We start from the raw sequence: 144,179 nt of genomic DNA, 5'->3' as shown, positions 1-144,179 counted from the left end.
CTGAGGCATCGAGCACAGCTAAGAAAAAAACTGATATTGGAGGATATTGCGAGAAAGTTGAGTGTGTTTGGCACCACTGCACGCACTGTAAAGGACTGCAAGAAGCAGTGGGATGACCTGCGCCTGCAAGTAAGCAACTCCTTGTCAGCCAATCGCAGCCAGGGGCTGGCAACAGGCGGAGGTGCACAATCCCCCATAAAGTTGACAAGGTGGGAAGAGACCTGCAGCTCAACAATCGAAATGGAGGCCATTGAAGGAGTTGGCGGAGCAGAGTATGGAGTCCCATCATTGGCTGATGAAGGTGAGTGACTCTTTGCGCACAACACGACAAGAAGTCCCCACAAAAACCTGACATCCAAATTACAATGTAGTCCAACAAATGTGATTCTTATGGGAGCTACTACATGGCCCATCATACACACATTCACATATCATTGTCCAGATGCTGGCCCCACCACTGTCAAAACAAAATGCATGCTGCATGCTGCTCCTATACCTAATACACACCCGATACACAGAATAACAGCACACAAGCCACAACAGACATATAGGTCACAAAGCAGACACCATGCTATACATGTCAACACCTGAGGGATGCCAATACTACCCCCCAAACTTGCACGCACCCTGTCTGCCACAACAACAAGCATGCAACAATCCACATGGCACAAACTGCACAAACACCAATGCATGCATGATGCAAGTACTCCCATCACTGATGCCCTGCCTCTCTCTGTCCTCCACAGGCATGGATGCAGACAGCAACGAGCATGCTGCTGGTGCACTGCCCAGGACACCAGCCAAATGTCCAGGGGTTGGGACGATGGCACCAGGCCATCCACATCCAGGGGCACAAGGTTGATCCAAGTGGCTTACAAGGCACACACTAGTGCCCAACTAGCTGCACAGTCCCCAACACATGACCAGCAAACACCTGCCCCCCTGAGCCCCTGGAGACACACATCTCACAGGATGAGCCCACATCTGTGGAGACCAAGCATGACGGCACACAGTTGTCCACCACTAGTTCTCTTGGGGAGGCAGCTGCATCAGCACCACATAGTGCCGATGAGGACAAGGGGCATGAAGAGTACACCCATGAAGGAAGCATCTTGTCGGGTGATACAAATGCCCAGCCCGCAGGACAACCCACAGGGCACCCCTCAGCACAAGCCTGAAGGTGAGGGCAGACATGAAGAGTGGGCTCCATCAGAGGACAGCCTTGTATTTCCCAGATCAACACCAGCCAATCAACCATCCACCTCGACCGCAATATGGGACATCGAGGGACGTTTGTCAAGGATGGAGGGCCGCCAACAGGAAATGCACAAACTTGTAAAGCAATATGTTGCCAATGGGGAGGCAACACGCCATGCAATGAGGGAGGACACTGTGGCCATCATCAAGGACATTAACAGAAATTCCAAGCGGGTCCATGAGGACTTTGCTACTGTGGCCCAGATCCTTGCAAGAATGGCCAACATCATGGAGCAGCGGTGTCCAGTGGCATCCGAGCCACAGCCATCAACTTCGTTGACAGCCACGCCTGCCAGCTCAACGCAGACCAGCCCTGTGCGCAGATCCCTGCGCAGCATGTGGTGCAATGACATGCAACCAATTCCTCCGAAGAGGGGGCGGCAGTAGCAGGGGTACCCTGCACGTGTTTGACTGGCAGTGCATCTGGATACATGTTGTGCACTTTTTGTGTGGAGGTGTTTAGGGGGTGGGGGGTGGATGGAGGCCGGACGAGGTGTGTGGGGGTGTTGAGGGGGAGGGAGGAGGACGGACGGAGGAGGCTGGAGGGGGTGTGTGAGGTTGTTGGGGGGTAGGAATAGGGGAGAGGGGATGTGTGGGGGATGGAGGGTTCATTGATGTTGTAAATACCATCTGTACAATACACCTGTTGGGTTAAAAAAAATCAAATGACTGGACATTGCTTCTTCAGCGTGTGTAAATGTATTGAATTACAGTGAACAGTGCAAATTCATGCCTAAACCCAGTGCCCATATTCCCCCTGTCACAGTGCCCAGGGTCCTACATCCATGTCACTCTCTGCATCCGAGTGCATCAGAAACTATGGTTTATCAATGATTGGCGCACAGCACATCCCTCATGTGCATCGTAGCCTGGTCGATGTGGAACATCTTCTCCTTCCTCACCTTCTTCTTCACCTGGAGTTGGCTGGTCCATGTTATGTGGCAGAGGAATGTTCCCGTGGATGCACATTTTGTGCAGCATGGCTCATACCATGATGATCTTGCCCACCTTCTCAGGACTGTAAATGAGTGTGCCACCTGACATGCTGAGACAGCGAAACCGTGCCTTCAACATGCCAACGGTCTGCTTTATGACCACACAAGTGCATGTATGGCCACGATTGTAGTCCTCTTCGTGCCTGTTCTGTGGATTCCTGACAGGGGTGAGGAGCCATGGCTTCAGGGGATAGCCTGCATCACCTGCATGGGAGCACAATAAGGTATGTGTAAGGTTATTTCTTATGCTCCATTTGTGCTCAGCCTCTACATCATTCATGCTCACATGCAGTATATCGTGAATGGCAGCTATTCACTTCACATCTACACAACTTGGCACTCCATGGTGCTGGTCTTGGGTGACGTACACGACTTTGACTTTGGAATCACCAACCACCCAGATGGAGTGACAAAGTCCATGATGTACTCACATGTGAGGGTTGTGTGGCAGGGGATGAGACCAAATGCATGTTGGGCAATGTTTGATGCATTAGGCTATTGCCCAATGTGATACAGCTTGTTTAGTCTATCATGCTTTTGGATAATTGTTGGATTCCCCCCAGTGTAGGGATGTGCTATTTGGATGTTGCAGGGTATCAGCTTGCATGTTGGTACTCATGTGCTGTGGGTGATTCCCGCACCAATCGCACCCATGTAGGTGTTGTTCAATACTTAATGGCTCCAATTTGAGGCATCCTTGTAACATGTGTTTTCCCATTTGTATGCATCTGCACATGTTACCATGGTGTTATGCAGTGTTACTGTCGGGAAGGGGCAGTGACAGGGGATTTCCCTTAGGGGGAATTCATACTGCGTACTCATGGAAGCATGACATGTGAGGTGCTTTGATGCGGTCATGTGTATTCAGCTTTGCGACTGCATGATGGTGCATTGTGGTGCTGTGGGTACGGTCAGGTGATGTCTAGTGGACAGATTCAGGGGGGTGCACTGATTGTGAGTCTGACATTTACACATTGTTGTGCGGGCCAAATAGGTCGGCCTCCATTTTCTGTGTCATGCATCTTATTTGTATGATTATGGGTACGTCGTTTGCCAGCATGGAAAGTGTCCAGACACCCCATTGAGGACACTCCCATGGGCCAGAGGGCACACAAGTTGCATATGCATACCCCCCATAATACACTCCCATGGCCCAGAGGGCAGACAGGTTGCATATGCATGCCCCCCCCCCCACAATACACACCCATGGCCCAGAGGGCAGACAGGTTGCATATGCATGCCCCCTCCACAATGCACTCCCATGGCGAGGAGTTCCGCAGCACCATTGCATCATGCTTGGATCCTGGGAATCTGGCACAGCAATGTGTTATCATCTTGCTGGCATCACACACCATCTTCACATTGATGGAGTGGTATAGCTTCTGATTAACGAACACCACCTCCATGCATGCGGGACTACCAACTCCACGTGAGTGCAGTCGAGGGCACCAATGACATTGGGCATGCCTGCTAGTGCATGAAATGTTATTTTGGTGTTATTCAACTCCTGTTCTGTCCGTGGTAGGGATATGTGGGCCTGTGCATGCTTTAGGAGTGCATCCAGCACTTGGTTTAGCACACCGGACAAACATGGTTGTGAGATGCCATGCAGCTGCCCCACTGTGTACTGGTAAGTGCCTGTGGACAGGAAGTGTAACACAGACATCACCTTCAGCAGAGGGGAGATGGTGGTGCAGATGTTGGTCAGGCAGACCAAGTCTTCATGTATTAGATCCACTATGGTGGTGATGGTATCATTGTCAAGGCGGTACAGGGTGTGGATCTGTGCTGGGGTTAAGTTGAATGGACTGGCCCTTATGCGAGGGATTGGTGGCTGCCTGCGGGGAACCACTGCCTGCACTGTTAGGATTTGCTGGGGCAGTCTCACCCTCCTTCTCCGCGGACTTCTAAAAAATACAAAGAGTCCTGCTTCATTTATTTTCACTTCTATCATCAGTGACATTTGTGATGTCATCTTTGATGTCATGGGTGTTAGTCTTAGCAGTGCACGGTGGTGGCGCGAGTTATGGTTGCATAGTTTACCATAACTGGCGAATTTCAGAGGTTTTTCCGTTTTACTTGGAACCATAACATCCCTTTAACAAAGTTTTTTCACTGAATTTCATAGGGTTTTTAGTAGCGCAACTTAACCATAACGTCCCGTTAACAAAGTTTTTTTACTGAATTTCATAGGTTTTTAGTAGCGCAACTTCACCATAAACTCCCTTTACCAAACTTTTTTTATTAGCACGCAGACAATATACAAAGATGGAGTGTAAAAAGCAATTTCTCAGAGATGGCTTTACACAGAATGTTGCAAAGTAAGAATTTATGGTCGTTCACAGTGAAGGTCAGCTGCTTCAATTTTTTGCTCGCGTGCCGGAGTGGCCCACAACTCGTTCTATTGTTTTTTGCCCTTGACAGACAGGGATCGTGCTAAAAGACTTCTTTTGAAGGAGGGTTGCAAAAAAGTAAGACACGATACGGATCAAATTTCAGAAACGAAACCACTTTTATATATTATATCACTATGAGAAAGATCGTTGGCACAGACAGAGTCGTATTTTGGGACTGCATTACGCGTAGATAATGGAAAATGCCAATATAATGTAAGTAACCCTTTAGATTATTTTATACCGGAATATAATAACAATAGCGTGGCGTTAAAGCCTGGTTAAGTTGTACTTGTTCGTTCAATGTGGCATATTGTTTTGTACCGCGCACTGTCACTGCCGAAGTGGTCCCCTGTCGCTTAGAGGGCTCTGAAAAAGGCAGAGGAGAGAGGGTGGGTTAATGGGAATAAGTTAACATACTCTGTTGCACTATCCTCGCTAGCAAATAGTTTCACACCCTAATAAATAAAATGAATATTTTTAATGAAGATCGGCTGGTGACATTAATTTATGTTTTTTAAAACAGGTACATTCTTCCCTACTGTCAATGCCACGATTTTCAGACTGCAGCCGATGGTTTTTTTAACTGCCAGGTGCAGCTCCATGTAAGCAACTTCATGACCCTCACCATTTTATGGGACAATCACCAAGGACCAATATTCCCTTACGCGGTACTAGCGGCTAGAAGCAACATACCAACCATTATGGTGGTCTAATGCCTCGTTGTTGGAGCAGCCTTCTGATTATCAGTGCAACCATTTGCTTCTTTTATCATAAACCAACAGCCTGTGTACCGCAAAGGAACAGCGCGTGGCTCAAGATGAACTTTTGCTGATCGACAACAAAGACAAATGGAAATCGCTGAATATTCTCTAAACATTTGATGTCAAATAAATGTACTTTACAAAATGTAGAATCTTGCTGTTTGCTTTTAAATCACAGTTTCATATTCAGAATTGTGGCGCGCTGTGTTGTGAGATGATGTGTGTTGTTTTCCGGGTTCTGTGTAAAGTCGCGTAGGACTGGAGACGACTGGGCGCATTTGGCTACGCACCCTGTAACGTCACGGAGAGAGGCGGGGAAAATGAATGCTTTGATAATGTCAGGCTTACGGGTGGGAGATATGATTTAGTGTCGCAAAAGCAGGTCCGCCAGGTCGATGGGGCAAGTGATAGGATTATCACATAATGTCGGCGCACAGCAGCCTGATTTATCGTTTGTTTAGTGGACAAAAAATTGGGTAAGGCCCATGGGAAATTGTAATATCAGCGGACATAAGGAGGGTTCTTAGAACACTTTCAACCTGACAACGAACAATACGAACAGCGTTCTCAGAACACCCCCATTTTGTTTAATTGCAAACATTTTGGGACACCGCGAGTGTTCTTAGAACACATTCAACTTCCCAGAGTACAATACGGACAGCGTCCTCAGGACACCCTCATTTTCATTATGTACGAACATTTCAGGACACCGCGAGTGTTCTTTGAACACTTTCAGCTTGAAAACAAACAATACAGACAACGTCTTCAGGACACCCACTGCGAACATTCCAGGACCCCACGAGTCTTCTTAGAACACTTTCAACTTCACACCGAATCCATTCTGTTTATTTACGAACATTTCAGAACAGCCGTGTTGTCTGCAGACAAATCGAACACAACAAAAGCGTCTAGCACATAAAGAAAATACAACATTGCACCTATCTCATACTCCCCCACCCTCCCCAAACAATCCTACACACCAACACACTCCACTAAATACAATTTTTAAACCAAGTTTCACCTCGCTGTCTGCGCTAGTCCGCGAATACAAGATGTCGGGCGCCACCAAAAATCTGATGCGCTCCACGCCCATTGCCGTCCAATCAGCGAACACATCGGATGTCCGCGGACATCGCACAAGCCGCTCGGCCAATCAGGGCACTGTCTGCGGAGCGAACCGGGAAGTCCGTCCGCGAAGCGAACGGAGATAGCACTAATTTATTTGTCTTACATTTTGGTCATTTTAAAAAGAACTACTGGACGGATTTACACCAAATTTGCAAAAGCACGCTTTTGGGACCAATCCCCCACCACAAATTTGGTGTAAATCCGTCCAGCGGTTTGGGCTGTAGGCGTGCGCAAAGTTTTTTCCCATTATGTCTATGGGAAAAAACACAAGTTTTGGGACCCCCCCTATAACTTTGACCCCCCTGGACCAAACCTCTCCAAACTTTGCAGAGTGGGCCATATACTTTTTTTTGTAAAGTTCGGTGAGGAGCGAAGTTATAAGCCACCCAAAAAATGTTCTTCCTATGGAAACACCAACTTAACCATAACTACATGGACACTACCGCGTCCAGGCTAATTTTCTGCTTATTTCCCCTATATTCTCTTGTATCTAATCCTGTTTTTAGTCATTTTCACCTCTGGCACACACATATTGGAACCCTCTTCAACTTCACATCCATGCCTCCATTATATGGCTATCTTTCGCTCTCACTCGAAATCTCACTTTCTCTCTCTGCTATGCTAATTAGTGATCCGTTACTGCCACAAACTAAACATCAGCCCGTCACAACCACAAGCCCAACACCCAACAGTACAACACAACCAACAGGTGCATCATGAGCTCAAACCTGATCTGGAATAAATGCAGGACCAATCACTGCCCTATAGACAAACCCTCAACCTCTCCAGTTAAACCATGCAAACTGAAACCTGCCATCTACCAAGCCCTTTAAAAGTCCATCTCCCCAGACTCCAAACATTTCATCTCTACACCTGTAATATCAATTGACACCTCCAGCATCCAGCCAACAATACCCACATTGCAAGCATGAGTTTTACATTTTGGATACAAAGCCATTAATGCTGCCAAAATATCACATCTAGAAAACAGTCACCCAGGCAATGATCAGGGTACTTCCAAGATTAAACACTTTATGATTGTTATTATTATTAATATTGTTATTATAATTATTATTATTATTATGGTATTTATTGAGCATGGACCTATCTTCAGAAAGCAACAGAGCACCTCTCAGTGAGTTAGCTTGGGGACTTCAGGGTCACAGGCTTGTAGATGACGCAGCATGATTTGAAGATGATACAGCTTGCATCAGGAGCCAGTTAATTTCGATGAGGGTCAGGGTTGATGTGGTTGAATGTGTGAGTCCTTTAACAAGACATGCTGCAGCATGAAGGACACATCTCAGGGGTTCCAGGGTAGTCACCAGAAGGCCATCTGAACCGGCATTGAGAACATCCAGGTGGGTGAGGACCAAGGCTTGGACAACAGATCTAAAGTTGTTTTCTGGGATGAAGGGCTTGATTTTCTGCAGGAGAAAAAGTTGAAACCCAGCCATTTATCTCTGTTTGTGATATTGGAAGGAAAGGTGCCTGTCAATGTCTAACCCAAGGGTCTGAGTGCAGGTGGCCAGCTAGGATGTGAAGCCCTCGAAGGTCATAGTAGAGAGCCAGATCTGGAAACCAGCATGCTCAGTGTTGTTGGTCAGCAGTGTGAATTCAGTCTTGGATAGGTGAAGCTTTAGGTAAGCACTGGAAATCCATTATTGGATCAATGTGAGGCAGGCCTTGAGCTGTGGATGTCTTCAATGGTCTATATCTTGAGGTAGAGCTGAATGTGATCTGCGTATTTGTGGATGTGAACGTTGTGTTGACATAGAACATTCCAAATGGTTCCATGAAAAGATTGAAGATAACAGCAGAGAGGATGGATCCTTGCAGGACTCCACAGGTGAAGGGTATGGTTGCTGATCGGGATGAATCAATTTGTACAAACTGATAGTGAATAGAAAGGTATGATTTGAACCAGCTATGGATGGACTCGTTGATCCCTCTGTGGGGATAGAGATTGTTGGTGAGTGTCTGGTGGTATACTGTGTCAAAATGCTGCTGAGAGGTCCTAGATAACCAGGAGGCCAGGATGATCATCATTGAAGATTTTAAAGGCATCATCGATCACCTTGATCATAGCCATTTCCGTGTTGCATCTCGGTCTGAAGCCAGATTGGTAGGACCGAAGGAGGGTGTTAGCTTCGATGTGTTGAAGGATTTGCCTGGCCACTGCTTTCTCAAAGATCTTACCTAGAAAGTTAGCTTGGGTGGTTTGTAGATGCAGATTCAATGAAAAGTGACTGTGGGCCTCATTACGAGTTTGGAGGTAAAAATCGTTCATTACCAGCATGTTGTTATGAACATGACCGAGTAGCCTTGATGCCGCAAACCGCAGCTGATTACGAGTCCATACCAGCATGCCGGTAACGGATGTACCGCCATGCCGGTAACGTCCCACAAACCCCCAATAACGGCATCATGAAATGTGCTGATACCTCTTCCTCCATCAACATCCCCTAAATAATGGTACCGCTAATACCCTTAGCGTTATTACCGGGTCAGTCATTACCAGAACCAGAAGTAACGTCATCATGCAGGAACAGGATGCACCGGCGCCCATCTTCAAAAACACAATCCATTGCAAACCTCTGCAGACAGGACCTGTGCAGGCAAAATCCCAAATGCTCCTGGAAGAAGATGTCCAAAGCTACCAAGAAAGCCGCAGCTCACTTGTGTAAACCGAGATTTAGCGATGAGGAGCTACATATGTTATCCTACACGCTACTGGAACAGGTCGACGTAGTATTCTGTGAAGACCTGAGGCATCGAGCACAGCTAAGAAAAAAACTGATATTGGAGGATATTGCGAGAAAGTTGAGTGTGTTTGGCACCACTGCACGCACTGTAAAGGACTGCAAGAAGCAGTGGGATGACCTGCGCCTGCAAGTAAGCAACTCCTTGTCAGCCAATCGCAGCCAGGGGCTGGCAACAGGCGGAGGTGCACAATCCCCCATAAAGTTGACAAGGTGGGAAGAGACCTGCAGCTCAACAATCGAAATGGAGGCCATTGAAGGAGTTGGCGGAGCAGAGTATGGAGTCCCATCATTGGCTGATGAAGGTGAGTGACTCTTTGCGCACAACACGACAAGAAGTCCCCACAAAAACCTGACATCCAAATTACAATGTAGTCCAACAAATGTGATTCTTATGGGAGCTACTACATGGCCCATCATACACACATTCACATATCATTGTCCAGATGCTGGCCCCACCACTGTCAAAACAAAATGCATGCTGCATGCTGCTCCTATACCTAATACACACCCGATACACAGAATAACAGCACACAAGCCACAACAGACATATAGGTCACAAAGCAGACACCATGCTATACATGTCAACACCTGAGGGATGCCAATACTACCCCCCAAACTTGCACGCACCCTGTCTGCCACAACAACAAGCATGCAACAATCCACATGGCACAAACTGCACAAACACCAATGCATGCATGATGCAAGTACTCCCATCACTGATGCCCTGCCTCTCTCTGTCCTCCACAGGCATGGATGCAGACAGCAACGAGCATGCTGCTGGTGCACTGCCCAGGACACCAGCCAAATGTCCAGGGGTTGGGACGATGGCACCAGGCCATCCACATCCAGGGGCACAAGGTTGATCCAAGTGGCTTACAAGGCACACACTAGTGCCCAACTAGCTGCACAGTCCCCAACACATGACCAGCAAACACCTGCCCCCCTGAGCCCCTGGAGACACACATCTCACAGGATGAGCCCACATCTGTGGAGACCAAGCATGACGGCACACAGTTGTCCACCACTAGTTCTCTTGGGGAGGCAGCTGCATCAGCACCACATAGTGCCGATGAGGACAAGGGGCATGAAGAGTACACCCATGAAGGAAGCATCTTGTCGGGTGATACAAATGCCCAGCCCGCAGGACAACCCACAGGGCACCCCTCAGCACAAGCCTGAAGGTGAGGGCAGACATGAAGAGTGGGCTCCATCAGAGGACAGCCTTGTATTTCCCAGATCAACACCAGCCAATCAACCATCCACCTCGACCGCAATATGGGACATCGAGGGACGTTTGTCAAGGATGGAGGGCCGCCAACAGGAAATGCACAAACTTGTAAAGCAATATGTTGCCAATGGGGAGGCAACACGCCATGCAATGAGGGAGGACACTGTGGCCATCATCAAGGACATTAACAGAAATTCCAAGCGGGTCCATGAGGACTTTGCTACTGTGGCCCAGATCCTTGCAAGAATGGCCAACATCATGGAGCAGCGGTGTCCAGTGGCATCCGAGCCACAGCCATCAACTTCGTTGACAGCCACGCCTGCCAGCTCAACGCAGACCAGCCCTGTGCGCAGATCCCTGCGCAGCATGTGGTGCAATGACATGCAACCAATTCCTCCGAAGAGGGGGCGGCAGTAGCAGGGGTACCCTGCACGTGTTTGACTGGCAGTGCATCTGGATACATGTTGTGCACTTTTTGTGTGGAGGTGTTTAGGGGGTGGGGGGTGGATGGAGGCCGGACGAGGTGTGTGGGGGTGTTGAGGGGGAGGGAGGAGGACGGACGGAGGAGGCTGGAGGGGGTGTGTGAGGTTGTTGGGGGGTAGGAATAGGGGAGAGGGGATGTGTGGGGGATGGAGGGTTCATTGATGTTGTAAATACCATCTGTACAATACACCTGTTGGGTTAAAAAAAATCAAATGACTGGACATTGCTTCTTCAGCGTGTGTAAATGTATTGAATTACAGTGAACAGTGCAAATTCATGCCTAAACCCAGTGCCCATATTCCCCCTGTCACAGTGCCCAGGGTCCTACATCCATGTCACTCTCTGCATCCGAGTGCATCAGAAACTATGGTTTATCAATGATTGGCGCACAGCACATCCCTCATGTGCATCGTAGCCTGGTCGATGTGGAACATCTTCTCCTTCCTCACCTTCTTCTTCACCTGGAGTTGGCTGGTCCATGTTATGTGGCAGAGGAATGTTCCCGTGGATGCACATTTTGTGCAGCATGGCTCATACCATGATGATCTTGCCCACCTTCTCAGGACTGTAAATGAGTGTGCCACCTGACATGCTGAGACAGCGAAACCGTGCCTTCAACATGCCAACGGTCTGCTTTATGACCACACAAGTGCATGTATGGCCACGATTGTAGTCCTCTTCGTGCCTGTTCTGTGGATTCCTGACAGGGGTGAGGAGCCATGGCTTCAGGGGATAGCCTGCATCACCTGCATGGGAGCACAATAAGGTATGTGTAAGGTTATTTCTTATGCTCCATTTGTGCTCAGCCTCTACATCATTCATGCTCACATGCAGTATATCGTGAATGGCAGCTATTCACTTCACATCTACACAACTTGGCACTCCATGGTGCTGGTCTTGGGTGACGTACACGACTTTGACTTTGGAATCACCAACCACCCAGATGGAGTGACAAAGTCCATGATGTACTCACATGTGAGGGTTGTGTGGCAGGGGATGAGACCAAATGCATGTTGGGCAATGTTTGATGCATTAGGCTATTGCCCAATGTGATACAGCTTGTTTAGTCTATCATGCTTTTGGATAATTGTTGGATTCCCCCCAGTGTAGGGATGTGCTATTTGGATGTTGCAGGGTATCAGCTTGCATGTTGGTACTCATGTGCTGTGGGTGATTCCCGCACCAATCGCACCCATGTAGGTGTTGTTCAATACTTAATGGCTCCAATTTGAGGCATCCTTGTAACATGTGTTTTCCCATTTGTATGCATCTGCACATGTTACCATGGTGTTATGCAGTGTTACTGTCGGGAAGGGGCAGTGACAGGGGATTTCCCTTAGGGGGAATTCATACTGCGTACTCATGGAAGCATGACATGTGAGGTGCTTTGATGCGGTCATGTGTATTCAGCTTTGCGACTGCATGATGGTGCATTGTGGTGCTGTGGGTACGGTCAGGTGATGTCTAGTGGACAGATTCAGGGGGGTGCACTGATTGTGAGTCTGACATTTACACATTGTTGTGCGGGCCAAATAGGTCGGCCTCCATTTTCTGTGTCATGCATCTTATTTGTATGATTATGGGTACGTTGTTTGCCAGCATGGAAAGTGTCCAGACACCCCATTGAGGACACTCCCATGGGCCAGAGGGCACACAAGTTGCATATGCATACCCCCCATAATACACTCCCATGGCCCAGAGGGCAGACAGGTTGCATATGCATGCCCCCCCCCCACAATACACACCCATGGCCCAGAGGGCAGACAGGTTGCATATGCATGCCCCCTCCACAATGCACTCCCATGGCGAGGAGTTCCGCAGCACCATTGCATCATGCTTGGATCCTGGGAATCTGGCACAGCAATGTGTTATCATCTTGCTGGCATCACACACCATCTTCACATTGATGGAGTGGTATAGCTTCTGATTAACGAACACCACCTCCATGCATGCGGGACTACCAACTCCACGTGAGTGCAGTCGAGGGCACCAATGACATTGGGCATGCCTGCTAGTGCATGAAATGTTATTTTGGTGTTATTCAACTCCTGTTCTGTCCGTGGTAGGGATATGTGGGCCTGTGCATGCTTTAGGAGTGCATCCAGCACTTGGTTTAGCACACCGGACAAACATGGTTGTGAGATGCCATGCAGCTGCCCCACTGTGTACTGGTAAGTGCCTGTGGACAGGAAGTGTAACACAGACATCACCTTCAGCAGAGGGGAGATGGTGGTGCAGATGTTGGTCAGGCAGACCAAGTCTTCATGTATTAGATCCACTATGGTGGTGATGGTATCATTGTCAAGGCGGTACAGGGTGTGGATCTGTGCTGGGGTTAAGTTGAATGGACTGGCCCTTATGCGAGGGATTGGTGGCTGCCTGCGGGGAACCACTGCCTGCACTGTTAGGATTTGCTGGGGCAGTCTCACCCTCCTTCTCCGCGGACTTCTAAAAAATACAAAGAGTCCTGCTTCATTTATTTTCACTTCTATCATCAGTGACATTTGTGATGTCATCTTTGATGTCATGGGTGTTAGTCTTAGCAGTGCACGGTGGTGGCGCGAGTTATGGTTGCATAGTTTACCATAACTGGCGAATTTCAGAGGTTTTTCCGTTTTACTTGGAACCATAACATCCCTTTAACAAAGTTTTTTCACTGAATTTCATAGGGTTTTTAGTAGCGCAACTTAACCATAACGTCCCGTTAACAAAGTTTTTTTACTGAATTTCATAGGTTTTTAGTAGCGCAACTTCACCATAAACTCCCTTTACCAAACTTTTTTTATTAGCACGCAGACAATATACAAAGATGGAGTGTAAAAAGCAATTTCTCAGAGATGGCTTTACACAGAATGTTGCAAAGTAAGAATTTATGGTCGTTCACAGTGAAGGTCAGCTGCTTCAATTTTTTGCTCGCGTGCCGGAGTGGCCCACAACTCGTTCTATTGTTTTTTGCCCTTGACAGACAGGGATCGTGCTAAAAGACTTCTTTTGAAGGAGGGTTGCAAAAAAGTAAGACACGATACGGATGAAATTTCAGAAACGAAACCACTTTTATATATTATATCACTATGAGAAAGATCGTTGGCACAGACAGAGTCGTATTTTGGGACTGCATTACGCGTAGATAATGGAAAATGCAAATATAATGTAAGTAACCCTTTAGATTATTTTATACCGGAATATAATAACAATAGCGTGGCGTAAAAGCCTGGTTAAGTTGTACTTGTTCGTTCAATGTGGCATATTGTTTTGTATCGCGCACTGTCACTGCCAAAGTGGTCCCCTGTCGCTTAGAGGGCTCTGAAAAAGGCAGAGGAGAGAGGGTGGGTTAATGGGAATAAGTTAACATACTCTGTTGCACTATCCTCACTAGCAAATAGTTTCACACCCTAATAAATAAAATGAATATTTTTAATGAAGATCGGCTGGTGACATTAATTTATGTTTTTTAAAACAGGTACATTCTTCCCTACTGTCAATGCCACGATTTTCAGACCGCAGCCGATGGTTTTTTTAACTGCCAGGTGCAGCTCCATGTAAGCAACTTCATGACCCTCACCATTTTATGGGACAATCACCAAGGACCAATATTCCCTTACGCGGTACTAGCGGCTAGAAGCAACATACCAACCATTATGGTGGTCTAATGCCTCGTTGTTGGAGCAGCCTTCTGATTATCAGTGCAACCATTTGCTTCTTGCTTCTTTTATCATAAACCAACAGCGTGTGTACCGCAAAGGAACAGCGCGTGGCTCAAGATGAACTTTTGCTGATCGACAACAAAGACAAATGGAAATCGCTGAATATTCTCTAAACATTTGATGTCAAATAAATGTACTTTACAAAATGTAGAATCTTGCTGTTTGCTTTTAAATCACAGTTTCATATTCAGAATTGTGGCGCGCTGTGTTGTGAGATGATGTGTGTTGTTTTCTGGGTTCTGTGTAAAGTCGCGTAGGACTGGAGACGACTGGGCGCATTTGACTACGCACCCTGTAACGTCACAGAGAGAGGCGGGGAAAATGAATGCTTTGATAATGTCAGGCTTACGGGTGGGAGATATGATTTAGTGTCGCAAAAGCAGGTCCGCCAGGTCGATGGGGCAAGTGATAGGATTATCACATAATGTCGGCGCACAGCAGCCTGATTTATCGTTTGTTTAGTGGACAAAAAATTGGGTAAGGCCCATAGGAAATTTTAATATCAGCGGACATAAGGAGGGTTCTTAGAACACTTTCAACCTGACAACGAACAATACGAACAGCGTTCTCAGAACACCCCCATTTTGTTTAATTGCAAACATTTTGGGACACCGCGAGTGTTCTTAGAACACATTCAACTTCCCAGAGTACAATACGGACAGCGTCCTCAGGACACCCCCATTTTCATTATGTACGAACATTTCAGGACACCGCGAGTGTTCTTTGAACACTTTCAGCTTGACAACAAACAATACAGACAACGTCTTCAGGACACCCCCTGCGAACATTCCAGGACCCCACGAGTCTTCTTAGAACACTTTCAACTTGACACCGAATCCATTCTGTTTATTTACGAACATTTCAGAACAGCCGTGTTGTCTGCAGACAAATCGAACACAACAAAAGCGTCTAGCACATAAAGAAAATACAACATTGCACCTATCTCATACTCCCCCACCCTCCCCAAACAATCTTACACACCAACACACTCCACTAAATACATTTTTTAAACCAAGTTTCACCTCGCTGTCTGCGCTAGTCCGCGAATACAAGATGTTGGGCACCACCAAAAATCTGATGCGCTCCACGCCCATTGCCGTCCAATCAGCGAACACATCGGATGTCCGCGGACATCGCACAAGCCGCTCGGCCAATCAGGGCACTGTCTGCGGAGCGAACCGGGAAGTCCGTCTGCGAATCGAACGGAGATATCACTAATTTATTTGTCTTACATTTTGGTCATTTTAAAAAGAACTACTGGACGGATTTACACCAAATTTGCAAAAGCACGCTTTCGGGACCAAGCCCCCACCACAAATTTGGTGTAAATCCGTCCAGCGGTTTGGGCTGTAGGCGTGCGCAAAGTTTTTTCCCATTATGTCTATGGGAAAAAACACAAGTTTTGGGACCCCCCCTATAACTTTGCCCCCCTGGACCAAACCTCTCCAAACTTTGCAGAGTGGGCCATATACTTTTTTTTGCAAAGTTTGGTGAGGAGCGAAGTTATAAGCCACCCAAAAAATGTTCTTCCTATGGAAACACCAACTTAACCATAACTACATGGACACTACCGCGTCCAGGCTAATTTTCTGCTTATTTGCCCTATATTCTCTTGTATCTAATCCTGTTTTTAGTCATTCTCACTTCTGGCACACACATATTGGAACCCTCTTCAACTTCACATCCATGCCTCCATTATATGGCTATCTTTCGCTCTCACTCGAAATCTCACTTTCTCTCTCTGCTATGCTAATTAGTGATCCGTTACTGCCACAAACTAAACAGTACAACACAACCAACAGGTGCATCATGAGCTCAAACCTGATCTGGAATAAATGCAGGACCAATCACTGCCCTATAGACAAACTCTCAACCTCTCCAGTTAAACCATGCAAACTGAAACCTGCCATCTATCAAGCCCTTTAAAAGTCCATCTCCCCAGACTCCAAACATTTCATCTCTACACCTGTAATATCAATTGACACCTCCAGCATCCAGCCAACAATACCCACATTGCAAGCATGAGTTTTACATTTTGGATACAAAGCCATTAATGCTGCCAAAACATCACATCTAGAAAACAGTCACCCAGGCAATGATCAGGGTACTTCCAAGATTAAACACTTTATGATTGTTATTATTGTTAATATTGTTATTATTATTATTATTAGGTATTTATTGAGCATGGACCTAGCTTCAGAAAGCAACAGAGCACCTCTCAGTGAGTTAGCTTGGGGACTTCAGGGTCACAGGCTTGTAGATGACGCAGCAGGATTTGAAGATGATACAGCTTGCATCAGGAGCCAGTTAATTTCGATGAGGGTCAGGTTGATGTGGTTGAATGTGTGAGTCCTTTAACAAGACATGCTGCAGCATGAAGGACACATCTCAGGGGTTCCAGGGTAGTCACCAGAAGGCCATCTGAACCGGCATTGAGAACATCCAGGTGGGTGAGGACCAAGGCTTGAACAACAGATCCAAAGTTTTCTGGGATGAATGGCTTGATTTTCTGCAGGAGAAAAAGTTGAAACCCAGCCATTTATCTCTGTTTGTGATATTGGAAGGAAAGGTGCCTGTCAATGTCTAACCCAAGGGTCTGAGTGCAGGTGGCCAGCTAGGATGTGAAGCCCTCGAAGGTCATAGTAGAGAGCCAGACTGGAAATCAGCATGCTCAGTGTTGTTGGTCAGCAGTGTGAATTCAGTCTTGGATAGGTGAAGCTTTAGGTAAGCACTGGAAATCCATTATTGGATCAATGTGAGGCAGGCCTTGAGCTGTGGATGTCTTCAATGGACTATATCTTGAGGTAGAGCTGAATGTGATCTGCGTATTTGTGGATGTGAACGTTGTGTTGACATAGAACATTCCAAATGGTTCCATGAAAAGATTGAAGATAACAGCAGAGAGGATGGATCCTTGCAGGACTCCACAGGTGAAGGGTATGGTTGCTGATCGGGATGAATCAATTTGTACAAACTGATAGTGAATAGAAAGGTATGATTTGAACCAGCTATGGATGGACTCGTTGATCCCTCTGTGGGGATAGAGATTGTTGGTGAGTGTCTGGTGGTATACTGTGTCAAAATGCTGCTGAGAGGTCCTAGATAACCAGGAGGCCAGGATGATCATCATTGAAGATTTTAAAGGCATCATCGATCACCTTGATCATAGCCATTTCCGTGTTGCATCTCGGTTTGAAGCCAGATTGGTAGGACTGAAGGAGGGTGTTAGCTTCGATGTGTTGAAGGATTTGCCTGGCCACTGCTTTCTCAAAGATCTTACCTAGAAAGTTAGCTTGGGTGGTTTGTAGATGCAGATTCAGTGAAAAGTGACTGTGGGCCTCATTACGAGTTTGGAGGTAAAAATCGTTCATTACCAGCATGTTGTTATGAACATGACCGAGTAGCCTTGATGCCGCAAACCGCAGCTGATTACGAGTCTATACCAGCATGCCGGTAACGGATGTACCGCCATGCCGGTAACGTCCCACAAACCCCCAATAACGGCATCATGAAATGTGCTGATACCTCCTCCTCCATCAACATCCCCTAAATAATGGTACCGCTAATACCCTTAGCGTTATTACCGGGTCCGTGATTACCAGAACCAGAAGTAAAGTCATCATGCAGGAACTTGATGCACCGGCACCCATCTTCAAAAACACAATCCATTGCAAACCTCTGCAGACAGGACCTGTGCAGGCAAAATCCCAAATGCTCCTGGAAGAAGATGTCCAAAGCTACCAGGAAAGCCGCAGCTCACTTGTGTAAACCGAGATTTAGTGATAAGGAGCTACATATGTTATCCTACACGCTACTAGAACAGGTCGACGTAGTATTCTGTGAAGTCCTGAGGCATCGAGCACAGCTAAGAAAAAAACTGATATTGGAGGATATTGCGAGAAAGTTGAGTGTGTTTGGCACCGCTGCATGCACTGTAAAGGACTGCAAGAAGCAGTGGGATGACCTGCGCCTGCAAGTACGCAACTTCTTGTCGGCCAATCGCAGCCAGGGGCTGGCAACAGGCGGAGGTGCACAATCCCCCATAAAGTTGACAAGTTGGGAAGAGACCTGCAGCTCAACAATCGATATGGAGGCCATTGAAGGAGTTGGCAGAGCAGAGTATGGAGTCCCATCATTGGCTGATGAAAGCGAGTGACTCTTTGCGCACAACACGACAAGAAGTCCCCACAAAAACCTGACATCCAAATTACAATGTAGTCCAACAAATGTGATTCTGATGGGAGCTACTACATGGCCCATCATACACACATTCACATATCATTGTCCAGATGCGGGCCCCACCACTGTCAAAACAAAATGCATGCTGCATGCTGCTCCTATACCTAATACACACCCGATACACAGAATAACAGCACACAAGCCACAACAGACATATAGGTCACACAGCAGACACCATGCTATACATGTCAACACCTGAGGGATGCCAATACTACCCCCCAAACTTGCACACACCCTGTCTGCCACAACAGCAAGCATGCAACAATCCACATGGCACAAACTGCACAAACACCAATGCATGCATGATGCAAGTACTCCCATCACTGATGCCCTGCCTCCCTCTGTCCTCCACAGGCATGGATGCAGACAGCAACGAGCATGCTGCTGGTGCACTGCCCAGGACACCAGCCAAATGTCCAGGGGTTGGGACGATGGCACCAGGCCATCCACATCCAGGGGCACATGGTTGATCCAAGTGGCTTACAAGGCACACACTAGTGCCCAACTAGCTGCACAGTCCCCAACACATGACCAGCAAACACCTGCCCCCTGAACCCCTGGAGACACACATCTCACAGTATGAGCCCACATCTGTGGAGACCAAGCATGACGGCACACAGTTGGCCACCACTAGTTCTCTTGGGGAGGCAGCTGCATCCGCACCACATAGTGCCGATGAGGACGAGGGGCATGAAGAGTACACCCATGAAGGAAGCATCTTGTCGGGTGTTAGGAAAGATTTCGTTATTGTAGGGAACTTTCCTTCCATGTGGCAACCCCTAAACTTTTTGCTATTGTTTTCAACCTGTTTTCTTGACTTTGCCAGAGAAGTGCAGCCTTCTGCCGTACTCCTCTGGGCTTTCGCTCCTTTCTTACGGGGAAACTGACATGCCCTTAAGACAGTCAGTACCGGGGAACGCTGTTTCCCGTAGTTTCTTTTATCGTGTCGCCATTTTAGTGCAACACGACACAAGAGGGCACTGTAAGCTAAGTTACAGCTCTCTTGGGTCTCTAGCCTTCTACAGACCCTAGACACTCTTGTAGGATGGTTTTTGGATCGGTGCAAGTCATTCAGGGACTGGGCTGGTGGCAGCGATCATTTGGTTTATTTTGAGCTCCTTTTGCCGTTCTGAGCACCTTTTTGCCGCGAACACGAAAGGGTGGCCCGGCTACCCAAAATGGCCGGACCACGAGGCTCCTTTGTCTCGTCCACTGTCCGTCTTGCTCCCTTTACCTTCCCCCGGGTCAGGCGACCCGGGGCCTTCCTTATTTGGGCATGTAGTTTCCCGCGAAACACGGTTGCTTTCGCGGGCTTCTACATGTCGTTTGAGTGCCCCCAGGATGTGGGCTGGGCTGTCTGGTCCCAATACACAACCTGGGTGCCAGAGAGTCTAGGGTGGTGTGAATGCCTGGGACCACTGTGGTCCGTGATTGGTCCACGTATGGTATGTGTGTTGATGAGCGGATCTCCCATTGGCTCCCCTCCGTTTTGGCGCGAAGGGAACCGTGGATAAGAGGGAGCTGGAAACACCACTACCATGTCGATCTCCTGAGTTCTTACGAACCCAGGGATACAGGAGCCAAGTATCCTGCGAACACGAGGCTGGATCAAGGAATCGCTGGTGACCCCCTGAAGAACTTCTGCTCCTCATTGCTGTCGTCCGGTGAAGCCCTTTCCACCTAAGATCGAACAAGAAGGCCTGTACTGGCGCTTCGACCTATTGGAATAGCAGGACCAGCTATTCCCGGCACCTTCATCAACTCCTGCCGTAAGCCTTCGGAAGTGTCTCTGGGCCATCCAGTTGACTGACCAGCTTACTAAGGAGTCCTGCTCTGTAATCGCCGACAGGTTGGGTGGTATTCTGAGTCCGGGGCACACTCACACGCTTCGTTTGCTTAGCAACCCTAAGCTAGAGGTGAACGGTGCTCGTTTGGCTTGAATACACCCGGCCGTTCCGTTGCCCTGCCGTGGCGACAAAACTGTGCAGGATTCTTCGATCGGGACGTCTTTTTACTCTGCACGACGACGAGACGTTCCCTGCTCTTCAGAACCTGCCAGAAGCTGCATCTATCGAGGAGAAGCTCGGGCCTGCTTGCTTCGGGGACCGGTGAGTAGATTAGCTAGGATCTGGTCGCCCTCCTGCAGTGCTCCTTGCTTTTCCCCGCCGTAAATACAGCACCCCTTGTCCGTACTCGCGCCCTACTTCTGCCTCACAGTGGAGGCTGCGCTAGAGTCGCGGACCGTGTTCTCCTTCATTAGGGCACCCTACAGAGCTATCCAACGTCCTCCGAAGAGCTTCACCTTCTGCCCATTGGCACCGGCGTGTGCAGGTACTTTTGAGCGCTAGGCTCCACTCTTCGTAGGGATTGGACTACCATCTAGTTAGGGGCCTCAGAAGGCGGACATATCACACGCATTGGTTCGCACTGCCTGTTTTTCTTCCCCTGCAGGTGGATAACATATTTCGTGCTGCTAATGCTGTGAAACTGTGTATTCTGTATATATATTGGGTGGATAGTGTATGTGTTGGTTTAATATCGTTGTATATTGCTGCTTTTACTGTGGTTATTAGTTTCAAGGCCTTAGAATAAATGTGTATCTATTTTTGATATAAACAACTGTTTGGAGTAGTTTGTAAGCGCTCTTGCTTTGTGTGCTCACTGCGGGCTTTCAGTCACCCTCACCCCTCTTGAGACCTAGTCTTGACCTCCGCGATCGCTACCTTGATTGGTCTGGCTTGTCCAGAGGTTACCCTGTTCCAAGTAATTAGGTTGGCCTTCTGAACTTCTGCGCCACCAGGACAGAGTTCAGAAATCCGTCTTAACAAATTGGTGTACAGCGGTGGGATACGACTGAAGGTATCCAGTGTTGCGCACGAGCTAAGGCGTTTTCAGGTTATTCCAACCAGGACACGCAGTAAAGTATTGAATATAACGTTAAAAAGGCCATAGTCCTATCAACAGTATGGAAACGAATACTTTATTAACCTTAAATGCTTCGAAATCTGAAACATTGAAGAAGATGTGTGCGGAGAGAGGGGTTTCCTCTCAAGGCACTAAATTGGAAATGATCCAGAGAATCGTGGCGTGGCAAGAAGCGCAGCTTGACGCTATAACTTCCGAGGACAGTGCAGAAGGTGGTGGGGCTGCTCTCACTGGCAGAACCGACGGTTCTGCCGCTGCACTGATCCATCACGACCACGAGGACAGGGAGGATGTAATGTCTAACGTTTCCTCTGCCAGTGTTGATGGGGAGGCTATGCTTGAATTCAAGAAGCAAGAGCTGCGGTTTAGGCAGCAGGAGCTTGAATTCAGCATAGCCAAACTGAAAATCGACCAGGCAGAAAAAAAAAAGACAGGGATCACCAGTTGGAACTGGCCAAGCTTCAGTTCGCAAATGGGTCCAAGGGTCCTGGACATGGTTCTGGGGCTTCCTCTCATCCACGGTTTCCAAAAGATCTGCTCAGTGTGTATGAGGAACGAAATGACATTATGGACTGGTTGAATGCGTTTGAGTATGCATGCGAGGTTCAAGAGGTTGATAATGCGGATAAGATTGCATGGTTACTCAGCAGACTGCCCCATTCTGGTTGCAGTGCCATTATGGAAATGTCGAAGGCTGAGCGCGCTGATTTTGCAATGTTGAAGCAGACTCTCATTTTAAAGTTTGGGAAGACTCCGACCCAATATTTGAAAAGGTTTAGAGATATAAGAAAAAGGAAGGTGGTACTTGGGTGTCGTATGTAGCTGAGTCCCTGAAAAACTTGACTGGCTGGGTTGAAGGTTATAAGGTTTCTACCTTCGAAGGCATGATCAATCTGGTCATGCTGGAACACATTTTTGCTTCTTCTTCCCCGTAGCTTAAGCAGCATTTGGCCGATTCAAAGGAGATAGATCCTAAGAAGCTGGCCATTGCAGCAGACTTATGGGTGTCACATCGAGTGTCCCATAAGGACAAAACTCATCCTGGTAAGCAGGAGGAAGGGAAAAAGTCCAAAGATATGGAGGGTGGGGAATCTGCGAAATCTTCTTCCCATAAGGGCCACAAAAAGAAAAATAAGGGTAAGCCATACGAGAACTCACAGGGTAGTGGAGGTTCGCCTCCGAAACAGAACTCTGGTTATAATAAGCCTCCCTACGTAAACAGACCCAATGGGGCTTGTTTTTCTTGTGGAGCAACTGACCATGTGAAGGGGGATCCCCGTTGTAAGGTTAGACCTTTGGGGGTCCACTCCGCTAATCTGGCCTTCTCCTCCTACGAGGAAGAAGAGATTACAGGAGCATCCTTCTCCTCAGACTCATTTCCCAGCGGAATAGAGGCTGAGGTAGTTTTAGTGTCCCTGGGTTCCTGGGAGCCTAAAGTCGCAGAGGCGTATGCTAGGATTCCGGATAATACCAAGCACTACTTTAAAGACAGTGTGCTGATCAATGGAGTGGATACTCCAGCTCTTAGGGATAGTGGGTGCAGTCGAACTGTAGTGGATTCTACCTTGGTAGACTCAGAGGAAGTTGCCAGAGCTACTCTGATGCCCACTAAGTTGGCTGACAGCCCCCTCCGTATGTTTCCCGTGATCCCTGTTAATCTAACTTTAAATGGTACAGCAGTTAGGATTCCAGTGAGCATTCAGAGAAACGTCCCGGGAAAGGTCTTGTTGGGCAATGATCTCAGAGCTCTAGGGCTCGTAGGAGACACTGCCGAAAGACCCTACACACGGTCTCAAGCACGGGCAGCATTGGCCAAGTCCAATACGCCGCCCCAGCCGAAGGGGAAACCCAAGGCGAAAGGAGTCAACAAGTCCCGACGGGGGAAAGAGAATATTCCCCCGAGCTCGCCTACCACTGCGGTGGAGGGAGTTGGTCAATCGCCCGAGCCTGACGAGGAGGTGGCGATGCCTGAAGTGTTCGACCCCAACGACCATCCTGAACTAAAAGACTTGTTAGTTGAAGGAGGTCCTGATAGGGACGACTTCAGTAAGGGCCAACGTGAGTGCCCATCTCTGGAAGGCCTAAGGAGACAGGCCTGCTCCCAGCTTGAGGGTGAACCTCCTGGGTTGCAAAGGATTTACCAGGAAGGTGGACTCCTGTATAGTGAGCCCACAGAGTCTACAGAAGGAGACCATAGGAGGTTGGTGGTTTCCCTTGCTGTTAGGCCCTTCCTCCTGCAGTTGGCGCATGTCGTTCACCTTGCTGGTCACCTTGGTATGAGGAGGACCACGCAAAGGTTATCCATGCACTTCTACTGGCCCAAGATGGGGGAGCAAGTAGAAAGTCACTGCAGGAGTTGTGCCGCCTGCCAGTTGTCTGGTAAGGTTGGCGCGACAATCCAAGCTCCGTTGGTACCGCTCCCAGTTGTGGGGGTACCATTTGAAAGGGTAGGGATCGACATGGTTGGTCCCCTTGACCCGCAAACATCCTCAGGCAATAGGTTTATCCTGGTGCTGGTCGACCATGCAACCAGGTATCCTGAGGCCGTCCCATTTACCACTGTAACTGCCAAGCCAGTTGCAGAAGCTTTACTCGGCATGTTTACTAGGGTTGGCTTCCCTAAAGAAGTTGTGTCGGATCATGGCAGCAACTTTATGTCGAAGTATAGGCAGGCTATGTGGAAAGAATGTGGGGTCACCTACAGGTTCTCTTCTGCATACCGCCCCCAGACCGATGGTCTGGGGGGGCGTTTCAACAGGACGCTAACGAGCATGATTGGGGCTCTGGAGGAGCCTCAGAGAAGAAAGTGGGATCTTCTTGTTTCATGCTTACTGTTTGCCTACCGAGAGGTACCACAGGAGGGTGTTGGCTTCAGCCCCTTCGAACTTCTGTTCGGTCATCCCATACGGGGACCCTTAGCCATCGTCAAGGAGGGATGGGAGATGCCCACTCCCCCTGTTACTACCAAGGTAGTTGATTATGTGCTAGGGCTCAGAAAACGGATGGTACTTCTGATGGGCTTGGCTAGTGCTAAATTGAAGGCAGGGCAAGCGCTGGTGAAACATTGGTACGACCAGAAAGCTTCCCTCATCAACTTTACACATGGCCAGCAAGTCCTGATCGTGAATCCCATAAGGCCTCGAGCTTTACGGGACAAATGGTCAGGCCCTTACCCAGTGGTGGAGCCCCTGGGTGAGGTTAGCTATTCAGTGGACCTTGGAAGGCCTGGACAGGCTCTAAAAGTGTTTCACGTGAATAGGCTGAAGGCTTTCGGCCCAAGCGTCGAAATCGCAGCACTGCTATTGGCTTCAGACTTTGAGGAAGAGGAGTCTGAACCTCTCCCCGACCTGTTCCCAAGCAGTCCTTCAGTTAGCTCTTTTGAGGGTGTCCCAGTGGCCCCTCACCAAAATGGACAAGGCTCAGTGGTTTACCTTGGACATGAAGTAGGTGGAGGGAGGAGACAGCCTCTACTCAGTCAGGTACAAGCAGTACAAGACTGGCCTACCCCCACTACGCAAACCCAAGTGAGAGCCTTCCTAGGACTCACGGGTTACTACCGCAATTTTGTGGCAGACTATGGCACCATAGCTGCTCCTCTGACTGCCCTCACAACTCCGAAGAAACCCAAGAAGGTAACTTGGACCGACGAGTGTGAGAAGGCCTTCAATGGCTTAAAAGACTCCTTGTGCCAGGCCCCTGTGCTCAGGGCCCCTGATTATCAAAGACCTTTTATCGTGCAGACGGATGCCTCTGACACTGGGATAGGAGCTGTACTATCACAAGTAGATGAGAAGGGTAAGGAACACCCTATCGGTTTTATTAGTCGCCAGCTTAAGGACAGAGAGCTCAGATGGTCCACGGTAGAGAAAGAATGTTTCTCTGTTGTGTGGGCCCTAAGGAAGCTGCGGCCCTACCTCTATGGGACCCACTTCACTGTGCAGACTGACCATAAGCCGTTAAAGTGGCTAATGAACATGAAGGGGGAGAATCCAAAGTTGCTTAGGTGGTCCATAAGTCTACAAGGCTTCGACTTCACTATTGAGCATAGGCCAGGTGTCCAACATAGCAATGCTGATGGGTTGTCCAGAATGTTTTACCGACCTGAACAAGAGACTCATCCAGGGGTGGATTAGTTCCCCCTGTCCATAGTCTGGGAGGGGCGAGTGTTAGGAAAGATTTCGTTATTGTAGGGAACTTTCCTTCCATGTGGCAACCCCTAAACTTTTTGCTATTGTTTTCAACCTGTTTTCTTGACTTTGCCAGAGAAGTGCAGCCTTCTGCCGTACTCCTCTGGGCTTTCGCTCCTTTCTTACGGGGAAACTGACATGCCCTTAAGACAGTCAGTACCGGGGAACGCTGTTTCCCGTAGTTTCTTTTATCGTGTCGCCATTTTAGTGCAACACGACACAAGAGGGCACTGTAAGCTAAGTTACAGCTCTCTTGGGTCTCTAGCCTTCTACAGACCCTAGACACTCTTGTAGGATGGTTTTTGGATCGGTGCAAGTCATTCAGGGACTGGGCTGGTGGCAGCGATCATTTGGTTTATTTTGAGCTCCTTTTGCCGTTCTGAGCACCTTTTTGCCGCGAACACGAAAGGGTGGCCCGGCTACCCAAAATGGCCGGACCACGAGGCTCCTTTGTCTCGTCCACTGTCCGTCTTGCTCCCTTTACCTTCCCCCGGGTCAGGCGACCCGGGGCCATCCTTATTTGGGCATGTAGTTTCCCGCGAAACACGGTTGCTTTCGCGGGCTTCTACATGTCGTTTGAGTGCCCCCAGGATGTGGGCTGGGCTGTCTGGTCCCAATACACAACCTGGGTGCCAGAGAGTCTAGGGTGGTGTGAATGCCTGGGACCACTGTGGTCCGTGATTGGTCCACGTATGGTATGTGTGTTGATGAGCGGATCTCCCATTGGCTCCCCTCCGTTTTGGCGCGAAGGGAACCGTGGATAAGAGGGAGCTGGAAACACCACTACCATGTCGATCTCCTGAGTTCTTACGAACCCAGGGATACAGGAGCCAAGTATCCTGCGAACACGAGGCTGGATCAAGGAATCGCTGGTGACCCCCTGAAGAACTTCTGCTCCTCATTGCTGTCGTCCGGTGAAGCCCTTTCCACCTAAGATCGAACAAGAAGGCCTGTACTGGCGCTTCGACCTATTGGAATAGCAGGACCAGCTATTCCCGGCACCTTCATCAACTCCTGCCGTAAGCCTTCGGAAGTGTCTCTGGGCCATCCAGTTGACTGACCAGCTTACTAAGGAGTCCTGCTCTGTAATCGCCGACAGGTTGGGTGGTATTCTGAGTCCGGGGCACACTCACACGCTTCGTTTGCTTAGCAACCCTAAGCTAGAGGTGAACGGTGCTCGTTTGGCTTGAATACACCCGGCCGTTCCGTTGCCCTGCCGTGGCGACAAAACTGTGCAGGATTCTTCGATCGGGACGTCTTTTTACTCTGCACGACGACGAGACGTTCCCTGCTCTTCAGAACCTGCCAGAAGCTGCATCTATCGAGGAGAAGCTCGGGCCTGCTTGCTTCGGGGACCGGTGAGTAGATTAGCTAGGATCTGGTCGCCCTCCTGCAGTGCCCCTTGCTTTTCCCCGCTGTAAATACAGCACCCCTTGTCCGTACTCGCGCCCTACTTCTGCCTCACAGTGGAGGCTGCGCTAGAGTCGCGGACCGTGTTCTCCTTCATTAGGGCACCCTACAGAGCTATCCAACGTCCTCCGAAGAGCTTCACCTTCTGCCCATTGGCACCGGCGTGTGCAGGTACTTTTGAGCGCTAGGCTCCACTCTTCGTAGGGATTGGACTACCATCTAGTTAGGGGCCTCAGAAGGCGGACATATCACACGCATTGGTTCGCACTGCCTGTTTTTCTTCCCCTGCAGGTGGATAACATATTTCGTGCTGCTAATGCTGTGAAACTGTGTATTCTGTATATATATTGGGTGGATAGTGTATGTGTTGGTTTAATATCGTTGTATATTGCTGCTTTTACTGTGGTTATTAGTTTCAAGGCCTTAGAATAAATGTGTATCTATTTTTGATATAAACAACTGTTTGGAGTAGTTTGTAAGCGCTCTTGCTTTGTGTGCTCACTGCGGGCTTTCAGTCACCCTCACCCCTCTTGAGACCTAGTCTTGACCGCCGCGATCGCTACCTTGATTGGTCTGGCTTGTCCAGAGGTTACCCTGTTCCAAGTAATTAGGTTGGCCTTCTGAACTTCTGCGCCACCAGGACAGAGTTCAGAAATCCGTCTTAACATCGGGTGATACAAATGCCCAGCCCGCAGGACAACCCACAGGGCACCCCTCAGCACGAGCCTGAAGGTAAGGGCAGACATGAAGAGTGGGCTCCATCAGAGGACAGCCTTGTATTGCCCAGATCAACACCAGCCAATCAACCATCCACCTCGACCGCAATATGGGACATCGAGGGACGTTTGTCAAGGATGGAGGGCCGCCAACAGGAAATGCACAAACTTGTAAAGCAATATGTTGCCAATGGGGAGGCAACACGCCATGCAATGAGGGAGGACACTGTGGCCATCATCAAGGACATTAACAGAAATTCCAAGCGGGTCCATGAGGACTTTGCTACTGTGGCCCAGATCCTTACAAGAATGGCCAACATCATGGAGCAGCGGTGTCCAGTGGCATCCGAGCCACAGCCATCAACTTTGTTGACAGCCACGCCTGCCAGCTCAACGCAGACCAGCCCTGTGCGCAGATCCCTGCGCAGCATGTGGTGCAATGACATGCAACCAATTCCTCCGAAGAGGGGGCGGCAGTAGCAGGGGTACCCTGCACGTGTTTGACTGGCAGTGCATCTGGATACATGTTGTGCACTTTTTGTGTGGATGTGTTTTGGTGGGTGGGGGGAGGATGGAGGCCGGACGAGGTGTGTGGGGGTGGTGAGGGGGAGGGAGGAGGACTGACGGAGGAGGCTGGAGGGGGTGTGTGGGGTTGTTGGGGGGTGGGAATAGGGGAGAGGGGATGTGTGGGGGATGGAGGGTTCATTGATGTTGTAAATACCATCTGTACAATACACCTGTTGGGTTAAGAAAAATCACATGACTGGACATTGCTTCTTCAGCGTGTGTAAATTTATTGAATGACAGTGAACAGTGCAAATTCATGCCTAAACCCAGTGCCCATATTCCCCCTGTCACAGTGCCCAGGGTCCCACATCCATGTCACTCTCTGCATCCGAGTGCATCAGAAACTATGGTTTATCAATGATTGGCACACAGCACATCCCTCATGTGCATCGTAGCCTGGTCGATGTGGAACATCTTCTCCTTCCTCACCTTCTTCTTCACCTGGAGTTGGCTGGTCCATGTTATGTGGCAGAGGAATGTTCCCGTGGATGCACATTTTGTGCAGCATGGCTCATACCATGATGATCTTGCCCACCTTCTCAGGACTGTAAATGAGTGTGCCACCTGACATGCTGAGACAGCGAAACCGTGCCTTCAACATGCCAACGGTCTGCTCTATGACCACACAAGTGCATGTATGGCCACGATTGTAGTCCTCTTCGTGCCTGTTCTGTGGATTCCTGACAGGGGTGAGGAGCCATGGCTTCAGGGGATAGCCTGCATCACCTGCATGGGAGCACAATAAGGTATGTGTAAGGTTATTTCTTATGCTCCATTTGTGCTCAGCCTCTACATCATTCATGCTCACATGCAGTATATCGTGAATGGCAGCTATTCACTTCACATCTACACAACTTGGCACTCCATGGTGCTGGTCTTGGGTGACGTACACGACTTTGACTTTGGAATCACCAACCACCCAGATGGAGTGACAAAGTCCATGATGTACTCACATGTGAGGGTTGTGTGGCAGGGGATGAGACCAAATGCATGTTGGGCAATGTTTGATGCATTAGGCTAATGCCCAATGTGATACAGCTTGTTTAGTCTATCATGCTTTTGGATAATTGTTGGATTCCCCCCAGTGTAGGGATGTGTTATTTGGATGTTGCAGGGTATCAGCTTGCATGTTGGTACTCATGTGCTGTGGGTGATTCCCGCACCAATCGCACCCATGTAGGTGTTGTTCAATACTTAATGGCTCCAATTTGAGGCATCCTTGTAACATGTGTTTTCCCATTTGTATGCATCTGCACATGTTACCATGGTGTTATGCAGTGTTACTGTCGGGAAGGGGCAGTGACAGGGGATTTCCCTTAGGGGGAATTCATACTGCGCACTCATGGAAGCATGACATGTGAGGTGCTTTGATGCGGTCATGTGTATTCAGCTTTGCGACTGCATGATGGTGCATTGTGGTGCTGTGGGTACGGTCAGGTGATTTCTAGTGGACAGATTCAGGGGGGTGCACTGATTGTGAGTCTGACATTTACACATTGTTGTGCGGGCCAAATAGGTCGGCCTCCATTTTCTGTGTCATGCATCTTATTTGTATGATTATGGGTACGTTGTTTGCCAGCATGGAAAGTGTCCAGACACCCCATTGAGGACACTCCCATGGGCCAGAGGGCACACAAGTTGCATATGCATACCCCCCACAATACACTCCCATAGCCCAGAGGGCAGACAGGTTGCATATGCATGCCCCCCCCCACAATACACACCCATGGCCCAGAGGGCAGACAGGTTGCATATGCATGCCCCCTCCACAATGCACTCCCATGGCGAGGAGTTCCGCAGCACCATTGCATCATGCTTGGATCCTGGGAATCTGGCACAGCAATGTGTTATCATCTTGCTGGCATCACACACCATCTGCACATTGATGGAGTGGTATAGCTTCTGATTAACGAACACCACCTCCATGCATGCAGGACTACCAACTCCACGTGAGTGCAGTCGAGGGCACCAATGACATTGGGCATGCCTGCTAGTGCATGAAATGTTATTTTGGTGTTATTCAACTCCTGTTCTGTCCGTGGTAGGGATATGTGGGCCTGTGCATGCTTTAGGAGTGCATCCAGCACTTGGTTTAACACACCGGACAAACATGGTTGTGAGATGCCATGCAGCTGCCCTACTGTGTACTGGTAAGTGCCTGTGGACAGGAAGTGGAACACAGACATCACCTTCAGCAGAGGGGAGATGGTGGTTCAGATGTTGGTCAGGCAGACCAAGTCTTCATGTATTAGATCCACTATGGTGGTGATGGTATCATTGTCCAGGCGGTACAGCGTGTGGATCTGTGCTGGGGTTAAGTTGAATGGACTGGCCCTTATGCGAGGGATTGGTGGCTGCCTGTGGGGAACCACTGCCTGCACTGTTAGGATTTGCTGGGGCAGTCTCACCCTCCTTCTCCTCCTGTGTCTCCTCTGTAATCCCTAGTGTACTGCCTGCTCAAGGAGTAGCAGTGCAGGCATGTCCTCCAGCTCCAGTATCGCTACTGCAAGTGGAATCATTTTGGTCTTGGAAGGGGCGTGGTGTGTGGGTGTGCTCCTTGTGTGCAGGGCCAGGCTCCATTGCCTCCACCTGATTGTGTGCACCTATGGCAGTTGGGAACACAGCAGTTTGCTTTTTACGGGTGATCCGTGATGTCAATATTGGCGGCATCATGGTGGCCATTCTTACCGGCATCTGGATGCCGGTATGTGCATGTCCGTGTGACTCATAATGTCCTCTTCCTTGCGGCATGCTGGTATGGTGGTGTACGGCCACAGCAGTTCTCTGTCCTTGCCGGTAGCACCGGCATCTAGGGTTATAATACACTGGTCTGGTAATGGATGTTGGTATTGCCTTACCAGTATCGTTATTACCGGAGCACCAACCTTGTAATGAGGCCCTATGTCTGTTGGGGAGAATGGGAAGTGGCAGGAAAGGTTTTTGAAAGAGCCAATGGTTAGCAATGTCCAGTTCGGTGCACGGATATGATGCCTTATGAATGATGGGGCTCTAGGTTGGGCGGTCTTGTTGTAGAATTATGCAGCCATTATGGATGAGGACATCTCAGATGTAAGTGGAAGTGGATGTTGTCCAGGTCTCAGTAATGAAGATGGCATCCAAGTCATGTGTGGCAATGGGTCTGGCGACGTCTGCTTCATGATTGATTGCTGAGTGGACATTATAAAGCATAGAAAGTGTCCAGACACCCCATTGAGGACACTCCCATGGGCCAGAGGGCACACAAGTTGCATATGCATACCCCCCACAATACACTCCCATGGCCCAGAGGGCAGACAGGTTGCATATGCATGTCCCCACACCCCCACAATACACACCCATGGCCCAGAGGGCAGACAGGTTGCATATGCATACATTATAAAGCATACATTCTTGATGCTAAAACCGGAAAACTGCTGCCCCCTGCCTTCTGGAGCTTGAACCTGGGGATCTTAAGGCAGTGTAGTTGTGTGGATCTTGTTGGTCCGTCTGAGCTGTTTCGTGAGAATTTGTCACTCAATTATTTAGGTGCTAGGTTAGAGAGACATTTGTGAGTGAGTGATGAGGTTTTAAATGCAATTCTCTGATGGACAGATAGCCAGTGAGCATTAAGTCTCAACTCCGATATATGGTGAGATCTTTGGATATTCATTGCCGATCTAAGCACATTATTTTGGAGTATTTGCAAATTTTTGGTTGCATTGGTTGGTTCCTAGGTAAAAGGCATTGCAATAGTCTACTTTTTATAGGAACAGCACTCTAGCTACGGCGGTGCAATTGGCTGTGGACAAGAAAGGTCTGCAAGCATTAATTAATTTGCAAGTGTAGGCTGTGGCCAAGGCAGTCAGATTGACCTATTTTGTCAATGTTATAAGGAATCAAGGTACATGGCTAGCATTTTCACTTCCTTGGATTCATTTATATTGTTGCTGTCAATATTAAACGAGTTGAACTGTTTATCTAATCTGTTGAGTCTTGTTTGGGAGCCTATCAGAAGTAGCTCTGTCTTATCATCATTAAGACAGTGTCCGTGTTTAGCCATCCAAACTTGTATGATTAGGTGTATGTCATTTAGTAGTTTTGCATCAATGTGGTGGATGAGAATTTGGTGTCATACGCATATTTTGTGTAGGAGACACCCAAATGGTCTAAATCATGGAAGCGGGTCTTCGTGAAAATAGTATATTGCGCCAGAGAGATGGAGGAGTCGTGGGAGATTCCACATGTGACTGGTGCTGGCTCAGCCAATGCCATAGGAGCGAACACTCTCGTAGTTCTGTTATTCAGGAAAGACTGGATCCGAGTGGTCACTTTATCATGCCACAAATAATAATTAATAAGCAGATGAATCCACATGTAGATTTTACATAATGAACGTGCATTAATTACATTATATTCTGCACTTTAATTTCACTGCATTTGTGCCTTTGCCATCCTGCACTCAAATGTGCAGTGCTTGTACTCCCTTTGGCCCTCATTACGACCCTGGCGGAAAGTGACTGACCGGACCGCCACAGCGTAAATAGCGTTTCCGTCATTGCACGAAGGAGCAAATTGCGGCCCATTCCGACCCATCGGGCACGAGCACCACGGCATGGCGGAAGTGCAAAGTCCGCGATGGCGGAAATGACCCCAAAACGGCCCACACCGCCACCGTACGGCGCCCTAGGTGCAATACCGCCACCCATCACAGCGGGCACCGCAGAGTGCGCCTACCGGAAAGTACGGTGACCGGAAATATACGGAAACGGAAGTTAAAACATGGTCCCGGAACGGGAAACATCCCGCCGTGCACCTATAAAACCACCAAAACCACACAACCACTAAAAACACTACCCCGAGACACACCCCAACCCGTCATCCACCCTAGCGAAACCAAGAAAAATGGGAAAAGTAGCGAAGAAAGCGTGCGACCGCAAGCGGCAGGTCCACTTCTCCCGTGAGGAACTCACCGTGCTAACAGAGACCCTCCAGGAGAATGCCGCCGCCGTCTTCTCCACGCAAATGACCAGGACGGCACTTGCCAACAAGAAGGCCATATGGGCTCTGGTGGCACAGCGGGTAAGCGCGGTGGGGACCGCACCCCGCAACCCACAGCAATGCAGAAAGCGGTGAGACGACCTGCGGATACGCATCCGCAGCATACTCTCTGCCAACCGCAACATTGCCACAGCCACCGGGGGAGGTCCTGAATCACCCATCAAGTTGACCCCCTGGGAAGAAATCTGTGCCTCCACCATCGGAATGGAGAGCATAGAGGGAGTCGGAGGGATGGAGAAAGGAGTGCAGACATCAGAAGAATCAGGTAGGTGGCCCAGATAAAACAATGCTAAATCCACAATGTCCAATCATGTGAAGTACCATGTGTCCACATAGTGCAACAGAAACACATGTCCAGGAGTACGTCCACACACATCGCCCTGATAGTGCACCTTAAAACCACAATAAATACATAAATAATTAAAAACCCCTAAAACACCCACCACACGTCCAGCAGGCACACCCTAACTGCAGGCTGCCAAACAACTGCACCCTCACCCCACACACAAATAAAAGCACCTCCAAGGCACCGACCCAAATCACCCTCATGTACCACCCCAATGCATGTGATACAATGCCATTCCAATACCCACAGACCCATTAATAACCCTCGCCCTCCTTTACTCCACCACAGGCTCCGATCCAAACGACGAGCATCAGGACACCCCTACCAGCACACCTGCAAAGAGGGCCAAGACCAACGGCCAAAGACCCTCCACCTCAGCTGCACGCATCAAGACACGGCAGCAGCACAAATCAGGTGGCAGCACAGAGGGGGGAACATCAACAGGCACCCCAGCAGCCAGCATGCCCACAACACCACCACCACAGGTCCCCCCAACGGATGCCACAGAAGGCACTGCCTCTGGTGGCAGCAGCACCATAGGTGACACCCCATTGATGGCAGCATGCTCCGACACAGAAGACGGGGATGTCGAAGTCAGATCCATCCATGACCTGTCCCATTCCCCCTGTCTGTCCCATCCCGTACAACATGAGGATACCACGCAGGGGCACCCACAAGACGACGACTGGCCATCCCCCCAAGCCCTGTGGCAAGGCAACATGAGGTCAACAGCCCCTCTGTGACACCCCCGCAAATGGCCATGGCCCAGCAGAGGCAACAGTCCCTCGACCAGTTAATCGTGCAACAGCAGCAACTGGCCACGCTCCTCAAGGACCATGCCGATGAATGTGGGGGCACTAAGGCAGACATAGAAACATCAACTGAGACACTCAGGGCACAAATGGAGAGTAGCACCGAGAGCCTGAGAGTCCAAATGGAGAGTAGCACCGAGAGCCTGAGAGTCCAAATGGAGAGAAGCACCGAGAGCCTGAGGGGGGAACTGCATGCGACGTCCAAAGACGTATGTGCCGAACTTGCCGCAGTGCGCCGTGTGCTCACTGAGCTCTCACAAACCCTTAGGGACATGCATGGACGTGAGCAGGCAGAGACGTCATCCATTGCAAGTTCCGTCCAGGGCAGCCCCCAACGTAGATCTGGGAGGAACCTGCGCTCCACAGGCAGGGGTGCCCCTGATACCCGCAGAGGGGGCTTGCAATAGCGACAGCCCACTGACAATGAGCTTCTTTGGACACTGGTGTTCGGGGGGGAGGTATGAGGGTGGAGGGGGTGTGTTGGGCTCACTTGGGTGGCGGGTCGATAGGGTGTTCAACATGATATCACATATGCCATAAACAGTGCACGATCAACCAATGAGATGTGTGGACAATGATCTTTGTGTACTAGGCCATCATAGGCGTACAGTCCATATTGTGCATGTACCAGACACACACAGAGCCACGAGTCCCGTGTCCATGTATCAGCCACCAGGCGTGAGTGCTAGAAGCATGCATCAATGAGATGCTGACGAATGTCACGGCCCTCCGGTGCCTCGCAGACTCCTTGAGGTGCTGCCACATCCCCACCCTCATCATGACCATCATCAGGTGCTTGCAGTTCAGCGTCAGGGGGCATGGGCACATTTCTACGTACGCACATGTTGTGGAGCATGACACATGCCATGACCATCTTTGCAACCTTCTCATGGCGGTACAGGAGTGCCCCGCCAGACCTGCTGAGGCAGCGGAAACGAGTCTTCAGTAGGCCGAATGCCTGTTCAATGACTACACGGGTACGTGAGTGGGCATGGTTGTAGTCCTCCTCATGCTGGTCCCGTGGGTTCCGGACTGGTGTGAGGAGCCATCTCTTCAGTGGATACCCAGCATCACCTGTATGTGGACGAGAAACGTATGATGTGCAATGCCATTGCTACGTACGCACCCCCCCCCCCCTTCCTGGCAGTTCATTGAAATGAGACTCACCGAGTAGCCAGGATCTGTTCCCTGCGTGTCGCTCCATGTAGCGTGGTATAGTAGAGTTCCTCAAGACCATAGAATCATGGGTTGATCCTGGGAATCGGGCACAACAATGTGTAATGATCCTGTTGGAGTCACACACCATTTGTACATTCAGGGAATGAAATTGTTTTCGGTTGCGGTACTGGGCCTCCATGGCATGTGGAACGACCAATTCCACATGGGTGCAGTCGATGGCACCAATGCAACCCGGTATGCCGGCAAGTGCATGGTATCCCACTTTTGTGTTGGTAATTTCCTGCTCCGAGCGTGGTAGAGAGATGTAGTCGTCTGCGTGCTGCAGGAGGGCATCGAGCACTTGCAATAGTGTCCGTGAGAACAGTGGCTGTGAAATGCCATGCAACTGTCCGAGTGTGTGCTGGTAGGTGCCTGTGGCCAGGAAGTGGAGTACAGACACCACCTTCAGTAGGGGTGGGATGGCGGTTGGGCTATCTATCATGCTGACAAGGTCAGCCTGTGTCATGTCCACGATGGCGGCTATGGTGTCCCGGTCCAAACGGTAGAGGGTGTGGATCTGCTCATCAGTGAGGTTGAACGGATGTGCTCGGAGGCGTGGGATTGCGGGCTGCCTGCGTGGTGGTAGTGGCTGTGCTGGCGGCCCTTGCTGGCCCTGCCTTGCCCTCCTCCTCCTCCTGCGTCTCCTCCGTGCGGCCGGTTGTAGTTGGTGTTCGTCTTCTTCTTGGAGTTGGAGTACTTGCAGTGCTATCAGGTCCCCCAGGGCCAACATCGCGAGTCCTGCCGGTAGCATTTCGGAGTGGGTGTGGTTGTGGGAGGAGACTGGGTGTGCAATTTATGTGTTTTCAGGCTGTATGGCCTCCACCTGTGGTGATTCATTCCACCTGTGCAAGCTGCTCTCCCCTTTGGCCGAGCACGTCCCGCACACAACGCTGCAATTCGAGGAATGGCATCTTGCTCTTGCATTCATGTATTTGTACCCGATGGCCGTGTAACATTTGTTGATATGTACATTCGGCTATGGTCCCATTGTTTCACATACAATCTTTGCAGTCGCGAACAGACTTGTGATGGGTCAGTGGGACGTAGTACTCGAGTAACGGTGGGCCCTCATGCATCACTGTACCGAGTTGCAACGACGGGCGGGGCGTCCCATTCGTGGGTGAAGGCAGTTGCCATTTTCACACACAGCCGCACTCGATGTATTAATTAGTGATTTCAAACGGCCACAGATGCCTTTTCGACGTGATGTTGCAAATGAGGAATTCGAAGGCCGGCGCTTTCGGTTTTCAGCTAGCGCCGGGGAGATGCCCACAGGTCTGACTGCAAATATAACGTTCTTTTGTTCGATGTCCTTGAGACAGGGGCCATGGCGAGGAAGCAATGATTGATATGAATAGTTTTGGATGCGCAATAGTGACGTGGGCGATGAGGCCGGACGTTCCCAAATACATGTAACTTCACAACACTGGAATTACGGGCTGGGGCACTGTGGATTTTGCAGGCTGCATAACGCACAGACTCAATGGAAAGTTCGAATGTTTTGTGAGTAAATATTCAGGCGTTTTTATAACAGGATGAGGGAATGATGAATGGATGCATGGGCAGGTGATTTGATACAGGGTTTGCCATGTACAGGGCTTGTTGGAATCTATCCGCCTCCCCTGCGCTATGTGATGCAGGGCTGCCATAGTGGGACCATTGTCTATCTGGCCTTGTTGAGCCCTCCCTGTCTCGACGCGCCTTCAGACACTTGTGTCCATGCACGTTAACATTCCCATCTGATGGAATCTGTTCTGACAGACGCATGCACAGGTACACTCGTTTGTGATGGTGTTTACACCTCGATATAGATAGTTATGAGTCGCAAGTGGTTTCGGGGTGGTGATGATCCTTTGGAGTGGGCTAGCATGCATACGACTGTGGATTTAGTGTGATCATTGAAGTGAGTTGTTCGAATGTAGTTCTGATGGCCATTCTGTTCTTTTTCTTTTCTTTTGGTTGACAGGTATCTCCTCCCCTTTTGCCACTGCCATCTGTATGCCACTCCTGCAGATGGCGTTTACTCCCGACACCTGCTGCTTCGTGTTAATCAGTGGAGCAGCATTACGATCTTATGGGACGATCGCCAATGGGCCACATGCCCTTACGCAGTACTAGTGGCTCGGAGCAACATTTCGGCCTTTCAGCTGGACTAGTGCCTCCCCATTGGGACGGCCCTGCGGGTCTGTGCGCTTCCATGTTGCCTTTTCGTACGTGAATGTGGCTCTGTGTACCATGATGGAACAGGGCGTCACACAAGTAGTAGCTCGTCATTCCTTGCGGATGCAGCCCACAATGGTGATATGTGTTTTGGAGTTCATGGACTAATGGCTGTATGGGCTTGGTGATTTAGTTGTGCATTAAATTTCTATTCTGATATGGGCCGTGTAGCGTTCTTCTTTGCGAGTGATGTGGCATATTCCTATTTGGGGAGCGATGTATTGTGAGGAGATCTGCATTGGGTTCCAGCTTCGGAGTTTAGTCGCGTGGTACTGTGCTGGGCGCGTTTGCCTACGGAGCCCAGTGAGGTCAGGGATGGGGGCTGCCAATGTGACTGTTTGCATGTTGTCATGCTCAGGGGCGGGGGAATGGGTTTTGTGTAACAGATGCCGGTCAGCCAGGTGGACTGGTGGAATGTTGTGATTTTCGGAATATTGCTGGTCACAGGTGCCTTTGTTTGCGTGCGTTTCGGGGGGGGACTGTGGTCATGTCCATTGGAATGGCTTCTGTATTCGTGCCATCTGTGCCCTGCAGCTCCCATTGGCCCCTCTTGTGTTTCTTTTGTTCGTTGGCATGCATGGGTGACTTGTACATTTCACTGGTTGCATTGTGACTTCATTGCACCTACGGGGAGTTGTACTTTGTGGGCAGGGAGCGGTGTACAGGCACTCAGTGGGGCCGTTTACGGTTGATTCGCGATGCCGTACTTCTCACCATGGCGGATTGGTGCTTTCCGCCATGCTTGATGGCGTTAGGTACATGTCCGCTAGGGTCGGAATTCGCGTACCCTTGCGCCATGGTGGTATTTACGGTTTGGCATGGCGCGCGCGCGTACTTGGTGCAGTTAGCGTTGGCGTTCACTACGGTGTCGCTAATGGCTTCGTACTTTGCGGTGACGGGTCATAGTCGCACCGAGCGGTATTCGATGGCGGTATTGCATTTCCGCCATCGTTTTTCGGATTCCGCCAGGGTCGTAATGAGGGCCTTTGTTACTACTAGGCCACCTGTGAGATTAGGCCAGAACTGTGCAGTGCAGTCACCCTTCTTTCAACTTCCCTTCGCCACCCTAATGGCTCTTACCATATCTCCTATCTGTTCTAATTGCTGCTCTAGCTCTTACCCCACTTCTCTCACTAAGTCTGGAATGAAAAAGCACAAAAAACACATCTTGCTTGCAAACTATGGCCTTCCCATCGCTGGCACCTATGTCAGCGCAACCTTCAGAGAGGTATTCACAGATATCCTTTTCTCTGTCCCCTCTCCAGATCTATGGACTCCTCATCTCATCTCTACTCTCTCCCCTTTCATGTCCTCTCGCATTAACAGTGGCACCAAGTGGGAAGTCCTCACATTGCATCGTTATTGTCCACCACAGTTGCACTATCCTGGTTCAGGGCTCCCAACCCAACCTCTGTCTCTTTGACCAGATCCTGCCTTCCCTCATCAACTTCCTTCCTTCTCCTGCTTCTCCCCCACCACTCTCACTGCCCCTCCCCCTTTCACCAGAGTACCACGCAACTGTAATCCTCCTCAGAAAACCTTCATAGGCAGAGACCTCTTCCACTAGGCAAATCTTAACGCCCGCTCAGCCAACAAACACTCTGCTGACATTTGCCTTGTTCTTGAAGTCCCTGATCTCAAAATGTTCGCTCCCACAGAGACTTGGTTCAATTCCACCTTAGTCATACCTTTTGACTCCCTCCTCCCTGAGAGCTTCAAGATTATTTCCAAACCTCGACCTCGCCGTGCTAGCGGTGCAGTTGCCTTAATCTATCCTGGGTTGGTTCCTTCTTCCATCATACCCACCCAACGCTATTCTTCCTTGGAGAGCCTGGTTTGTAAACTAGTCATCTCTCCCTCCTCCACTCTGACCATTGCTACCATTTACCAACCTCCAGGCTCTACCACCATGTTCCTCTCTGAATGGGATGATTTCTGCTCCTCCTTACTTTCAACCTCTTCCAACCTCCTCCTCTTGGGTGACTGCCACATCCAATTACACTCCCCTGTCTCAGCATCCACTCTTTTTATTGACCTCTGCGCCTCTCTTTCCCGCTCCATTCACCCCTCTTGTCCAACCTACTCGGCTGGACACACACTGGAAGACATCATCCACTTCGACCTCTCTATCGCTCCCCCTTTGGTTACCCCTCTCTCTTGGCCAGACTAATCTCTCCTCTCCTCCCACCTAGGTCCCTTCGGTCCCTTTGGCCATCCTACCACACCCTCAAAAGCCCTGCCAAACCCGTTCTCGAACATCCGTCCGATGAAGTTAGTGTCAGCTGTTGCCTTTGCTTCTACCTTCATCCCCCTAACCCACCTATCTCATACTCTACCACCGGCTCTACTCTCAGCAACCTTCACTCAGCCAACACCAATACTGTTGACATCCTTGCTCCAGTCATGAGGATCTGCCTGAAACCTACCTCTAAGCGTAGTGCCTGGTATGACTCCAAACTCGTAGCCCAGCAACAAAAGTGCAGAGCAGCGGAATGGAAGTGGTAAACCTCAGGTTCACCCTCTAACAATATGGCCTGCCACCTGCTCCAAAGGCAACACAGACTCTCCATCCGTGCCAGGAACACGTCTGAACTTTTCAAAATCTGCAGGCAGCTAGCCAACCCTTCCAAGGTCTCCTCCTCCCCTCTTCCTTCCCAGGCCCCCAGCAATGCACTTGCCACACACTTTGCCGTCAAAACTCAGTACATTCTGAACATCCTAGTTACTCACCTACCTGACCCATCCCACACCCCCTTGCCTCCCGTCGCCACTCACCCTCCTTCTTCCAGCTTCTCCTCCTTCACCCCTAACACACCTGAAGAAGTTACCAGAGTTGTCCCCTCTATGAAGGCTTCCTCCATTAAGGTTCCCAACTGCTTGTCCAGTACCATCAAGGATAACATTGGCTCTCTTTACCCTGCACTCACTGATTTCTGCAACCACTCTTTCTCTGTTGGTTCTTACCCCTCCTCTCTCAAGCACTCCCTTGTGTGTCTGCTCGTGAAAAAACCTTCAGCAGACCCTACCTGTCCATCCAACTACCACCCTATTTCAATCACCCCCTTCCTGGGGAAACTGCTGGAGAAGCTGGCCTTGCCCCAACTCAACTCGCACACTTAACTTGTTGGTGGTCTCCACGATCAACAATCTGAATTCCGAGCATCCAGAGGCATGGAAACAACCTCTTCTATACACCTGTGAAGAACTTCTCCCATCCCTGGACCCCAACTTCCCAGCTATGCTCATTCTACTGGATCTTCCTTACTCCTCTGCCTTGGACACTGTCAAATATTCTCAAACCCCCTGGTATCTTGGAAAGGCCACTGCAATAGCTGACCTCTTTTCTAAATGACCGCTCTTCCAAAGTCATCTTGGGCATCTTCTTTCCTCCTACTTCCTTCACCACCTGTGGTGTCCCCCAGGGATCTATCCTCTCCCCCTGGCCCTTTAATATCTACCTTTCTCATCTCCTCCTTCTCCCCCAACTTCCAGTGTCATGCAGGCAACACTCAATTCTTTTTCAGACTTCCGGCTGACTCACTCGCACCTTAATTCATCCCTGACTGTCTATCTGCCATCCAGGCCCGGTGCACTTCCAACAATCTCTACCTCAATGCCAGCAAAATGGAGATCTTTCATATTGGGAACCCCTGCTCCCTCCTTCTTCCCTTCTCTCTGGCCTCTCACCCTGGGCTCTCCCCCTGCTTCTGCTTCTGCTTCTTCTTCTGAAGCCAGAAACCTTGGTGTCATCTTTGACTCCTCTCTCTCCTTCCTCCCTCACACTCAGGACATTGCTAAGAAGTCCCACTTTCAACTCTTTTCTCACTTTCCCCCAGAATCTCAATGTTTCCAGAGCTCTGCTTCTCTCTAGGTCTTGGCTATCGCAACAGCCTCCTCTTCAATCTTCCTTCTTCCACTCTGCGACCCCTTCAGCTAATCCCGAATAGAGTAGTGTGACGTATCCTTGGCTTTAAGCCCATGGACTGCATCTTTCCTGCCTAAAAATGTCTCCACTGGCTACTGGTTGCTGCACGAGCAAATTCAAATCCCTCTACTTCATCCACAAGTCTGTACTTGCTCAGGGGACCCAAATATCTGCAACTCTCTCTTACAAAATATGCTCCTTCTAGTCCTCTATTTTCCTCTGGCACCAATTCCCTCTATTTAAAGCGTTTCGCTAAACAGAGTGCAGGATGTCGTTCGTTTTCCTCAGCTGGATCCCACCTATGGAACATCCTCCCCGTCCCTCTGCCTCTTGAACAGGACCTTCTAAGTTCTAAAAGCACCTCAAGACTCTTCTCTTTTCCTCCTCCTTCCTTTCTTCCCTCCTCTGCTAATTTCACAGTTGCTGTGATTGGTGTATTGGACCCTTATGCATCCCTGGGGCTCCTGACCACTCACATCCAATCTCCCCAGCTTCTGTCTATCACCTTCAGCACTTGCCTCGGGACACCCTTCGCACTGGAGACTCACACATTTCCACCCAACACTGCTCCTAGACGCATAGCATTTACCATATCTTGCACTTCATCTGTGGCTCGCCCTCAGCACAGACACTGCAGCACCTACCCCACTGCCTTATTCCTTGCTGAACTTGCACATTCTGAATAATCACAAGGCATAGTAGGTTTGGCCGTCCCTTCCACCACTGTATTGTTTTTATATTTTAATTGTAATGCAATCCCATGTTCCCTCCCTGTTACCCTGTGGGTGCTTTGAAACAGAATGTATTTGCTATATAAGAGCCTAACTATCCATAAATAAATACATAAATGAATATCATCTGTTTAACAATGTTGTGTTATTTTCTACTTTCTCTGATTCTCCTTTTTTAGTGTTTTTTTTTATTTTTTATATTGCCCTGTATTGCTTTTATGGCTTTATTACTGAAATAAAGCTTTTATTGATTGATTGAATAACTAATCCATTTGTTTAGCTGAACAGATAAAGATTATTATTCATAGCATTAGTTGAACTTCTGAAAATACAAGAAAACCGTTTTTTTTTGCATTCAAGAAACCCTACATTTGTGTTTTTTAATTATTTGAAGGATGCAGGGTCAGAGGTTCTGGGTGTTCCTCTTAGGGAATCAGTGTATCAAAACACCAAATTGCCATGCAGCCCTCGATTTCTTGTGCTCAGGCAGAGCAATAACAAATTAGCCATATTGTGTTTGCTTAATGGCCTGGGAAGTCAGATGGCTAACCAGAATATAAGTTAATAATTAATTCCAGTGGAAAAATGCAATGCACAGTTAATTGAAACACAAAGAAAAACTGAATTGATTTACCTGGCACCAAAATGAAATCACATTATGGATTTTTACTTCTGCTTGATTTAAAAAGGTAAAAACAAATTTAAATTCCGCAAGGATCTATCCCATCATACGGTATATATTTTATTGACTGCGGTATATTGATGAATGGACATAACACATCTGGCATATGGCATATTTTCCATCCTCTAAGGCCATCATTAATGTCCACCTGAATGGCACTGTCATGGTCCAGGGTTCACAACCTAACTTACTCCTTCTTGATAGGCGTCTTCAGTCTCATCAACTTCCTCCCTTCACCTGCCACTCCTCCTTCTGCTACCCACCTGGCACCTCTGTCACCATCGATGGGTGTACCACATTCCTGTACCCCTCCATTGAACACCTTCAAAAGTGGCAACCAGCTCCACTTAGCTACCCTCAACTCTCGCTCTGCGGTCAAACAGTCCTCTTACATCTGCCACCTCCTTGTAAGTTTGACCAGCAAAATGGCAGCAAAAGTCCTATGCGCGCTAAACCTATGAAAATTGAGCTTTGAAACTGGAAAAGATGTCCACCAATCTACTTTGCTGTGTCAGTCGTGGAAGGAGGCCACGCTGCTGAAACATGTCACTGGGCTGCCCACCGAGTGAACATAGAAACTGCATGAAAGGCAGTGCTTTATTGCAAGGAAACCCAAAAATTGCTAAGAAATCCTTTTGTTCTTGGTTGCTGAAAATACAAAATAATGGTTCCAAACATCAGAAAATATCCAACATCCTTGCTGGCTGTTACCCGTCACTTCATTTAAGGAATCAATTTGAGCACACAATGTCATGAAAAGCAGAATCCATCATCAGAATATGCACATTAAAAAGTGTGCTTGCCTGTGAAAATCTGACAAAATATGAGCGCAGTACCACCGGTCGCCTGTATGACAGCTGTCAGTAATTGCATTAGAAACTTAAACTTGTGCAGTTAAAATCAAATGGTTGGAACTAAGTGACCTGCTATCAAAAGTAATATAGGTTGCAACTATTTAATCTCCTTGTTTTAGAGAATGGAATTAGAGTTCTGTTTGCCTGTTTTAAAATTGGAAGTTTATTTTTATCAAAGAGAAACTTAAAGTGATTTTTAAAGCCAGCCTGATGCAAGCCCAAAACTACAAAACAAATTCCCCAGCTTGCCCCAACAACAGTCACCTCTCCTGTTTCCCACCAAAAGCCAGGAAATCACATTCAGGTGTTGAGGAAGAGGGGAGGAGATGTGGGCTGCTGCTCCTGGGAGAGACAAAGGACTTCCTGGACTGAAAGAATATGCAGATTGCAAGTGTCATCAGTAGCCCCTGCTAGAGGAAGAAGGCAGGGATTGCTCTTGAGCCACCAGAAACTTTGGGGGCGGGAACAGACAGTTTTGTTGATTCTTAAAGCACAGAAAGTATATTTTTAAAAAGGACTTTGCGAATTTGTAAAAATTGTAAAATTACAGTATTGTTAATGTGAATTTTTGGTGCACAGTTTAAAAGGATTCAGATTGACTAAGAAGGCGTAGTGAAAAATCTGGTTTTGTGGTAATTGTATTGATGTCAGAAGCATGAAACTTCAAATGATTATGCCCAGATATCATGCGCACATATGTATACAATTGTGGACAAATCAGACAATTGTGTCCCAGACAAAAGTGCAAAAAGTTGCCAAATCCAGGCCCAAGCTCTCACAGCAACGGGGCTTGGATGAATACTTGCTCCACAAAATATGTGATCTAGATATGCTATTGACATCAAGTTTGTAAAATTGTAAATATGTATTATATGAAAAATAGATTTCATGTGCAAAAACAAAAGGGAGGGTTTTTCTGCCTCATAAACCACATCGTCATGATAACTCTCTGTTTTCTTCTCCAGTCAAGGGAGAGAAAAGACCCTAGCCAATAGAATACCTAGGGGGTGCACCTAGGATAATTCTGCATACCCACCCCTTTAGTATATGCATACATAGAGACAGCTGAGGGCTCACAAGGACACACACATTCACCCACCAACCGATTGCTGGCGGAGCACTTTGCAAGAGAAATCCATATTCCAGACCTTAGATTCCAGAAACTTTGAAAGCAGAAAGGCCCATTTCCAAAGCTGCACCATTCTCAGCTCGGCCTTTAAAAATCCAGAAACCAGATTTTACCCCAGACCTCTTAGGGGAACCAAAGAACAGCCTGGCTGTGTTGTAGCTTCTTTCCTGCTAAGAATTATTGCCAGAATCCAAAGATCCAACCTAGTAAAGCCGTGCCATGACCGATAGCTGTGAACCAGAACCAGAGCAGAGCCAGACCGGTCCAGTCCCACCGTGAAGTGTCCAAAGGGCCTTGCTGATCACTGACCAGACCAGTCCGGTGCCCAGCAGTCTGTCCCAGAAAGTATCCCTGACCAGATCCCTGACGGGACCATTCAAATATTGATAGTGAGTATCCTTAGTATAGGACTGTCACTAGCATATGTACAGTCCATAAATCATCCCTATCCAAATCCATCCCATCTTATATCTAGAACTGCATTGTTAGAAATTCTTTTTGTCTTGCCTGAACTCTTTCTCTTATCCTATAGTCCTTTTGTAATAGTAGTGATAAAATCATCGTTGCACTGATATAAACGTTCTGAAGAAAGGCGAGCGTCTCGGCAGGCGAAACCTTCCAGAGATATCCTGGGCTGGTGGCTGTGCTGGAATGTTGCATCTTCATAGTCTACCCCTAGTGTAAAGAAACCTTGTTTGTAATTTCAAAAGCGCATTCTTGTTTTGCAATTTTGCCTCTTTCTGAAAAAAACGACCTTCACAAAAACCTCCATAACTTCTTCACCGTTTATGCTAGAAACGAAATTTAAGTGTCTACTTGCAGCTAATATCCGAAGCTTTCGTTTGGCTCAAATCTATAAAGTGTGAAATAGCGTTTCCTTGCACCGGACCTCAAAATTAAGTTTTCTACTTGCTTATCACTCTTAAATCATTGTTAGTTTTTGTCTGATACCAGATAAAGTGGCTCCCATTAGTATTTAAACACATTTCAGGGAATTAAAACCATTTTCAGTGTTTTACCCATTCATTCAATCCAACTTTAAAACCATTTTTGACAAGTTTGCCAATCAATTCTGTTTTTCTCTGTGTTTGCTGGGGGAAATTGGGATTGATATATTTGCTTGAGTTCTGCATTCCTGAAACCTGTTTTCTCCCCTTCGATCTCTTTTTTTTTTTTTTTTTAAATTTCTTTATTGGTTTTACAACATCAGAACAATCAATCATTAATCAGTGCAATATTCGTAGGCCTGAACAGCAGGTCTTAACTATCCCAACTATCCCGTCCCTCCCCCCCCCCACCGAGACCCCATTGGAACTCTCAAGAGGAAAGCGTCTCAGGCTCATATCTCGTCAGGGCCACTTGGACTGTTCGGGGTGCTATCCAGTGACACTGGGTGGAGTAATGGCATCGTTAAAGCCACCCATCGGTTCAAATCTGCGCTAGAGTCCAGTCTCTGTGTTTGGATTGCCGTTTCCCAAGCCGCCGTCTCAGCAGCTATCCATTTTTTGAGGTCATTCCACCAGAGGGCCCTGTTCGGTCCCCTTGCACTCTTCCAGCTCATGGCGATACGTCTTTTCGCTGTTATATATGCCAAGTCCTTGAGTTTATTTAGGGGCTTGTTCTTGCTGGTCCGTCGGTAGCTTCCCAATATGCAGGCTGCCGGCTCATCGGTCACCAGCTCGATCTCAGCGGTCCCCATTTTTTCCCTTACGCCGCTCCAGAACTGCTGAACTATCGGGCAGCTCCAGAACATGTGGGTCATTCCCGCCCTAGGCTCATGGCATTTGGGGCATGTTTGAATTGTGGCTCCCTTGAAGTTCGATATAACTTCGGGCGTGAGGTAGGCTCTGTTGGTGACATATAGTTGTATGAGTTGGAGGCGGGCATTCCTAGAGATTGCCTTGTGGTAGTGTGTTATTTTCCCCCATGATTTGTCCTCAAATTCGATCCCCAATTCGCTCTCCCATCTACTCTTGCTTTTCAATACGTCATTTGTCGTGCTCTGCAGGAGAGTTTCGTATATTCTGGAGGTTTCATGGCCTCCTTCAGCAGCGTTTAGCAACAGTTCGATAGCCTCGTTTTCCTGAAACCGATTGGCGGCCTCCGGCCATCTTTCCTTCAGGGCTGTCATTACTGCTCCATATAGCAGGAACTGGCCCGGTGGCAGGCCAGTGGATTCGCAGAGGTCGCCGAAAGCCACAAATTCTTGCTCTTGGATGAGGTCCCCAAGCACTGCTACACCATATGGTTCCCACAGCGTGCGTGTGTCCACGTGACCCCATGAGGATTTCGCCATGACAGCTGCGATGGGGATCTGTGGGGAATACGGGTCCGCTGCCCCTATTGCCTTGCAGGCCCTTCTCCAAAGCTGAGTCCCAAGTTTGATCAGGTAAGGGAGGCGTTGCGTGTTTCCCCATCTAACCCAGAGTAGGTCCCTGAGTAGCAGTCTCGGCAGGGCTGGCTGGAGGAGTCTAGTGTCAGCAGTGGTCTCATCTGCCATCCAGTGCATTACGTGCCTTAGTTGGCTAGCCAGGAAGTACAGCTCAAAGTTGGGGATTTTTAGTCCCCCCTTCTCGTAAGGCCTCTGGAGAATGTCTAGTGCCACCCTGTGCCTGCCGCCCTGCCACAGAAATCCCCTGCAGAGCTTGGACAGATCTCTAAAGAAGGTAGAGGGGATGTTAAAGGGTACATTGGTAAAGCAGTGCAGTAGGCGTGGGAGCGCCACCATCTTGAGGAGGCCCGCTCGCCCGGCCATTGAAAGTGGGAGCTTCCCCCAGAACCCCATGGATTTCTCTAGCGCGTCCTTTGCCCTAACCGTATTAAGAATGTGTTCAGTGTTTGGGTGGCGATGGATGGTGATCCCCAGGTATCTAAAGGACGTGGCTTGCCATTGGAGGGCTAGCGGAGGCAGGGAGCCGTACCCCTCACTGTGGAGAGCAGCTAGGGGGTAGAGACAGGACTTGTCTTTATTTATCTGTATGCCCGTAAGTGTGTGGAAGCAGTCTAGTGTCTCTAGGATGTAGGGCAGGCGGAGCTCGGGATCATGCAGGTAGAGCAGCATATCATCTGCGTACATAGAAATAAGGTGTGATACCCCATCTAGCTTGATGCCTCCGTCCCCGTACTCCTGGCGGAGGTACGCGGCCACCGGTTCTGCGGCTATGATGTAGAGCATGGGGGACAGGGGGCATCCTTGCCGTGTACCTCTGTGAAGGGGCCATTTACCGGAGTAGGTCCTGTTAGTACGGACCCTGGCAGTGGGGCGAGTGTAGAGCAATTGGGTCCATTTAAGGAAGGCAGGTCCAACCCCCATCTTGACCATGGTGGCGTACAACCAATCCCATCTGATCGAATCAAAGGCCTTAGTGGCGTCGAGTGATGCCACAGCGTACTTCTGGGGCTTCCCTTCGGTGCCATGTATGATGTGGTGCAGTCTACGTAAATTTTCGGTGATGGAGCGTCCTGGCACGTATCCCGTCTGGTCCTGGTGGATCAGGAGGGGGAGTGCTCTGCGCAATCTGCTTGCTAATAGTGCCGCGAGTATTTTGCTATCGACATTTAGCATAGAGAGCGGTCTATACGCTCCACACTCCGTCCCATCTTTGCCAGGCTTTAGTATAGGAATTATTATTGCCTCGCTCATAGAATCCGGGAGGGAGCCCCGCTCAAAGGCCTCGTTGTATACCTGTGCGAGCAAGGGGGCGATGGTCTCCTCGTATGTCTTATAAAATTCCCCGGGAAGGCCGTCCATACCCGGCGTTTTACCCGAGGGTAGTGTTCTGATTATAGCCTTCACCTCGTCAGGTGTAATGGGGTCGTCTAGGGCTTCCGTCATCTGTGGATCTAATCTGGGCAATTGTATGCAGTCTAGGGCGTCTTCGATTCCGGTGGCCGACGAAAGGGGGGTCTGGGAGTAGAGGTCACGATAAAACTCGGAGAAAACCTCATTGATCTCTACCTGTGTGTGCGCAGTGCCGCCATCAGGTTTCCGCACGTGACAGATAGGGGCGCTGGGGGTCTCTCTTTTATATAGCCAGGCAAGGAGTTTGCCAGGTTTGTCTCCTAGGGCGTGTGACCTTTCAACGTGCTTAGTGTAGCTCAGTTTCCCGAGTGTCTCCCAGTGGGTCAGACAGGCCTGTCGCAGTTGAATCATTTCTCGCAGGCTCTCGGGGGTTACGTCCGCTTTGCTTTCTAGCTCGCCCAGTTTCCCCTCTGCCTCCGCCAGGGAGTTCGCGACAGTTCTCTGGGCTCCCCCCACTGCCATCAGCATGTCCCCTCTCATGACCACCTTATATGCCTCCCACGCGGTACCAATGCTGTCTACGCTACCCAGGTTAACCCGCCAGTATTCATCTGTGCTGTTCTGTATATGGTCCCGGAAGGCTACATCTAGCAGGGCCTCAGCTCGTAGTCTCCACGTGGGAACCGGGGGTCTAGGCGGGTGCATCTCCCATGTGACCATTAAGGGGGAGTGGTCCGACAGGACCCTAGGCAGGTACTGTGCATCGCTGAAAGTGGCCTGCCACTCGCAACTTACCATCATGTAGTCCAGCCTAGTGTAGACTTTGTGTGGTGGGGAGTAGAAAGAGTACTCACGCTTCTCCGGGCCCAGCTCCCTCCACAGGTCGCAGAGCGAGAGTTGAGTCATTAGCTTAAGCAACACTTTGGCTGGGGGGGACGGGCGGGAGTGTTTGGCATCAGATCTGTCCCTGAGCGGGTCGAGGGTGCAGTTGTGGTCCCCACCCCAGATCACCGTGGAGTTTGCATGAGGGCCTAGTCTGGTGTATAGGGAGTGGAAGAAGGGGGTGGCATCATGGTTTGGGGCATAGGTGCTAACCAGGCACAGCTCCCTCCCCTCCACCGTACCCCGCACCAGGGCCATCCTACCTTCATCATCCGTCTTGGTGTCCGTTATCCTGAAGGGGACGGTCGGGTCTATCCATATCAAAACCCCCCTTGCGTATGAAGAGTAGGAGGATCCAATCAGGGTCCCTCGCCATGTCTTGGCCAGGGCTTTTAGTTTCTCCTCTGTTAAATGTGTTTCCTGGATCATGGCAATCCTGACTTTACAGCGCCTTAAGTATGTGTGTATTCTGCGTTGTTTCACGTAACTGTTCATGCCTCTGACGTTCCACGTCATTATTTTAATCGTTCCGGCCATGAGCATGGTTGGGTCCAATGTTCCCCCACTGTCTCGGGCGGGGGGTTTAGTTGGCAATGTATCTGTGATAAGGATGTCCTGGGGTCTCGGCGTTTCCCTTTCAAAGTCCCAACGTGGGTGCAACTCCTCCGCAATTCCCTCCCCCCCAATAAACTTCCCAAACAAAAAACTGGTCTAACGGAGGGAACCCCGTCATGACTGTCCCGTTTCCGCTCCTTAGGACCAAACATGGTCGTCGGGTGCCCTACGGGCGGGTAAACGTACCCTAAAAGAGGAATAGAACTCCAGGGGGTTGAGGGAGCTGGTGCTTCGGTGTTCCGCGTGGTATGATCCGTTCAGTTGCTTGTAGGGCGCGATTCCGTGTCGTTGTGCATCTGTGGAAGAGCTCTTTTCGTTATAGTTACGATGGGTGGTTCAGTTCTGCTTACGTCTCTTATCTTCGATGTCTGGCAGTTGTTGCTCGTCCATCCAGTCACGAGCGAGTGCCGGGGTGTCGAACAGGAGGGCCCTGTTGTTGTGTAGTACCTTTAGCCTGGAGGGGTACAGGAGCATGTATTTCACCCCGGCCGCTTTCAATCTAGCCTTAGTGTATATGAACTGGGCCCTGTTCATCTGTACTTGGAACGTGTAATCCGGGTAGATCGCAATCTTGGCCGAGTTCCTCTGGATCTGTCCTCCCGAGCGCGAGAAGGCCAGGATGACCTCGCGGTCTCTGTAATTTAGCACCTTCGCTATCATGGGCCTGGGTGGGGCGCCCGGTGGCGGTTTCTTAGCGAGTGATCTGTGGGCCCTCTCTATGGTGAATCCCTGTGAAAGTTTCCCCGCTCCGATCTCTTGTAGCAGGAGATTTTCTACGTAGTCGGTGGGGTCTGAGCCCTCTATGCCTTCAGGTAGGCCTAGCAGCCGGATGTTATTTCGGCGGGCCCTCCCTTCGGCCTCCTCCGCTCTGTCTTCCAGATTCTTAACTCTCTGCCGTAGGCCGTCTACATCGTGTAGGAGTTGGGCCTTTGCTTCAGTATTTTCTCGTACCTGGGTCTCCAACGTCTCGGTCCTGTCCGCTAGCGCACGGACGTCTTGGCGCAGGAGCCCCAGGTCGATGGCCACGGCATCTATCTTGTTCACTATCGTTGCTTGGAATGAAGCGATGGCCTCCATGAGTTGGGTATTGCTGGGTTCGGTCGGCGCCGCGGCGGGGCCCGGGTCCTTATTAGCCGTTGTTGCTTCGGGGCGCCCAGGGGCTGGGTGGTCGTTAGCCGCATACACATCCAGGGTGGTCTGTCGCTGTTTAGATTTGGCTCCCCTGCCCGTAGATCTGTCCAGGCTGGCCATGTTTACAAGTCCCCGGCGGGAGGGCCGCGCGCCTGTGTTTTTCCCTCGTCTCAGCGGGCGGGCCCGGTTCACTCTCCAGTCCCCGTCGGACCCCACCGCGGGGCCACTATATATGCCCTCGCAGGGACCGTCTCGAACCCGGTGAGGCCTCCTTCGATCTTCCTCCGGAGCCTCTTCTCTCTCACTTGCGATGGGGGCGCGGATCTCCAGGCCAGCGCGGGGCTCCACGGGCTTAGTAGGATGCGGCCGCCATCTTGGTCTCAGATTACGCCGTTGTTCGCAAGCCGCGTTTAGGTCTTTTAGGGCCGCGATTTCCTTGTATGAGAAGTCCAAGGGCCTCCTGCAGGCTTCCACCACTCCTTCGATGTTTCTGCGGGCTCAAGTGTTGCTTAAGTGTCCCGTAAAGCAGCTTATCGATGTCCTTCGAGCGGAGCTCACCAGAGACGCGTCCACTCTACATGGCGGTTAGCCACGCCCCCCCCCTTTCGATCTCTTTATATTGCATATTGGGGGGATTCAGGGGTGTGCAGGGGGAAATATTAACCACATTGCCATTTGATTGAACACCTACAAAAGTATTATTTCTGTGCTGCATTATTTTTCCCATCATTACACCTTGTGATTAAAGAGACTGTTTAGTGTTACATCACCCATTGCGATCATTGTATAACCATTAAAAAAAAAAATATATATATATATATATATATATATATTGTGCCATCCATAAATAAAGATTTTAACTTTGCAAACTAGCCTGCTTCCTGGTTCAGTGTGACCGGGGGAGTGAAAACAGAGGGGCGTGATGTAAGTGGTACATCATTCAGAAATAAAAGAACTTATAGACATAAATAAATAATTAGGGTTTCAATTGTGCATCCCTTGTTAGGCATTGACTTAGGTGAAGTGCCGGGTTGAAATCACTTACAAGATTGGGGGCTCGTTGCCGGGATTTCTGAATTAGACATACCTCTAGTGACAGCTTAATACAGCATGCTAAATAACAGGGTACATAAACGCTGTTGGGCTACCGCACAGTACTTCACTGTGAAAAGCATCCTTCAATAGTAACACTCTAAGGAATTGGTCTGTTTTGCAAAAATAAAATAAACTCCTGTAAGTCAGAAAGGAAATTAATATTTCCGGAATGGCGACCTTGGTAGAAATCAATATGGCAAAAAAACACCTACTGCACAAACTATTTGTCAGGGGTGAATGGATAGAGCAGGATCAGAATGTGTGGTTGCAGGAAATGAAAGAACAGGCCACAGCAGCTGGATTAAATAAATGGCAGGATCAGGGTCCATTACATATGGAACTGAGTGAACTGTATATTGCCCCTAAGGTAAAAGAAGAGCAAAGTAAGATTGCCAAAATAGCGGCATATCTGTACCTCCACATTGGAACGATACAGAACAAATATGCCGAAGGCCAAGAGCTGGAAAACAAGCAACTACAAGCATTAGAAAAAGCCCAACTGATCGGGACTCTGCAGAGCAAAGGCTACAAAGGAGCCATGAATCAGAAAATGAAACCAGGCAGTACCTAATAAAAATCAAAGAAGACATGGATATCCTGCAGAAGGAGAAGGTAGAGCAGGATACCAAACTGATGGTACTGCAGAAGGAGTGTCAAGAAAGTTGTGGGCTCTCTACTGCAGAGCCAGAAAAAGCTGGAACAGCAAATACATTTTAACAGGGCATGCACAGAGCAGGTAGCTACCCTGCAAACTTGCCTAAAAAACCAAGAAAAGCAAGAGAATAATTAATTAATCCTGAAAGCCCTGGACACCCAGGCAGAATTTGATGAGGAGCGCCAGAAAGCAGGTGCGCTCCAAAGACAGAGGGACGACCTGGTTGCACAGCGGGGTACTCTTCTTTAGGAAAGGGACACCTTAGGCCAGGAGGTCAGTTATTTAAAAGAGAAGATGGAAGAAAATCACCGGCCCTTCGGGACTGGGTGACCTCCAAAAAGACCATGAAAAACTATTAGAGCACACCAGGAGGGTGGAAGATGCTCTAGCAAGGAAGGACCAAGCCAGTAAGGACAGGAATCAGAAGGCAACCCTCCTGCAGCAAAAACTGGCCCAGTTCTCTAAAATGACACAGGAAGCACAGAGAGACAATGGCCCTCATTACGACCCAGGCGTTGGACCATGGTGCTAATAGCACCATGGTCCATGCTAGTAACTTACCGACTCCGCCATGGCGGAATGGGGAATTACCGCCCGATTCCGAGGTTGGCAGGGCGGTAATTCCCCATGCCGCCATGGCCCTTCCCCATTCCCATTTTTGCCCCATAGGGCTCAATGGGACTGGGGAAGGTGCTAATTATGGCACCGTAAATTATGGTGCTGTAATTAGCTCCTAGGTCCCTTTGCGGGATGGTTTTTTAACACCTGCTAAAAGCAGGCGTTAAAGTGCCACCCGCAAAGGGAGCTCGTAATCAGGCGTTAAGGGTTTAACGGCACCGCCACCTTTTACGGCGCCGTTAACCCCTTAACCCCTGGGTTATAATGAGGGCCAATGAGGCTCTCTGTGAGAAAAATGACAGGCTCCACAGACAGGTAGCTATGCAAGAACAACCGATAAAAACTAGCAAGGCCTTGATTCAGGAAACGAAAGCTCAGGTTCTTGCATGGCAACAGGGAGCAGGGGCTGAGAAAGATGAGGTCTGCTGGGAAAGGGAAATATCTGAGCATAAACAAAGGAACCCTAGTACCAGAGGACTTCATCTCTTCCAATCCCTGGACTCTGCCACCCTCATGTCCACTGGCACACATGAGCCAAGGGCCACGGGGATGGCAGACTTCAATCCAATAAGGAATATGGAGCTCATAGATCAGCACCTCCCAGGAATGGATGGACGGGCATCTGAGTATGGGTTCCCAAGTGCTGTAAAATTTAGTGGGGAACTCCATGAGAGTAGGCCCACTAAGGGCAGCCTGAAAACTTATGCCCAGCTAGGACAGTGGGGGGGGTACTCATCAAATCCTGGGAGCAAGGAGGAATCATAAGTCTCCTCTGAGCACCCCAGGACTCAAAAAACGATGCCCCCACATTCTGCCAGCCATTCCCAGGCTCACAGAATCTGGGAGAGCCTAGAAGACCAGACAGGCACATCTGGTAGCAGTGCCTCTAAGTGAGAGGGTGAGTGGACCAGGGTTACCCGAACCAAAAAACCAACAAGGTCAAGAGGGCCTTGCTCAAGGATCCCCTAAAACAGATAAAGGCCATTAGGAGCGTCATCACACCCTATCATAAGAACGCGAAATATTCAGTTTGGGAGCACCTTGAGCTCTTTGAAAAAATGATGGAAACTTTCCATTTGAAGGACAGCCAAAGCTGTATTCAATATGTGAAATGGACCTTCTCTTTAGAGTACTCCAGCTTCTTTGCGGGGCTGGAGGATCAGAATCATTCTAGATGGTCCACCTATAAGGCGGCCATCTTGAAACATTTTTCTGTGCACAGGAATATTCAGGAGGCTCGCAAGGCAGCCTACAACTTGCAATGTGGGGAAGATCAGGCCCCACAAGAATTTGTTCAAGAATTAGAGCGTGCCTTTTACGCAGACCACCAGAAGGGTGCACACTGAGAGCAAAGAGTTTATGAATGCTTTCTTCCATGTTCTCTCCAACTACATCATGACCCAGCTAGTGAGGGACTTTCATGAGAAAAGATCGCTAGACTGGGTCATTGAACAAGCCACACACATTTATGAGGTGCAAAAGCCTGTGGAAAACAAAAATAATCCAAAAAGCCCCAAAGCAACCAAGACCCCTCCTGCTGCTAAAGTGGCGCAGGTGAAGGTTGCCCCATTCTAGATTTAGAGATGGGGGGCTTAAAAACCTGCCTGCACAGAATCAGAGCAACCCAAAGCCCAGAAGGCCCTCGGGCCAATCACAAACAGGGAGCCAGGGAGGACACCCCACAAATGGGACCCCTAACTCCCCTGACTACATCAGCCCACGCTACAAGGGCAATAAACCCATCCTGGGTTATGTGTGGACTCCTCCAGCCCAAGGGGGGGATCCAACCAGACAGCAGCTAACCCAGGGAACTTCCCTCCTCACTTCCCCCAGGAGGGCAGTAATCCCCCAAATACCGGACAGAATTTCTTCCCAAGGTACTTGCAAAATTTGAACCCCCAAAACAATCCATTCTTCTTTCCCCACTTTCCTGAGCCCAGACAACCCAATCCGGGACAGGGGAGGCCAAGGGTGGAGGGGTACCCAAACTTTCCCTACCCGGTGTATTTTGGAGAAGGGATAGCTACCCTTCCCGGGATCAACCCAGAGGAGACGTGAGGTCCCCGTACCAGCCAGAGCGGGTGTCCCATCTAGAGAGCCAGGTCCAAAATATGCTACAGGATCTGGGTCACATGCTGAGGGCTCAACAGAACCCTCAGATGAGCATGGCCACGCAGAATGCCTCAAATCCAGGACCTGGTGCTCCAGAGCAATGACGGGGGAAGAACCCCGACAACCCACTGGTTCCCAGGGAGGAGGCACAAGGGGAAGGGGGGGTGAAGCCTTGGAGGAGGCTTCCTTCCCCATCTGTAAAAAGCCCCTGGAAACCCAGGAACCGGAACCAAAATCTCCTGCCCCCGAAAGTCTGCAACCCAAGGAGCAGAGAGGGGGTAGGAGAAATAAGGGGCCCAGAAAGACCCATTTTGAGGAAGAGGTACAAGTCTTCCAGTTTGAAGGAGAAGGATCTCAGAGGATTCTGGGAAAAAGGATCTTCTCCTTCAGAAAAGGGGGAACTCCTCCCAAGGAAAAATGGGACCCAAAGGACCCAAATCCAGACTGGGTAGATGTGGTGACCGAGTTAGCACCGCCCATCATCAAACCCCAGAATCACCAGCAGGAAAATCCCCTGATTCAAAACCATCCTGCTGACTGTCTCCAAAAAGGGGGGGGCAGCCCGGTACCAGAACCAGGGAAACCTAAAACTTCCCCCATATCTAGCTCTTACCTTTTTCTTTCAGATTCCCAAGACTACAAACAGAATCCTGCCCAAATCACCTTCCTGTCAGTGTCCAAAACCAAGAAACTAACCCACCAGTTGTCCAAAAAAGTACATTATCTGTGCCTCCTTGAGGAGAAGGAGGGAAGATTCTATGCCCGGTCTAAATACAGGGGCAGTGTACAATTTTGGCACTGGTGGACACCACTGGATCTCAAGCTACCCTTCTGTCAAAAATGGCCTTTGACCAGCTGAATTCGGGATGGGGGGAGAAATACCGAATTCCTCTAACCCGTTTTCCTGGACAACTTCAGAACTTTGACGGGAAGGAAATTCCTGTTGAGGGGACTGCGGATTTGGACATTAAAATTTTGCAACACATGGTGAAGCACCCGGTCATAGTTGTGACTCCAAAGGGCACCCCTTGTTTACTAGGGAATGACATCCTGAGAAGGTTGTCACCCCTAATAGATTGTGTAAACAAGGTCCCCTGGACCCAGACTAGCCGGCCAATAAAATTAATACAGAGTGTCAACCATGTTAGTTAAAATGGCACATGCCACATGGTTGAACAAAAACCTGACCAAATAGAATTTCACTTCAAGAATAACCAAATCCCAGATGTGACAGTAATTGCAGTTGGACAACAAACTGGTGATGGTGAGTCCTCTCTATTTCTGAAAATCAACATTCCTTCCAGTCTAAGGTGGCATTCCACACTGCAAGGGGACACTCTGAAATCCTTCACAAATTCACAATCAGAAAATCCCACTCCTATAGTCCAGAATGATGGGAGATCAGCTCAAAGCCTGGCTGATATTCAGAAAAAAAAAAAAAGCAGTTGTTCATCCCTATTCAGTTAAATGAAGGGAAGGACTCTTTTCTCACCCGAGTGTGTGTGAGCAATGGTAAGAGCTTCATCAGCAAAAACCATATTCCGCAAACTCCCAAAAGATCCAGCCATTCCCACATTTAAACTGATAGACAAATTGGAAATGGACCTGGAAACACCCAATTCCAAACATCTCCTGCCTAGCAGGCGTATGCTAAAAATGTCCATAGGCAACAAGAACATAGTCCATAATTGTTGGGTCGTGTGAGACGTCCCCGCCGCATTTTACTTAGGCAGTGACATTCTCAATCGCTTTGCCATTAGTTTGGACCTAATAAACTTCAAAGCTTGGTCCCGATTAGCTGGTAAGCATTTAGCTCAGCTACACTGCTGCCTTATGCAGATGAAATTCCGATTCGAGAGCAAGTCACCATCCCAGAAAGGACCCGACAATTCTCACTGGAAGTGAACGTTAAAAGGGGACAGAAACTGAAAAACCCTGACTCCTATATTCACCTTAATGCTTCTTTCCAACAGCAAGGATTGGGGTTGAACCCAACACCACTAGTCAACATAGAACATGACACCATTCCAATAGAGGTGGATAACAGCGACTTAAAGAGTATCACTCTCGCCGCAGGCACCATTATTGGAATGGTGGTTGATGACCGACATCTTTCCATAGATTTAGGTAATGAACTGTTTTGACAGTGATAGCGGCAATGACACAACACCAGACAGGATCTTCACCCGGCATGGGGGGAATTTTCTGGTGTACACTTACTGCCCTTATGGTAAGGAAGGTGTGACCTGTGACTTCAGGAGGGATGAGGTGATATTCCAAGTGTGTGAGGACTGCCTTCCCCACCTGAAGCCACCAGTCCAAATCAGCACTCTGACCAGGGTCTTCTAAACCCAACTGGAGGAGGCCACTGATATAGCAAAACCGGAAGTCTTTCCAGGCTTCAAGCAGATGGTTGAAGAGAGAGTCAACCTAGCTGATGCCTGTGAGACTCTGGAGCAAAAGCAAAAATTGAAACAAGTTTTCTTAGATTTTCAAGATCTTTTTGTGGTGGACTCATATGACTGTGGTCGCACTGACATTCACACAACAACAATTCCCAGGGACCCTGGCATGACTCCAGTGTTTGTGAAGCAATATTGCTTGCCTCTCGCATCAATGGTGTCTCTTACTGAAATAATTAAGAACCTTGAGTCCCGTGGGATAATTCGTCCAGTCCACAGCACCTTTAATGATCTGGTGCTGGGGATTTTGAAGCCAAATGGACAGCTGAGACTCTGTGCTGACCTTAGGGAGCTCAACAAATGGTTCCATACTTCCCGATGGCCTCTTCCCTACATTGGCCAAGGGCTGGCCCAGATCCAGGGGTCAATGGTATTCACTGTAGTAGACCTGACCAATGGGTACTGGACTGTACCTGTCAGTAGGGAGGACCAATACAAGCAAGCATTCACCTTAGGGGGGCAGCAGTACACATGGACCCGGACTCCCTTCGGATACATCAACTCCGGCAATGAATTTAACATTTTTCTACACAAGGCCATGCCCGACCTGGGTGAAAGGTGTAACCTGGCCTATGTAGATGATGTTTTAGTCAAAAGCTCAACTGTGGAGGAACACATAGCGGAGATCCGTTATGTTCTGACAGAGCTGATGGCTGCCAGAGCAAAACTCTCCTTTCAAAAGGCACAGTGGTGCAGAACCCGTGTCAATTTCTTGGGGCAAGAGATTACTCCTCAGGGTCTCTGTCCCCAGGAAAAGAAAGTGGAAGCGCTTCAGAAAGTAATAGACCCCACAACTCTGTGGGAACAAAGTAGCCTCCTTGGACTAACTAATTACAGCAGAAAGTTCATTGAGGACTACGCAAAGATCACAAGATCCCTGATCCATCTTTTGAAGGGGGGTTGAGTGGGAGTGGGGCCCAGAACAAGCTGAGGCAGTAAGACAACTCAAAAGAAGCGTCTCACAAGCGCCTTGCCTAGCTTACCCTGTCAAAAACAAGTTCTTCTTGGAGACAGGGTGATCAAATACATGCTTGACTGCAGTATTATATCAAAAGCATGACAAGGTCAATAAAGTAATCTCCTATGTGAGTAAAAATGTATCCTCTGTGGAGGAAAAATTCAATGATTGTGAGAAGGCACTCCTGGCAACGGTGTGGGCATTGAAGAATTACCGCCCGTTTATCCAGGGGGGACCCATCATAGTGGAGACTCCACACCAGCCTCTGCAATATCTCCAAAGTGATAGAATCCGGGCCCGGAAATGTGAGTAATTCCCGAATTACTTCCTGGATTCTGTCAATGCAAGGCTTTCCTGTGGTGGTAAGGTATAGCCAAAACAAGAAGAGTCCCCTCGCGCAAGGTCTGGCTGACTTGCATGATTGTGCCAGAGAAAATTGTTTGCAGGACGAAAGTCTTAAAATCAAGGACAACATGGAGGCATACCTTAATTCCCCACACAAAGTCTTTGAAGAAGACAAGTGTGAGGGAATGCTCACTGTCTATGTGGATGGATGCTCCTACCATGTTGACAACAACAGGGGACTAGAACTTGTGGCCGGTGTAGGGAATGCATGGATGAATGATGCCCCAGAACCCTCTGCTGGGAACAAGATTGGTCCCCGAAGTAGTCAAGTGGCAGAGTTGATGGCTGTGCATCAAGCCATCCTCACTGCTCTCCAACACCAACTCCACGAACTGGTCATAATCACAGATTCGGATTATGTACAGAACGGGTTCGTGGAACACCTGGTTAACTGGAAAACCAGAGGCATGCTATGTGCTAATAACAAAGCATTGAAACATGGGAAACTAATCCAAAATATTGAGCATCTGGTCACCTCGAATGGGATGACCATCTACTGGAAAAAGATCAAGGGTCATTCTAAAGTAGAGGGACCAGACAAAACTGGAAATGACCTAGCTGATCAGCTGGCCAAAACCAGAGCCATCCAAGGGGATCTACCTGAGATCGAGTCCCTGTTGGGGGAAATCCAGGTCACTGCGCGCACTATCACCACCGGAGTGGTCCCCTGGCGCTCTGGCAGGACCTCAACCAATACTTGAAGGGGTTGCTTGTGTGTGCACAATTTCAGCCAACAGCCCTCACACACCGTGCACCTCTCCAAAAGAGGGGGATGACACTGCCTTGGTCAGATTTACAAGTTGATTTCATCAGGCCCATGATTCGCTCCTCTAGGGGGAACAAGTACATGTTGACCTTGACATGCTTGTTCACAAAATGGGTGGAATGTCTCCCGGACCCAAATTACAAGGCAGAAACAGCAGCTGCCCTGATGATAACCACAGCTTTTCACGTTTTGGACTACCCAAAAGGATCGAGTCAGACCGAGGTAGCCACTTCACTAGCGAAGTGATGACAAAGATGGGAGATACTTGGGGTCAAAAGGAAATTACACATTGCCTACCGGTTCGCCTCTAGTGGTACAGTGGAGAGATACAACAAGACAATTGTGAGCATATTAAAAAAGTTTGTGGCAGATTCTGGGCCAAGTTGGGATATTCGATTACCTATTGTCCTGATGGCCATCAGATCTACTCCTTCATCTGCAATAAAAATGTCACTGTTTGAGCTGATGACTGGATGCAGGATGGTGCTCCCCCAGCATCTGCTCTACAGAACCCAAGAGCAGACTTTGATCAATGCCTCCACAACTCATGAGTATGTTGAAAATCTGAGAAAACACCTTCAACATGCTTTTGCCTATACTCAGCGAAATCTAGAAAGATCTGCAGACAGTATGAAGACCCACTATGACCTAAAGACTACTAGAAAAGAATACCATGTAGGAGACTGGGTCTACTTATACAATTTCCAAAGGAACCAGGCCAAACAGCTGGAGGGGTCCTTTTGAAATTGTAGACAAAATCTCACCAGTCGCCTACAAAATCCGTATCCCCAAAGGAAGTTTCGCAGAGGGGGAAGATAAGTGGGTCCATGTCAATCAACTGAGTGTTGCCATCTAAGGCACACTCTGCAGCAACTAGAGGATTCGTCTGGAACCCCAGAGGGGGACAGTCCAGCTCCCTGGAATTCCAACTCTAAAAAACTCTTCCACCTGTGAAAATGTGTAATCCATTGCAAATAGAAAAATTGTCCTGACATGTCAAATGTATGTGTCTGCCCCACTGCATGAATAGTGGTGGGGAAATGTGTGCTTTGTCATCTAGAATTTGAAACCATGGATCCTAAAACCAAGGAGGACCGCTCGGGGACCAGGAGGAAAGATCCAGGGGGCCCGGGGAATCGTTCCATACTCTCATCTGGAACCGGCGATGAGAACCTGTCGATCCACCACTGATGGGAGAAGCAGATGAATTTTGCCATTTGGACCAGAAAGAAAAGAAACTGAACATCCCAATCTCGCGACTTCCCCTTGACGATCGGTCAAAAGGCAAATCGCGAGGGGGGTCTTTGTGGGATGTTTTAACCCACTATGCTCTGCCCTGAGACATTCCTCTGCCCTGGAGGCACCGGAATCAGCAAAATGGCAGCAAAAGTCCTACGCGCGCAAAACCTATGAAAATTGCGTGTTGAAACCGGATAACATGGGCGCCAATTTACTTTGCCTGTGTCAGTAGTGGAAGGAGGCCACACTGCTGAAACCTGTCACTGGGCTGCCCACCGAGTGAAAATGGAAACTGTATGAAAGGCAGTGCTTTATTGCAAGGATACCCAAACATTTCTCTGAAATCCTTTTGTTCTTGGTTGCTGGAAATACAAAATAATGGTTCCAAACATCACAAAATATCCAACATCCTTGCTGGGTCTTACCCGTCACTTCATTTAAGGAATACATTTCAGCACACAATGTCAGGAAAAGCAGAATCCATCATCAGAATATCCACATTAAAAAGTGTGCTTGCCTGTGAAAATCTGTCAAAATATGGGGCAGTACCAACGGCCACCTGTATGACAGCTGTCAGTAATTGCATTAGAAGCTTAAACTTGTGCAGTTAAAATCAAATGTTTGGAATTAAGGGACCTGCTATCAAAAGTAATATACGTTGCAACTCTTTAATCTCCTTGTTTTAGAGAATGGAATTTGAGTTCTGTTTGCCTGTTTTAAAATTAGAAGTTTATTTTTATCAAAGAAAAACTTAACAAAATGATTTTTAAAGTCAGCCTGATGCAAGCACAAAACTACAAAGCAAAATCCCCAGCTTGCCCCAACAAAAGGCACCTCTCCTGCTTCCCACCAAAAGCCAGGAAATCACATTCAGGTGTTGAGGAAGAGGGGAGGAGATTTGGGCTGCTGCTCCTGGGAGAGAAAAAGGACTTCCTGGACTGAAAGGATATGTAGTATGCAAGTTTCAACAGTAGCCCCCGCTAGAGGAAGACGGCGGGGATTGCTCTTGAGCCACCAGAAACTTTGGGGGCGGGAACAGACAGTTTTGTTGATTCTTAAAGCAAAGAAAGTATATTTTTGAAAAGGACTGACAAATGACTGCGAATTTGTAAAAATTGTAAAATTACAGTATTGTTAATGTGAATTTTTGGTGCACAGTTTAAAGGACTCAGAACTCTGTGTGATGCTCTAAGAAGGCGTAGTGAAAAATCTGGTTTTGTAGTAATTGTATTGATGTCAGAAGCATGAAACTTCAACTGATTATGCCCAGAAATCATGCGCACATATGTATAAAATTGTGTGCAAATCAGACAATTGTGTCCCAGACAAAAGTGCAAAAAGTTGCCAAATCCAGGCCCAAGCTCTCACAGCAACGGGCTTGGATGAATACTTGTTCCACAAAATATGTGATCTAGATATGCTATTGCTATCAAGTTTGTAAAATAGTAAATATGTATTATATGAAAAATAGATTTCATGTGCAAAAACAAAGGGGAGGGTTTTCCTGCCTCATAAACCACATTGTCATGATGACAATCTGTTTTCTTCTCCGATCAAGGGAGAGGAAATACCCTAGCCAATAGAATACCTACGGGGTGCGCCTAGGATAATTCTGCATACCAACCCCTTTAGTATATGCATGAATAGAGACAGCTGAGGGCTCACAAGGACACACACAATCACCCACCAACCGATTGCTGGCGGCGCACTTTGCAAGAGAAATCCATATTCCAGACTCCAGATTCCAGAAACTTTGAAAGCAGAAAGGCCCATTTCCAAAGCTGAACCATTCTCAGCTTGGCCTTTAAAAATCCAGAATCCGGGAGGGGGGCGCTGTTGCGCAACAAGATGGCCGCCTAAGAGTGGAGCTCCTCTCCGGCGCACAATCCTTTTAACAATAAATCCTGAAACTGTCTTCCCCCGAGCTACAAGACCAGCGGCACTGATCGTAGCAGTTATCCCGCACCCTTTGGGAGAAATAGCAGGTGAAATCGTACCCTTCGTGCCCCTACACAGACGGGGTCACGGACGGGAGGCTCCGGGCCGCTCTACAGCTCCAGAGTGACATACGCGGGAGCCGCGGCTCCTTGGGGTGTGCGGGCCCTGCTGTGGGTGGGACCGGCTCCGCGGGCAGTTGTCATGATTCCTGCCCCTCATGTCCCCAGCCCTCTAAGATGTCAGGCCGAAGCCAGGCCACAATCACCTACATGGCCCTCAAGGGCCTCTCCATCCCTCCAAAGACCCACTTGGAGTCAGACTTGGTGCTTGTGGCACCAGACTCACTCACTCCCATAGGATAACATTGGGGATTGGACTTGTAGTGCATTGATGGGGACAAGATGGATGCCCCCACATATTTCGGTTCCCAGAACTGCATGTGCAGTCTAGTCTTTTGGGTGTGGTTCAGCCCAGAGATACCTGGGATACTCCGAGACTATTTAAGCCACGCCCAGGCTGAGAAACATGCATTGTGTTTTCTGCACCTGCAGCATGACACTCACCGTGTTCGGATCGGTCTCCAGTAGGCCTGCATCTTTCTTCTGCGCTTAGCTCCTGCAAGAACAAGAACAACGTTAGGAACAGCCTTACCTTGCAGCGCTTCTGCCCCTCATTCATCGCTCCTTCTGTTCTGTGGGCATCTTCGGCGGTGTCATTCCCATCCCGGCACGCCGCTTCCTAAGGACAAGGGAAACAAACAGAAAAAAGGCATTAGTAAGCATTCAGCAAATCTTTGCTTATTTTTAAAGACTGTACGAGCTTCAAACGATTCCCTGAATCCCAGCTGCTCTGGGGAACTCTGTCTCTAGAACTTTTCATCAATCTGCAAGAGGGAAAAGACACTCCAGGTTAGCGTGGAAACATCTGGAGGTGCTGCATACCGCGCTTACTCACCGCATTTCTTCTTCATAACCGGCATCCACGCTGAAAACTTCGCAGCACCTAAAAGACACAGAAAAAGAACTCAGTTCAATACAAATACGAAAGGGTCGCATCGCGCATCGTGCTCTCTCTCACCTTCAGCGCTACTCATCTCAGTTGCACGTCGCCTTCCCCGGACGCCGGCCATCATCTAAGGAAGAAAAGGAACAAAGTTAGAGAACATTTCAAAAGACTCATTATAATTACCTGTCGAACTCTTGTCAGTGAAGTAACTAGGCATCAACAAGCCTGCATCCATCAACGCGCCCCTGTGCTGAAAGCAGGATGGAGAGCACACTTTCCAAGAAAACAAGGTGAGCTGTGGATCAAAGGGAAGGGTTGGACCCCGGGGAAGAAGGGGTTCAAGCACACAGAGACAATAGGGAGTTAAACTCTACCAATCCTGTGTTTCAGGACCAGTCTCCAGTCGAGTAGACTCCAGGGAAGGGTTTGATGTCGTAAGAGGTCAGAACAGGCTGAGTGACGTCCCCGTGGATACCAGGTGAGCGTTACAGCAGTGCAGGCGGCGGATAGAGACACCGGCATCCTGAGCCCTCTCGAGAACCATCGGACTGTGGAAGCCATGCACACAACGAGGACTGGTCCTCTCGTGTAGGATTGCACCGCCTGCCCCCCCCACATATATAGATCACTGCATGCTCCCACCTTCTATCCCTTTATCCGGTGCTGAAGGCTTGGAGCGGCGCTGCCGTGCGGAGTCCCCACCTCTTGCAACAAGCACCATAAGATAGCCACCGGCTTATGTGCACGTAGCGCAGCGGCCCTGACTCTTCTCCTGCGGGCCAGCCGTGGGTGGGAACGCACAAGGCACCAGCACAAACGCGTGTACCATGCGTGGCCTGCCGCTGACGGGCACCCAGCGGTGAACAAGTAAAACGGACACTTTTGCTGGAACGCGGTGTGCATTTATTTTTTCCTGGACAAGTGTGCAGGGGATTACTGAAAGAAGCCTCCGGCGTGCTGAAGTATGCCCATATTCTCCAGTAATTAAACATTCTCCTCACATGTGGAACCTGCCTCGGGCCTCGGGCCAGCAGGACCTTTGGTGGCACAATACTACTCAGGGTCAAATCACTCCACTCCATCATCCCTCCTCGGTAGAGGCAGACAGAGGTATGCAAGATCTCCCCCTTGGAACAATTAGACTCAGCGTAACCTGGAACAGAAACTTCAGGTAGCTGCCCTGTGCATATGCTCCGGGACAAGACACTCCACCTGATCAACAACTGCACTGGGGCAAAGACCAACTCCCATCGCGGATGCACCCGGAATCAGCCATCCTAAAGTACTAATTGAACCATCCTATATCCATACTCAAACCTGAGCAACAGAAGTAGAGCTCCTTCTCTCCCACCAACGAAACTCTCTTAAGAAACGCTCACGTGGGAGGACATACTCCATTTCGGAGAACATTGGTTAAACTGGCCACAGACACACCAGATGCAGCAACTTCAGCCTTAATCCAGCCACTCCAATAATCCACATGTGCATGTGCGGACAGAGGACCACACGGCCTCCTCCTGGCTAGATCAAAGTCATCACTACCTGAAGCGGCAAAGCCATAGAGGTGCCTTGTGAATCCGCTCTACATCCTCCCATCCTGCTTGGCTAACACCTGAACGGGGACGAAGCACCCTTCTTCGGTGGAACCCACTGGGGTTGGTTATCCTGAGCCTATCCACCCGTTCCCCATGCGGCAGTCCTCACAAGTACAGGGCAGCTTGCTCTTTGATCCGGGCAGCGGAAATAGTACTCCGGCATCCCGGCCAACGCTGCTCTGATAATACGCGGGCACGTGGGAGGACACAGTCCACTTCAGAGACCATCGGTGAAACCGACGAAACGCATATCCACTGTCGACTATTATCTGTGAGCAGGTACCCCCAAGTATATCCAACTCTGCTGCCCAAATCTTTCCAATCGTCTGTTTGCAGCAGTGATGAGACGAGTGTTATACTAGATCCAGTATCCCGCAGTGGCAGCCGCTGAGACCATCCTATCTAGCGGACATTGTGTGTGCAATCCTGTTTACGGACCACATTAAACCCTAATTCCGACAGTCATCCACTTCCCTCACCACAATCGATATAATGAGGTGGACATCCGTACGATGCCCGGAAAGAACATGGTTAAAGGCAGGAACACGGGACTGATGGATTCCTTTACAAACTCACAAACAACCTCGGAGAACTCAGCGTCGGCTGCTGAGCCCCCGATGGCAGAGGACTCCAAGTTTGACCAACTCGTAACAGCGGTCCAAAATGGGTTCTCTTGAAAGGCGAAATGAGCAAACTTCATGAAAAGTGTGATGATTTGGAGTCGAGGTCTAGAAGGAATAATGTACGCGTTGTCGGCCTATCAGAGTCCTTTTGCAAAGGTCTGATGGAAACCCAAATTGAAACCCTCTTGAAGACACTCCGGGTGCTGAATCATTTTCCCCTCAATTCCTGGTTGAACGGGTACATTGCTCACTTGCCCCACCACCCAAAACAGGGGCTCCCCCCGCATGATAATTGTGAAGCTATTGAATTACAGAGATAGAGACGCTGTTCTGAAACTGGCGAGAGAAAAGGGCCCCAGCACACTGACCGACCACAGTAATCTCCTTTTTGCTTTCGCTGAACTTACACTTTGGAAATAGCAGAAAGGGATTACACAGTTTATCAAGTACTTAAGAAAGCCGGATGAGATGCTCTTGGCTACGGAAGCCGAGTTGCAGCACTCGTCCCTCTCCACGAGTGAAACCACAGAGTTGTAAATGGGACTCATCATCAAGTTGGGCCAGATGGTGTGGGTGGGGGTGGGGGTGGGTACAGGGAACTTGGGATTGTTTTGTTGGCCACTAATATGGTCATTCATGCTGAGAGCCCCAGTTTGGCACCTTGAGGAAACGTTTGCAGTTATGTTTATTGCAAAAAATGCAGTCACAGTACCACACGCTGCTCACCCCATGGTAACACTCCCCCCTCCCGAAGATGACTGTAGACTGCTGAAACGGCACAGAGGGCACACACATCCAGCGGGTTGACACTTAACCTGTTAACCTAGAATATCTGGGGTCTGAACAACAAAGAAAAATCCAGCAAAGTGGGGGCATACATCAATAGGCATCGTCCGCACATAGTAATGCTTCAGGAAACCCATGCTTTATGGGGGACTAATGAGAATGTCTTGAAACAATGGAGCAACACCAGGTATTACACTGAATACTCAACACAGAACAGGAGTGTCCTAACCATGGTTCATCCCCCTCTAGGGTTTGCCCATGAAAAAAGCAAAACTTAACTGCTGGGTAGATATGTAGTGGTATGGGGCACGGCGGCAGGTGAAAAATTGGTGCTGATCAACTCCTATGGGCCGAATACAGATGTTCCCGAATTTTACGCTCACCTCCTCAACATAATAGGCCCAACATCCAACGCATGGGTTCTGTGGGGTGGAGACTTTAACACTATCCTAGACGTGCTATTGAACAGGTCCTCCAGCAGACAAAGGACCCTTACTAAACTGGCCACCACTATACATCAAGCCTTGCGCAAACTGGCCCTCACTGACGCCTGGAGAGGGACACACCCCACAGACCGACAATATACCTTCTATTCATCGGTACATGATAAAGAATCCAGAATAGACTATTGGTTCTTGTCCTCTGCCCTTCTCAGCTCTGTGGTGTGCTGCAAAATACTTCCCCACACACTCTCGGACCATTCTCCGGTCACACTCGAAATATCCTCAAACGGCCAGCTCAGCGCTGGAGAATGCTCCCAAACATCCTTAAGGACCCTAACGTTGTCGAATCACTGCATATTGAAATGGAGGAATTCTTTCAGTTAAATGTAGGATCAGTGGGAAAGTGGGCCACAGTATGGGAAACATTTAAAGTGTGGGTAAGGGGCAACCTAATGTCCAAAACTACCGGGCTCCTCAAGAATGTCAGATCGAACCTGGACAAAATCGAAACATTCCTGCGAACACTTGAGCATGATTATTCTATGACACACGACAAAAACACATTGGCTGACATCAACGCACAATTGCAAATATTCAATGATCTAGCAACCCAAGAGTTACAATACATGTCCACTCCAATCAGGGCGCGCAGAGACGGCGAAGGAAATAAAGCAGGGAACCACCTGGCATGTATATTATGAAATGAATGCAACCATGCCCCCATCACTAGCATCCTTACTGACAAGGGTGAACCCGTACACACAGAGGAGGAAATTAACGCCAAATTTGCTAAATACTACACCATCCTATATGCAAACCATGATACACGAACACACGAAAACATCAAGACATATTTGAACGAGATCGAGCTCCCTAGACTCTCTCCAGAGGACAATAGTGTAATTGAACAGGAAATAACCAAGGAAGAGATCGCTGATGTGATAAAGTCACTTGCAGCTGGTAAAACTCCTGGCCCAGATGGTCTAAGCTCTGACCTGTACAAAACATACGCTGCAATACTATCCCCGGTACTTACTCACGTATGGATTTAAAAGAGAGGGGTGTGATATAAGTTGTACATCATTCAGAAATAAAAGAACTTATAGACATAAATAAATAATTATGGGTTTCAATTGTGCATCCCACGTTAGGCATTGACTTAGGTGAAGTGCCGGGTTGAAATCACTTACAGTGGTTCACGGCCAGCTCTGTCACTAGTTTTGACACTCTTCTCCGGGCGACGACAAGATCCTCTCTAAGCTGAGGCCTAACTTTTCTGGGGGAAGAGTGGCCTGATCGTCCCTGAATGGGTCCCTGCTACTATCATACCCACTCGTCCTACTCCTCCTACAAATGCTATGTCTGAATGTTCTGCTATCCTCTTGCTGACTCTTGCCGCCATCTACAGGCCCTCTGGTCCGGTCTTCCCCTTCCACTCAGAGTGGTCTGACCTCACCTTTTCTCTCCTGGCCCCCACCTCCAAGCTGCTCTTCCTCTGAGCCTTGAATATTCACCTTGACTTCCCTGATACAGCCTCTGGAGTCTTCCGCAACCTCTGTGACTCTCTTTCCCTCTCCATTGTTCCCTCCAGTCCGACACACTCAGCCTGACACACCTTGGATGCTCTCATCTCAGCAGACATCCCCATCTCTATCCCTCTCACTACACCCCTCTCCTTGTCTGATCATGCGCTCCTTTCCTCTCACCTGGAACTGCTGGGTCCCCCGACTAAGGCCCTGCCTGCACTGCCAGTCTCCTCCGTCATTCAATCAATGAAGCAAGTGTCAGTTGCTGCTTTGCCTACACCCTTCATTCCCTCTCCCACTGCAGCCACTGACTCTCACACTGACACATCCCTTATTAACCTCAACTCTCCATTTCCAACACTCTGGACATCCTTGCCCCTGTCATGAGGATCCACATGAAACCTGCCTCAAAGCAAGCACAACACCTGGAATGACTCCAACCTAGCCTCTCTGAAATGCAAGTGCAGAGCTGCTGAGTAGAAGTGGCAGTCTTCAAGCACATTCTCTTACAGACTGGCCTGCCGCCTGCTCCAAAGGCAATACAGACTAGCCATCCACTCGAAGAAGGCTTTTTGTCCAAGCCCACATATCTGGGGCTACTTACAGCATAGCTGAACTTTTCAAAATCTGCAAGGAACTTGCCAATCCTACTGCAGTCTCCATTTCTCCTCAGCCTTACCTGACCTTCTGCACTGCAATGGTCTCTCACTTCTTTACTAAAACTCAAGTCATCCTGACCTCACTATCCTCTACAACACTCGCTACTCCCTCACCCACTCTCAGTCCTCCCTTGGCCCCCATCCCCACTTCCTTCCTACTCTCCTATTTCTCTCCCATTTCACGTGATGAGGTCTCTGAACAAGTCCGCTCTATGAAAGTCTAATCCAAACAGGTGCTTCCCTGCTCTTCAAGACCTATCAAGGACAACATTGCCTCCCTTGCTCCAGCCTTGGCTGATTTCTGCAATCACTCCTTTGCCACTTGCTGCTTTCCACTACTCCTCAAGCAACTCCCTTGTGCACCCTCTCCTCAAAAAACCTTCTGCTGACCCCTCCTGTCTGGATAACGACTTCCCTATCTCCATTACCCCCTTCCTGGGAAAACTCTTGGAGAAGTTGGCCATCTCCCAAATTATCCACCACACTGAATCTGTTGGTTGTCTCCACGACCACCACTATGGCTTCTGAGCAGCCAGAGGCACATAAACTGCACCCCTGAACACCCGTGAAGGCTTGTTCTCTAATCTCGAATCCAACTCCCGCTCTATCCTCATCCTTCTTGACCTCACCTCTGCCTTTCATATGGTCAATCATAGCACCTTCATAATTTGGCTCAGTGATGCCCTTGTTATCACAGACCTGGCTCTGAACTTGTTGACCTCCTTCATCTCTGACCAACCATCCAAGGTTCAACTGGGCCCTTGTACATCCTCCATCACACTCTCCACCTGTGTTGTCCCTCAGGGATTTATCCTCTCACAGTGGCTTTTCAACATCTACCTTGCCCCTGTAACCCATTTGATCTCTGACTTCTCTCCTAACTTCCAGTGTTATGTGGACAACACGCAGCTCTCCTTCAAGATTCCCTCCACTGCCTCCTCTTCTCCCTTTATCATTCCTGGCTGCCACCTGCTATTCATGCATGGTGCACTGCTAATGATCTCTTCCTTAATGACAGTAAGACTGATACCATTCTCATTGGAACCCCAGCTCCCACTTTCCCTGTTATTCTCTGACCACCGCGACACCCTCCTGTGAGGCAAAAAAACTTGTTGTCATCTTCGACTGCTCTCTCTCCTTCTCTCCTCACATCGCAGACTTTACCAAGAAGGCCCACTTTCAGCTGCACCTCCTCAGAGGTATTCCCCTTGCCTTGTCTTCCCCCAGAAACTCAATGGGCCTCATTACGACCTTTGCGGAATGGGTTAACAGGTTCTGCTAATGGATGCAGACCCGTTAACACCATTCTGCACGATTACGAGGTCCCCTTGGGGGACACGGTATGGATGCCTGGCAAAACCAGGGAGTTAACAAGGGGCTGGTCGTAATCGGCCCGTGGTTAGCTCCCTCTCCCATTCCCATTGAGCCCTATGGGGGCTCAAATGGGAATGGGGAAGGTCCGGGCCCGGGTTCCCGGAGGGAGGAATTACCGGGCCCTCCGAACTCGGAATTGCCCGGTAATTCCCCATTCAGGGAACCCGGTAAAGGAGCCCGGTTTGGCGGCAGCCATGGAGGTAATAGCTCCATGGCTACTGCCAAACTCGTAATGAGGCCCAATGTCTCCGAAGCTCTGGTCCTCTCCATGCTGGACTGCTGCCACAGCCTCTTCCTCAATCTGCCTAATTCCTCCCTTCACCCATTCAACTAGTCCAGAATAGGATTGCAAAAGTTATCCTTTCCAACACTGAAGGGAAGGCAGCAACATCTTGTTGAGATCCAGCAATCACCTTCTGAAGCTGCAGGAGCAGCATTCATCCACCACAACAAAAGGTAAGCATATTTGGGCTATTGTGAATCTTATGTGCAGAAATGTGAAGAAAAACCAAAATCTCAAGGCGAGCACTCTAAATTAATTTGTATGTGTGAAGAATCATTTTGCAGTTCTACCTCCACATTACACACTCCACAGAGCTTCTAATGTTAAGGTTCTGCCTTTACTGCTTAAACTGGCCATTTAATCCATTCATTTTCGGAAGTTCTTCAAAAATGGTTGCTGGCACTTCGTGGGTTGAGTCTGACTCCCTGTGAGCCTCCTGCTGCCTGCTGATTGGACAGCCCTGCCTTCTTCCACCAATCGGAGGCACCAGAAGGTGGTAGCCGGCGCACTCCAACAAGGCTTTTCCTGTAGGACTGTCTGTGCCTGTCCGGGCATGGTAGGGCACTGATCGCCCTCAATAAGCTATAATGGTGACCTCCATGAACACAATCTACTACTCATTGCACTCTGTTTACCTCTCACATGAGTGATGGCTGGACTTACACTGTCTACTTCTTCCCTTCACCTTGTCTTCTAACTGTTGCATTCTCTTGTCTTTCTCCTTTGACCATTCGACTGACTCATTGCATTCTGTGTGCCTCATTTCAAATCATTTGTTAGCTCTGGTATCTACTTTCACTGCTCCACCTCCTGCATTTCACAGTGTTTTGCATCAATTTTAAAAAATTGGGTTTAGGTGTGTGCTCATCCTGAATTGTGTTGCTGCTAGTTAAAATTCAGATTTAGGTGTGTGCTTATCCTACATTGTTTTGCTGATAGTTAAAAAATCTGATTTAGGTGTGTGGTCATCCTGTATTGTTTTGCTGCTAGTTAAAAATCGAGTTTAGGTGTGTGCTCATATTGCATTTTCTTGGGATTGCGCTGACTGGTTACTCCCTTTGCCCACTTTGAGGGTATATTTTATGTTCTTTCACCCTCTCCAGTTCCCACTGTTTATTCCCAGGCCTGTTGTGTCTCTGTGCACGGCTGCTCCCTCTTTGCCTTCTTCCTCCAACGTAACTCAGCTGCTCTGCCTGGTTTAAATATACCACATTCTGTACCCCTCACTATGGTGCTTTCTATCTCTCCTATCCTCTCTAACTGCTTCTCTATTTCCTATCCTTCTCCTCTCACTAAGTCTGGGTGGAAGAAACCCAAGAAGGACACACTAGCTCCAACCCAGAGCTGTCAATCGCTGACACCTATGTCAGTACTTCCGCCAGAGAGACTCTCAACGACATCCTCTTTGTTGTTCCTTTCCCTGACATATGGACCACTCATAAGGTTGCTCTGCTCTCTCCTTACTCTTATTCACACATTAATGGTAGCACCTGCTGGGAGGTTCTTCCTGCCTAATTCTCCACCTCCTGGGTCATCATAAATGTCTATCAAAATAGTACCATCCTGGTACAAGGGCCTCAACCCAACCTCTAACTGTTTGTTAGGCTTCTTCCTCACCTTATGAACCACACCTTGGATGCTTTTACCTCCACTGACATCGCTCTCTCTATCCCTCTCGCCACCTCACTCTCCTGGATAGATCATTCTCTTCTCTCTTCCCATATGAAGCTGTCTTCTCCTCTAGTACTGGCACACCCTTCACTGCCTCCTGCCTTCAAGGTCATCCGGCTGCCTTTGCCTACACCTACTCTCCTCCTTCCCCTCTTGCGTCTGACTCCCCGCCTGACACAGGTCTCTCAAACTTTCACCTCTCCATCTCCAACACTCTTGATTTCTTGCCCCTGCAATGAGGGTCCATCTGAAGCCTTCCAAAAACTGCAACTCAGTATGACTCCAAGCTGGCTACCCTTAAACAAAGGTGCAGAGCAGTGGAATGGACAATGGGATCTTCAGGTGCACCATCTGACAAACTGGCCGGCCACCTTCTTCAAAGGCATTATAGACTCTGTATCCACTCTAAATAAAGAGTCTATATTTAAGCCTGTATCTCAGCAGCATCTAACAAAATGGCTGAACTCTTCAAAGTCTGCAAGAAACTGGCCAATCTTACTGCAGACTCTTCCTCTACTGCACCCACCCAGGCCCTTTGCTCGGCCCTGGCTGCTCATTTCACTGCCAAACCAAGGGACATTCTGTCTTCTCTCTCCCCCGCATCTTCACCTGCACCCACATCTCTTGGCCCCCCTTGGTTCACCCCTCTCCTACCTCCTAGCTCTCCTCTGTCACACCTGTGGAGGTCTGTAGACATGTCTGCTCCATGAAAGCCTCCTACAAACAGGCTGACCCATGCCCTCCTAAAACCATCAAGGATAGCATTGTTTCTCTTGCTCCAGCCTTGTCCAGCCTCTCCAACCTCTCTTTCACCACAAGAGTGTTCCCCACTTATCTCAAGCACTCTCTTGTGCACCCTTTTCTCAAAGAACCCTCTGCTGACCCTTCTACACCCGGTAAACTACTGCCTGATCTCCATCACTCCTTTCCTGGGCAAACCCCTGGATAAATTAGCTATCACTCAGTTTACCCTCCACAAATAATCTGGTGGTGTTCTACATGACCATCAGTCTGGCTTCAGAGCATTCAGAGGCACGTAAAATGTTCTTCTGAACACCTGTGAAGAGCTGCTATCAAATCCTGACTGTAACTCTCCTTCTGTCCTCATTCTTCTCAATCTCTCTTCTGCCTTCGACACAGTAAACCACAACATCCTGATCTCCTGTCTCTGTGATACCCTGGGTATCACAGATCTGGCCGTGGTGTGGCTTGCCTTTTTCCTCTCTGACCATCCTTCCCAGGTGGAACTTGGGTCCTGCCTCTCCTCTATCACTCTCTCTACTTGTGGCATCCTCCAGGGGTCTAACATATCCCCTTGGTTCTTCAATGTCTACATGACCCCTCTGGCCCACAGGATCTCTACCTTCACCTCTAACTTTCAGTGTTATGCGGATGACATGCAGCTCTCCTTCAGGCTACCCTCAGCCTCTTCCGCATCCTCGCTCATTCCTGACTGTCCAAAATTCAGTCTTGGTGTGCTGCTAATGATCTCTGCCTCAATGGCAGTAAGACAAAGATCATCCTCATTGGGACCCCTGCCCCTGCTTTCCCAATTTCTCACTGGCCGACCTCCCTTTGCTCTGCGCCCCCACCTGCTTTGAGTCAAATAATCTGGGGGTCATTTTTGACTCCACTCTCTCCTTCTCTTCTCACATCTCGTACATCTCCAAAATATCCCACTACCAGCTGCACCTCCTCAGAGGTATTCTGCTTTTTCTCACCTTCCCGCAAAGGCTCGCTGTCTCCAGAGCCCTGGTTCTCTCTAGGCTATACTACTGCAACAGCTCTTTCTCAATCTTCCTACTTCTACTCTCTGTCTGCTACAACTCATCCAGAACAGAACCGCAAGACTTATCATTGGCCTTAAGCCCAGAGACTGCATCTCTCTGGCACTGAAATCCCTCGACTGGCTCCCTCGTGGCTGCTAGGATCAAGTCCAAGATTCTCTGCATAGTCCACAAGCCTTTCTTGGGCCAGGACCTGCAATATCTACAACACTCTCTTCCTAAATAGTCTCCTTCTAGAGCCCTCTGCTCGTCCTCCAACCTTTTGCAGGTGAATTGCTTTTCCAAGCAGAGATTTAAGGGTAGATCTTTATCCTCTGCAGGTTCCTCCCTCTGGAACAGTCTCCCTGCCTCTCTATGCCTTGAGACAGAGCTCCTTAAATTCCCAAAACTCCTCAAGATCTTCCTCTTCTCTTCCTCTTTTGCTCTCCATCTCGCCTGCTGCTCTCGCTTTCTCTCCACCTTACTCCTCCATCTCTCCCCTAACTCTGTTCAGCTTTTGCTGGCTGGTCCAGAGCCTTACAGGTCCCAGGCTCCCCCGCCAGTCTTTGCACTTGCCACCGGGCCTCTGCCCTATGCTCAGCACTACTACACTTTCAGCATGCGTTCCATGAGAGGGCAAACCTCTCTGCACTTAACCCAGGGCCCTGCTAGACTGGGCACACTTCTTCCCCCTCCAGCCTCCCCTGCACTTCTGTATGTACACTTGCATGACCTGAATTTACGAGGCCTAGTAAGTTCTGTCTTGTCCCCCTTCTGTCTCCCCTCCGTAATCTGGTTACACCTGAAACACTTCATGCACTTGCACTAGGAGAAATGCCGTCAGGCCTAGTATGCTAGTTACTTTTGCTGTTATATCATTCAGAAACCCCAAGGCCTAAGAATGTCTACTGTATTCCCTTGATCCCTTCCCGGCTTGGAGCGTTTTGAAGCACTTCACTTGTGTATAAGCGCTGTACAAATAGACAATTAAAATTACAATCCTTGGCCTCAAGCCTCGGGACTGCATTTTACCAATCCTAAAATCTCTCCACTGGCTACTAGTTGCTGCGAGGATCAAGTTGAAGACCCACTGCATCATCCAAAAGACATTCTGGGGCCTGGGACCCCACTACATTCAACTTGCTCTCCCTAAACACCTCCATGCTAGAGCCCTTCGGTCTTCTAGCTCCAACACTCTGCACATCAGACACTTTTCCAAGCAGAGATTGAAGGGTTAGACCTTGCTCCTTGGCAGGTGCCTCCCTCTGGAATGACCTCCCTGCCCCGCTCAGACTTGAGCCATATCTCCTTAAGTTCCAGAAGCTTCTCAAGACCCTCATTTTCTCTTCCTCCTTCCCTCCCCCCTCCCCTGCCAAAGTTCCCCTCTTCTCTTTTTGACTTGCTTCCTGGTTCCCTCTGATTTGAACAGGGCACCAGGCCCTCCTCGACCAGTATACCCCTGCACTTGTTCTGCCCTGACCTCACTCCCCTAACCTACAATTTCCCTGCTTGGATTCCTCCCCCAGCACTAGCAGGGCTGGGCCTACACCCCTTGAGCCCTTCCAGCCCCATCCCTCGCAATTAGCACATGGACCTTCTTTCACTTGCACTCACCGCATTCCCCTGGCACTTGCCCACCTGATCTCCCCTTAGCACTCCCCTAACTGGTGGGCCGTTTTTTTCCACCCTGACCAGTAATTCCCCTCTCCCCTGTACTTCTTGTTACTGCACACACACAATCGGAATGAAACAAAGCCTAGTAGGACTGTTTTTTGTCCCCACCCCGGGTCCCTTTTGTCCTATTGTGCCTTGAAACACCTTTTGCTGTATAGTAGCATTATAAATATCTCATAAATGAATAAATACATATTTATGAAAATGCCAGCTATTGTAATGTGAAGGATATCTAAGGATTAAGATTTATCTTAAAGATTTAAATATATAGGTCTCAATAATGGGACAGGTTAATAAAATAAACTATGGAGAATAATATATTTCAGTCCAATTTGGTCATAACTCCAAATGGGAGTTGGGGAACTCTCCCATTGTCATGTGTCAAACTACATTTGACCAATCAAAATAAAGTGGATGGTAATTGGGAGTGACATTATTTTATGTTATGTTATTTGAATTTGTAGAGTGCAAAATGTACACCCAAGGGCATCTTGGCGCTAACACCCAACAGGAAATAGGCAGCCATGGAAAGAGGAAAAATCAGAGTTAAAAAAGATAGCTTTTTAGTGATTTACAAAAAAGAAGATGATTCTTGGTAGCCCAGAGTGAGAAATGACGAGAGTACCATAGCTTGGCAGCAGCTAAAGAGAAGGTGAGACCACCCATGCAAGTCTAAATCAGGGTACTTGAGCACAAAGAACCTTCAAATATTTAAGTGCACAACTAGGCAAACAATTTCGATTGTAGGTATTCCGTCCCTGTACCATAAAAGGCACAATGGACCAGCACATAGATTTAAATTGGATACGTTTCGAAATGGGGAGCCAGTGTAACTGGCAAAGCACAAGAGAAATGTGTGCTCTGAACAGAGTTTTCGTGCTGACACTGGCTGTAGATTTCTGGTGAATCTGTAGTTAATGGGTTAAATGAGCTGTTTGTGCTAAGAACAGCGAGTTGCAATATTCAACTCTGCTCATAACCAGAGAAGCCACAACTGAGGCATGAAGCTGACGAGGATGAAAATATAGACTTTTATGTAGCAAGTTTAATTTAAGATGCCCAGTTTGGCAGATAGAAGCAATCTGGACTTTATTGGATAATGAAGCAGTGATCTCCACACCTAAACCTCTCACTACTGTGAATGGGAGGGTAATGGGCCATAAGAAGAAGGCCAGAAAACAGGAGTCCAGAGAGAAGACACCAATGGTAGGCTAACCACCAGAACTTCTGTCTTGTCTCCATTTATCTTAAGCCAGTTATCGCTCATCCAAAAACCCACATCCTCCAGACAACTCCTAAATTGAGCCACAGTATCTGGCTGAGTTAGATCAAGCAATACCATGATCTGCTTATCATTATAATAGGAGTAGCAACGGAGGCCGTGGGAGTGAATGAGTACAACAAGAGATTGAATATAGATGCTAAATAAAATGGGGGACAAGGTGGATTCCTGTGGAACCACACATGATTCAGAGAGAGATTCAGATTGGAAAGGCGATATTGACAGGGTTTGTGTTCAGTCAGATAAAAAGACTTGAATCACTCAAAGACCTAACCAGCAAGAACCCTGCCAAGGCGATTGAGCAGGATGGAATGGTCGACAGTGACCAATGACAGGCCTAATAATATCAGCACACCCACAATACCCTGATTAGAGAGACGGGATAAATCATCCACTCAGTACAATCCAGACTGGAAAGGATGGAAAAATCAGAGGCCTCAAGAAAAGCTGAGATTAAAGTGACTCCAAAAGTTTCATGAGAAAAGGTTGAAGCGATATCGGATGATAATTTGCCTGACCAGATGCATCTAAGAAGAGTTTTGAAAAAAAAGGATATGTAAAGCATGTTTAAATTCTTTAGGAATTATTCCAGATGAACATGAGTGGTTAATAGGCTGGGATAATGCTGGGGCTGTATCAGATGTACTATCTTCTAGGGAATGGGGTCAAGAGGTGAGGCAGATTTCATATTCCTTGTAGCCCTCCTAATATCATCTGAAGAGAAAGAAGGAAAACAAGACCAAGTGTGCCAGCTTGGTCATAGACGCATCAAACTTAACTTTACTGGATTGGAAGCTACGTGATGCAATTTTGTCACGTATTTGTGAGATTTTATGAATAAAGAATTACGAGAGAGGATCACATAGGAATTGGATGGAGCAATATGTGTTTTTGAGGCGGAAACTGATGAAAGAGAGGGAACAAGCTCCTTCAGCTGATTAAGCACCCTTTTGACTTTGTTAGTGTAATGGTTGCATTTAGCCAAATGAATAGCATTGTGCTATGCATGGTGACCTAGCAACATCGAAGTTTGTCGGACTGGCAGTATGTTTTGCCCCAGTGCCTTTAAGCTTGTCTATGCTTAAGTCAAAACAGTTTAAGATGCTTGCTGAACCAGGGTTCCTAAGGATGAACCCGCTATTTACAGCATTTGAGAGGTGCAAGATGATCCGCCACAGTGTTAAAAGTCAGAGTAAGGGTGGATAATACTATATGTTGGGAAGTGGCACATGAAGTATTCATTGAAGCTGCAACATCCGTGGAAGGAATATACTGCCACTTACACTTCAATATATTAGACATGTTGATGGTACTTAGGCTAGAATCCATCTTGACAGACAAAGGGATAATACTGTGATATGTCCAAATGACCCGAAAAGCCAGGGAGACTGTAGTAGCATGACCTGATGAGAAGATCATATCAAGTGTATTACCCTGCTGGTGTGTGGGTTCGTGTACTAAATGCAGCAGCCCTAGGTCAGCCATTGCTGCCAAGAAATAGGAAACAGATTGAACGTTTGTGTCTTTGAATTTTAGATTAAAATCACCAACGATCAATAGGTTGGACAATTTGGTGTGCAAAACAGCAGCTAACTCTAAAAAGGCGTTAGCAACAGATGGATTAAAGTGTGGAGGATGATAAATAATTGAGAAGTGGTATGTCAAGGATGCTTTGAATACCAGTTGAACTAGTAGCACTTCCATCCATATGCCATGTTTAAATGGTAAAGCAGTAGCCGCTAGTGAAGATTTATAAATCATGGCTATACCTCCACCTGGTTGCTCGGATCCTCGGTCCCAATGAATAATGTTATATTTGGTATGAAGAGCACAAATCACTGCTGGAACAGAGGATTTGCATAGCCATGTTTCCGTCACGCAAGCAACCTCAGGGGAGGTCTGGGGAGGGAATCCTTGGGGAAAATATCATAAGCCCCAGAAAGTTAGAAAGTATTGCATCAAATGATGCTGTGGAGTTTAGCAACTAATAAAGGAAAAACACTGGAAACATAGTTCTTAGAAAATCTACTGGTAAAAGGAGTTTGTCCAGGAGGAGAAGAGCAGGTGTGTGGTTGCACCGGGATGTATCTGATGGAAACCCCCTTTAGGAAGGCCTTTTCCAGAGGGCACCTGATGCAGAAACCTTGCCCAAGAAAAGAACAGGTTACCCAGGGGGGATTTTGAAAGCAAGGCACAGACTGGGATCAGCAAATACTTGATGGAACTGCCTGGCACTGTTGATGTTCCTACCTGTAAGGTGCCATTAAAAGACAAGTCCAAAGTAAGTACAATAAACCCCTGTGCATTTAGATATATGTCCAAAAATAAGTTACCCTCCTGGAAACAATGGAAATTCATTTAAGGGAGTCCTTTACCAGCTAACCACTGAATGAATGGGTACTGGGCTGTGAGGGAAACGTTGTGGAGGTACATTTAAAATAATATGCCCCAGAATGTATGGTTGCACAGAGCACATAATATTTCCTTACAATAGTCCAATCAATTAATTCCTGAGTTTTCACATGTCAATAAATGCCTAGATTTGTGGCATGGTGTACAGCATGTTTCACACATTTGCAGGAATTGTTAGACTTCTTAACAAGTGGAAACCATAGTTTACATGTACAGAGATTTCCTGTGGAGAGCAATATTTAAAGTGGAATAGGAAGGAGGATAGTTTGTTAACTTTATTCCTAAAATAAGAATTCACTTTAAATAGCCACTGCCATTTTTACCAAATAACACTGAACAGAAAAGACAGTACTTTGCCTTAAGCAGACTCCTAATGTTGGGATGGTCATTAGTGGTTTCAATGGGAAAGAAAGAATGTCTTTGCGCGTGCCATATTGGTGACTGGGGTAGACGCGATGTTAGCGCAATGTTGCAATCTGGTATGTGTCTACTATAGTTAATGCCAATAGGATGAGTGTTACTATTAGTGTTATTTTGTGTATAAATGATACATTTTAAGTTTGCATACACATCACAAAATATTGCCAAGTGTGTGGATAGTGTGTGAACACAACGTAGCTGTACATGTAGTGCCTAAAATGGGAAGTGAGGAGCTTTATGTGTGCATGCGAGAAAAGAGATTCACAAATGGGGAAGCCACTGTGAAGGCACACGGTAGTTTTGAACACATGTGCACAGACAGATATACACAGGAGATTCAGGGAAATATGTTTGTGACAGTTTGGGAACAGGAGGTACATGGTGAATACATGGGAAGGATGTATACCGCAGGTCCCTCATAGCTGGGTTTTTGTAGCAGACAGAAATCTCGATAGGCAAGGTAATCTCTGTACGACCTGGAAAGTTGGTTGACTGAAATAAAGGATGGGGGAAGTTGGCTAACTGCATTTGGCCTGCTAGGATGACATCAAATGGTCAGTTGCTTCTAGGATGGAATGAAGTGCTAGTGGGTCATAGGTTTACGACTTGGTGCTGATGTGGAGTTTGTCATTCAGTGACCCAGGAAGTCCGGCCACATGGCTGGGTTGACTTGGGGCCAGGTAATAAAGCCTGCGCAAGAGGCACTTAAGGGCAGAGTTGGCAAATGGTTTATGGGGAATGACCAGGAAGTGGTCAGAGGGCATGTAAGCTGAAATGGTAGTTGTAATAGATGAAATGAGAAATACCAGGGACGCCAGCAAGTCTGGGTGAATAAGATGTGTATTACTGGTTCAAAGGAAACTTGTTTATTTCCCTCCTTCCTCACGTCGATGAAGGTTCTTGTAAAAGCCATGTGCATCACGCCCAGGTTTAAGAGGTCTCCAACCAGATGGAACTTGTAATAAATAAGGTTGACACAGGTGATTATGTAATCATGAGATGGTGTCATGACCGGCTATGGAAAGAGCCTAAAAAGTGGTTGTACTGTAAATATGAGCTAAGGCAAATTTGTGATGAAGGGGATGGTGATTTAATGAATGTATCCAATACAAGCATGGGGAAGTAGGAGTATTAGATTTCCTTGTACAGGGTTAGCCAAACTTATTTGGGGGGATGGCTTTGTAACAAAATATGTCGGAGTGTGTTAAATGTTGCAACAATGTATATAAAGTGCAAACTTTGTGTGGCTCGAGGAAAATTGGGTTAGTTCTGTCTCTAAGGAGTCGTCTAGCCTTCTCGGCCGTTTGTATAGAATAAGCTTGCTTTACAGACAAATGTGCACTTGCTACTTGAGTGGTGGGCCTATTTTGGGTAAAGAGATCGGAGGTCCACCCCTACACTAACAACAATTACAATTAAAAGTGTTGATTCCTTTGCTACCTCAAATGTATTCTCTCATGTTTGTGCAACCCTTTAAATAATTAATTATTGTGTGCTTTCCAAAGTAAAAGCTTCAACCCTAAACCCATGAATGTAAACAAAATAGTCCAATATAAAACCCCTTGCATTGAATGTACATGCCCAAAGGGATACCAACAGTACGGTACTTCTAGAATAGAATTACCCTGACAATAAGAAATATATATTTGAATTCACTGCTATCCCATGATGTCAAAACATGATCATAATGTTTGAGAAAATGAAGTGCAATATATATTATACATTTCTGATTAGAATATTTGAATGTTTTTATCTAGAACGGTGAGACTGAGAAGCACTGCTAATTTGAACGTTCACATCAAAGAAGGTTATATTTGTTGTGAATAGTTATTCAGACTCGCTTTATATTAATGGATGTTTGTGTGCCTTTTGACTGTAACAAATTGCGTGATAATCAGAGGCAGGCTGTGTTTTTCTTCTGTAAACAAGCTGCATGTATTTGCATGTAAGAATCTTGGGAGTTCATTTTCTATTTCTGTGTAAATTACACACAGGCAACCTGCTATATTTACATTTTTGGCCCGGCATGCCCACTCCGTGCAATTATTTACTTTTGCATGGTGGAGTGCAAAAGTAAAGTGTAAAAAGGTTGCAGACATACTTGTACATCACCCATTTGCACTCTGCTGTTCGAAACGAGTAAACGCTGCCTGCCATGTACACATTACAGGAGGCGCATAGTATGGACTCCTATTGGGCCCGGTTGTATTATGCTTGTGTGAAAGGCTGGCGGATTCCTTAGCAATCCACAGCATTTGAGCCAGCATGAAAATGCATGCTGGCACAAATGCAGGAATATTTGCATGGGAATATTTGCATGGAGGGGCAAGGCGGAATCGTATATTATGATCCTTCCCTCCTCACTGGAATACAAATGAATGAAAATATAGTGTGGAGTAAAATCAATGCCAACAATGTTTGCACGTATATTTTATGCATTGGTTATATTCCACGCCATGTGATGAATTAGCTCCTAGGTGACTTCTCCAGCAATAGAGGTTAGTGGACAACCTTCAGTTATTTTGATTTATTATTTGAAATAGAACACAATATTCTGACTAAAAACAGCTTTTTCAAGTCCCAGAATTTTGGGGTGTGATTGTCATGGTAGGGTGTGCTAGAGCAGGATATATTTCTCTGTACAAGGAATCTTCACAATGGATGTAGAGATATATTCACGAAGACTCCATTGTTGCCGCCAGCCCACTGCTACTATACAAGGACGATGATGGAGCGCTATTGTCCACACACATAGAGCATTGCAGGCTATTTCACAGAAAGAAGCTATGAACACAATGGTTCTGATAGGGAAGGTCTGAGGCATCCCATCCATAGGCCCATATTCACATGGCATATCTGTAGCCTAACCAAATCACTAAAATTAAGCTAATTGAATGCCATAATCTGCGTAGGCAATAATAGGCTCCACTGGCTCCACCAACTGAGACCGATGGGCATTTCCCCCACCAGATGTCCCTATGTTCAGAGAAGGCCATTGACTGTCACATGTTATACCATCTGTCTGATGACAGTTATAATTGCATGTCTCATTCTGTAATAGGGGGCACAGTGTTCAGTGTCCTTTTTACAAACAAACATGCCTTGGATGCCCTTGGTGGGTGAATGAGGATATTATTAGAGGCACAGATTTGCAGTATAACAGGGACATCCTATTCATCTATTTGGTATAAAACACCAGAGAATGGGAGCCTTCTGCCTCTGTCGGGTGTCAAAGTAATATCAGTGCATCTGTGCAACACCAGGAGCTGGTCCTGCAGACGAGGATCGTCAGCCTTTCAGGGAAATACCATCCAAGTCAAGAGCTAGAGGAGGAGGTACATTGTTGGAGCTGCAGAGACAACAGCCAAGCCCTTGTCCTCATTTAAGTGTTGCGTTTTCAGAGCTGCACTACTAACAATGCATACTCACAATGCAGGATTACACCTTCCGTCTATGCTTTAAACCTTGTTGACTAGGTGCTTCAGAAATACTTTTGTCATGGGAGATCCACCCATTTCTCTGCAGTTAAAATGTATATGTTCCAAGAAGCTAATAAAAATATTTCCATATGTCGCTTAGAAATGTCATATTGAAAATGCTGCACCTAGAGAAGAGTGTCCCATGTGCCATGGCGGATCTCTGCTGCAAAATTTGAAACACTCACCTGGTGCGGCAAACAAGTCATGAAAAGATTTGAGCAGCAGGGTGCTATCATTGGGTCATGTGCCTAAGCCTAAGTAGAAAATCTTTTGAATACAACATTGGAGTGATGGAGAGAACAACTGAAACAGGCAAGTCACTGAGGACAATTGAAATGGGTGACACGGAACAGGCACAGAGGTAGGACTTCCACCAGGTATACATTTGGCTGCTAGGCTTTTTATCAGCTACAAGAGTGACAGTCTTTCAATGGGATGGGCATATAATCAACACAACAGTCCAATCAAAGGACCCCTCACAGATAGAGAAAGAACACAACTAATCTCTTGAACATATGCTTTGGGACTGTTACAAAGTAAGAGCGTTTTGGAAAGGAATTACTCAGGTGATGAATACAGTTTTGAAAGAAGAGAAGGAATTAAATGTTTAAACCTTGATTCTGGGAGAGGACACATATCTGGATGAACTATGGCGCCACCAAGTAACAGGGATTTTGAAAGGTTCATTGGCTGCAAAAAGGATAATTCTACGTAACTGGAAATCAGCTGTATTCCCAACAACGAAATTATGGATGGGAGAAATGTACTCAATATGTAACATTGAAAAAGTTGTAAGTCCTTGCAGAAGGAGAAACTGTTTGATAAAATATGGGGTGGTTTCCTGAGTATGGAACCAGATTAATTTGGTAAAATAGAGAATATATGATGGATATTAAGATAAGTAAATTTGTAATTTTTAATAATTAAATCAATGTACACTATTATTCACAGCTTGAAACATGTATTTGACAATATAATTGGATGTTTCCCTTTCAGGGTGTTGTATGGGGGTTAGAGTGTTTTTGTTCTTCTTTCTTTCCATCCTGTTCTCCTCACTCCGTCGTTTAACTTCTAGGTTTCTGATTGTGTTTAAGGGGTCGGGGTGCAGAATTATCACTTGTTTTTCGTGTATTGTAATTCTTAAAGATAGGATGTTTTAACTGAAATGTATTGTACTATATCTTTGTAAGATGGTAAATTGAATAAACTAGTTTAAAAAAAGAAAAAGAAACATAAATATATAGATAACATCGCCAGAAGACCACTCCGGTGTGGACAGTGTGCGGTATAAATATACTCTAACATAACATAACATAACATAATATATAGTCTTGTAAAGGTCAGGGGGAAAGCAGAACATGGAGAAGCAGAAGGCCATGGAGGGCAGAGACAGGTAGCCCAAGAGCTTGTTTAGCACTAGAAAGAGTTGATGGCGAATCGGCCCTTCAGCCTTTCAGAGCCAGAACCACAAGTTGCGGAAGAGATAACCATAGTCCAGGCTCACTGCAGAAGAGCCAGGTACATGACATTAGACTTAGGAGAGGAAGCGTCCTTGTGTAGTTGGTGAAATGTGGGCTGTAGAATATTCTTCCAGCTGCTGAGGTCTTCCTCTAATTGAAGTTGTAAGTGGTGCAACAAAGCATCCTTACACATTTGCACATTGATTCCTCTTGACAATGTTTGCTGCATGTGTATGAAAAGTGCCTGCGTTTGCGTTGTAACAAACATTGGTCCATAGAGGAAGTCGGCAGCTATTATGTTTCAATCTAACTACCCATGAATCACCTTACATAGTTGAAAGTACGTCCTCATTCACATCACCTGCCAAGCCATTTGCCCTTGCCATGTTTACTAAAATCGGTGCAAGCAAATACACCAGATGTTGTGGGTCACTAAGGGATGCTTTGTGATGGCTAACCCACTTTCTGGCCTCAACAAATTGTAAACAGCAAAGCAGCAACTGACAAACTGACACAGAGTGAAAGGTGATGCTGTGGGAGTTGCTGTAATCTCTAATGCCATTGCACTGTACTGCTTATTTAGCCTGTCCAACATGTGCAAGTAGACTTCGAAAAGGTTGCAGCTCAGGTTGTTTAGCAGCCATGTGTGGTGCAACTGCAATTGTGTGCAGTGCTTTATTTTTGCATGTTAAGCTCACCTGAAATGTCTTGGCCACAGCAACCGTTTTCCTCACATGGTAACAATTGCTAATACAGACAATGGCCACAGAGTATGGATGCAAATCAGGAGTTGTGCATTGTCTAGCCAAGTCCTAACGCAGCAAATATATGTTTGGCAATTCTATGTTGTAAAAAATGCCAAATGCAATTTGCTCCACCTCCTCCAATTTCTCTGACATGTCAACTACCAAGTGCCTTCAGCCCTAAACCCTTTAAAGATCCCCTTTGCCTGATTTCGAATTGCATACATCTGCTATCCCCTGGCATGATTCCAGGAACACTCTTTCTTAGGTCTGTCATAACCATGAAGGCAATGATTTGACCACTTTGCACATGTCCTTTGTAATGTGAATTCTGGCCAGCAGACTGGTGTAGTGCCCACATCCCTGTTGCAAAAAACAGTATGGAAGAAGTACACTGCCACAATTATGGCCAGGTTGGGTTAGCATTGAGCTGGCACGATCATGTGACTTGGGATTCTGTTGTTAACCCTTATATTCTTCCAACACTATGGGCCTCATTACGACCCTGGCGGTACGGAGTGAACGGCGCCGTAAAAGGTGCTGGCGCCGTTCACTCCGTACCGCCACATTACGAGTTCCCCTCGCGGGACACGGTAAGCACGCCTGGGAAAACCAGGCCTGCTTACCGGGTCCCGCGAGGGGAAGAGGGAGCAAACAACGGGCCATCTCGTAATGGCCCGTTGTTTGCTCCCTCTCCCATTCCTATTCAGCCCTATGAGGGCTGAAATGGGAATGGGGAAGGACTGTGTCTGGGTACTTGGAGGGAGGAACTACCGGGCCTTCCGAACTCAGAATGGCCCGGTTCTTCCTCATTCCGAGGACCCGGACGCGATTTCGGCGGCAGCCATGCCGCCAATACCGGCATGGTTACCGCCGAACTCGTAATGAGGGCCTATGACTTGACACAATTGGGGCTTGCTGCAATGCATCGTTAAGAGATAGGGTTTTTTTTTTGTTTATTGTAGTTTAGCCCGAAAAACGAAATTTTGATTTTTTACACAGCAAATACATCACACGATTTTTCAATTAGATAACTATAATACAGGACAGATTGCAGTCTTAAAAAAAAATATTAACAAAAACACATAGGGCCTCATTACGAGTTCGGCGGTAGCCATGCCACTATTGGCGGCATGGCTGCCGCGGAAATCGCGTCCGGGTCCTCAGAATGAGGAATTACTGGGCCATTCCGAGTTCGGAAGGCCCGGTAATTCCTCCCTCCAAGGACCCGGACACGGTCCTTCCCCATTCCCATTTCAGCCCCCATAGGGCTGAATGGGAATGGGAGCAAACAACGGGCCATTACGAGTAGGCCCGTTGTTTGCTCCCTCTTCCCCTCGCGGGACCCGGTAAGCACGCCTGGTTTTCCCAGGCGTGCTTACCATGTCCCGCGAGGGGACCTCGTAATGAGGTGGTACGGGGTTGACGGCGCCGGCACCTTTTACGGCGCCGTTAACCCCGTACCACCAGGGTCGTAATGAGGCCCATAGTAAAAAGTATGAGGGAAAAAAAAGGGAGCCGTAAAAGAAACACACATTTCCAAAAGCAATCTATATTCCTGACACAATAAAAATATGTCTTATAAAAACCAAATAACAAAACTTTAAGAGATGCATCACAACAGCAAAAATAACTCTTATGAACGGGTGAGCAGCGGGTCTCAAACTTCAACCGTGAATCCATGGAGGATCAAACCAAACAGACAGAAAGGACTACCCTGGTCAGTGGGAGATATCCAAAACAAGCATGTAAACCTCCTCTGGGTATCAGCTTTCACATTACTGGTTTAACCTCCTTCCCCCCAGATTTAGATCCTTCAGCAGGGTAACTTCTTGAGCTGTCAGAAAGGTTTCAATTCCCGATGCCAATCTTTGGCAGAACACATCAGAATTCAGACATCTTACATCATGAACAAATCTTTGGTATCTTGCCACTCTCAGATTCCAGGTTCCAACACATTTCAGACAGCAGATGTTGAAGCAATTGTCTTTCTCCTTTTTCACATTTATCACAGATGTCAGTGGGATATTTTTCATTCTCTCTAATATGTAGGATCTCTAACATTGACAGATTTAATCTAAATCTCAAGCATTCCGACCTTAACGCTGGGTTTCGTGACTTATTAAGGTAGGCCAATAAAAAAGACCTAGGTCTATCTATTAATGTGAGAGAAGAAGAAATGTTTGCTAGCCTCATTTTATCTACCATTCTTATCCAATCCGTTCTTTTCATATATTCTTTTACTTTTCTAGGATTTTGAATAAGGAGTTTGATTGTACACCCAGAGTTGACAAAAATGTCATTGCACATAGATTTTAATTTATTCAGGAAATGAGTGTCTTCTCTTGACATTAACACAGACACATCCTCATATAAGGAGGATTTAGGAAGGTTGAAATTAACCTGATGTGGAGATCCATTTCCATCCATCCATGCTAGCAGGGAAGTCAGGCCCAATTCATATCTGAGACAGACTATAGGGACACAATTTGGAAGGGTGAGCGTTCTCTTCCAGATGTTTGCTTCAATTTTGTCCCAATCTATGTTAAAGGATAAAGGGTTTGATTCTAAACCAAATAGAGTAATAGGGACAACCTTTCTAATGTAGAACTTCACTGCGGGCTGGATGGAAAATGTACAACATTTTGAACAGATCCTTTTCATTTGTGCCCCCATATTTATTGCCTTTAAATCTAGGCTTCATAGGAGATGTTTATTTGTCAGCAAACCTCTAATTTCAGAACCCAAATAGGTGACCTCATTTACTATTTCAATTGTTAACTTATCCAATTCCCAGGTAAAAGATTTGATCACCCTCTTAGGATGTTTAAAAGTGAGCACCTTGGACTTATTTGGGTTGATTTTGAAGTCATTCTGCTTTGCATATTCAGCCAAAGCGAATAGAAGGCATTGCAGACCGACTTGAGAGTGATCTAAGACCACAATGTCGTCCGCATACGCCATTTGATTTATGTTTGTATTACTGACTTTCGGAGTGATCAGACCCAGCTCCTTCAGCCGTTGATACATATCAGACATAAAGAGAATAAAAAGAAAAGGCACAATCAGGCAACCTTGGCACACCCCTCTTTCAATTTCAATAGCGCCAGACAAATTCCCTGTTCCAGACAGTTTCACTCTCATGGAAGAGTCTTGATGAAGTTCCATTAGAATAGATAGTAAATCATGAGGCAAACCCCAGCTATTCAACTACTCCTTAGCATCTTTTGCTATTTTTTTATTAGGGCCTTTTGACATCTTTTAAGCCTATTCTGTTAATTGATTAATGCATCAAAAGAGTGTTTGTTTGATGTCCGTTGTTTAGGTGCAGGATGCCTTTGAGGGTTCAGTTCCCATAAAAAATTGATAACGCTGCCTGGTTCACAACATTTCACAAGTTGTTGATCGGTCAGACATTTAACAATATTAACTAACTTGTTAGTGAGAGTTGTCCACTTCTATCAAACCTTCTTATTCGATTCCCGGCAGAATTTACCAATAGTTCCTGAGTGTATATGGGGATCGGATAGTCAAAATCAAAGCTCAAAACAGCTCCCAAAATAGCATGATCATTTAGTTGCCCTCAGAAATGCTGTATTTAACACAACAGTCAAAAATTCCCTTAGATGCAAAGAAGTAATCGATCGTCGAGTAGGACAACCCCCATGTGCCCAGTAGGAGCACTTGGGATATCATCCATGACATTTCCATTGAGCATCACCAAGTCCCATTCCCTTATGAAATTAGTCCAGAAAAATCCATTTCTGGTTTTAAATTTACATTTCTCTGAAATCAGGGATTTTGAAATGGTGCATTGTGAATTAAAATCACCTACTATTATGATTTCATCTGATGGGAATTTGGATGAGTACTATACTAAGCATTCTGATAGATTTTGTAGAAACTCTATTAATGGAAGAATCAGAGGATTCCAATAAACATTAACTACTACCCAACTCCACCCGGTCAGAGACCCACTTCTTCCCACTCTCACCACCAGAATATCCTGCATTTCATTTGATAGAAATTCTGAGGTCTGAAAAATGTAATTTCTACATGCATTTAATAGTCCCCTACCTGGTTGCCCGCCCCCACGAGCCCAGTGCCACCTGCGGGTACGTTGAGAACCCATCAATATCCAGTGCAGAGATTAACAATGTTTCTTGAAATGAAACTAAATAAACATTTTGAAAAATGTAACTCCTTCTCGAGTCCTGGGAGAAGGAGGAATTCCCCCTTGTGTTCCGAAAGAGAGCATTGTAATCTGAAGCCCAACAAAAGTTTCTGTTGGGGAATACCCATTTTAAGAAATACTTGAGAATTTATCTCTGGTACCATCTCCCAGATGTTTGATGATGGACCGACATCTTTGATCTTATTCTCCTGTGCTTGATGTGGCTTCTGGTTTGAAACAATTGAAAGCTGTTTTTACTCCATCTATGGACATTGATTTGAGACCAAGAAACCCCTCTTCTCCCACTCTTCATTCACCCCCATAATCGTCTCTAGTCCAAGTCTTGATTTTAAGACCAGCTCAACAATATTTGTATTTGGGCTATATGGGAAGCTCAGTAATTCTATATATCGGAAGATGAGAAGTACTTGGAATGGACTTCATCTCTGACAGAATTATAGAACAATTCAAAGGTAGTTTTCCTTTGATATTGGGGATTATTCTCGATACGACAACTTTCAACTCAGAAGTCTGGTCCTGTGACGTAAGACTTGCCTGCACATGATCATGTTTCTTACTCAGTGGAATTTGATTAGAGGATGGGTTATTATTCCAACTTCGATTGTTAACTACCCCGATGTTAAGTTGCAATGAGAGTGGTTTCTCTTCACCTTTTAGGTTTTGTTGACCTTCTCTGACTGGCTGGATTGGGACACCTGTAGATATATTATCTCTTCCCGACCAACCAAATCAGCTTTTCGCAAGATTTTGGAATCTGAATTTTGATGAGCTTTCAAGAAAATGGGTGCAAGTTTCCTCTCTGGACTTCTCATTTTGGTTTTCTGTTTCAAATTCTGGAAGGTCTGAGCAATCTTCCTTGGAGGAAGAATTGGCTCTGTTTGAATCCCCACCGTAGTTTTTGTTACTTGTGTAACTGCCAAGGGGATCTCCCTTATAATTTCTTTGTCTTCATTGGTCAATTTATGATCTTTCCCTTTCCTATTCTTCAATCCCTTCATTTTCTGTATTCTCTGTTCATCCACGGCCACTGTTTTCAAATTTTTCATGAAGTGATTAGTGTCTACGCTGTTTTTTCTTTTTTTGTTTGGTTTGTTTATTTGATTCTATCAGTGGGTTTCACTCTGTCCTTTATTCATTTTTTCCTCCGCTTTTTGGTCTTTAAATTGAGTTTCTTCTTCTGTATCACTTCCACTTTCTCTGAAACTGAGGAGATATTTTCTATAGGTACTTGCTCATTATCTTTTAGAGAGACCTCATGTTCCGCCATTTGTGCAAGTCAAATTAATTCTTCCGTTACTGAAAGTGATAAAGGAGTATCATTCAGCATATTGTTTGATCTGTTGTTAGGCATAGGCGGTACATCACTCCGACAGCTACATTGAGGAGAGGATTCCAATTTGATGGACAAAGACCTTAACTTCTCCTTTGCCTCCCTCCACTCTTCGGTCAAAATGTCAATTTCTTCCACTTGAGCCTTGCCAGTTGCGTGAAATTCCACCAATGTCTTCCCCACTGAATCATTGACTGCTGATTTTAAAGTAACCATAGTTGTCTCAGTTATTTCCAACTCTTCTGTGACCTCTAGGAGAATTCCTGAGTGCTGTTGCACTTCTAATTTCAGATTTTCAAAAACTTTCACTAGAGAACTTAACACAAAGTTTAAAGACGTTATTGTTGGAGGACATAGTTCTTGCATCTTATTCAGATCCAGTGGTTTCCCCTATGGCGGTGGGCTCAGTGTTCTCTGAGGTGAATTTGCTTGAGGACCTTTTGCTCCCTGATCATTCTCCCAGGCCACCGATATTGCATTAAGTTCATCTAACAAGTTTGCGGGAATTTGGTTCTACATCTCCAACATGTTCTCATTGAGCATACCAATGGCATTTGTAGCTTTGTCTGTTTGACCATCCGAGTGTTGATTAGGACCATATTCACAATTCAAGTGATCTGACCCACGATCCTCAGCCAAACTCGCTGATCCTAGAGGGAAGTGATCCAGAATAGCATTCTTCATTTTTGGAGCTGTTAAGGTATAATTTAAGTTTGCTGCAAGCAAATCACGCATGGTATGATTAACCGGGGTCGATTCTCCAGTTTTTTTTTCTAATAGTCCCTGTAGAGCCCACCAGGCCAGAGCCCATCGGTATCTGAGAATCTTTGGGATATACAGTATGTGGGGGATACAAGACTCCCTGGCTTGATTTATAGTGTCTAAAGGTGGATTTCTCCACCCTACTTATGTTTCCATTAGCAGAATTCAAGTGATCTATTTCGATGGAGCAGAGATCTTTTGCTAGAGGGGCACTCCAAAGATTGTATGCCTTAGATATTTTCACTGTGTGCAACTCTTATTTTTCAAGCACGTGGTCCTAGGGACAGTTTTTACTTCAATCACGTTTCTTTAAAACGTATTATTCCCCAGCTCCTCACGCGGGTCAAAGGCTATCGGCCTGCAGTCCCCGCTAAGATGTGCTTGCGAGAGGATTTGTTTCAAGATAGTACGTTATGCAGAGCAAAATGAGTATAAAAGTGCAGAAATCGTAAATCAGAAACCAAACACAGACAATGATATCGGGGCACACTCGAGATCAGACGAGTAATTGATAGTTGATTTCAATAGTTCAGTAGCTCCACCCACCCACAAAAAGAAAAAAAAAACATAGCAGTTTAACCGGCAGCAACCTCAACAAGACGTAGAGCAGGAACCCCCCGATTGCTACACTTGCTACGAATTCTCATATTTGATAGTTTAGCAATCGGGCCTTGGGGTCATATAAGCAGAGAGGCAGGTACAGTTTTTAATGTCTAACGTGTTCCGCAAGTACAACTTGCTTTGAGCCAGAAACAGAGGCTAGTATATATACACAGACAGTGTTCGCAGTCAGTTACCTTCAATTATCCACGTTGGTTTTCCCGTCCATGCACGGACTTCACTGACTGCAGAACACTCTGCTGCCATCCGCCGTGGCCCTCTCCGCGGCCACGGTGTGCTTTTAATCATGAAGTTGGGCTGCTTCTGCTCACACTGCACCTCCCTTTAACAACAGATACTGAAGAAAGACTCCACACTGCTTGTACTGAATGCACTTACCGCAGTACGCTCTGCTGACACACACCGTGGGCTGCTCCGCGGCCAAGGTGCGCTTTTAATGATGACGTTGGGCTGCTTCTGCTCACCATGTTCCTCCCTTCAACAACAGATACTGCAGAAACACTCCACACTGCTCGTACTGACTGACTGCAGCACACTCTGCTGCCACACTCGGCGGCCCACTCTGTGGCCACGGTGTGCTTTTAATGATGAAGTTGGGCTGCTCCTGCTCTCACTGCTCCTCCCTTCAACAACAGATACAGCAGAAAGACTCCACACTGCTTCTATTGACTGACTGACTGCAGCACACTCTGCTGCCACACACAGATAGGGGTCATTTTAAGTGCTCCAATAAAGATACTGCTGCTTTATTTTCAGGATAAACTGTTAGTACTGCCTGTCTGATGGTATGGAGTTGGATTTTGTGTTATATGTGTGCCTCCTTCCCATGGATGAGCATGGCTTTGATGCAATGTGGTATCTGCTCAGTTTTCTAGCAGAGTGTGCAAGTGTGAGGTATTGGTTGATTTGTATACTGTGAGAAGTACTGGCACCGTTTTAACGTTTATTGTTGCCTGACAATAAGAAGACTTGGCTCCCCTGGGCATGATGGTGCTGATAGTGTTTATGGTAGTGTTCAACTTAATTATGTGATTTACCTTTGTTATATGGGACGAAGAAGAAGGTGTTTCTTGAAGAGAATTCAGACAGGCAGATGCACGCTTTTATATCAACCTCTGTTTCCGTGCTGTCTTGCTTTCCAGCAAAGGTATATTCCTGTCTGGACTCTGATGTATCATAATATTTATCATGATCACCATGTGTGTTGTTATCATTCTCAATGTTCTCTGACCTATCAGGGAATGTGGGCAGCAGATATAGAGACCTGGAATTTTCAATCTTCTCCCACAATTTACATTGTATGTTGTTCCTTCCCTGTTCGTCAAGATATAAGATTTGCTCACCTCCCCCCTACTGTCCTGAAGATAGTAGAAGAAATGTAAGTGAAACCTCCTCTATCAGTCTCAGTAGGTGTCCAAGATCATAGTGCAATACACATGCATGTACTTGCATGTATTTAAGAGCAGCATTTAATTGTGTGGTGAAAGATGACTTGCACAATATGGCCACCTTTGCAAAACTGAGAATATCTTGAGAAGCATGTCTACAACTGCCTTTGGCTCATTTGGGCGCCATGTGCCCCACATGCATTCATTGCTCATTGACTGGTGTATCCCGCACATCACTGAATCTCTTTTGATTCATGCACACACCAATCAAGTGAGTGTGACTCAGTCACAAACTGGCATGACGGATATTATGTTCCTTAGGCCACTCCTACCAGTTATCACCCAATGACATGTTTCTCTTCCACCTTCTTCAACAGACGGACACTGTCCACTGTAATGCCCTTATCCCGGAAATGCAGCTCATTGCTTCCACAATAGCTGCCCTCAGGGATTCCCTGATCCTATTGCTAATCCTCGCCTGTGTCACCAGATAGCACATGCCATGTCCACTCACATGAAGAGATGGCCACCCAACGCCCTACATATTGGCTTTTCATCCCGTAATCATATCTTTGGCACTATATTTGCTCAGGAATTCTATCCACCTGCTACTTCCCACCACCCAGAAACTCTACTGCTTCCTTCCACAATAATTACACAAGAGTGACTCTTTCAATAGCTCCCCTTGGCATGTGTGTCACTTACCGTCACGTACACAAAGAATGCCTGCTTTATTCTCCTGCCACTAACACTGACTACGTTTTTCTCACATAAAATCAAGAGTAACTTTGTGTGTGTCGCAGTCCCTCACTCTGCTCCCTCTCTCACGGATTTCCTCTCCCTAAACATACAACAGATGTCACTTTTATTTCTTGCACATTTAAAATCATAGAATGTGCCACACAACGACGCTGCATAAGGATAATCCATCTCCTCTAACCTATTCTTTCTCCTGAGCATGGTCTACTACATATTTGTGTACTTTGATCCCTTCTCTCTTGAGAACACATTGCCTCGTATTCGTACACGAAAAGGAAGTAGGTCTCCCTGATTGTGATTTCAGGCGGGAAATACCAATAAAACCAGTTGTGCATTCTGTGCCATGTGCCTTTCAAATAAGATAGTAGCAATATGCCCGGCCAAAATACCACTGTAATACAATTTAGTTTGGTAGTTACCAACATGTAGTTATTTTTTCTTCTAGTGCAAACAACATATTGCACATACCGCAGTAGCAGCCGTGTAGTTATGGTTAAGTTGCTAAACCCATAGGAAGACAATTTTTTCGGAGACATATAACTTCGCTCCTGCTGGAGAAATCTGAATCCAAAGTTTGATTAAAAAATAGTATATGGTCCGCTCTCAATATTTTCAACAAGTTTGGTGAGGTTTCGTGCAGAGGGGGAAAGGTTATAGGGGGGTGGCAATTTATTTTTTCCATAGACTGAATGGGCAAAAAGTTTGTGCATGGCTACAGCCCGAATGGCTGGACGGATTTGCACCAAATTTGGGGCAGGGGCTTGGGTCAGAAAGCTTTTGTGTGTTTGGTGGGAATCCGATCAGTACTTTAGTTGCAAAACAACTGAAATATACGTCTCTTAAAATGAGTGATATGCGGACCCATTTCACTGTTCGCCCCACGGACAAAAGTGTCATTGGTTTGCTGTACGGAGAACTTCGGACGCAGCCGGTGGTTGGCTGGAGTGAAGCGTGCTGTGCTTCAACATCTTTTGGCTAACACTGCCATGGTGTATCAGAGGACAGTGCGCCGGCGGAAGGGTCTGGGAAATATACCGTACGTACCGTGTTGGCAGCAAGAAGGAAGGGAAAGGGTGGTGGAGTGAGAAGGGGTTCATGTGACCTATGTAAATAGGTGGAAGAAGACGGAGGAGTGCCTGCAGTATTTGTGCGTATTGTGTCAATTTGTGCATACCTATACAGACGACTACTTTGGGTGGTGATTGGAAGCGGCTGTCGCAGCGGCCAGATAGCTTCTGCCGCAACCTGTTTGCAGCGACCTCTTTCCGTGGTGAGTGGTGGCAGGTGAATCTTCGAAGAGGGGTGAATTGCACATGACATAGGTTGGGTGGGAGTGCAGGTGGCTGTGCTCTGTGGATGGATTGCGGTAGTTGGGCACATGGTGGCATGCATGGGCGCATGAAGTTGCGTTGGGTCTGTTGAAGGATTAGACTATTGGGTGCATGGCCAAAGGCCGTAGGTCGTAGGGCATGCACTCAAGAACCTAGGGCTTCAGCAACCCACCGCATCAATGCATGTTTGACTCTGCATCTGGTAGAGGGTGGTGCTTGCATAGTGGCTTGTGTGCAGATTAGTTGAAGTAGGGCCAATATTGCGAACAGTATGTGGGTAGGTTGGAAGTGAACCAATACTTTGTGAAAGTAAGTGGGTACCCTCATAGTATGTGAATGAAAGTGCACAGGGGTGCATGAGACAGTATTTTCTTTCTACATTATGGTAACTGTTGCATTTTTTTGCTGCATAGCTCCATGTCGGTGCGCAGGCTGAGTAGGAGTGCTGGTGGCAGTGGTGTGTATGTGGATTGTGGTAGTTGGTGACATGGTGACATGCATGGTGGCATTATGTCGCTGTGGGTCTGTTCAATGCCTAGTCTATTGGTTGCATGGCCGTAGGCCATAGGCCATAGGCCATGTACTCAAGAGCCTAGGGCTTGAGCACACCCACGGCAGTAATGCATTTTTGACTCTGCATCATTTAGAGGGTGGTGACTTGTACGGAATGGTTGTGGAGCACATTTCAGACAGAATAGAGCAGCAGAAGTGAGCTGCCATGCGTGTATGTTTGATTTCGCAGGTGAGGTCTGTTAGAACATGGTAACGCTTTTCATGTGTGGTTGGAGATGGTGCAGTGAAAAGCCACGCAGTGTGGGCACTGGGTGCAGTGTTTGCATACTGTCATTATGGAAGAGGGTATGGTCGAAGTGCAGCTTATATGTGCTTGGATAGTGTGCTGTGTGAACATTGCTTGGAGTAGGGGCAATGTTGTGAATATTTTGTGGTTAGGTTGCCAGTGACACAATACTTTCTGAGTGGAAGTGGGTAAGACCATAGTATGTGAATGAAAGGGCGTAGGGGAGCCAGAGACAGTGTAATGTTTGCAGAGTATGGTGACTGTTGCATTTTGCTCCATTGCGGTGCAGAGGTTGGGTAGGAGTACTGGTGCAAGTGCTGCTTATGTGCATAGTGGTAGTTGGATGACATGCTAAAATGCATGGTTGCATTACGGTGCAGTGAATGTGTGCAAGGAGCACACCCACTGAAGCAATGCAGGTTTGACAGTGCATCAGGCACAGGGCGTGATCTTTGGAGAATGGGTGTGGATCACATTGTAGATGTTCTACAGCAGAACAAGTGATAGTTGTAATAGTTGCAACATGCTACAGTATGTGGTGTACAGCAGGAGATGGTGCAGTGAAAAGTTGTGCAGTGTGGCCACAGTGTTTCTATACTGTGAGTATGGAAAATGGTATGGTTGACATGCATCTTATATGTGCTTAGTTACTCTGCTGTTTGCAGATTTAGTGAAGTAGGCCCAATGTTGTGAAGATGTTGTGCTTCGGTTGCCAGTGACACAATACTTTGTGAATGGCAGTGGGTAGGGGTGGTGCAGGCTGTGGTATGTTTGTGGAGTCTGCTAATTGTGACACATTTTCGTGAATGTGTGTTTTATGGTGTAGGGAAGTTGGGTAGAAGTGTTGCAACATATGCTACATTTGTGCATAATGTTAGCTGCCCACATGGTTGCATGCATGGATCCATAGTGTTGTGGTGGGTGTGGGCAAGGGCTGCATTATTGTGTGCATGGCCAAAGGTGTGCTGGGCGCACCTCAGGATTTTTGTGAATGCTGCAATCGTGCATTTTATAGCAGAAGTTTCTGCTGGAGGGGCTTTGGAATCAACCAGAACATTCACTGAGAGTGTTTAACTGTAAATATGGAGTGGTGTACAGAAATGACCATGTGCAATGCTTAGATTTTGTATGTGATTGCTGCATGCGTGTTTGAAGATTTCACACCACCCAATGAGGGAGTGCTGCAAAAATGCCAGTGCAAAGGGAAGAAATACTGTGTCTGCTTCACTGGGCTGTGGCCCTCACTGTAGATGGGAAAGCGCACATCCCCCATCCTGCCATTATGAGCATGGTGGCCATGGAAATGTAATTTTGGAAAATTGGCAATTAGGTATTTTGGGCGTGGTTGACAGGAAGGAGGTGGCACAATTTTTTCACAATACTGTGTCTTGAGGTTGGTAGAGATGAAGAGACGCACAGTGCTTATCGTCGGTGATACCTTTTTGTGCCACCTGCACAGGCGTTGTGTTCAAAGTGGTGTTGCTGATAATTTTGGGTTGGAAGGAGTAGACGCTTTCTGGGGCTGTAAGTATGACTTTGTCATGGTGCATTATGGAACTCTACATTTGGGTTACATGGCGGGTGGATGTTTAATCCGTCACCTGAAGAGGTTGCTGAATGCAATTATGATGTGAAATTTTCCTACTGCCAAGGTCGTTTTCTCATGCATAACACCAAGAGGAGTATGGGCCCATGCCTGTGTAATTTGTCCCCAGCCAGAGGTCAGAAGGTGTGTTATAAACAGAAGCATGTGTGAATTTATGCAGACAGCTCCACCCACGATGATATTATGACGTTCCGTAGAAATGGCATTTATTTGAGCGCCATTAGCAATGGCGTTTTCTTTTACACTGTGCAAGAAGCATTGAACAGAATGTGGTAAAAATGTGAGGAGAGGCAAACAGAAACGCATATAAAGAGAAAAAACAAAAAAAGTTTCTCACACGCAAGTAAAAAAAATTAAAAATAAACTGTTCTACATCTACGATGGGTGACCCAATCCCCTACCTAGCTTGATATTTCTTCCCCCTCCACCCTGCACTCACTATCACAAAAAGGATGCATATTCCGCAGTACTTCCAGGATTACACGTGTCACATCCTGCTATGTGGATATATGTGGATATAGAAATTGTGCACACTTTTACTGAACTTTGTAGTGGACGTGCTTTGGAATGGCACGACACTTGTACTGTGAATGTGTAACAGTACATTTGAAGTGTTGTACAGGAGAGACAGTGTTGGATGATGACGGCTTCGATGTGATTGGTGGATGCGTGTGTGCCTATTTATGAGTAACTCAATGAAGTAATGCTGCAGAGAAAATGGTGCAAAGGGAAGAAGGACTGCTCCAGCTTTGCAGGTGTGTGGCTCTCGCTGTACTTTGCGAAGCGCACATGCCACAATCTGCCCTTCTCACCATGTTGCCCAATTGACATGGCACTGTGGGGATTATCCAATCAGGTACTGTGGGTGTGTTTCACAGGAAGAGCGGTCCAACTGTTGTACATTGTACTCTGCATACTGAGGCTGGCTGACATGGTGAAACACATTGGCCCTCATTAGGACCCTGGCGCTAAGTGTTTAACGGCACCGTAAAAGGCTGCGGCGCCGTTAAACACTTAGCACCTTACTACAAGGTCCCTTTGCGGGACCAGACCTGAACGACTGGTCTAGACCAGACGTTAAAGTAGGGACCCGCAAAGGGACATTGGTGCTAAGTACAGTACCACAATTTGCGGTACCATACTTAGCGCCTTCCCCAGTCCCATTGAGCCCTATGGGGCAAAAATGGGAATGGGGAAGGGCCAATGTTCAATGGGGAATTAGCGCCCTGCCAACCTTGGAATGGGGTGGTAATTCCCCATTGAAAATTGGCAGACTCGTTATGATACTGGCACCAACCATGGTGCAAATAGCGCCATGGTTTAGCGCCAGTATCGTAATGAGGGCCATTGTGTTGACTTTGGGTGATGCTTTTGTGGGACATCCAGGGACGTCATTTAGGAGTCGCGAGGTCGCCCTTGCGACCTCTGCGGTCTCCCTTGCGAACTCTAAAAAAAAAAAAAAAAAAAAAGTTTCTTTTTTTTTGTAATGCAAGCTCCTGGGCTGTGGCTCTCTACTTCTGGGTGGCTGGCTTTTTTGTTCAGAAAGAAAGAAGAAAAATAAGAACAGAAGTGCGACAAGTCTAACACTTTTAGCACTGACCCTAAATAAAAAAGAATAGGAATACCAAATAATGTGTCTTTCTGGAATAATAATTGCTAGGCTCATTAAATGTTAATTTATTTCAGGCACACTTCATGGGGTGAGTCACTGATTTAGTCTGTTCTTAAACACCTGACTCAGCCTTTCGTCCTTCTAAGGTCGATAAATGAGTACCAACACAGGTTGAGTGATATTGGATGTATATTTTTTCTATATGAAGCGCTTAAGCGTAAGTGCTATATAATAACACATCATTATCATTTGGTCATGGACGTCTGCTTGCATACACAGTCATTTGGTAGTATGAGCCTATACACACTGATCTTAATGATACATATGGTGATCCATTCTTGTATGTATGAAATGTACATCACAAAGTGATATCGTTACTATATTTTTTGTAGTGTACAATGCTATGTGATTTTATTTATTTATTTATTTATTTATTTATATTTATATAGCGCGCAAGAAGCCCAGGGGCATTGAGGCGCTGTTACTTGCAATAACTTAGTTACATGGTACAGGCATGAAAGCGATTGATAACACATTATGAATACTACAAGATATCATACTGTTGTTACAGATATTGCATTGGGACGTATATTACAACATATATGATATGTATTCGTGCTGGTGTGTCGGGTCTTATGTGAAGAGGGTAGTTTTCAGAGTTTTGCGGAAGTGGTGAGGGAGGCCACTTCCTGTTTTGTCAATGGATGAAATGTCGTGTTCCATCGCTACTCGCGATATCACTTCGGGGCGGGTCAAATGACATCACTTCCTGTGATGTCATCAGGGGGTCAAGAGTCACGTGATGTCACTTCCGCTACCCCAGGAATTTTGGTGAATTGACGTCCCTGGGTACATCTGCAAAAGTATGCCCTGGAAAGACACTTTAATGGCAATTTCGGTTTGGAAGGAGTGCAGGCATTGTGGTGCGCTCTAGATGTCCGCAGTTTCGGCATTGTGCTTGCCACTTTTGCTACTATCAATGTTATCATCATTCACTCTGTTGGTATGCATATGGGTTACGTGGCTTGCTTAGATTTGTTCCGTCGACTGAGGAGATTGCTGGTTGTCGTGAAGACACTTTTTCCCACTGTTAAGGTGCTTTTCTCATCCATAATACTGCGAAGAGTATGGGCCACTACTCACGGTTGTTGTTCCGAGCCAGACAAAGGAAGGTGTCTCATCAACAGAAGCATGTATACTTTTGTGTCCGCTGGTGGAATGCTCTTCTGCAACAATCACCTAATTAGTTGTGGAAATGCAGAGTTTTTCCAAGAAAGTGGCATTTTGTTGTCACCCATTGGCAATGCAGTTTTGTTTGCCCATCTACATGATGCAGTGAAGAGTTTACTGTAATAAGGTGAGCATAAGAAAGCACAAAAGCAAGTAAAAACAGAAAAAAACTGTGTTTCTCTAGAAGCATCAAAACATTTGTTTTTTAAAAGGCTCTTTTAAGAGCCACCCCTTTCCACAAACTCCCCATACCATGGTTGCAAGTTATTCCTTCACTCCTGCACGTAGCACGAAAGCCACATCTGGGGATTTTGAGGATGGCAGCCATAGAAATGGGACTGTGGGGATTGTCCAATCAGGTGATTACAGTGTGCAGCAATAGGAAGAAAGGACTCCTGCTTCACTCGGGCGCAGCCTCCGTGGTACTTACGAAGCGCACGTGCCACATTCTGCACTTTTCACCATGCTGGCCTATGGAAATGGGACTGTAGGGATTCTCCTATCAGGTGCTCAGGGTGTGCGTCACAGGAAAGCGCGTGAATAGGAAGAAGGACTCCTCCTGCTTTACTGGGGCCCTTGCGGTACTTGGGATAGCGCATGTGCCACAATCTGTGCTTCTGTTCCACTTCACTGTACACAGAAGCGGCTGTGGGGCTCCTCCATTCCATGCCACAGACAGACTCAGACTCACCCTGGAACAATGCGCAGAGCTATTGCCCTTCCTCATTGTGTGTAGTGTTTCATTGCGCCATTTCTTGCCCTGTGGAAACTTCATTGGAGATAAAGGCAGCATGGGCCGTAGAAAGAACTATACTACCAAGCTGCTCTGTGTGTGTATCAGGTGATTATTCTCTACACCCATCACTCTGACGTTCCTCTTGGTTGCAGCTTCCGCCTTCATAATTGATTCATCAATTTATGTCCAATGATGTCACAATTCCTCCTCTTGAGTGGTCCTCTTCATCCAGTGGACCCGTAGAGCCCCCAGTGCTAATCCATCTGCTGATGGACAATGAAGAGGCTCTCTGACCCTGACCAGATCACTCAATGGAAAGGGAACAGCTATTTCTATTCCTCTATTCTTCAAGCCTAAGTCCTGCAGCAGAACCTGTCAGAATATCCAAAAAGACAAGTGCATCCATGTGAGAGAATGAGAGAATGGAGACCGGAAAGTAAGGATTATGATTTCCTATGACTTACAGAAAGTCCAAACAAACCTGGGCTTAAAGGTGGAGACAAACCTACGGGTGATATCCCCAGGTCAAACTACCAGATATTGTGGGTTTTAACCTTGTTCCATGATTATTCAAGATGAGGTTACGGCCACAAGGAATACCGTCTTCTTCAGAATGGCAATCATTACAAGTATGGCTGTAATGGAAAAAGTGGCGTCAATGGAAGTACACCCACTTTTGCCATTCCGCAGAATTACAGGTTACAGAAACCGGCACTAATATGACTGGTGGATTTACCTCCTATATATTGTCATATCCTAATTCTGCCAGCAAAATTATCCCTTGAAAAGACACTGGTAAATCCACTGTATCACAAGCGGAAATGCTGCCAAAATACCACCAAAACAGGTGGTAATTCCTCCACAAACATAGTGTAGTTACCACCAACTAACAGGTGGAGATAAAAGCATCCAGGTGATGATCATGAATCCACAGGTGCAAATAATTGCAGCTGAAAGGCTATTTAAGGCCCACACCTTCCTCAAAGACACTTCCAAGAAGCATTCACCCACAACCAGACATTGACTATGGCATCCAGAACCTGCTACTAATTGTTGAGTTCTAGAGGCATGCAAGGCACAGTAGGGAAGGATACAAGCACAGCAAAGGCGAATGAAGGCATGTGTTACGGAGGCCACTTATACCTTGTCTCCGTTCTGTCCCCTAGCCACTGACTAACATACAATTAGTCACACTGTATCGACTAAACCAGCACACCATTATAGACCAGATGACCCTGATTGAGGCGAACCTTCACAATGCCCTCACCATCAAAACTCCATCATCCCATTCCTGCTGAAGCTGGTGTCTGTCCTTCACTTATGAGCCACAGGTGTTTCAGCATACTGTGGTGATGCTTCATGTCATGTCCTAGCAAACATTCTTCATAGTGTTGGAGCAAGTGTTGGATGCGCTCCTGAGGCATGACAATCACCACATCTCACTGCCCTCCAACAAGGCCGAGGTGCATGCTGCAAAGGCATGGTTCTATGCCATCACCAATTGCTCCAAAGTCATAAAAGCACTGGACTAGCTGGACTGCACACAAGTGGCATTAGTGTCCCCCATGCAGTATAGCTGATATATCAGACTTGGAAACATCATAATTTAATGAACATCAAGATTATATTTTATGCAGATCTCATCAATAACCACTGCTGTGCTTGACATCCAGGTTCCACCCATGTTGCCATGGTCCTGAAGACAGGAGACGTGGCTTACATGAACAAAGACCTTTAGATAAGTAGTCAAACAGACAATAAACTGCCACTGAGCACACATTGAGACAGGTACGAGAACACATTATGTCAAACTATAAGTCCCCTAATGTCTAATTCAATATGCATGAAAGAGATTGTATCCTAGTACCCACCTTCCTCTTGGCACAGTGTGACCTGAGCAAACTATATAGTAGGATATCATGTTATGCATGAAAGCATGCACACAATTCGTTGCATCAATCAAGGTCCTTGTCAAGTCCTACAAGTCATTCCCAGCCAATGCTTGGGGATACGCCAGAAAATGGCCCAACCCGATGGCCATAGGATCCCTTTTAAGAGTTTTGCCCAAAGAGACATACACCCATGAAAGTTGAATGAAGATACACTGCCATCTTCTGCTTGGACCATTCAAAACCATGAATACAAATGTAATAGTAACGAGCACTTTGACAACCAACGGTCACGTTTAACACAGTCCTTTCTACCTGTTGTAGTTGACTCAGGTTATCGGTAGTCACCATCATTGATGACATCTGTGAAGAACCCTGGTACATGCAGGTGGCTGCCTATAATGAAGCCCATAAGAGGGCCAGCACATGCATTGAGGGCCCTTATCGACTGCTAAAGAGAAGGTTCAGATGCCTCCACCAGACAGGTTGATCACACATGTACCTCCCAGTAAAAGAAAAAGAGTATTCATATCTGCAAAGCTGCACAACATGTGTATGCAGTGAAGCATTCAAATGCCTCCAGATGAGGACTATGCACCCCTGGCTCTGAAGAAGGTGCAGGTTGCAGAAAGGCACCATGGGATGGACTTGAGTTAGTGGGAGAAGGATGCATAGTCCGCCATGACCTAAATGATAACTATTTGTGATTGCACACATATGCACCTGTCACTGCACTGTAACCTTTCACGTAAATGTACATGTATCACCGAAAGGACATTATCACATGATTCATTGTCTGTATTATTGTGTGATTTATTTATCATATAAACACCCCTATGCCCCCAAGCCCCATCACAAACATGCTACCCATCCCACGCACTCACCCAGAACACCCTCCCAACTTTATACCCTCATCCTCAACACCCTAATTCTCCCACACCCTCGTAGAATGAAGTCACTTACAAGAAAGTGTCAACTTCTTGTTGTCTTATCACCTTGATGATTTGGAGTCATGGGATGAGATATGGGCAACATAGAGAATTGGTGGTGCACTTGCCATGGATCACTCTGTTGGGGTGGCTGACACTGAACTAGCCATTTAAACTCCCAGATATACGACACAGGGGGAGTAGTGCCTGTTAAACATTGTCATTAGCGGCAGAAAACTCCCGCATCCATTACCTCATCAGTGTAATGCTGGCTGTGACAAATGCTGAATGCAGAAACAAATGGATCAATGCAACAGCCACCCTCCTGTCAGCACCCTGCATGGTGTCTCGCATTGCCTGCGAGTGGCCCAGTTGTTCTTAGACAATACATTCCATATGCACCTGTTACTGCTCCAGATGGGTGAGCCTATCCCAATTAGCATCCAGGGTGTGTTGCTGTACTGGGCTGTGTGGCTGATGACAGTTCGTACCCACAGATGCAGAAGCATGTACCCCTTCTGCATCATCATCCTCTAGAGGTGCGTTTGTGTCATCACCTTGGATTCAATGCAGTCCACTGCAAGAGGATAAGTGAGAAGACTGATGTGCAGAGGCGAGATGCAAGGAAGCGGCTCGCTGCGGCAGGTGTAGTTGTTTGGTCAGGGGTGCCTGACACAAGTGCTGCAAAGTGAGAAGGTAAGGCATTGGTGTCCTCGAGAGTGTGCTGGCAAACAGGCTCATTTGTGTCAGAGGTGGTGTTGGTGGTTTCCACCCCTGACTCAGTGCAATCAATGGTGGGAGGCGGCTGAGTGGGAGCTCCTTCTGCACTCCACCATGTGGCCACTGCTTCAACTGTCAGAATTGCTCTGGGGGCCACAGAAGATGGCTGCAGTTGTGCTCTCGGACAGTGGGTTCCTCAAGGTGTATTTGTGGCCAAAACTACTTGGCTTCTTGGGTGCTGCAGCCGTGGACAGTGCAATATGTCCTGGTGCTGTAGTGGCACTTGCAGGAGCTGAAGTAGCATATGTGCTGGGCTCGTGCATGTTCTACTGTCTGTCTTATTTTCCCATTGGGAGACATGGAACATGGCATGGTTAATCTTCTAGTAATGTTGTCGGCTGTGCTGCGATTAATTTTTGCAGCCAGCTACAATGATTGTGGGCAGGGTCAAACGGGGCTTATTGGAATGACAGTCCGTGTCACAGGTGAAGGACTTGTTGAATTTTTCTTTGGCAATGTTGGGAATCTATATCTGGGCTGGTCTTTGGTCGTATGCACTTTCAGGTTGTGGAAGCTCATCATTGCCCATGTACACCTCACACCATGAGTTGTCCTCTCACCTGAGGTGCACTTCTACCTTTCATTGTGTGATGGCACCATTTGGGGGATCACACTGTGCTACAGAGGACTTGCTGCTACTGTCCTGTTGCACATTATCTGTGTGGGGCCAGGCCACTAGAACCTGTTGGATTTATGTTCTTTATTTTCTGGGTTGGGGGCTCTTTAACAGACAGTCATTGTGGCTACATGGGTGTGGTGCCTACTAGCAACGTTGGTTGATGATCTACATTGTGATTCACTTTCCTCCAGGTTACTTGCTGTTGCCTTTTTTGTGATTAATGTCCTACATTAAGGGCCCCATTCCTCTCTATGGTGAGTCTTTGAGGGTAATCACCTGTCATGACTCCGGATATACTGTTTAATGCTGTTGGATGTGTTCATTCGGCTTATGCAGTGCCTGACCCATGCTCTGCAGGGAGATTGCAACTTTGTAGGATGAGATATGAGTTTGGTGGTAAATGGCCATGGGCTACTCATACAGTCACTTTGGTCTTCCTGGTTGACAGCTGCAACCTCTGCCACTCCGATACCCTCCACACCTGTCACGTGGAGTATACTCTCCACAAGGTTCCAGTTGTAGTGGCTTCACTGTCCCTCCTCCAGTAGCTGCTGTCTCCCTACAGTGGCTGGCTACAAGGCTACTAGGCTGTGGAAACTGGAATTCAAGCCATTCCACCCTTTTCTTGAGGTCATCGAAGTCTTATGGCACTGTCTGCCACTTTGTCCTGTATCTCTCTCCATATGTTGTTTTTCCTCTGCTGACGGGTATTCTGGTTTTGTGCCCCAAATAGCTCATCCGCGTGGGCTAACACGGCTTTCAAAGGAGCATTGAATGCATATTAGCTTTGTGTTTGTCTCACACAACTTTTTCCAGGTATTCAAATTCAGACGATAATTTGGAGGGGATTCCATATTTAAAGATGGCCACTGCTGAACTGATTTTCTGCATGGCACTACTTCTGCCGGCAGAATTACAGTTTGACAATTCCTCTAATTTTTCTGTTGCTAACAGTAATACAGCTAGAAATCGGTGGAAGTAATTACACTTGACAGAACTACTATTACTGCCAATGGTGGGTGCATGTGCCTGTCCACTCATAATCTGGCATTATTTCTGCTGGACAAATCGAATGTAATGGTAATTCAATCTGGTCGAATTACTGACAGATTTACAAACCACCTCGTCATGAGGGCCAATATGCTTAAAGATGTATAAGGCAATGGGATTGAAAAAAGTGCCACGTAGGGCCTTGAGTTCTGCTAGGAGATTCCAAGAAGGTATCACTGATGTAATCTGAAAGCATGGCATGGAAACCTTTAAGAATCCTGATTGTTAAGTAGGTCCACTGCCTTTACCCCAAACTAAAGCTCCATGAAATTGCTGAGTGTGACCTCCTGTGAGGATGGGGTTAGCTACATATGGAAACCCATCTTGCAAGAGTTGAGTTAATACAGGGTGTCACAATCAAATGGCAGAATCTCCTTTTATCTGTGCAAGAATACCAAGTGCCTATCATACTTCTTACCGGTATATGGCCTTCTCAGTCCTTGGATGGCTAGAGGGGTGTCCCCAAAAAGTGCCTATTGGACAAGCCATTATTTCTCATCAGGAAACCTTCTGTCCAATGCCAAATTTGGCTCTGCAGTGCGCTGTCCACTAGTGGAATCAGGGCTTCTGATTGGCAAAGGATGGAGGGGGCTGTAAACATAATCAAAAGAAGGCAACACTATGTCCAGGCAAGGTCATTAATACTCTTGAACAACTGTTCCCGGTCTTCCTGAGAGTCTTGGGAAACAGGATGATATCTAGAAATGCTTCTGTCCACTGTATGGAAATAACATTAATGTCATAAGTACCCTGTTTTGTATATCTTTGGAAATCATAAACAGTAGAGTAGAGTGAGAGGAAAGCACTCATCCCTGAAGAAAAATTGTCTATACTTGGGAATACCAGTACCTCAGTGATCCGACTGAACTTCTTCTAAATTCAGTGACAATACCTGGAAGGACCGACGGAGTCAGTGCATGAGGGAGTTCTACTCACCCCTTATGTGTGTAGCTGCCAATCATAGCACATTCTTCTCACTCAGTTTTTCAGACAAAACTTGTATGTTCCAACCATTACATGCTAATGGAACAATGAATTTCAAACCCCTGAAGATCTCTTCAACTTCCTTCCAATTTTATGATGACACAATTTCTTACATGTCTCATGAGCCCGGCATTATGGTATTTTCCTGGGACTCCCCCACCCCAATGAAATGGCATCAATTGTCCTGACTGAAGTAGAACAGCTTAATCAGACTTTTCGGGAACAGCAACCAATGTTGAATCAATTTAAGGACATCTGTCATCGGCACCAAAGTCTCACAGTCATCGACTTTGAGGACAATATACCATTTAAAAGTACACAATAAGGCCAAAGGTATAATTGAGACCAAGGGTTCAAAAAATAAAGGTGCTCCATTATGCACTACCCAGGGGCCTGCAACTTGTGTCTCTGCAGAAGTATTGGACTGGTACTCCAATGATGCTTCGCCATTGAGTATGCTGGCCAAGACTGTTGGGAGTTCTAGTGCAACACATCTTGAGAGCCAAAAGTTGCAGACCCCTGCACTTTACCCTGAGCAATGATCTCACTGTAGACTTCTTTTTTTCTGCAAAGGCTCTGTAATTCCTGTATGATTGTCCTGTATAATTATCTATCCCAAACTAAGTGGAATTGGTTGTCTCTGATCTTGAAGAGAATACATCTGTGATCAGAGGTGTTCGTTGAAATGTGACGGTAAGCAGTCAGTAAGACCAGGGAGGCCACCAAGTTCTCCTTTGTCATGAAGGAATAACTTGTGTTGAATTTGATATTGAAATGTGTTCACTGCCTTCCAATCCAGTACCAGATAAAACATCCTCCAAAGATTTAGGGACCACAAACTTGATTGAAAGACAACACTTATTACTTTGTGTCGCTGGTACTCTTACAATGGATTCCTTATTGATAAGAAACATTGAATCTCCCTACAAACATATTTTCTTTTACCTCTGTTTCTTGGCCAGGGAATGACTAAGGTACCTGCATCTGGAGGTGTTTGCATAAATCTGATATGATAGACTCTCTTGATGATGCTCATTAGACAAACGTTTAGTCACAGATTCTTGACACTAAAGGAAGAGGTTTATCCCCTGTATATTCAGGATCACTGATAGTTTTACATGAAACAATGCCTTTCTAATGAAATTCATGGCTCTAATGTTGAGTTTACTCATATCTACGCTAGTATATCTGCTTATTTTGTATGGTGATGTCTGTGTCATTATGGGTAGATGAAAAACTACCACCTTCTATTAGTTGTCCTTGGAACAATCCTATACTAGGATTTGATTCCAATCTGATACTAGCGTAGTCAGACAGGAATTCGATTTACTGACACATTTTGTCAATCATTGCTGAGCTGTCTCGGTCTGCATATATCTTATTGCATAGTTCCTGGAAGTCATCCAGCAGGACGTGGGCCATAAAGTATGAGTAGATGCATGCCCTGAAGGATATGTGTTCTCCTCATAGTTGTTTTGTAATGGTGAATCTAACTGTTGCTCTATCTGTTAAAACAGTGCTGCTTTGTGCAATGTCTTGGATGTTTGTTAGGGTGAATTCTCCAAAATGTCACCAACAAAATGCTGATGGTCTCTCTAGGATGTTTTTAACTGACTAGAGTGAAGAGATTCATCAAGGAGTGGATTAAATCCTCCTGTCCCTTAGTCTGGGGGGAAGGGGGGCGAGTGTAGGGAGAATTCTCCGAAATGGCTAATTTCCCTTACCTACTGAGTCCCTCAGCAGCTTTGCTGGATTTCTAGGATTTCGTTTTTTGGTAAGAGTGTGAGCCTTTTTTCCCACTCTTACATGTGTTTTGCTGTGTGTGTTTAACATTTTTCTGGTCATAGACTGTGGAGCCTCACCTACTCCATATGCTTCATCTTTTTACTGTGTGTTACACAGAACCTTCAGTGCAGTAACACAGGGTTGTCTTTTTAAACTTCCCAACTCAGACTCCATTTTCTGGGACTGACTACTGTCTCCCAGAACATGTAAAGTTGGCATTGACTGTATTAGTCTTTTTAAAACCACAGACCCAGTACAAACTATCTTTCATAGAGTACTGGAAAGGGTTAATAGTTATCCCTTTTTGTCTGTCTCTCCTGGAACATTGTTTCGTTCCCTTTTTTCATTAAGACATGGCTGGTGGCAGTGGCACCTACCCTATTTTTCGTACCCCAGTTATTTTATATAGCCTTGGTATTGTTTTAGGCTATCCTAGTAGCCTCGAACTTAAACCCACTAGACGATATATGTTTTTATACGGTTCTGGCTGGGTTTAGTCACCATTTCTTTCTGTAAAGGTCTTTCTCGTGCTTTACTCTGCACACCAAGTCTGAGTAGGCAGGATGTGAGGGAGGGGTTTTAGGAGCCCTGCCATGGGTTCTCTTGGTAACCCAAGTTGCACTCCTGTGTGATTGGCTAGGTGACTGTCCGGCCAGGACAGCCACCCTTCTGTGTGATTGACAGCCAGGCTGTGTGAATGGAGGAAAACTGAATAAAAAGCAGGTGACTGGGACTGAGAAGGCAGAGTCACCACTGGATCGAGAGAACCAAAGAGAAGCTGACAGAAGAGGACCTCTACCATGACTGAACCTCCCGGTGAAGCCCTGCAGCGGGTCTGATTCTCCAAACTTCGACGACAGGGAAGCTCTGCAAGGAATCTTCTCCCCTTGAGCTGGTGGGAACAACCAGTTTGCCAAACTGCAAGCCAGGCCTCCCTCCTCTGGTCGAATTGCTGGGCCCAGCTACAGTGAACCGGATAGCCAGGAGGATCGAACCCTGCTTGGGTTTTAAGGAGTGCACCTTTTATTCATCGCTTTGCTCCGCTGCTGGTTTCTTCCCTGGGCAGTGCAGGACCCTCCAGTCTTCCTTCTTCTTGTCAGTTCGACAATCGCTTCAGGAACCATGAGCCTGAGTCTTCCATCGATGCGGTGTCTGTAAAGGAAGTGTCAGAGTCGTAGCTTCTTCTACTTGGTTGATCATTTCTGCGTGACTGGCGTGTTTGTGGCGAGTGACTTAGGCGTCTGTCATCGCTAGTATAATCAGGTGTCTGCTTTTCCTTGTATGATTTTATTTGCTCATTGATCTTTCTCTGACTCTTTGTGGTCGCTTTATACTTTGGTTTATTGTGGAGCCTTGTGTATGTTGATGCCCAGCATATGAATCCAAGTTTGAGTAGTTGGGCTCGCATTGATAGAATGAGTTCTTAATTCTTAGGATGCGGTATTGCTATGACAATCTTATCCAAGTTTAGGTCATCTTTGAAAGTTATGAGATCGATGTCTTTTGTTGTAAGTTTATTCAGGCGAGGTATTACACCAAAGAGACGTAGTAAATTGGTTGTGTTTAGAATTATTGGTTCCAGTCTTTTGGTTTCTTTTTCAATGTGAATTTCACATACTTCATTCTGTCGTAATGGATTGACAAATATTGGGAGGATCCGACTCTGTTCGATGGAATCTTCTGGTGTTCTTGTTAGCGAGGCCGATGAGACTAGATCATAGGATTCGTCTCTTGTTTCGTCTGTTGGGTCGTTTTCCATCGATATAGCTGAGATTTCTTCTAGAGAGAGTTCTGTAGTTTTATCTTGATTTTTATTTGTCTGATGATCATAAGCTGAGGAATATTCATCAATTATTATGATGCCCGCCTGGTTTATTGATTGTAAGGAATGTTGATTGTTTTCTGATGCTTGTTCTTCGTGGGTGGTTAGGTTAAGCAGTTCCTCATCAATCGGTAATTGTGGTGGGATCATTTGCGGTATTTGAAGATGTGTCTGCGTTAGGGGGTCTAGGTCTCTCTGTGTACTGGTGGATGGTGGTATTGTACGGGTTGTGGTTTTGGTCTTTGATGATTGAGGAGGTTGAGTGTTCTGATTTACAGTTATTAGAAAGGCTCGCGAACCTGTTTGTCGTTTTTTGATATTTTTTTGTTGTGTGGGTTTTGTATCATTTGTTGTTTTTTCCTTTGTGAAAATCTGGAAGGGTTCGGTTGATTTCTCTGATAGAATGTTTGAGTTGATTGTCTCTGGCTTTTGGGTGGTGATGTTTTGGCCTGATTCTTTCGTTATCCACTGTGTACCGCTCAAGATTGTCTCCATTGGATGTTGTGGTAGATTTGGAGGAGGAGGGCTCGAGGTTCGTTGGTCATTTGGTCTGTTCGATTGTTGCTGATGGTGTTCTTTGAGCATCTGTACTAGTTCTGCTGTAAGTTTTGTTTTCTCTTGGCGGTCGCCCCTAGCTATTTCTGCTAGTCTTTGTTGCGATCGATGTGTTTCCTCCGATTCAATTGTCAAACGGGATTCAACTGTCGAGACAAAATGTTCCATATGGATCTGTTTCGAGTGAATTAGCGCTAGGAGAGTTGCTTGATCCTTCATGGTGTCTTGTATAGCTTCGTGTAATTTCAGGAAAGGAATCATTGATTGAGAAAGTGTTGCAATGAGCATATTTTGTAAGTCTAACATTGTTGTAGGAATCCTTTGATTTGCGTTTTCTTCAGAGTGATCATGATTGTGCGTTGTATTTGCGTTTTTTTGTTGAAGATTGCCTGGTTTTGGGTTCTTAGTTGTGGGCTCTGGGGTGTAATAGATTCGTCTGAGTCGTAGTTGAAACATGTTGAGGCCTTTTTCCCTTCATCAAGATCAGATTGCGGTTCTCTTTTCACCGGTTTGTTTTGAGTGTCATGGAGAAAGCACAGTGTTGATGTTAGTTGAATTTGATTTGCTTCTGTTATATTTCCGAATATTTCTTTTCTTTTTTCTATGGTTGTCATTAGTGACTCAATTTCAGTAATGTCCATTGATAGTCTTGCTACTTTAGTTCTTGGTTTAAAGGTTGTATGATCCGCTGAAAGTGTGGATTTGACGGAGTTGTGGGTCTGAAGCCACGCGAGTCATGCAAGTCTTGCTTTTTCTTTTTTCGTATGTTGAGATGTTGTTGGTACTGGTGATCGGGTGTTTGAATCTTGTCCCAATTGGTGATGTGGGGTATCTTTGTCACCGTTGCGATTAGGTTTGTCTTTTGCTTTTTGTTTACTGATAGATTCATGTGGCATGACACTGGTTTCAGGAGCTTGTTCAGTTAGTGCGCTTGCTTGAATCTGTTCACCTGTCGGTTTTATAGACTCTTTATTGTTGATCATGGAATTTGGGAGTTCATCTTGTGTCGAGTTACTAAGGAGATTATGATTTGTATATAGCTCTTGTCTGTTACGGTCTCCAGAAGGGTCGTCTTCTTGACTTCTTGAGTTACTGAGGAGATTATGATTTGTATATTGCTCTTTTCTGTTAGGGTCGCCAGAAGGTCGTCTTCTTGACATTCATGTTGAGGTCGCAAGGTGCACAAGGGTGCCGCGGGTACAGTGTCTTGTTGGGTTTCAAAACATAAATTGTGGACTTGTGCTTTGATTTCTAGAGGTAGCAGCTCAGGTGATTTGAGTTGGTGATTAGCTGCTGTAATTTGTGTCGCAAGTGCTAGTCGGAGAGTTTCCTGAGTGGAGTTGTCATTTTCTGGCTTGTGTTCTATGATGGACTGAGATTCTTGTTTGGATTGAAGGTCCAGTGCCAAAGCTTTTTGGTTTCCTTTATGGATTGATGCTTTCTTAAAGGATTGCTCCATTGTTAGCTGTGATAAGTCTTGCTCCATGGTACTAGCAGTCGCTAGTTTAGTTGTTTGTCTTGTCTTTGGACGTTGAATGGAGTGTTGTTTAGTGGTACGGATTGTTGTCATCGTTATTGAGTCACTGTGTGTTCGCCTAGGATCCAAGGAGCTTGTCCTTTCGGTTTCCTATGCGTTTGTACAGGTAAGGTTTTATTTCTGTAGAGTTTGGGTTCTGGTAGGCGAGCCCTTTCAGTCCTCTGATTAATGGTGTGGTCAGAGTGCTTTGGGCTCCAAGAATGGGTTCCTTTTGGTCTCCGAGCAGTAGTTTAGAGTAGAGTTTAGATGGTGTTACGTTCAGGATCCAAGGGTCGAACCCTTTCGGTCTCCTGTTCATTGAGAAGAGCCAAGGATGTGTTCCTTTCGGTCTCCTGTAGTAGTTGAAAATATTGTTAAGATGTTGTACTGTTCAGGATCCAAGGGACAAACCCTTTCGGTCTCCTGGTCAGCGAGATGGGCCTACTATTCAAGATCCAAGGGACGAACCCTTTCGGTCTCCTGGTCAGCGAGAGGGGTCAAGGTTTTTTTCCTTTCGGTCTCCTGCAGTGGTTGAAAATGCGATTTAACTGTTGTAGTATTCAGGATCCAAGGGGCGGGCCCTTTCGGTCTCCTGATCAGTGATAGTATCAAATTAATGAGCTCCATCCCAGTGTCCCATTTATTCCATCATCGGCATTTAATGTTCTCAGTTTGTTACAATGGTTAAAATTGAGCTGACGTTCGGTATCTAGGTCGGGAGTTCTTTTGCTCTCTTTATTGTTGAAGAAAATGAAGATCTTCTTTTTGTGTTGGCGTGTGGATCTGAGTTTTCTCTGTTTCCAGTCAACAGGATGAGACCTTGGGGTAGGTATCAGGGAGGAGAGGGTTGTTGGATGTTCAGGGTTTTGGATCAGGACTGTTATGTCCTTGGTGGGAGCGTTTTTCAGACTTGAGGCCGCAATAGAGGGGTGGTCCAATGAGTTCCTTAGAGCAGAGAGTCTTTTGTTATTTCTTTCCTTTTATTCCATAGAAAAGAAGTTTTTTTTTTTTGTTTTTTTTTTTTATTTATTTTTTTATTTTTTTAATTAAAAGAAGTTTAGCTTAAAACGTTTTTGTGTCGATGTTGGCTGGAATTGTAGGTGGAAAGTCAGGTTCTGGTCCGTGGCAGTGAGGGGGGAGCATGGGCTGATTGTCTGCTAGGGGCAGACACGTAGAAGCACGTATAGGCAGTCGGGCTGTGGGCGTCGATGACCGCCGATGAACGCCGAGCTGAAGCGCTAAGCCGACACAGTGCTGGCGCGGGTTCGCTGTTTTCTTTGGAGCTTCACCAGCATGGAGTCAGACGCGGGGAGTAGCCGTGAGGCTGCGGGCGCCAGGAGTCCCCATGCTGGAGCGCTGAACTGGAGCAGCGCGGGCAGACGCGGAAAAGGATCAGATGAACTGTCGAGAGGATGCGACAGAGCAGCAATGCTGCGGGCACCAGAAGCAAGGAAGCTGAAGCGCCGTGCCGCGCCAGAGCCACGCAGGCAGAAGAGTCCGGATCCACAGGAGAACAAACGCGGAAGGACCGCGGGGCCGCAGGCGCCAAGAACCAGCAGGCCGGAATGCCGGGTCAGTGGAGCGCGGACAGAGGGGGGATGGAGTCCAGAGTGCCAAAGCAATGTAGAAAATCCGCGAAGATCACAAGTAGTGAAGAGGGTGAGTGTGGGGGTCCGTGCCAATGTTGAATGACAACGTAACTTCTGAAGTGGTGAAGAGAGATCAGAGAGGAGGTAGGGGAGAGAGAGGGGGCTTAGTGGGTTTTGTCGGAGTCCAGAGGGGGGAGTTACCCCCGAGGGAGGGGGGTGTCTTTCACCCAAGATTGGTGAAGAGTTGCAGCCAACAATGCAATACAATCAGCTAGTGATAAGAAGCAGTCAATCTGGAGTCCAACGAGCCGGGAGGGAGGTATTGGGGGGTGCCGCTGAGCCTGCAGAGCCTAAAGACCAAAAGACTCTGCAGCAGACTCAGCGGCCGCTCCGCGGCTTTCTGGGTATTTTAAAGGCACCAGTTGAAACAAAAAGAGGACAGGAATCAGGTCCTCACAGGTACAGGAGCAAAAACTGTAGAGTCTTCTCACAACCGCAACCAAAAGACTCTGTAACAGACTCCGCGGCCGCTCCGCGGCTTTCTGGGTATTTTAAAGGCACCAGTTGAAACAAAAAGAGGACAGGAAGCAGGTCCTCACAGGTACAGGAGCAAAAACTGTACAGTCTTCTCACAACCGCAACCAAAAGACTCTGCAGCAGACTCCTCGGCCGCTCGGCGGCTTTCTGGGTATTTTAAAGGCACCAGTTGAAACAAAAAGAGGACAGGAAGCAGGTCCTCACAGATACAGGAGCAAAAACTGTAGAGTCTTCTCACAACCGCAACCAAAAGACTCTGCAGCAGACTCCGCGGCCGCTCCGCGGCTTTCTGGGTATTTTAAAGGCACCAGTTGAAACAAAAAGAGGACAGGAAGCAGGTCCTCACAGGTACAGGAGCAAAAACTGTAGAGTCTTCTCACAACCGCAACCAAAAGACTCTGCAGCAGACTCCGCGCAAAAGGACAACAAGGAACCCACGTTCATGTTGTTGGACATTTTTCTTTCTTTTTCTCCAAAAGGGTACAGTGTTGAAATGAAACATGGGTTATCAATCTTACCTGGGTATTTCCATTCATCCATAATTTTCTAACATCAGGTATCAAAATAAGACCCTATTTGGCTGTTTAAATACATATCCTGCTAGTCAACCCAGATGTTGTTCTTATCATATATCTTGTGTTGTGGCACATTAGTGAGTACCTTGTTACAGCCTCTCTTGCTAGATACTATGCTTTAGGGTCTTTGGACATTTCTTCCTCTGATGATCTCATATAGGAATAAGAAAATTAAGAAGGCGAGGGTAGAAAGAACTGGTCACTTTTTCTGTACCATTTCCATTTGTTTGTCTCCCTTTCATCCCTTATGATGTTGTTGGACAAGGCCCTCCACTAAATTATATCTATACTTACGCTCTTATTGGGCATTTTTGAAGGGTTGGTTTCAGAGTTATACCATGTGTCGAATAGAGTATCATGATGTATGTGCTTTTCTCAGCATTTTCATTTTGTTGAACAGGCATCACATATGGAACAATTATGCATTTCAGAACATTTGAACTAGCGGGCATCTCTGTATTTTTAGTAACACTAATTCCCCTTCATTTATTCCAAATGCATAGCATGCAGTCAGCGCTTCGGATTGACTGGGCAAGCACACCCAATGCTCACATTTACATGGCCTTCGTCCTTATGGGGGTAAAGGTTTCTCATTCCCTCTGCCCTCTGTGGTGCTGGCATGTGTGAGCCATACATTCTCTCTCCACCAGCTGCATACACAGAATGGGAGGGTCAGCTCTTCAGCTCTTTCCTGCTGCTTTTCACAGCTTAAGCTTCTAGGATTGTCCCACTACTTACCAACACAATACAATGCTTACCAAGCGTCTCTCTCCCTCTGGATTTCAACTCCAGGTACTGCCTCCTAAGGAAATGAAGAAGATCATGAAGGAGATCATCTTCATTCCTGTCTTTTTATTTGTATTTCATTGTTTAAAGCGCACACCTAACTCGAGAGTATCGGAGCGCTGCCCAGAGTGTGGGTAGCTGGCATTTGGGCTGGCATCTTTTAACAGTAGTAAAGTACTGTGAGGTCTTTGCATTGGTATGTCCGTCCCTTGGAATTTATCCTTGGTCAGGTGTTGTTTAGAGAGCCATGCTTTGAGAGATTTGCAAAATTGGAGAATTGTGGTGCATTCCGAGCCGACACCGGGATCTATTTCCAGAGGGTGTGCGCATGACAAGAGAAGGATTGTTTGCTGTCCGTCTCTTTGCGGGCAAGTTGTGTTTCTAGCCCTTTGGTTGATTTTCTGCAACAGGAGCGTGTGCCAATAGTTATGAAGAGCTTAGCCACCCGGTACGCTGGTGTGCTACTTGTGACAAGTGTCTGCTTTGTAGATGATACATGCAGTCTTGAATAGTATCCTGGATTAGAGTGAAAGCCAATGTCGTTTGCGTAGGATGGAGGTAATTTGATTAGATTCTGATGCTCCCATAATAGGATGTGGTGCAGCGTGATGGGCTACTTTTAGAGGAGCCAATTGAGCAGCTGGCAGCCCTGTAGGAGAGCATTTCCCCCATTGATGTACAAGACCACAAGAGCATGCACTGTGGCCTGGAAGTCCTGCACTGGATAAGGGGTTTGATTTTTCAAAGGGTAGAGATTCTGTGCCAGGCTATTTGGGCCTTCTTGGCTATGTGTTTCCAGAAGGACAGATATCTGTCAATGGTGAAGCCTAAGGATTTTGCCGAGTCTGAGTTGTGGATTGAGTCCTTCTTGTCAAGTTGATTTTTAGAAGGTGGACCGATGCGAATTAATTCAGTCTTGGATGGATTTAGTTTGAGGTAGGAAGTCGACATCGAGGACTGGATGATGGCTAGGTAATCACTAAGACAAATGATGTCCTGTGCACTATTTAGTCTCATGTACAACTGAGTATCATCTGTGTATTGGTAGATGGCTATATAGGGATATTTGAGGAGAGTACCCAAAGGCTCCATGTAAAGGTTCAAAAGGATTGGTGAGAGAATGGATCCTTAGGGGACTCTGCAGGAGACCTGCAGTTGGTTAGAACAAAATTAGTTAATCTGGACAGCCTGATATCTGCCTGAGAGGTAGGAGGTAACCCCATTCAGGAGAATGTCGGAGAATCCCATCCAGTCAGCATGGAGGGGGAGAAGGATGCAGTGATCTACGGTGTCTAATGCCGGCGACAGGTCAAGGAGTGTCATGATTCCTATCCCTGACACCCTCAGTTGCAACAGCCCCCTGGCAGCAGTCAGGTTGCAGGCCCCCACAGTGACTTTAAGAGTCCAAAAGACCCATCAGCAGCATACATGGAGACAGTCCTGGTGCCTTTGGCGCCAGGCTCATTATCCAGTATAAGGCAAGCTCATTATGGGCCTAAATCCAACATGGAGGAACTTCCTGTAGCTCAGTTCCATGAACTGAAGCATGCAAACTAGTCTTCAGGTGTGGCTGGCTATATAAACCATGCCCGAACTGGGATTCACGCATCGCATTCTGCACTCCTGCAGCGTAACGCTCACTGTGTCCAGCTCCAGCTCATCTGCTTCTCCCGGTGACCTGATTCTGCAGCATCACTACTGGATTCCACCGGCAGCCTGCAAGAGCAAGGACAACATTATCAAGAACGCTTACCTGTGAGTAGCGGCTCCATCTTCCATCTGCTCATCCGTCCGCGCTCAGTGGTTCACCCGTCTACGGAGCGCTCGGCAACCTGCAAGAACAAGAACAGCATTAGCAGGGAACAATTACCTGTGAGTAACAGCCTCTTCCTCCATTCACGCTCGGCCGCTTCATCATCTCCGGAGTGCTCAGCGACCTGCAAGATAAAAGACAACATTAGCAGCAGGTTTTGACATCGCGCTGCGCTAAGCTGCAACGGTGATGGAAAGACGCGCAAAACTCATTAACCACTTACCTGCATACCCGGCCACCGAACAACCTGCATTCCGGATAGTCAGTACACAGTCTCCTGCATGAAGGAGAGAAAGGAATACAGGTTAGCAAACTGGCCTATGTTGTGCAGCTCCGTGCTTTGTGCTAAATTACTTACCTCAGCCTTAATCATACGGCGTTACGGCTCCACAACAGCAACAATTACTGTGAAAGGCAGAAAAAGACATTAAGAGCCAAGAAAGGGAAAAAACACCATAAAGGACAGGGAATAAAAGACTATAAGACACTCACCTGCGCACTTTAAACAAGTAGGTGTCACAGCCGGGTTGGACCCGACGCACGGGCAGAAGACCAGCGAAGTACCTAGGCCTTCAGAGCGCCCTCAACTAACACGTGCCCCTGCACTGGAGATGCAGGACTGAGAGATTCACGCACAAGAAAATAAGGTGAGGCATAACTCTAAGGGAAGGGACTTGGCCAGTGGGAGGTGGGAACCCCCATCACAGACTCAGAATCTAAACCTCCAATCTCCTGTTATAGAACCTGCCCTCACACAAAAGGGCAGTCAACACACAAACCAGCGGAGAGGGTTCCAGGTTGGCGCTCCAGCATTGTGTGGCGTCCCCGTGGATATCAGGTGAGCGTAACAGAACGCGAAGCCTCCATCAAACATCCACCTGGGCGTAATGGAAACATCTGAGACTGATCAATTAGCCCAGTTTCTGGGGGAACTACAGGCTGAAGTGCACTCTGTCCGGCAGGAAACCAACGCTCTTAGAAAGGAATTCATAGTCGCCAAAGACCGTACTGATGCTCCAGACTCAGGCCGGTCAGTCCCCATTGCCAGGAACTATTCCGGCACTTTCCACTGCATCTGCTAATCCAGTGCAAGTGATTCTCCCTGGGGCGGTTCCTTTGGCCCCACCTGAACGTTTCACCTGGGACCCAAAGAGATATGCAGTGTTCATGAACCAGTGCCGCCTCCATTTTCCCTGCAGACCCAGAACCTTTCCGAATGATCAGTCACAGGTTGCCTTTGTTCTGTCATATCTGAGTGGAAGCACCGCAGATTGGCCTGTACCGTTGGTGAAACAGGACGATCCACTCTTGTGAGATTTTGGAGGGTTCCAACAGGAAATGGAAAAGCTGTTCGCCCGACACACCCAGGGCCAAGTCTTGGATAACAAACTTTTGTCTCTTCGCCAGGGCAGCCAAGATTTATTGACATACATCGCCACCTTTAACAGACTCATAATGGAAACTGGGTGGCCGGAGGTGAAAAGAACCACATTATTCCATCAAGGGCTACGGGGAGACTTGAACTACATCATGGCCCAGGTGGTAAACCCACCAAGAGACTTTGCTGAATTCATCAATCTCGTTGTGCAGCTCGACCACAGACTACAAGACCGCAAGACAGACCAGGCCAAAGCAGATAATCCTACTGTGTATGTACCTCCCAAGGAGAATACTCCACGTGCCTCGGAAAATACTTCAGAGCCCACGCAAATCGGGATGGTACGCAGCCCATTGACCAAGGCTGAAAGAGATAAAAGTAGGCAACAACAACTATGCCTGTACTGTGGGAAGCCCGGTCATTTCCTCAGGGATTGCCCAGTGAACCCTCCAAGGGGAATGCTTGGTGCTACTGAAAAAGAAGGAAGAGAATCTGAGTCGGAAAACTTCCCGGCCATGCAAGCGTAGAAGTCCGTTTGTCGAGCGAGAAGGAAGAACCACAGACCTCGCATCTTGCCTTGCCTGTGATTCTAATCAGTTACCAACAACCGTCTCAGATGCATGCCGTGGAGGCCTATATAGACAGTGGAGCCATTGGTAACTACATAGACCAAGGCCTGGCAACTAAGATGGGGCTTCCCCTCTGTCAGAAAACGACAACTGAGAAGGTTACCACCATCAACAGCACAGAGATAGCTTTGGGTCCAGTAATTCAACGCACAGTGGAATCAATCCTTCTGTGCCAGGATGGACATCAGGAAGCCATAGCCTTCAATCTTATCAAAGCCCCTACGTTTCGGGTGATTTTGGGGATGCCGTGGTTGGTGGCTCACAATCCTAGTATTGACTGGCGTGCAAAGAAAGTAACCTTCCCCGAAGACTCTGTTCACGCCTGCTACCAGGTGGATGTGCCAATGACTGATCCGTTAACACCAGCCCAAGGTAAAAAGGCAGTGGTTCTAGGTGTAACGAGTATGTTACCAAGCGAATACCAGGCCTTCCAAGATGTCTTCCAGAAGGAGCAGGCTAATACCTTACCCCCTCACCGACCTTATGACTGTCAGATCGACCTTGTACCTGAAGCGCAAATTCCATGTAGTCGCATCTATGCACTCATGGAAACGGAAAACGTCCATCTGAAATCCTACCTGGATCAATATCTGGCAAACGGATTCATCTGCCCATCTAAATCCCCAGCAACCTCACCCCTATTCTTCGTACCCAGGAAGGAGGGAGACTTGAGAACGTGCATTGATTACCGCACACTCAATCAAGTAACAGTAATAAACTGCTACCCTCTACCTCTGATCCTGGAACTGCTGGACCAAGTCAACGATGCCCAAATTTACACCAAACTGGACCTCAGGGGGGCATACCATCTTGTAAGGGTAAAGAAAGGGGATGAATGGAAAACCGCCTTTCCCACCAAGTATGGGCTGTACGAATATCAGGTGATGCCCTTCGGGCTTTGCAATGCTCCCGCTGCATTTCAGTACTTCATGAACGATGTACTATGAGAGATGATTGACGTATGTGCCCTAGTGTACATTGACAACATCTTGGTGTATTTCTCTTCCAAACAAGATCATCTTGGATATGTACTCTCCATCCTTGCAAAACTCTGTCAGCACCAACTATACGCTAAACTTGAGAAATGCTCCTTCCATGTCACCAAAGTCAAGTTTTTAGGTGTCATCCTCACTCCTAGAGGCGTCCGGATGGATGTGCACTAGGTAGATGACATTCTTAATTGGCCGTCCCCGTCTTCAGTGAAAGGTGTCCAGAGTATGCTCGGTTTCGTGAACTTTTACAGCCGATTCATTCCTGGTTTCTTACAGATAGTACACCCAATCACTCTTTTTATGTAAGAAAAACAAGCATTTCCAATGGACCGAAGAGGCAGAGAAGGCCTTTCAGGAACTTAAGAGGAGGTTTACCTCAGCCCTAGTTTTATGACACCCTCTCCCAGACCTTCCGTATATAGTAGAAACAGATGCCTCCATTATGGCGGTGGGGGAAGTTCTTTCCCAAAGAGATCCCAGAACCAGCCAATTGCACCCTGTGGCCTTTTGCTCGGGTAAATTCTCCAAACCAGAACTAAATTACAAAATAATGGACAAAGAACTCCTAGCGATTAAAGTGGCCTTTAAGGCCTGGTGACATTACCTCTTGGGCGCCAGACACACCATCACTGCAATCACCGACCATCGGAACCTTCAATACCTCAAGTTGGCCAAGGCTCAATCATCTTGCCAACTTAGGTGGGTTTTATTTTTTGCAGTGTATGATTACATAATCACCTATCGACCCGGAGTTCAGAATGGTAAGGCAGATGCCTTATCTCGCATGGGAGTTGATGAACATGCTTACTCAACCCCAGGCCCTGTAGCCATGTTATCAGGTGACAGACTACTTGGTCTCACTGCCACATTGTCTTTGGACGAACTTCATAAGGAAATTCAGCTCCTAATGAATGCCGAGGCATTACAGGACTGGGCCACTCAAGGTGAATATCGCACAATCAAGGATCAACTCCCATATTTTAGGGGACGTTTATATCTACCAACTAAGGCCTTACAGGAACAAGTCATCACAGGTTATCACAACTCACTGATGGAAGGGCATCCTGTGATAACCAAAACTTTATACAAAGTGAAAAGACATTATTGGTGGCCAACCTGACGAAAGGACATTGTATAATTCATCCTATCATGTGGCATTTGTGTGCAGAATAAATCCCTAAAGCAAAAACCTGCGGGCCTTCCTCAGCCCCTGAAGATTCTACCTGTGCCCTGGAACACTCTCTCTCTCGATTTCATCACCGACCTTCCACCCTGCCAAGGATTTAACATTATCCTAGTGGTAGTGGACCTCTTTTCAAAAATGGCCCATTTCATACCACTTAAGGGTCTACCAAATGCATCCAGTCTGGCAAAGGTATTTGTGGAACAAATCGTACGACTACACAGATTTCCTTCCGTCCTGATTTCAGACCGAGGCAGTCAATTTGGATCTAATTTTTGGAAGAAGAGTTTTGCAATGGCCCAAATTGATGTCCGTCTGTCCGCCAGTCACCATCCACAAACTGATTGTCAAACAGAACGGACAAATCAGACATTAGAGCAGTACCTAAGGTGCATGTTACATCAGGTTGAAGAAGGTTGGGAGGATGTGCTATGGATAGCCTACAACAATTCATTACACTCCAGCACAGGACAAACTCCGTTATACACCATATATGGGAGAAATCCACGCACTTCAGAGCTGGACGTCCCTACAACCTTGGAAATGCCAGCGGTAAAAACCTTACATGCAACTAACACTCAAACCTTCAAGAAGGCGGCAGAACACCTGATTCAAGCCAAAGAAAGACAGAAAAGCTTTGCAGACCAACACCGACCAAGAGCCCCAACCTACCAAGTTGGAGATGAGGTCTGGTTAGCGTCTCGACACGTACCCATGAGAGAATCCCGAACATTTCGTCCCAGGTGCCTTGGTCCATATACCATCAAGGCTATCATAAATCCCATGGCAGTAAATCTAGCTTTGCCATCAAACATGCAGATCCATCCTGTATTTCACGTCTCACTTCTAAAGCCAGTTCAACCTGGGACCCGGATTAAGACACCACCAAATCCGGTATTGGTTAATAGAGAATCTGAATTCGAAGTTAAAGACATTCTAGAATCAAAAATCACCAAGTCCAAATTATATTATTTAGTGCACTGGAAAGAGTACAGCCCTCAGGAAAAGTCATGGGAACCAAGCGAGCATCTCCATGCACCATGCTTGGTTAAACGTTTTCATCAGAACCATCCAACCAAACCCGGATCAGTTGTAAGGGACACTGTGAAAGTGGCCTTAGGGGGGTGTGTTGTCGTGATTCCTATCCCAGACCCCCTCAGTTGCAACAGCCCCCTGTCAGCAGTCAGGTTGCAGCCCCACTCAGTGACTCCAAGGGTCCAAAAGACCCATCAACAGCAGACATGGAGACAGTCCGTGTGCCTTTGGCGCCGGGCTCATTATCCAGTATAAGGCAAGCCCATTCTGGGCCTAAATCCAACATGGAGGCACATCGGGTAGCTCAGTTCCGTGAACTGAAACATGCAGACTAGTCTTTTGGGTGTGGTCGAATCTTCAGGTGTGGTGGCTATATAAGCCACGCCCAAACTGGGATTCACACTTCACGTTATTCTGCACTCCTGCAGCATAACGCTCACTGTGTTCAGCTCCAGCTCATCTGCTTCTCCCGGTGACCTGATTCTGCAGCATCACTCCTGGATTCCACCGACAGCCTGCAAGAGCAAGGACAACATTATCAGGAACGCTTACCTGTGAGTAGCGGCTTCAACTTCCATCTGCTCATCAGTCCGCGCTCAGTGGTGCACCCGTCTACGGAGCGCTCCACAACCTGCAAGAACAAGAACAGCATTAGCGGGGAACAATTTCCTGTAAGTAACAGCCTCTTCCTCCATTCGTGCTCGGTGGCTTCGCCATCTCCGGAGTGCTCAGCGACCTGCAAGATAAAAGACAACATAAGCAGCAGGTTTTGACATCGCGCTACGCTAAGCTGCAACGCCGATGGAAAGATACGCAAAACCCATTAACCACTTTCCTGCATACCTGGCCACCGAACAACCTACATTCCGGATGGTCAGTGCACGGTCTCCTGCATGAAGGAGAGAAAGGAATACAGGTTAGCAAACTGGCCTATGTTGTGCAGCGCCGCGCTTCGTGCTAAATTACTTACCTCAGCCTTAATCATCCGGCTTTACAGCTCCACAACAGCAACAATTGCTGTGAAAGGCAGAAAGAGACATTAAGAGCCAAGAAAGGGGAAAAACACTGAAAAGCACAAGGAAAGAAAGGCAAAAAGACGCTCACCTGCGCACTTTAAACAAGTTGGTGTCACATCCGGGCTTGGTGAACATAAGTAATTTTGTCTATATTTTATATTACAATCAATTTTGAGTCCAAATATATTTGTTTATCCTGAATAATAGATGAATTATGGAGCAGGGGTACCCGAGTGATGGTGGGGTGGATATGGTTGCTTGCTGCATGGTTACTCCTACTCCTTCAGCTACTTTGATATCACATCTACTGCCCATGGATTGGTCAGCAGACACCCATAATGTGAAGTATGAGCAGAGGTAGGAGCAGAACCATTCCTAGAACTGCATGTGGCTGCATAGGCCCGCCCAACCTACCCAAGTTTGATGCTGGATGTTAGACGTTTGGGTGCAGCAAGGATATGATGCAGCAAGACACGTTTGGTCCGGGGTTGAGGTTGTGGACTCTGGATGGGTATTGACTGTTTAGAGGTGGGCCATCTTATGCAATGCAGCTGTACTTGTAGGTCTACCGGTGAAGATGTATACAATTGTTATCGTTTACGCAGTTTACTACAGATGGGTAGAAGAAAATGTGTGACATACACCTGGCTTCAGAGCAGCAGAGAGTTCCTCAGGCATGTTATCAATGTGGCCTCACAAAGACCAGGAAGGTGGTTTGTGGGTAGAGTGCCAAGAGGAATTAAGTTAAAGTTGAGTTTATTTAGGAATGTGGGTGGAGTTAAGACTTATTTTTTCTTCCAGTGGGTGTTTGATTGTAGGAGGAAAGGTGCAGGATATGTAGATTATGGTTTATGTACAAGGGATATAATATCTCTATGGCTAGAGGAACCCAGATGCGTCTAACAGTGGCATGCATAGAACAGGTCAAATTGGCCTGTTGATCATTTAAATGCCTTAATAGTTGCCTCCTTCTTCCTTATTAGAGGAAATTACATCACTGCATGCCCCCTCAGTATCTTTGATCAATTACCCCTCCTGATACCCACTTATAATTTCTCATGCAAACGGTACCATTACTTTTTAATTGGAAAAACGAACACCCTCCATACTTTCACATCTTAATTTAAGTACGTATGTCCTTTAAGTGAATATTTGCTAGAGGCTTTTCGGGATATTGGTGAGCTGTGTAAGAGTAACTAATCAATCAATTAATCAATCAATCAGGGAACACTTTCTTTTTAATTAAGCAGCCCGTTCACATCTTAATTCACTGGCTTGTTGGTCTTTTTGCGATGTGGCTCCTAATGAATAATGAGTGGAAAGAGTTGAGATGTTGATAGAAAGTTCGAAAATTCATTCCTTACACTATATTTGGGAAAACATTCCTCTTTGATTATACTATGGCGGCGGAGATATGGATGCAGAACAACTTTTCTTTTGGTTTCTCTTGAATTTGAAAGTGTTTATGTAAAATATGTAAATATTACTCTACCAAAGTGTTTTTACCCTTAACATGTCACAGTTTTGGGCAGGCATTGTTGAAGAATGTTGTATTGTGGATTATTTGCATAATATGAGAAGCCATCTGGATAGCATTTGTAAAACTCATTCGCATTCCGAGAGCTTCAACCTCCACAGATGGAAGGGAAGATTTTAGGTGCTGTTCTGTAAACACATATACGTTCTTCAAATAAAAGATATATTCTTTTCAAAAATGAAGTCAGGAAAACTATTGCTGTTTAGCATGCATTGGCACTGCGTTCTGAACATAGATGCAGCAAATGATTTCTCTTTACTCTGCAATATTGGCATACAACCAGTTATTTAGTGCGCTTTCCTGCATCCTACTGACAATGTTTAGCACTTGCTCTACCTGGCCTAGCAAATGAGATATGACACAGTTGGGTAATGTGGCGACCCATTTCCCACCAAATAAAAAAAAAAAAAAAACATGCTAAACTAGTGGCCACAAAACACATTTGAACACAATCCAGCAGTTTAGGCTTTAAGCCTGTTCAATGAACTGCCAATTTCCCTATAGAAAAGGCAATGAAACAAGTATACAACACCCCTTGTCTTACACTTTATAACTTTAAAACTGTTGGGTTGTTAGGGTTTTATTGGGGATTGGGCCAGAAGGTGTCACCCTTTCAAATAAATAAATAAACATGTGAAAGTAGGATAATCCATTTGAGCAACACATTCCACAATGCCATCTAATAGCTATCACTGGGATTTCACCTCCAGTTCAGAGCCACATCATCAAAGCATTGTGGGTATGAACAATAGCCCACGTGCAAGCCTTTTTCTCCTGGAAATTGTCTCTGTCTTAGAGGGCAGTGTCACTTTATACATAGCTTTATCAACCCAGGACAGACATTTCTCAAGGCTGCCAGACAACAACATGCCCGGTTTCACCCTTTTAAGGGATTATCAGAGCAGAATAGTCTTGACAGCCTTTGTGGTGGAAGCATTGGTGAATGTTTACATCAGAGAGGCGTAGAGAGGCAGTCACTGCACTCGGTGCAGACGGGGCAGCTTGTTAAGGCTTCTATCGATCTCTATTCGACAGCACACGAGTGACAATTGGCGAGTTGCGGGCGCGCGTGAATAGAGAGTGCTACAACTTTCCCCAGCCCTATTTGATGCAGCTGGTCTCTTACCTTTTCTTCCCTAGACTGGACCTTCTGGGAAGTTTATACACCGTGGGGTCATGCGGGACTGGACAAGTGTGTCTATTGCGCTTTGTACTGCGGAACCAAGTGTTGTATTGGATCAATCCTATGGTAATCTGAGAGCTGGTGACTGGTGGTGGAAGGCCTTTGAGCCAGTTTCTCGGTGGTTGTTACAGTGATTGATCATTTAGTACTCCATATCTCTTCTGAGAGATGATGTCTGCGGGCTTATTGCCTTTGAGTCAGTTCTCTGGGTAGTGTGGCTGTCGCCAATTACTGTACTATATGCAATATCTGTTCAGTACCTTTTGAAATCTGGACTTATTTTAAATATTATAAGGGCTGGTTAACGAAGACTCAATGTCCTAGAGTTAGCTTTGGCTGCAAGGGCATGGAGGGGGTTTAGTTACTCCATTATGTTGCTTCGTACTTTGAGGTCTGGTGCTGTACAGCATCTGGGTCTGGTGCAGTAAAAGGTTTACCATCCTCTCCCAGTAACAAACAGCAAAGACAACTTAAACAGGCAGACACTGCTGTGGGGCCTTTTTAAACGTGGCAGGTGGGCCTCAATGTCTTGGATGAGTTTCCTTTGGTGGAAGAGGTGATTTGTTTAATACAGACGACCGTTGAAAAGGGGGCCAAATGGTTTGGGAACTTGGAGGTGACCACTACATCTGTAAGGGGTGTAAGCAATCTGCCACAAAGATGTATACCTCCAGAAACCTTGCGCAACCTGCTTGCTGCCCCTAGTATTTCGCCCAATTTACAAACAGGTGCCCTTTCGCGCTGCTTTTCTACTCTCCAGCCCGAAACTGCATGAGTATGTGCAGTTATGCCCTTATTCTGCTCCTCCAGGCCTGCCCCATCATGATGTTTTTGTCTTTGTTTCTCATAAGGCCCAATCGTCTGTTTAATGAAACAGCTAATAATGTAGAAGGTTTGAACGTATGTGGCGGCAAGAAATGATTGAGGGAAATTTTTCAGGTATTTCTACTGTGCATCTACAGGATGATTCCTTTATGAACCTAATAACTAAGAGCATGAGCATTTTGAAACAGATGACTGGTTTGGAATTGTTGTAAGGTTGTGAAAGGGTTGGGTCTCTTGCTAATCCTTCTATGTCCAATGATCGGGATATGGGGAGGCAGGAGAAGGTTATGGAGAACAAGGCTGGGTCTTTGGTCTGCCTGCGTGCCTCCAGGATGACTCTTGAGGTCTATTTCAAGCCTGATGGTTTGCCTGCTAGGCATAGTCATCTAGGCTCTCTAAGCAGGGGGAGCCTTACAGGGGATACTGGCACCGATGCTCTGGTGTCAATTAAAGCTCAATTGACCAGAAATAAAAATATGCCAACCCAGACACCTGTCTGGTGGTCACTGAGTCATACCGTGGAGATAGAAATTGTGCATTTGTCAATGGCAACATCGCTGAATGGAGCAAACTGCCACTAACTGAAATAGGTAGGGCTATAGATGATCCGATCTGGGGGAAATTCTCGTCAAACATTAATAAAGAACAAATGGCCCTCTACGACAAGCAAGAATTGGTGACAACTGCGTTGAGGGCTAATACTGATTCTCTAAATATGATGAATGATAAACTGGCTTTTTTGGAGGGATATCTGAGGGGCATTTCATGGAGAGACCAGGGTTTTTTTGGCCTCCATCCATTGGCGGTGGTGGTTAAAAAGAGATTCATCTATCTACGTTGAGCTCTGTGCAGTTGGTGGCTGGATGCAATGGTACTGCGGATGGGGATATCAGCGTGCCTCCTGATTCTCCTTCAACTTTGTTGGAGTGTATTGGAGATTCTGTGAAAACTCAGAGTCTTTAAATATTAATTTGTTGACCGAACCAGTGGGGTTGATCAGTGGTCTCCCATGGAGTTCACAACAAGTTGATGTGGAGGATAATTCTTCTCCATGCTCCAGTCATATGAATGAAAAAAAAATAGGAAAGCAAATAAAGGCAAAGTCTAAAAATCAACCTTAGCTGAAATCGAGATTTGTCAATGTCTACAAAAAATATGTGAGCCAGTTGTCAATAATTAATACCATCATTAATTTAAATGTTCAAGAAATTAACTCTTCTGCTTCTGAAGTGGTACCTTTGACAGATCAGGTGGCTTACAAAAACAAAACAAATACTTGGGGAAAGACTGGCACGTGTCATTCTGCCCCTTCTATGGTTGATTGACCTACTAGTCCTATGGTACAGAGAATGGAGGTAGGGACTGACCCCATTATTCATGATCTCACTGATGGCAATAGATACCAATTGATTTATCCTACACCTGCAAAGGGGCCAACCGTGCCTCCGATTTTGAATTTGTCTGAGGCATTGGGCAGAGCCCACCAATCAAAGATTACTTCTGTTGGATGTCCATTGGTACACATTCTAAGTCTAACAATTCATCTATAACAAGACTCCCGCACATGCCTTTTCTGGCTGAGTGAGTTGAGGCGGGAACCCAGATGATCCCTTTAGTACTGAAAGGGGTGGGGTCCCAAGTGGATCCCTCCATTGTCCGGCCTATGATTAGAGCTAGTACAGGTGTAGATTGCTCCGTAATAGAATCATCTCAGATAACTTTGATGGTTGCCTTGGGGGAGCTGCTAACAATGTCAGAACTTAGTGTGGGAGGTTGATAAATGTAGGCCTGGGCTCTGGAAGTTGAATAGATCAAGATTACCTATTTAATCAAATTCCATCATTAAGGTCTTAACATTCTTTTGACATTGATCATTGATCATGTTTCTCTGTCGCTGGACAATAATAATAATTCTCTGTCTCTGTCTCTGGACAATAATAATTCTCTGTCTCTGGACAATAATAATCTCATGGCCTCATATTTTTTCATGAATAGTGTTTCTAATCTGGATTTGACCCAGAGACCAATTTGTCATTCCTTGGCATATGAATTTGTTGAATTGAAATCAGGTGATGCAGCCAAACCTTTTCTGACACCATCTAGGGTTGTGTCCAAGGTGATGGGAACATCAGAGGATATGACATCATGTGTAGCAGTCACAATAAATTCCATTTTACCACTCACTACCGGGACCAAAGATTCATAGGATTTGAACTTCGATTGAGTCTGCTATTAAAACCTTTGTGTCTCTTACCGCAGGTGTTAAACAGTCCTAGCAATGGGAAAATTAAGTGTCTATCTTGGAATACTTGTAGATTGAAAAACAAAACAAATACTTGGGGAAAGACTGGCACGTGTCATTCTGCCCCTTCTATGGTTGATTGACCTACTAGTCCTATGGTACAGAGAATGGAGGTAGGGACTGACCCCATTATTCATGATCTCACTGATGGCAATAGATACCAATTGATTTATCCTACACCTGCAAAGGGGCCAACCGTGCCTCCGATTTTGAATTTGTCTGAGGCATTGGGCAGAGCCCACCAATCAAAGATTACTTCTGTTGGATGTCCATTGGTACACATTCTAAGTCTAACAATTCATCTATAATAAGACTCCCGCACATGCCTTTTCTGGCTGAGTGAGTTGAGGCGGGAACCCAGATGATCCCTTTAGTACTGAAAGGGGTGGGGTCCCAAGTGGATCCCTCCATTGTCCGGCCTATGATTAGAGCTAGTACAGGTGTAGATTGCTCCGTAATAGAATCATCTCAGATAACTTTGATGGTTGCCTTGGGGGAGCAGCTAACAATGTCAGAACTTAGTGTGGGAGGTTGATAAATGTAGGCCTGGGCTCTGGAAGTTGAATAGATCAAGATTACCTATTTAATCAAATTCCATCATTAAGGTCTTAACATTCTTTTGACATTGATCATTGATCATGTTTCTCTGTCGCTGGACAATAATAATAATTCTCTGTCTCTGTCTCTGGACAATAATAATTCTCTGTCTCTGGACAATAATAATCTCATGGCCTCATATTTTTTCATGAATAGTGTTTCTAATCTGGATTTGACCCAGAGACCAATTTGTCATTCCTTGGCATATGAATTTGTTGAATTGAAATCAGGTGATGCAGCCAAACCTTTTCTGACACCATCTAGGGTTGTGTCCAAGGTGATGGGAACATCAGAGGATATGACATCATGTGTAGCAGTCACAATAAATTCCATTTTATCACTCACTACCGGGACCAAAGATTCATAGGATTTGAACTTCGATTGAGTCTGCTATTAAAACCTTTGTGTCTCTTACCGCAGGTGTTAAACAGTCCTAGCAATGGGAAAATTAAGTGTCTATCTTGGAATACTTGTAGATTGAAAAACGTTTGACACATATAGCAGAGTTTTTAATATTCTGTTTATAAAGGAAATGATGTGGACTGAGAGGTTTGTTTTGGAGAGGTTTGCCACTTTTTCTTGCCGGGCCACGTATGGAACAAAGGGTAGATCTAGCGGTGGTATTGATAGTGCTCTAGAGACCAATTTGCTTGTCTCATCGATGCTTAGGTTTGTGGGAGAAGGCATCCTAGCGCTGCATGCCTGCTTTTCTGAGGCAGTTGGGGATGTCTTGTTAGATAATATATACTCAAACCCTGCCAAATATGCTGTCTCTGCTTTCCATTCTCTTTTGTCCCAGGTACTTGACTCCTGGCTGACAGGGGGTTATCAGCACACATTAATCAGGGGGGAGATTTTAATGCCCTCTATGCAAATTCATTGTAAGGAAAGGAGTGAGCATTGGACAACTGTATCCACTGAGGGGGTGTTCACTATGGCATGTCACTTTTGATGGGGTAATTCTACTACTGGAAATGTAAGACATTGGATTCTCGACTGCCACACTTTGTGTTCGATCAGAGCGACCCCCTTTCATAAGGAATTTGATTATTTTTCTTCAGACTATTCTAAGTGGAACGAGAATATATTTTTGACTATTTCTCTTGTTCATTTTTTAAGGGAAATCAAGCTTTTCTGTTAAAATTGTATTTTCATATGGAATGATTGTTTTTTGTCTTCTATCGCTTGTTTTTGCTTTTTCAATATCTGTTATTTACTGTATTGAATTGTCTTTAAGGTTTTTTGTAAACCATGGCACATTAATAAAAAAAAAGAATGTTTACAAAACACCAATGTATAGCTTTATCAACCTACGCCACCCATCCTAGATTCATCACAAAATGAAATGTATAACATCAATAACCCAATCAAGATGAATAACAACTCTACAGGACTATTGATCTCAACCTAAAAGCAGACAAAAACCCTAGAGGATCAAATAATCCTTGAACTCTAACAAATGTATTTCACTCTATCTTCACAAACTATGACCCCTCCCCCAACTAACCGACATACATTGCAATATAGCCTCCCGGGTGGATAGCTCAAGGGTAACGTGCTCACCTTGGAAACAAGATGACACGAAGCAACACAGGTTCGATCGCCGGGTCCTCGCTTGGAAACCTCTGGGTATTAAGCGCATTATAAAATATGCAACTAAGACATATTCATGTAACATCGCCTCGATGCCCCCGGGCTGTCTGAGCACTTTAAAAATGCAAATAAATAATTAAAAATAAATATGCTCGCACCTTTGCACTAAATACAAAGACCCCACAGACAAAAGCCTTATTCCAGCTTGGAACATTGTCCTCATCACTTTAAGCACAATGAAGCTGCTAACGTTGTCTTCCGTGTTTTAGTTTAGTCACTCACCTAGCATGCATGTGAAGGCATCTTTTCCTCGCTAGGTATTTGTCGCTTTCCTCATTCTCACCGACTGTATTTTGAATCCTCTCACTATCCGTTGTCATGTTAACACATGTGTTAATTACCTTCTTATTTCTCTGTATTTCTCACATGTCTGGCAATGGGTTCAATGTTACCAAGAACCACAGACAGGTGTGCCTGTCATTTTATTTGTAACTACGTAAGCACTGCTGTAACAGCACCATGATGTCCCCGGGGCCGCCTTGTGCGCTTTATAAATTCAAATAAATAAATAACCAATTCAGTGCACAGCCTGCACCATATTTAGCCATGTTACTTATTCCCTCTCCACACCTCTCAGAACACTGGAAGTTGAAAGAGCTTTTTGATGAAATATAAATTCACCTCCACAAACCACATACAATCATGTGATGAGGTTATTAAAAACATAATTTACACTCCTCGTAGAAAGTGGAGAAATACTTCTTTTCCAAGATAACCTCTACATCTACATTCAAGCTAATCTTATTTAGTTCTGGTCCCAAATGTCCTCAGGGAAATCACCAATGTTCTAACACTTCTACATATAAAATAATGTCAAATAAAAGCCTTTTTCCAGACAACATGAAAAAGAAATGTGCAGACTTCACAAGTGGAGACAGTCATAAATCCTAATGCAGCCACCACGTTTCATTTCAGCCAAAGTTATTATAGCCGGTTTTCTGTTTCTATGCACATAATGTGCACAATGCAAAATAAGCCTCAAAACGATTACAAGCCACCAGAGGCAACTCACACAGCGTTTGTACTGCTTTAAATTCACAATATTATCAAACGAAAAAGGGTTCTGTTGAGCCTTCATGAAAGGCTTGCAGACTGCACCAAAGGTAAAGACAGATTTACACTCTCAAAGGTGGATGACACCTTTCAGTTCCAATATAGACATACAAGGCTCCTATCATTCATAAAATCACAAATTGATACAGACACAGATATATATGTATTGATTAATATAAGAGGATATATAAGACATAGTAAAGGTTAAGACACAGTCTCTATGGAATTTCAGAAAATAACTTTTGTGTATAACCTTCGAACCCTTGCATGAAGAAATCAGCAAATATCTGTCAGTAATATTTCGAAGTAGCCTAATTAATTGTGCATGAATTGTCTATTAACATGTTCATAGTTGCTTTTAACATGGGTTTCCCCTTTAGGTAAAAAAATAATTTGGCTGAAATACATCTCAACATTTGGAAGACAAGTTATCCTATGACACACGCTCCTACAAGATATCCTTCTAGGACACACACTTCTATGACACACTCTATTATGAGACATTCTGCTACGACAAGTGCACCTACGACATGTGCACCTACGACATGCATTCCTATGAAAGGCTTTCCTACAACATAAGCTCCTATGACATGCGCTCCTATGACACACTCTCACGAGACATGCTCCTGGGACATCTGCTCCTGCCACATTTGGTCTTAAGACACTTCCTGCTATGGCACCATCTCCTATGACATGTGGCCCTACAACAAGTGGGCTACAACACACTCTCCAAGTTATGCTTCTACAAGAATTTTACCTACCACATGTGCACCAATGACAAACACTCCTACTCCAAGTGCTGGGATGACAAGTGCTTCACCGACAAGTTCTCCTGTGCCATGCGATCCTACAACGTGTCCTCCTACAACACACCCTCTTACCACACACTCCTATGAGTCACTTTCCTATGATAAACTCTTACGACACACACTCTCTCACAAAAAAATCTTAGTACACAAGCTCCTATGACCCATGTTACTATTGCAGATGCTACAACATGTGATTCTATAACATACACTCTTAGGAGACATGCTCTATACATATTTGGTGCATGCCCACAATGAATGTGCATCTTTCTTACAAAGTTATCTCAGAACATATCCAACACATGCTCCTACTTTTGTGTGTTCTAATCATATAGGGGCTAATGTGTCAAGGAGATTGAGCAAGTTCTCAAGCCGTATAGTCATTTTGCATGATAGCATGTGAGTAGCAAACTGCATTTGAAATGTACTCACGCATTGAGCACATACCAACAAGTATGAAAAGTCTTTCCCAGGTACAGTGCAAGTCTGGGATTCAAGCCAACCTAATCAGTTGTTTTAGAACATAGAAGATCAGTGTAGCTAGCATAACATGTGGGCTCTAATCCAATGGTCTGGACTGCATTCCAGTGTCCTAGTAAACAATAATTAAGCCTACAATGGAAAATTGATGTGGTCTTCGGACTAGGCCGGATGCAAGGAAGATTGGTGACTTATGAGGCTGGAGGTAAATGTGCCCACAGTGCATCCAAGGACATCCTTCTTTGATGCATGCAAGGTCAGATGCCTTTTAGGAATGTAGAGATTTTTTTTTTTACCAATGAGCTGGAAGATATGAAAGCCCATTTCTGGGAGGGGAAGTCAGCTGTTCAGAGATCCTGGAGAAACACTATCAAGCTGTAGAGCAGGGCTGGAGGACCTGAAGCAGGCTGGAAATACACCCCCCCTTTAGGCCTTTGGGGAAGGAGGGGCTTATTCTGCTTCTTTTTGTCTGCCTGAATTTTGAAACATTGCAATTGTCGCACTCCAGACGCTCAGAAAGTCTTTTATTTTTACTTTTTCTAAGAACTACTACTTTTGATTGAGCTGCAGCAGGTAAGCACTCATATCTATGGTAATCAGCTGAATACCCATGGCACTATTTAATTCAGATTCGGCTTATGTTTAATTCCAATTGACACAAAAGATTTAAAGCATTTTTGCTGCCTTTTTATATTGTTGCTGCTTTTTGCTATAACAACCATCATGGTATTTTGATGGTTTTGGTAGGTGGGTTTCCCATTGGATTTGATATTTTTGAACTATACAGACTACAAGCCTTCCTCCAGACCCATGTTTCAGGCATTCAGCATTCAGCTCTCTTCTCAGGACTATCAAAGGACTATAGTGAGTACCCATTTTAACTATCACATTCAGAAAGAGCAGAGGTATTGACAAGACAGTTTATTTTGTGAGGCTGTTTAGTGACAATTGACGTGCATACAATTACCTTAAAGGAGATATTATGTTTTTGAGATTGTTGACTCATCTAGAGTAGGCATATATATTAGAAAATGATAGCCATATTGTTGAACCATTTTCATATTGAGTATGTTATGTGTAGTTACAATAACAGTGGCACTGATGTTTTATTAGGTATTTCTCTTAATAAAAAGAAATACACTTTGCAGGACATTGTGAGAGCATTCATTGAGTGTTCAATATTGAGAATCAAGTTATACACATCTGTTCATGTGCATTGAGTGGAAGGCATCTATATAAAGAACTATATATTGTTTTACTGTATATGGTGCATGTATTGATAAGTAATGGGCTGGAAAAGGTTGAACAGTAGACCCTCAATACATTCGATAACTTTAGTAAATCAGTCATGTGTGGGTGAGTGAGGGTGGCTAACCCACTACATGGGATTATTGAATACTCCCTATCTTTTGATGCATAGTGACAGCTACATGCTTTTCTCTACCTCTATTCCTACCACAGCCCCTAATTGGTGGGTCCACCACAATACTCTTGGGGTGGAGGGAAGGCTCTGTTAGGTCGGCATGATAAGAATTATTGGCCCAGGCGGGACTTGAATACTTTAACAACACTCCTGCACCCTAATATATTCTCCCTAAATAGTTACTGAAGAGGGGCTGGCGATACAAAGATTTTTTTGAAAGAATGTCTCAAAAACATACTGTAGTGAAGAGCAGAGTATCCTTATCAAGCAAAAACTCTTAAAGCTGCATAGTTAAGAGATACTAGAATGGCTAACCCACGTGTTTATGTTGCTATACCTGTACATTATCAGCAAGCAGTAACTAGATGGTTACATGTTATTTTATGTTATGGTATAGTATGGTATGGTATGGTATGGTATGGTATGGTATGGTATGGCATGTTAAAGGATATTTACACCAGGCACTATCACCAACTGAGTGGTCCCATTGCGGATCTGAAAGGCAAGAGGGTAGACTAAGTTAACAGAACTGAGCGGAAAAAGCTCAAGAGATCTGTGCTGTGCTGTTGGCAGCTTCATTTCAGTTTACTCCATTCGCTGAGGGAAGGTGAGATTTTTCGGTTGGTTGTCATCATGTGCTGTTGTGAGAGGCTATGTGTGGTGTGTTTTGTTGTTGAGGTGTAGTGAAGTGTGTGCAGTTTGTTGTGCTGTACAGATATGGTTGTGTTGTGTTTAGCATTTGAGAGGTTTAGGCAGATGGATGAGTTTGTTGTGTGTTTGTGTCAGGAGTCTACTGCCTGGTCGAGGCCGCCACAGTTCCCTGCTTCCAGGATGACTGTGGCAGCCTCTGTGGAAACAGCGATATCTCACCGGTAGCTCTTTTCCCCATGTTAAAATAGCCACTACGAAGCAACAACACAGCACAATCTCCACTATGATCCACACGCACACCAAGATGGCCGCTGCATCTGCTGCATTGGACCTTCTCCAAAATGTCTTCTGTGAACTCAGCTTCAAGCAGCGTTACGACGAATCCGACAACATAAGAAGAGTTACTGGCAAGATAGCGGCATCTTGCAAACATTCATTTACAGGACCCAGAGACTCGTTAGTCCTCATCTACAGACATCTATTTCCAAGATAAGGACTTCTCGTGCATTAGATATTTAGCAGGTATTTAGTGTTTCGTTTATTTCTGGTGGGACTACCATTTACAAAAAAATGTCTTTGGGCTTTATTAGTTGGAATGGCTGAGGAGAGCAACAAAGGGTTTCCAGTAAAGTTTCCACAATTCCGTTTTCCCATTCCCAGTTAAACCGCATTCATAAAGGGGGAAGGGCAACGTGCCTAAATTCTGTACTCTTCAACCTTATTGTATTTTGTTGTCTCTTCCAGTCCTTACCATCACATCCCAGCCTCAGAATACCACATCTTTTGGTCCTGTGCTTTCTACTTCTTAGGAGAGAACAGAACATCACGTCTCCTGTCCTAAAGCCCCCACACTTGGGGAGGATGGGGAAATTGAATCTCTGTTACTATATCAGAGTGTGACGTTCACTTTTCTCTGCGAGAAGTACTCACTGCATGGTTCCTGAGAGTCCAGGTTAGTGATCTTGGTTTACAATCGGACAGATTGCAAGACGTGATACTCTCCCGGATACTATGATTAAGGAATTGACAGGTACCTTACTTAAACTACAGCAGAGATTGCCACCTCTCGACAAGAGGATGCCATCCTCTACCAAGCAGTTATGGTCTTGCAAGGAAAGGTAGAATGCAGGACTGATAAAACACCCGTAGTTAGCAACCCCCAGGAAGCGGTCCTTCTCACAGTCTGGATGCATGGGTAGATTACCACTTCTACTCACTTCATCTACACTACAACATCCAGGCTTGGGCCACAACATCCCTTCTCCTCCTATGCCCATGAAATACGGTGGAGAACCTAGGGAATTCAAATCCTTCTTGACCCAATGCTGTATACATTGTTTGAATCGTCCCCAACTCTACAATTCTGGTCTGGCTAAAGTCTCCTTTATTGTGCTAAATTTAGAGAAAAATTCATTAACTTGGCACACTCCTAAGAGATAACAATGACCCCTTGTTACAGAATTATTATTAGTTTTATGAAGCATTTCGATCCATGTTTTATCATCATCATGCTACCCAGTCGATCAGAAATGAATTGATAGACCTACGGCAATGCAATAAAGACTTGTTAACATATATAACCCAATTCCAAAATCTTGCTGCACACACCACGTGGCCTGATGCGGTCCAACTGACATAACAGGCAATCACTAATGTTGTCCTGGAATGCCAGTGGCCACTCCTGTGGGATGTATTGACCCACTCTGCTATACTATGTGGCCTCACTCTGCTATCTATGGTGCGAGAAACAGTAAATTGGTGGCAAAACCTTTGAGGGCACCAAAACCTCCAAACTGCATTTTTCAACATACAAAAAGATGGCTGCACAACCTGCCACCCATGGTTCATGTGTGGTGGAACAGAGCACACGCTTCAGAAAAAGTGCCAGTGGGCTCCATGACAAGTAAACATAGAGTGCAGAGGGAGAAGCAGCGCTTTGCAAGTGAAACTCAAACATTTGCCTGTAAATGACATTTACTTTGCTGCTGAAACTTCAAAATGCCTGTACATAACAATTTCCCACACTCAAAATCTTGCTTGGTGCTAAAATTCATTTAATGAAGCACTGTGAATTTACAAAGTCCTGAAATGTTAAGAGCAAAACAGATTCTCAGCAAAACTGCATTGCCTGTGAATGACAAACTCCTGTCAGAAATCTGTGTGCAGAAACACTGGGCTACCTGTGAGTGACAGCCCCTCTCAAATGGGCTCTCCTGATTAAACTTTAAGGTTGTCTAAACTAAAGGTCTGCCGGATAAGCAAATATAAAAGGACAGTTGCTGAAAGGAACACAGATCTCAGTTGTTTGATCCCACAGGTTTAAATCAAGAATGTAGACTATACATGTTATCTGATGCAACACGTTTGTTTTAAGATGGATTTCAGCTCAAGAAATTAAGAATTAACCTAGGCTGGCTGGGCCTGCAAGGCGTTGACAAACAGGTTTCCACCCAAGGTGAGGGCATTGCTCTCAGCAGATGCTCACTGACACATGATAATTGTGGGGTATGCCAAACTTGTGTCTGCTGCCAGGGACTGAACAGTGGCTGATTCTCCAGGCCAGGAAATGGACGTGTGAAGAGGTCATAAACTAGGAATGCAGAAGGAAATCCCAAAGGTGGGGGCTGCTCCTTGCCTTCAGAGACAGACAAAAGGCTGACCATTTGCTGCTAAAGAATATGTAATGAACATTTTTAGAGATTTATAACTCAATATCAGAAGTGGTGAAAAATATAAAACGGGCAGATGTCAAACCATAACCCTGACATCATCTTTCTTTGATCCAATCAGCTGGATGCAAGGCGGAGATGAGGCTCTGATCCAATCCCATTTCACAGGGGCTAGTTTAGTTAAGCCAGCCCATACACCCATTTGGTGATGTCATTTGACAGGATAAATAGGGATATCTGACAATGCATACACACACTCTCTCTTCTGATTCCAGCAAAGCATTTTGATCCAGCATTCAACATCCAGCCTTCAACATCCTTCTAGATCCAGATGCCGCCCACCAGGCCAAGCAGTAGCTGAACCATTTTCAGCTAGGCCTCAATCCTCAACTAATCCTCACAACTCAGTGAAGCGCTGTGGTGGGGGAAGCATCCTGAAACTATCTGGCTTGCTACCATAAATGCTTGCCTGCTGAACCAGCCATCCCGCTGATCTGAAATATCCAGAAACAAGAAGGGCAGATCCCGTGCAGTTTCGGTGACCGGCCTAGCTGATGTGCAGACACGATCCAATTGACCAGAACTTTGATGGTCCAAAAAGCTTAAATCCCATTGGATTGTGAGTATTAACAGGACGGTAGAGAGCTATTGTATACCTTCCCTTATCTTGTTCCACCCTAATATCTGCACTATCCTTCCTTTCATAATCAGTAACAGTGTCAAAATCTTTAGTGCTATCCTATCCTGTCTATTTGCTAAAGCGTCATTTTCATTATCATTTTTATTTGTGTAACTCTTTTCCATAAATCCCACTTCGAGTGCTTGGACTGGTTCCGCTGGGGAAGGTGCTGGGGATCTGTTAGTGAAGTAATGAATCAGTCTCAGAGCTTTCTTCGTCCCAACCTGGTTGTCTAGTTTCAATGCTCTAGTTTTGAGTAAAAGCAAAATTCATATTTTCTGGTTTTAAACTCAAGTTCTTGGCCAAATGTGTGTCTTTATTTTCGAGAAAAAAAACACCTCTCACTAAAACCTCTATAACTCCATTATTTTTAAAGATAGAAACACAATTTCAACTCTCAATACATAACATCCTTAGCTATCTCCACAATTAAAATCGCGGAACAATGTATTTGACCCGTTTTTCTTCAATATCGCATAGTAAAAGTTTGCCGCAAATTTACAATTTCTGCCAAAGTACAATTGTCTTTTGCCCATTTCGAAGTGCTATTTCCATCCATCATGATCTGAAGTGTATATTGTTGTTCACATTATAGCCCATGCATGTTAGGACCTGATTACTGTTGCTTTCTTTAGAATTTGTCTCCATTTTAGTATTTTGACCATTTTGCAGTATTTCACCAAGCCATTTCACCTGTCATTTCAAAGTGTCACTTGCCAAAATAAGGTTTTCTCTCTTGTGTGGGAGGGAGGATTGCTTATAACTCTAGACATCATATTTCATTCCCAAAAACCTGCTGATTACTCACATTGTGTAGGATTGCTCATTTGTATTTAAACAAAACTTTCCAGGGGGGACATTAACCTAAACGCTATCTGTGTGCAAAACAAGACTTTTCTTTTTCCCTGAGTTTTCTATGTTGCCTCCTTATAAGTGAATTAAATTGCTTGACTTAT

Source organism: Ambystoma mexicanum, chromosome 2p, assembly GCF_040938575.1.
Source record: "Ambystoma mexicanum isolate Mex_15411 chromosome 2p, UKY_AmexF1_1, whole genome shotgun sequence".
Lineage (NCBI taxonomy): Eukaryota > Metazoa > Chordata > Amphibia > Caudata > Ambystomatidae > Ambystoma > Ambystoma mexicanum.
The sequence above is the reverse complement of the archived record's forward strand: the minus strand, read 5'-3'. Positions refer to the sequence as shown.